Source organism: Phascolarctos cinereus, unplaced genomic scaffold, assembly GCF_003287225.1.
Source record: "Phascolarctos cinereus isolate Bilbo 61053 unplaced genomic scaffold, phaCin_HiC Scaffold_4;HRSCAF=312, whole genome shotgun sequence".
Taxonomy (NCBI): domain Eukaryota; kingdom Metazoa; phylum Chordata; class Mammalia; order Diprotodontia; family Phascolarctidae; genus Phascolarctos; species Phascolarctos cinereus.
Window position 1 is genome coordinate 697,965,119 of NW_027555847.1, and position 125,931 is coordinate 698,091,049.

Consider the following 125,931-nt stretch of genomic DNA (forward strand, 5'->3'; position numbering starts at 1 on the left):
AACATTTATTAAGTGCCTACAATGTGGCAGGCACTGTGCTAAGTGCTGGGGCTACAAATATGAAAAAAAAAAACCCTGCCCTCAAGGAGGTTACAATCTGATGAAGGAAGGTAATACCTTAAAGGAAACCGAAAAGTGAGAGAAGGTAACTAAGGTTGGGGGAGGGTCAAAGAAGTCCCAAAGGAGAGCAACCAGGTGGGAAATGAGATGTCTGTGCCAAGTTCCTTTCTTAAATGGAGATTTTGGAGTCCATGGCTCCACCCTCCAATAAGAGGGGCAAAAGGGTGTTGCCTTCCCCCATTAGACTGTAAGCTCCTTGGGAGAGCAGTGACTTTCTTTTTTCGTATTTGTACCCCCTCCAGTGGTGGGGGCATCTAGGTGGCACAGTGGATAGAACACCAGACCTGGAGTCAGGAAGACCTGATTTCAAATCCACCGTCAGACACGTACCAGCTGTGTGACCCCGGGCAAGTCACTTCACCCTGTTTGTCTCAGTTTCCTCATCTGGAAAATGAGCTGGAGAAGGAAATGGCAAACCGCTCCAGTACCTTTGCCAAGAAAACGCCAAATGGGGTCATGGAGAGTCAGACACGGCTGAACAACAGCACTCCCCAGCGGTAATGATGAGGGGGGACTACCAAGGCTTTCTACCAAACGTTGCTATTTCTGTGGAAGACACCATCATCCTCCTAATCAGCCAGGTTCCTTACCTTGGCATTACGTCTGACCCCTCCTTCACCTTCACGCTGACACACGCAATCAGACGCCAGTTCTTGCCTTTTCTACCTCCCACTTCATCTCACTGAATCTCTCCACCCACAAAGCTGCCACTTTAGTTCCTGGCCTCCACTCTTCTCACCCAGACTATTGCAGCAGCCTCCGCAGTGTCCTCTCACCCCTCTAGTTCATTGCACACGCGGCTACCAAAGTAATCTGACATAGCTACAGATCTGATTGTTTGACTTAACTCCAGTGACTTCCTGCTGTTTCTAGGCTGAAATAGAAAGCCTTCTGTTTAGCTTTCAAAGTCCTTCACCACGTGACCCCAAGTGGGTCTTTCTCAGTCCGTTTGTACTGCGGGTGACAAAGGTAGGCCCTTTCCCTCCAAACCTAGCCTAGTCTCCCATAATTCAGGGAAAGCTAGGCTTCCTGGAATCTTCCCAGACTTGGGGCTGATTCCACAAGGATGGAGATGCATTGGAATGGGCAAACTCCCTTTCTTCGCCAATGGGCTTCTAACTTCACCCACACTTCCAAACATTGGATTAAGTACGGCAGCTAACCGTTCCCGGGCACTTTCGCGGAGGTGTGGTTATGTCCTAGCAGTTATGCCGGAGTGGGGAAGAGCATCTCGGAGGTGGAACGTTCTACCTCGGTTTCCCCGTATTCCCCCGCACTGCTCCATAGCAGTGGCTCGAACGTTTCCCCGAAGCAGTTTGCTGGTGTTCCACGGAAGCTTTGCCTCGGCAGAGCCAGGGGTCCTCTAGCGTAAAGCGTGTCCTTCCTGGTAGACTGAAGCTTTGCTGGTGTGTGTGTGTGTGTGTGTGTGTGTGTGTGTGTGTGTGTGGACAGGCACCTGTTTTCCGCTCGAGTTTCTTTCTAAGTGGCAGGTGACCCACAGGACAGGAAAAACAAAGGTATTCCGGACTAGGGGGCAGAGGATCTGAGTTCTCGGCTCTCCCCGAGGAGTGAACTTCGCGCAAGTGGCTTCCCCGGATCTGTCCAATGAGACCAATGCCTTCGAGCCAGCAGGCAGGTGGCAGATCCGTGGAGAGAGGCGCCCTGGAGGGGCGGGCAGGGTGGTATCGCTCCCCCTCCATTCATCCCCTCATATCCTCCCCGGCCTTCCCCGTCCTGGGGCCGCGGGCCCCGAGAAGCCAATGGGGAGCCGGCGTACAGAGGCGCACATCTGGGCCACTGGGCTGGGCGCCGGGCGGCCAATCCCCAGACCCGGCGGCTTGTTCCTCCTCCTCCTCCTCTTCCTCCTCCCTCCCTGGCGCGGTGAGCCGGGCTGCAGCCAATCGGCGCCGCCGCCCGCGCCGGCCCGGCCACCCCAGCCCCGCCAGCCAGAAGCCCAGCCGCCGCCGCAGCGGCAGCCCCAGCCCCAGGCGCAGGACCCCGGGCAGCCCGGCCGGCCGCGCGCAGGATCCAGCGCCGGGTGAGGAGGGGAAGGCTCCCCGTGCGCGGGGCGGGTCCTGGGTGGGGGTTGGCAGCCAGCCCGGGGTGGTCCCTGTCCTTCCCGGAGGGATACTCGGAGCCCGAGCCGGCGCAGACAAAGGGGAGAGGCCCGAGAGGGCCGAGGCTGGGCTCCCCGGCTGGACAGGGGAGCCTCCGACTCGCCTCCACGTGGTCGCCCCCACCCCGCGCTCGGTCACGGTCACGGTCACGGCCAAGGGGGCAGCCGGCTGGAGCTGCCGCGCTCCGCAGCGCCGGGGGTGGGGAGGCAGGGTGGGCAGAGGTGCCCGCTGCCCCAAGTTCTCCAACCCCCGGTGGCCCCCGGCGGTTCAAGGTCCGTCTCTCCCCGCCTCGGCCTCACCCTCTCCCTCCAGTGCGTGCCCAGGCTTGGCCAGCAGGGGTCCCGGGTCCCGGGCAGCCAGGGAGTCTGGCCGGGGGACAGCCCGCCTGCTTACCTCCCTCTGGCATCACTTCCTGAACAGGGGGGCTGGGACCCAGAACCCAGGAGGGCAGGCACGGCGAAGCAGGAGACCTATGCGCTGAGCCGTTGCCTCCCCCCGTTTGGGGTGGAGGGCATCTCCGAATCGGTCCTACTGGCCGGTACTGTCCGCTCCACTGACAGTTTGTTTTAAAAGCCTGTATGCCACCCTGTCTCAGGGAGAAAGACCTTTTCTTGTAGGCTTTGAGATGTCCAGGCAACTTCCTGAGTCAGTCCTGTCAGTGGGGTCAGAGGTTTGGGGTCGGGGCTATCTTTTGCCGGCTCCTTTTGCCTCCCCCTCCCGGCTCCCTCCCCGGTGCCCTGGGCCCTGGAAGCCTTTCCTAGCTTCTCCCCCTCCCGCCTCCTGGTGTCCTAATCTCAGCAGCTGGGTGTTTTCACAGTTCCACCAACTTCCCTGCGGTTGTCACCTGTCTCCTGGCCAGCCACAGCTCCTGGTTCTGCCTCCCTTTCCTAGCACGAGGCCCCCTCAAAGTCTAGAGAGGTGGGCACTTTAGGTCAGACTAGGTTCATCACTTATTGAGGAGAGGGCAAGCACACAGCCCCTGCAGCCTCAGTTTTCTCCTTTATATAATGTATAGACGAGTCCTGGAAAAACACCGTGTTTAGCCCTTTACCTCCTCCTGGAAATTGGGCTTTCCTCTCCTGGCTCTTCCACTTGTTCCTACGCGTGCTAGAGGAGAGCTTCTGTTTGTAGAGATTGGGGTGGGTGGGTGGGGATGGGATATCCCTTTTCCCAGGGAACTCTTATTTTTCTTTGGATATTCAGCACCTTAGGTGGGAAAGCACTCATTGATAGGGTCAAAGTCCTTGCCCCATCATTCTTTTTGCCTAATTTGGAGAGGTAAATTCACTTAGTATTTATCAAGATGATATACAGGCCCTTTTCTGGGTGGGGCGGGGAGAGATGTAAAGACAAATAAGACCTGAGCCTTGCTCTCAGGGAGCTTACCCTCCAGTAGGAAGGCCTGAAAATACAGCATTTTAATACAAATCAAAATGTGATGAGTCTCACACATAGGGTTCTAGAGGTGCCTTATGAGGGTGGAGAAAGTGATGTGGAGAAGTAGAACGGGCCCTGGGCCTTGAAGGCAAAGGCCTTGAGTTTGAGCCCTAGGTCCATTGCTAACTATAGGTGACCTTGTCACCTACATCACTTAAGTATGCTAAGCTGAGTTTTCTTCATCTCTATTTTGATACCTTTAAGGATCCTGGGAGATCCAGATTTTAACCCTTCCTTTCCTTCTTGGGTGATTCTTGGCCACGTTCTCCCACCGCTCTGGAGGCCTTAGGGTCATAGACAGCGAGATCTAGGGCTGGCCAGGGGTCCAAACCCCTCCCTTTAGAGGTGAGGAACCGTCTTTCTTCCTGCTCGGTGTTTTTCTTTTGTCTTTTTTCTTCTCATCTGTAAAACGAAGACAATTAAACTCGTAGCTCCAGGCTTGTCATGGGGGAGGTGCTTAGGATCAGTGTGTGCTGTTGTTTCTGCCTCTGACTTCTCTGCCCACACAGCCACCACCCTACTTAAGGCTCCCATTGCCAGGCTATTGCAGTGGCCTCCGGACTAGTCTGCCTGCTTCCATTCTCTCTCCTCTCCAGTCGAGGCTGAAGCCAGACTGTGAGGGTCTTTAGATGCCAAACGGAGGTGTCTGGATTTGGTCCTAGAAGAAATAGAGAGCCCTGGAGTTTCTTGAGAAGGGATGGACCATGGTCAAACCTGTGCTTCAGTGAGACCTGTTAAGCAGTTATGTGGTACTCTCTCCTATCCGTTATCCCTGCTTAGCATTAATAATAGTGATACTAATGATAATTGCTAGCATTTATACGGGGGCAGCTAGCTGGGCCTGGAATCAGAAAGGCTCTTCTTTCAGAGTTCAAATCTAGCCCTAGACATTTACTAGCTGTGTGACCCTGGGCAAGTCACTTAAGCCTGTTTGCCTCTGTTTCCCCATCTGTTAAATGAGCTGGAGAAGGAAATTTCAAACACCTCCAGTATCTCTGCCAAGAAAACCCCACATGGGGTCACCAAGAGTTGGGCATGACTGAAATGACTGAAACAACAACAAATTACAGTATTAGGGGTGTATGTTGGGGGCGATGGACAACTGAGAAAAGGGCTCATTTCCCCAGTCAGGAACCCCAGTCTAGATGGTGATGGTGATGATGGTGATGGTGATGGTGACGATGATGATGATGATGATGGTGATGGTGGTGATGGTGGTGATGGTGATGGTGGTGATGGTGGTGATGGTGATGGTGGTGATGGTGGTGATGGTGATGGTGATGATAGTTGACACATCTTTAACACTTCTGGAAATACAAAATGCTTCATATATATTATCTCATTTGACCCTCGTAGCAGCAATTCAAGGCAGGTATTGTAGGGATTATCGTCCTCCCTTCCCCTCAATTTTACTGACCACTGGGATTGTAGATTTATGAGAGACAGCATGATGTGGTAGATAGAGGGCTGATCTTGTGGTCAGGAAGACCTGGATTCAAGTCCTGCCTCTGACACACCCTGGCAGTGTGACCTAGGGCAAGGTTAAAAACTTTTGAACCTCATGGTGCTCTTGGCTACTCTCTAAGATTCTCTAAATCATGGAGAAAATTTGAATCCATTCTCCAAAAATCCAGTTGAGAGGATAGGGCAATAGCCAGAAGGAACCTCAGAGACCATCTAGTCCTACTCTTCTCTCCCTTCCTGCTCCCATTTTACAGATGAAGATACTGAGGTCCATAGAGGTCACATAACTTGTCACAATTACATGGGTGGTGAAATTGGGATTTAATTCTAGACCTGAATTCCAATCTATTATTCTTTCTTCTTTACCATAGTGGCCTTGGTTGCTCTAAACCCCAGATGAATCAGTAACCTTGATAATCACAGGCCAAATAGATCACAATGTCATAGATTTGAGATGGAAGGGATTATTGAAGCACTTGAGTCCAGCTGCCTTATTTTACAAATGAGGAAACTGAGATCCAGAAAGGTCAGGTGATTTGCCCAAGGTCTCTCAGCCAAGTCCTTGGTCACAATATTGGGAAGAGAACTTTGAGTCTTTCCCCTACTAAAAACCTTTTTTTAGAAGGTGATCTGAATGGGTGGGAGAGCTCTTTCATCATGGAAATTCCTTCCACTAATGCAGATGAACTGCTCAGCAAAGCTTATATATGGGGGATTGCTTCAGTGTTTCTGTTTCCTATCATGTTCTTGGCCCATAGCAGACACTTTATTAAAACATATTCATCTAAAATGCCTTTCTTCCTCCCTGGTTGTTCAAGCCCGTTGGGTTTGTCAGCCTTTTCAAACCTGAAGACTCCTTTTAAAGTTAAAAAAAAGTCCCAGACACACCCATCCCCCCATCATAACAGTAGCCATATTGTTAGCATCCTTTTATTGAAAAATCAAGTAATAATGAAAGGCTGCTAAGGATTTATTTGTTTTATAATTATAATGAGATTTGTGTTTTATAAATCAGAAATAACATTTACACATATTTGAAAAATATCTCTCCGTACATACGCAAAGCTGATCATTTACGCTGTCTCGGGAAGGTGATAAAGTACAGAATGACAATGCTTGGTGCACCCCTTGAAGTCACTCCCTGGTCCCAGTGCCCCGGCTGGGAATCAGCGAGCTCCCCAACTCTTTGCCAAGGGCCATATGGTTCCCATTTTCCTGTCAGAATGCTTTCTGTGCCAGGGTTTTTCTGGGTGAATGCTATTTCAGGTTTCCCTTTGAGTCAGAGGGCCTCTTATTTATGTTTGTTTTATAAGGGTAGGGTTGTTTTGGGTGTTTGGGCTTTTTCAAAATAAGTTACTCTCCATCTGGTCTGAATTAGTGCATGTGGCTTGGGAGGTTCATTAGGTTTTGTTTCCAGAATCTATAGGCCCATTCCTTGATCTCTAGTTTCTCTCTCTGTGTCTCTCTTTTTTCCTTCCCTCCCTCCCTTCTTTCTTTTCTTTCTCTTCTTTCCTTTCTCTTTCTTGCTTTCTTTCCCTCTCCTTCCCTTTCCCTTCATCCCTTTCTCTTCATCTCTTACCCTCTCCTCTCCTTTTCCCCTTTTCTCTCCCTCCCTCCCTCTCTTCTCTCCTCTCCTCTTCTCTCCTTATTCCTCTCCTTAACTTTCCTCTCCTCTTCCTTTCCCTTTCTTTCTCCTCTCCCTCTTTCCTCCACTTGGATGTTTATAGAGGAATCCTAGGCCTGGGAGGTATTTGTCTGCTCATGTTGTCCATCCCACTGCTTCACCGTAGCACTGAGCCTAAACCAGCCTTGATCTGGAGTAGCCCCATTAGGATTAAAAACAAACAAACAAATAAAACCCCGGCAACTCCCCAAAGTTTTTCTTTTTCCCCTGATTTCAGGGGGTGGAGAGTACAGTGACTTGGCCTTTTTCCCCTCGTTGAAGGTTATGAAGATCTTTGGGAGATATCTGAGTTTGCCCAATTCCTCCTCTCCTGGCTGGTGGGGCCCTTCTGGAATGGGCCACTTGTGGGGCATTGGAAAGAAGACCGAGTTTGGAATTAGGGGACCTGAGTTCAAAGTATGGCTCTATGACTCCGGGCCTCTGTTGGCCTTGATGACCTTCAAGGCTCTTCTAGCTCTAAGGCTGTGATTCTATGATACTCTAAAGGGACAGCCTCTCTGGGCCTCAGTTTCCTCATCTGTAAAACGAAGGGTTTGGATTCATGGGCTCTGAGGCCCCTTTCTAGCTCTACCTCTAGAATTCTCGAATCCTTTCAGTTTTAACCCCATAATTCCTTATGCAGGGGCATTTTAAAAAAGCAAACAGTTTGGTGGTAGGGGATGGGTTTTTTTGGGGGAAGGTTGAAGGGAAATTGCTTTGTGTTGACCATCATTTGATAACCACAGTGAACTGGTCTCTGTTAAGTAGGCCTGACCATTTCCCTGGGGGGCAGCGCCAAGTTTCCAGGGACTCAGGACAGAGATGTTTCCCTTTTGCTAGGATACACAGCCCCACCACGAACAGAGCAAAAGGTAATCATAACTCAGACAGATAAAATAGCTAACCCTTTAAGGTTTACAGAGTGCCCTACAAGATGGTCAGGTAGCACAGTGGATAGAGCCATGGCCCTGGAGTCAGGAAGACACGAGTCCAAATTCAACCTCAAATACTTCCTCGGTGTGTGACCCTGGACAAGTCACTCCACCTTTGTCTTCCTCTTTTCCCTCAACTATAAAATGGAGGTTATAGAATCACCTCCCTCTCAGGACAGTTAACGGGGATCAGACGAGTTAATATTTATCAAGCTCTTAGCACAATGCCTGGCACACTGTAGGTGTTTAATGAATGCTTGCTCTCTTCCCCCTTTCCCTTTATAACAGCCCTGGGAAAATAGGTGCTATTATTATCCCATTTTACAGATGAGGAAACAAGCTAAGAGAGGAAGAATAGGGATCATTTCTTTCTTTGTATTTGCGTCCGCAGGGCCCGCTATGACTAATAAATGCTTGTCCATTGATTGACGAAGTGACTTGTCCAAGGTCACTCAGCTAGGAGGTGTCAGGGGCAGGATTCAAACTCAGGCCTCAAGTGACTTCACTTCTACTGCCCACTGCACCATATTGTTGTCTCTAGCCCTTAGGCTCCTGGCTGTAAAGTTAGGAGGGAGTCATGGGGTCATAAGCTTAGAGCTAGAGAGATCTCAGAGGCCCTTGAGTCCAACTCCCTCATTTTACAGATGGGGAAACTGAGGCCCAGGGAGCTCATAGAATCCTAAGTCTAGCGTTGGCCATTGAGTCTAGCTCCCTATGGGGGGACTGATGAGGGAGGGGATAGGTGGGGGGATGGTTATAGCACTTGGAATGGTCTTCAGAGGTGAAGGGACCTACTCATGGTCACAAAGCTAGCAAATATCACACCTGGAATTTGAACCCAGGGCGGGTTTCCAAATGACATTGTTTCATTATTGGGCAATCAGCTTTGGAGGGGCATTCCTAAGGCCTCTCCCCTCCCCGACTCCCCAGACTTAGTGAGTGACTTCAGGTCACGTAGCTAGTGTCAAGTGTCTGAGGCTGGATTTGAACTCAGGTCCTCCTAACTCCAGGGCAGGAGCTCTATCCACTGTACCGCCTAGCTCCCTATGTCCTGCCCCAGAGGGTCTTGCTCTTCTCCCTGAGACAGGGAGGGAGGGAGCTGCTTTAACTGAGGTGTTTGCCTTCCTCTCTCAGGGGTAGCATTCTGGGGCTATGGCTTGGGTTCAGATCTTGGCTTTCTCACTTACTACCTGTGGGGGCCTTGGGCCAGTCATTTTCCTCTTGGCCTCAGTTTTCTCCTCTGTAAAATGAGGGGAAGAGGACAGAATTTGGAGTCGTGACTCAGATTCAAATCCTACCTTTGCCATATATGACCTGTATGTAATACACCAAGTCATTTCACTTTTCTGAGCCTCAGTTTCCCCCAATGAGGGGGTTGAACTACAGCAAGGGTCCTCCAGCTATTTTTGTGTTATGGAACCCATTGACAGTCTGGTGGAGACTCTGGGCCCTTTCTCAATACTGACTTTATAAATATTTACAGGAAATGCTAAATTTCAGTTAGAGGTTAGTGAAAAGTAAACATGTAGTTTCTCCCATCCAAGTTCATGGACCTCCTGAAATATATCCAGGTCCCTGGACAGAGGGAGGGACAGTGGAAAGATGGCTGAATTTGAACTCAGAAGACTCGAGTTCTAATCCTGCTTCTGACACTTTGAATGCAGACTTTGGCAAGCCGCTTCCTTCTGGCCTCAGTTTCCTCTTGTGTAAAACAAAGAGGTTGAATTGCACGTGCAGTGGAAAGAGCTCTGGGTCTGGTTTTGGCAGCAGAGATTGTTTCTTTCTTTATACTTAATGTCCCTGGTGCCTGACACTTTTGTCGTATGGTCGTTTTTCAGTGATTTCAGACGCTACACGAACCTTTATGGGACTTTCTTGTCAGAGACACTGGAGTGCTTTGCCATTTCCTTCTCCAGCTCATTTTGCAGATGAGGAGACTGAGGCCAACAGGATGAAGTAACTTGCCCGGGGTCACACAGCTAGTAAGTTTCTGAGGCTGGATTTGAACTCAGGTCTTCCTGACTCAAGGCCAGGTGCTCTGTGCATTATGGCGCCACCTAGTGGCTCCTGCCTGACACACAGTAAGCACTACTTGATTAACTGGAATCAGAGGATGTGGGTTCAAATTCCACTCTTGCCCCTAACTGTGTGAATCATTCCACTTTTCAACTTCAGTTTCCTCCTCTGTAAAATGAGAGGGTGGGATGAATGGCCTCAAGGGTTTGCTAGACTATAAGCTTGTGGAGGTCAGAGATTGTTAATTCTTTCTCTTTGTGACCAAAGTGCCTGACGTGTACACAGTAGGGGCTTAATAAATGCTTGTTGCATGATTGATTGGGATGAGGTTGGGAAGGCATCGATCAGCAAGCATTTATCAGTTGATTGCAATGTGTCAGGCAGTGTATGAGAACAGAGAATGAAACAATCCCTCCTTGTAATGAGCGTGCTGTTCAATGGAGCAGACCGCATGTACCTATATAATATATATATATATATATATATATATATATAATACATATATACACACACACACATGCATACTTATATACACACATATATACATAGCATAAATATGAAGTATATAATAAATACCATGTGTTTATTTGTAATATACACATATTTGGTTGTACAAATATTACAAAGGAGTTTTCCTGGAAGAAGGCTGCAGAATGGGCGCACCCAAGGGTGGCTGGCCAGGCCAGGCCGGAGCACCAGAGTGCCAGAGTGACCAGGGAATGAATTAGAGACCTGGATGTCGACTTGAGCTGGAGGCATCTGAAGAATTGCTTAGGGAGCCCTTTGGAAAAGATTTGGGGTGAAGGCAGCTAGGTGGCACAGTGGATAGAGCTCCAGCCTTGGAGTCAGGAGGACCTGAGTTCAAATCCAGCCTCAGACATTGGACACTTACTAGCTGTGTGACACTGGGCAAGTCACTTAACCCTGATTGCTTCACCAAAAAAAAAAAAGACCTGAATTCAAATCTTACTCGGACACTTACTATCTGTGTGACCTTGGGTAAGTCACTTAACCCCAACTGCCTCACCAAAAAGCAAAAGGAAAAAAAAAGGTGTGGGGAAGCTTCCCTTCCCCCTTTCAGAAAGGAGAAAGCAATTCTTGGGATTCTGTTGTATCTTTTTCTGAAAGCTGCAGAACAACTATTTTTGTATGCCCTCTTTTTATCTTGACTTTCTGTAAATAGTAGAGACAGCTAGAAGAAACAGAGCTACAGAGATAAGATAATAAACCCTGGCAGAATGGGACAACAGGTGAAGAAACACTGGGGCAGGGCAGAGGATGGGGGAGGTGGAGGCAGGGAGGGAATGGGCCCAGGTAAAGTGGTCAGGAATGAGGATGATGTAAGGGAACTGTCCTCTGGAGAGTCTCTAATATTATTCTGTTATGAAATCTACACTCCTCCAAAGCCCTTAGAGCACAGTGCTGGTAAGCTCATTTTACAGATGAGGAAACTGAGGCCTGGAAAGACAAAGTGACTTGCCCACAGTCACAGTCAGCTAACAAGTGTCAGAGACCAAGACAATGCTAAAATGAAAATCACAATCCTGGTAGCACCTATCTCACAGGACTGTTGGTTAGAATCAAAATAAAGTGTTGAATGTGAAAGTGTTTTGCCAACTTTAGGGCCCTATATAAAGTCATTATTATTAATGTTATTAATTAATATTCCCAAAGGATCCTACTGTTGTTGATTTAGAACTAGGAGAGACTTCAGAAGACATAGAGGCCAGCCTCTTATTTTACAGATGAGGAAACTGAGACCCAGAGAGCTTAACTGACTTACTTGCCCAAGGTTGTACAGGTGGGATTTGTACCTAGCTCAGGAGGACCTGTGGGGCTCACCAGAAACTGTCCTGCTCCCATCTGTCTTCTTTCTGGGGCTCATGCTTCTGCGCTTGGGAGGAGAAGTGGCCCCCTCCCCTCCGCCTCCTACCTCTCTCCCCATTCCCCCCTTTGCCTCCTTCCTCTCCCTCCATTTCCCCCCCTACTTCCTCCCTCTCCCCCCATTCTCTCCTCCCCCGCCTCCTCCCTCTCCCCCCATTCCCCCCTCTCCCCTCATTCTCCCCTCTCTGCCTCTTCCCTCTCCCCTCATTCCCCCCTCTCCCCTCATTCTCCCCTCTCTGCCTCCTCCCTCTTCCTCCATTCCCCCCTCTCCCCTCATTCTCTCCCTCTCTGCCTCCTCCCTCTCCCCCCATTCCCTCCCTCCTGCCTCTTAACTCTCCCCTCATTCCTTCCTTCTCTGCTTCCTCCCTCTCCTCCCATTCTCCCCACCCTTCTCCCCCATTCTCCCTCCCCCACCTCCTCCCTCTCCCTCCGCCCAGAGCTTGGGGAGCTTTCTGCCCGAGGCTGGCATGGTTTGGGCAGCTGCAGCCTTGCCACTCCAAACAGCAGTACTGAGGGCGGGCTGTGAGTGGGCACGGGCTGCCTGAAGACTTTACCAAGGCACCTTCCAGTTTCGAGTTGCCAGGCAATGGGTATATGCCTGTGTGAGAGGAATTCATTCTTTTCATCTTTGGCTTCCTTTAGTGTGTGTGGGCATACATCTTGTTTTCAGGAAAGCCCTGTGGCCTCTTTCAGCTGGCAGGAGGGGGCAGAGGATGGATCGGGCAAGTGGGAGGGAGAAGAAATGCTGGTCCTCTTCTCCGCTGAGCCCCATTTCTGCGGCTTTAGGGCCTCCAGCCAGATCACTTGGGCCCGACTTTAGTGCTTCCTCTGCAGGGCTCGGGGCTCCGAGATTTAATCATCAGTGGGGTAATAATCCTTATAACAACAGGTTTTCCCACAGGGCATGGTAGGCTTTTCAGGAGGAGGACACAGGAGTGTCTTCTTCAGGCCTGGTTTGAGGTGGAGACATGAGTTCATTCTAAAAGCGCCTGGTTTCTGGTGCGGTGGGCCAAGCCCTAGATCTGGAGTTGGGAAGACCTGGGTTCAAATATGCTCTGACTCCGTGTTTCTGTGCAAGCCACTTGCTTGTTCCTGGTTTTCAAAGAGGACCATTGATGTAGCAGTGTTGAGGTCAAGGTACTGTGTGTTTGGCCACGGCTGGCCAGATCAGTAGGAGCTCGGAAGGCTCGCACCACAGGCCGGGCACGAGTATTCCAATAGAATGTGGAGATATCTCTGAATTAGCACAGTTCATGTTTCCTTTGAGCTGCTGCAGTTCCCCTTTGCTCCTGGAGCACGGTGCCAACTTTGATATGAGCACGCCAAGCTGGGTGGTCCTGTGCCAGGGTCTCTCATGTCACACGATTGTTTCCAAAGTTTTTCAGAGAGACCTTGAGAGTGTCCTTGTATTACTTCTTCTGACCTCTGTGTAAGCACCTGCCTAGTAAGAGTTTTCCTTAAAATAATCTTTTAGGCAAACATACATTTGGCATCAGAACAACGTGCCCAGCCCATTGGAGTTGTGCTCTCTGCAGCAGAGTTTGAATGCTTGGCAGTTCAGCTAAAGAAAGGACCTCCGTGTCTGCTACCTCATCTTGGAGCATCACAGAAAGCAGGCCCCTTGGGGGAGATGAGGCACACAAAGAGGGTTTATTGACTTAGAGGATCTTGGTGGCTCTAGACCTGGGAAGGACCTCACACAGCCTCTGGGTCAAACCATCCATGTTATAGATAAGGAGCCCAAGGCCCAGGGAGTTAAATGATTTGTTTAGTGTCACCTAGGTGGTAAGCATCAAGAGTGAGATCTGAATCCAAGACCTCAGACTCCAAAGCTAGGGTTCTTTCTGCCTCCTATGTCTACGGTAATAAGGTATGTTCAAATTTCTACACACCAGAAACTATTATTGTGACTATCAATTTCCCTTATATGTAATATATATACTACATATGTATATCCCAAACATATTCCTTTAACTGTCTTTACCCTACCCTTTGTAAACAATAGAGTTAGTTTTGGCTTCAGGAGGGCCTGGTAGATCCGGAATGTGTTCACTTGTTAGCCAGATGTAAGGCAGTAAGGCAGGAGGCTGTCCCTCCCGGTGGCCTGGAGGTTTGCAGGTGGCGGCTTGTTTTCCTTGGAAAGATGCCTTGGCCTTGGAACTCAGGCTTGGAATGCATTTTGTCACCCTCTTTGGGCTTGCTCCTGTGGAGTGAGGCTAACTCAGGTAAACCAAGGTATAACTGGAAGAGGACATCAGGGGAGTGAGTGAAAGGAGGTGAGAGTGCAGCGTCTTGGGCCGCTGAGGCTGGGAGGGGTCTTACAGGGATTTAGAGGACCCAGGTTCCAATCTGAGCTCTGGCCACTGTAGGAGAATCCCTTCACCAAACTGGGCTTCAGCTTCCTCAACTATAAAAGAAAGAGGGTTGGACCAGATGGTCCCTAACATCTCTTCCGGATCCAAATCTATCAACTGCCTCATTTTTCTTTTTTAAAAAAGATTTTCTTGAAGCTTTTTTTTTTTAAAAAACACCAAACTCAGTGTTCTCTTCAGTAACCTCCTCATTTAAAAAAAAATAATTTTTTCAATGAAGAAAAATCTCACTACATCTACCCCTCCCTAAGAAAAGGAAGAAGAAGAAGAAGAAGAAGAAGAAGAAGAAGAAGAAGAAGAAGAAGAAGAAGAAGAAGAAGAAGAGGAGAAATAAAGCCCTTGTGACACAGGCATAGTCAGGCACACAAAGTCCGGAAGTGGCCGTGACTGAAAACGCGCATTTCATCCTGCGCCTTGCCTCTATCGTCTCTCTGTCGATGGACGAGCAGAATACTCCATCATCAAGCCTCAGAAATTGTGGCTGGTGGTGGTGTTGATGAGAGTTCTTAAGTCTTTCAAAGGGCAGCCCCCTCATTTTATAGGGGGGAAAACGGAGGCCCTGAGAGGGGAAGTAAGTGGTTTGTCTGATGTCATACCCTCATTTGTGGCCGAGCTGGGACTGGGTGTGTGCTTTGGGTTGGGGGTGGATCAACCTTTTCAGTCTCTCCTTCCTCTTGGGGTCTTTGGAGAATGCCAACCAGTCCAATGGGTAGCCAGTAGAACATAACCACGTTCTCATTCTGATGTCCACAGATAGGATGGCCCGTGGAAGAACAGATCTAGGATGTTAGGTCACTCCAGCCCTACAGGGAAGCAGCCCTGGAGGATTCTGCAGAGGAGATATTTGAAGCCAAGTCCTCTGATTCCAGTGGAGTCCTTTCCTTCTTGGTCAGAGTTTCCTCATTTAAACTTTCAGGGCCCTTTTGGCTGAAAGGTGCAAGTGTTCTCAAGGCTATAGTAGGGGGACCAGCATAGTGCTAAAGTTGGACATTTCTGGTATCTGATTCCCATGGCCACCGTGGGGGAGGGGCACAAAGGAGAGATTCTTAGTAGAGTTTCAGCTTTTAGCCTCTTGCACAGTGAGGGACCCAGATGTCTCCTTTAAAGAAAAAAGTGTTTTAAGTTTTGTATTGATGGGCCATGTTGTAGTGGATAGCGCTGCCTCAGGAGTCAAAAAGACCTGGGTCCTGCCTCTGACGTGCACTAACTGTGACTCTGGACAAGTCATTTAACCTCTCAGTTCTCTGAAGGTGCCAGCCTGCACTGGTGGAATTCTCATCTTGGAGTTCCTTACAGCATTGAAATTTCATCTTAGAGTTCCTTATATCATTGACATCACAGGCCCAGGCCATTTGCCAGTCGCTTTTCTATTGATGTCTTTTGTTTTTACATCGCCCTCATTTCTGAACATATCCCCTGCTTTCCACCCCTAGCAAGTCTTCTTTTGTAACAGACTGAAAAGGACATTTAAAAAGTTTAGCAAAACTCTCCAGCATATAAGCTGTATCTGACAGTATATGCCATACTGTCTAGCTCCCTGCCTCTTCGTTGAAGGGAGCAAAATATATTTTCTCACTCTTGACAGAGGCAGCTAGGTGGTGCTTTGGATAGAGTGTGGGACCCTGAGTCAAGGAAGACCTGAGTTCAAATGCAGCCTCGTGCACTTAATAGCTGTGTGACCATGGGCAAGTCACTTAACTTCTGTTTGCCTCAGTTTCCTCATCAGTAAAATGAGGATAGTAATAGACTTACTTCTCAGAGTTGTTGTGAGGATAAAATTAGATAATATTGAAAAGCTCTTAGAGTAATGGCTGGCACATAGTAAAAGTGCTATATAAAGGCTTATTATTATGTGAAATAATTTTTGTAAAATGTTTTGCAAACCTTAAGGTGTTACATAAATGCCAGCTGTTATTATTGTTGTTATTGTTATTGTTATCTTCAGGGCTATGTTTGGTTATTATAATTGTACATTTTTCCTTCTTATTTATTTCTTCTACTTAACATTGTTGTAGTCATTTTCTTCTGGTTCTGTTTCATTTCATGCTGCATCAGTTCATAGGACCATGAAAGCAGAGCTGGAAGGGCTGGCCCTCAGAGGTCATCTAGTCTGACACCCTGATGTCATAGATGAGGAAACTGAGGCCTAGAAAGGTTAAGTGACTTGCTTAAGGTTAGACAGACAGTAAGTAGTAGAGCTGGAGTTTGAACCCAGGTGTTATAATTCAATTCAGCATGCTTTATAATGCACCAGTGGATTTGCTTATGGTTATATAGGTAGTAAGTGGCAGAAGTAGGATTTGAATCCAGGCTCCAGACTCAGGGCTCTTTCTACTGCATATCAGTTTTCTCATGTTTCTCTGAATTCTTCATATTCATCTTTTTTTTTTTTTGGTGAGGCAGTTGGGGTTAAGTGACTTGCCCAAGGTCACACAGCTAATGAGTGTTAGGTATCTGAGGTCAGATCTGAACTCAGGTCTTCCTGGCTCCAGGGCCAGTGCTCTATCCACTGTGCCACCGAGCTGCCCCCATCATTTCTTAATAGTGTGGCTTACTTGGGCATGGTACCCATACTGTCTGTCCACTTCTCTTTCTCTCGACTGGCTCATTTACTCTCAATTAGAACTCACATTGAAAGGTACTAAGAGGTTTCACCAGAGTATGGGATAGCCATGGGTCCCATCACTTAGCTATCACTCAACTTTCAGAAAAACCTGGAAAGACTTACATGAACTGATGCTGAGTGAAGTGAGCAGAACCAGGAGAACATTGTACAGAGTAACAGTAATATTGTACAATGATCAACTTTGATAGACTTGGCTCTTCTTAGCAAATACAATGATCCAAGACAATTCCAAAAGACTCATGATGGAAAATGCTATCTACATCCAGAGAAAGAACTATAGAGTCTGAATGTAGATCAAAGCCTACTATTTTCTCTCTCTCTTTCTCTCTCGCTCTCTCCCCCCCCATTCTCTCTCTCTCTCTCCCTCATTCTCTCTCTCTCTTCTTTCTCATGGTTTTTCCCTTTTGTTCTGATTCTTCTCTCGCAACATGACGAATATGGAAATATATTTAATATAATTGTACATGTATAACCTTTATCAGATTGCATGCTCTCTTGGGGAGGGAGGAGAAAAGGTAGGGAGAGAGAAAAAATTTGGAACTGAAAATCTTATAAAAGTGAATGTTGAAACCTATCTCTACATATAATTGGAAAAGACTATTAAGTGGAAGAAAAATAAAATAAAGTCTGTCCCCCCCCCCAAATAATAATAGTTACTGGCATGGAGAATGGACAGAAGTCGATATCATATAACTGCCAAATTGATATCACAAAAGCCCAGGCCTGACTATAGCCTGCCCCTTCTCAAGAAGCTCCAGTGACTCTCTGTTGTCTCTAGGGTCAAACACAAACCTCTCCATTTGGCATTTGGAAGCCCTTTAAAGTCTGGCTTTGTCCTTGGAAAAGTGGAGGATGGGTTAGAGAGGGAAGACACAGGAGGCAGAGAGACAAATAAGGATGCTGCTGTAATAGTCTGGTGATGGGAACCTGAACTAGGGTGATAGTCATATAAATGGAGAGAACAATGAGAGTTGTTGGGAAGGTGGAAATGACAAGGATTGGCAACTGACTGGATGTGAAAGCTGAGTGAGAGGGAAGAATTAAGCATGTCTCCAAGGCTACAAATCTGGGTGATTATAAGAGTCATGGTGCCTTTGACAGAAGTAAGAGTCTAGAGAATGGAAGGGTTTGGGTGAGATACAAGTTCCATTTTGGATAGTCTGAGTTGGAGAGTTACAGGCTATCCCCGTGGTAATTTCTGATGAGCAGTGGGTGATAGGAGCCTTAGAGTTCAGGAGAGAGATTAGGTAAGGCTTTGAGAGTCTTCTTCATAGAGATGATCACTGAACTCTTGGGTATTGATGAGAGCACCAGGAGAGAGGATGGAAAGAGAAAACACAGACTGAGAAATAGCCTTGAGGTATGTTCTGGGCTAGGGGGTGACAATAGAGTGATGATTCCTTGGAGAAGCCCGAGAAAGAGCTTGTCAGATGGGGAAGAAGAAAACTGAGAGAGGAGTCACAGGAGCCTCCCATGGTGACAGCGTTCAGGAGGAGGGGATAGCGGACAGGGTCAGAGGCTGCAGAGAAGTCAAGCAGAATGAGGATCCAAAAAGAGCCTTTGACTGTCGCATTTAGGAGACACTGGGGAGCAGTTAAAGTGGCGGGGGGAAGGGGAGAACAGATTGAAAGTGATTGAATAATTTTGCCCTTTTTTTCCTGTAGTGGTTGGATCAATTCACAGTTTCCCCCAAGGTGAGCTGGTGTGCCAGTTTCTCCCCATCTCTACCAACATTTAATTTCTCCATCTCCATCCTTGCTAATTTGATGGGTGTGAGCTTGTATATCAGAGTTGTCTTTATTTTTATTTCTCTTATGATTAGAGAGTTGGAGCCCTTTCTTAGGGGTGGCTGACAGTTTATAATTCTTCTTTAGAGAACTACTTGCTCTTCTCTTTGGACCACCTATTTATTTTGGAGAGATCCTGATGTCTTCAAGGTAGGGACTAGAAGGGGGCACAATTATCAGACTAAAAAATTCTCCCCTAAGAGCTCCCCCCTGGAGAGCTGGTTGAAAGTAAAGCTGTGAAACTCTATTCCCGAGGCCAGCCTGGCAGGTCGGGTATCACGGGATTTCAGAGCATGACAGTGCCACCAGACTGTGCCAAGATGCCGGAACTGAAGCCTTAACCCCTGATGTCCCAGCAGGCTGGAAGCCTCAGAGCCCGCCTTGGTCCTATGACTGAAAGACAGCTGGCTCTCTACATTAGATACTGGCAAAAGACCCTCAGCCCCTGACTTGGAATAGAAGCGATTAAATTCAGCTTAACCCAACAAACGCTTATCAAGTGCCCATGGTGTGCTGAGCATGGTACCAGCTGCTCAGAGTTCATGGTGCTCAACTCAGAAGGGACCTAAGGGGCCAATCTGATCGTTTTACAGATGAGGAAACTGAGGCCTCGATTTGGAAGGGACTTACCAAGGCCACAAGAATGAAGGAGGAGCTTACCTCGAAGTTGGGATTCTACCAGGGAGTGGGGGGTGGAAATGACAAATGTCTTTGCTAGCTTCTCCCCTTTTGGTCCTTAGAGCTCTTTAGTTGGACAAAGCTGATTTGCTGGTACCATTGGGCTGATGAAACAGAGTCAAGTGATAGACAAATAAATATATTCTCTGTTAATAATACATATATATATCCATACACATATACACACAGAGGGTAGCTAGGTAGTGCAGTAGATAGAGTGCTGGCCCTGGAATCAGGAGGATCCAGCCTCAGACACTTATTGGCTGTGTGACCCTGGGCAAGTCATTTCACCCTGTTTGCCTCAGTTTCCTCATCTATAAAATGAACTGGAGGAAGAAATGGCAAAGCACTCCAGTAACTTTGCCAAGAAAACCCTGTGGTATCATGGAGAGTTGGACATGATCACGACTCATCATCAATAATAACAACACATATATATCGAGACAGACACACATCCCTGAGATATGGTTGGTAGAGGGAACTAACTAACAGTGACCCCAGTGGAGACTGGAAGAAGGAGGAAATTCTTTCTATCACTAATTCTTTCTACTTAATTTCTTTCTACTACTAATTCTTTCTAATGTGTAGTCTCATAGAGTTACCTGAAACACTGAAAAGTTAAGTGACTCACCTAGGGTCACACAGCCTTCCTGACTCTAGGGCTGACTCCTTCTACACTGCCTCGAATACAAAATAGAGTTCCTAGAAAGTAATTTCAGGGTGGGTAGAGCACCACCAGCTGGGGGATAAGAATAGGTATCCTCCAGGAGATGGTACTTAGAAGGTAGTGGAGGTGAGGAAGGAGGGCATTCCTGGCATGAGGTATGGCATGTACAAAGATACCGAGGTAGGAGATGGATGTCAGCCAAAGTGAACAGCTCGTGGGCTGCTCTGGCTGGAATATGGAATGTGTGAAGGGGGGTGGGGAAGCGACTGGACTGGGATTTCATTTATAAAGGGGTCTCTCCCATGAGGGAATTCCTCCTGATGCAAATCAGCACCCAACACCTTCTCGGCAACATATTGTCTTAGAAACATGCATAGTGTCAGCTGTGTGACCCTGGGCAAGTCACTTAACCCTACTGCCTAGCCAAAAAAAAAAAAGAAAAAAGAGAGAGAGAGAAAGAAAGAAACTTTCATATTGTCCCAGCACAAATGTATCACCCTCTGAACTTGAACCCCAGGCCTCAGAGGCTTTGAGTTTCTCTGTCCACTGCACCTTGCTACCTCCCATGTGAGGGAGACCAGTGTGAAAGCAGTGTGAAATCAGATGATGAAGGCAAGAGGAATTTGTTTTTGATCCTAGGGGCAAGAGGGAGGCGGGAGAGCTTCACAAGCAGGGGAATGAACGGAGGAATAAAATAAAAAGTATTTAATGAGCACTTTCCATGTGCAAAGCTTCATGCTAAGCACTGGGGATACACATGAAAAAGACAGAATGTCCTGCCTGCAGGGAGCTCACATTCTAACGGGAAGACACTGTCTAGGGGAGTTTCAGCACAAGTCAGATGGAAAGGGTTTCATGGTCCTCGGGGTGACGCGGATGGTGACGCCTCTTCCCTCATGCCATGGTCACTGACAGAATCATGTATTTCCTGATGTTGAAACTTTGGAGAGCACCCAGCAAGAACTTTCTTTCCCTGTGGCCCTAGGACTTAAAGGAGCAGCGTCCAGGCTTCATCCCCCATGGGGGCTGAGGCCACTGGGCTGGACCCATTGCCCTTCCCCAGGCTCTTGGGTTTGGAGTCCTACACTGTCCCCATTAGGGTCTAAGGAAGATGGTGGTCAAGGTGGTGGTTTGACCTGCGTGGCACCTGCTGCCTCCTGCCTACGCCCCCAGGGTACCTGGCTCCTCGAGCTAGGCTGGCTTGCCTGATCTATGGGTGGCAGTTGGCAGGCTGGCAATCCCCTTCTCTACAGGGATTGCTTCCCCAGATGATGACTGTGAGAGAGGGGCAGGTGGTTTGGTTGGGGGGATGTGGTGCACTGCTATTCACAAGGCTCTTGGCTTCAAGGTTCTGGGCTACCTCTACTGGGGAGTGATGTGGTCAGACCTAGATGTGCCTCTAGGATAGCAGCTGGGCAGCCTCCCCACCCACCTGGTGGGAACACGAGGGCTGTCTTACTTGGAATTTTCTGCAGGGTCTTTGTTGCAAGGGCTCTAAGGCCTGTTTGGGACACCATGTTCTTCCCTGGGGCTCAAGGGTAAGATGACCTCACCTCGGGAGGAGTGGCCCTCAGCCCTCTGGGGATGGTTGTTTGTCTTGGATAGATGCCTGGGAAGAAGACAAGCATTGGATTGGGAAGCCACAGGGGACCTCTGAGAACCGCAGCTCTTCATCCAATCACAGTCTCAGAAACAGAAGGGGCCTTGGTGGCCATCTAGCCCAGCCCCCTACCTGAAAAAAGAATCCCCCCTTTAAATAGCCGCAATAAATTGTCATCCAGTCTCTACTGGGGGCAGGGAGGGGAAGGGGAGGTGGCCCATTTTTTAAAAACAAACAAAAAATGGAAGTTTCATTAATGCCCTTTTAGAGCATGGTCATTTCTCCCCCCCCCCCCGCCTTTTAGAGGCAATTGGGGTTAAGTGACTTGCCCAGGGTCACACAGCTAGTAAGTGTCTGAGGTCAGATTTGAACTCAGGTCCTCCTCACTTGAGGGCTGGCGCTCTATCCTCTAGTCACCCAGCTGCCCCCATAGTCATTTCTAAATAGCATCAGAGACCTGGAAGAGACCTGGGAGGTCATCTGATCTACTCCCCCCCCCCTTTTAGCGATCAAGAAACAGGAAGGTCAAGTAACTTGTCTAAGGTCACCTAGACAAGTATATACCTGAGTCAGGATTTGAACCCAGGTCTTCCTGATGCCAAGACCAGTGCTCTATGCATAGTGTCACACTGCCACTCACAAACGTTCTTCTGGTTCTGCAATAAATCAATCAATAAACACTTATTGGTGTGCCAAGCCCCATACCAGTTCCTGTGGGTCTTCCCACATGTCTTTAAATCCCTCATTTTTGTTGTTTCTTACAGTGCAGTGATTATGCATCCTATCCAGGGACCTGAGCCCATTTGACTCTTCCCTAGGGCATCTCCCGGGTCCTGAGACCCTCATAGACAGCACTACCAGGATGCTTTGCTCTTGGGGATGGCTCTGGGGGAAGAGCAAAGCTATTTTGGAAGGGGCTGGACAGCTGCCGGCCACAAGCCTGTGATGAGTGGCAAGCCTGGCAGGAGGAATTTTCCCCCTAATCCCTTCCCTGCCCACTCTTGTGAGGCATCAATCTCTCTCATGTAATTGGCTGAGGCGGGAGGCAGCTAGTTTCAAGGTCAGCAGTTCCAGGGACAATTTCTATTTGGTTCCCTGGAAAAGGCACCAAGATTATTCTGTGACAAGGGCTTTGAGCCCATTGGGAAGGATTCCTGATTGGGGATTTTAAAAACCCCATTTCCCCTATGACCAGGGCTCTGTCATGATCTGTTAATGCTGGGGTAGTCCCAAGAATGGTACATTGAAAAAGGCATGGCATTGGAGTCAGAAGACCTGGATCTGGGCTCGAATCCTGGGGCAAATCCCTCAATCTCTCTGTTTCCTCATCTGTAAAGTGAAGGGACTGGACTCATTATCCTCTAAGGTCCATTCCAGCTCTAAATCTGTGACCTGTGACCTTCTCAGCCCTAGAAAGGACTTACAAAGTTATCCTAGAAAGGACTTACAAAGTTATCCTACCCAGCCTTGCACTCCTTCCTTCCCTCTCCCCGTCTGCCTCTGCATCCAGCGTCAGCTAAGTGTTTAACAATTGGCCCTCCAACAGGACACGCTTTCCAAAGGACTCTGCACTACTAACATTTTCTCCATCGAGTCTAGACAATCCACAAAGTGATGAATCAGGTTTTGTGAAGCATTTTAACATTTGCAAAGTACTTTATATCTTATTTGGTTTTCACAACAACTCCGGGAGCCAGTTGCTAATTTTATCTCCATTTTACAGAAGAGGAAACTGAGGCCCAGAAGGTTAAGTAAATTGCCCAGGGTCACAAAGGTAGTGCTTAAGGCTGGATTTGAACTCAGGTCTTCCCGACTGCAAGACCAGAGCGTTATCCAATGTGCCACCCAAGTGGTTCCACACCGTGAACCTGCAGCTCTTGGTGGGCATTTATCGAGTGCTTACTGTTTGCCAGGCAAAGTGCCCAGTGCTAAGGAATCAAGTAGGAGCATAGAAGACAAACCTTTGTTCTCCAGGAGCTTCTATTCCAATGGGGGAGACGACATGGAAAAGAACGTAGACTCGAGATAACTTGGAGCAAATGGAAAATGGGGGAGGGGGCTGGGGGGGGCACAGAGGTGAGGAGCAGGTCCATTCTTTTGGTCCAGACCCAGCCGCCTGGACCTCTCAGAGACACGGGACTCCCCTCCCCTAGTCAGCAGAGCCCTGAGACGTCCTTGCCCTTGAGTGCAAATCGATGATAATTTCCCTGCCGGAGAGAAAAAAGCTCCATTGATGGTTTCTGCAGTGATACCGCGGGTCTTGATTTCTTTTTCAAAAGGCTGCAGCCCGGTCAGGCACAGGTGGGGGAGGGGAGTCGATGGAGGCTCCGAGCAGTTTTCTCAGGCCTATCTGAGAGCCTGAATGCCCACTCGGAATGGGCAACTTCGGGTAGGGGGTGCCTGTGGCCTCCCTGGTGTCCTGCCAGCTACATGGGCAGCCGGGGGTGAGCAGCACCACTTGACCTCTTCTTACCTCAGGTAGAAACTCTCTCTTTCCCTCCCTTCCTTCCTTCCTTCCTTCCATCCTTCTTCCATTCCTTTATTCCTTCCTTTATTCCTTCCTTCCTTCCTTCCTTCCCTCCCTTCCTCCCTTCCTCCTTCCCTCCTTCCACCCTCCCTCTGTTCCTTCCTTTTTTTCCTTTTTCCCTCCCTTCCTTTCTGCCCTCCTTCCCTTCCCCCTCCTTCTTTCCTTCTTCCCCCTTAATTCTTTCCTTCCTTCCCTCCTTTCTCTCCTTTCTTTGTTCCCTCCTTTCCTTCCTTCCCTCCCTCCCTCCTTCATTCCTTCCCCCTTAATTCTTTCCTTCCTTCCCTCCCTCCTTCCTTCCTTCCCTCCTTCCTTCCTTCTTCCCCCTTAATTGTTTCCTTCCTTCCTTCCTTCCTTCCTTCCTTCCTTCCTTCCTTCCTTCCTTCCTTCCTTCCTTCCTTCCTTCCTTCCTTCCTTCCTTCCTTCCAGGACATGATGTGTGCAAAGCATTTTATAAATTGTAAAGTCCTATACAAATGTCTGCCCTTATTGCCCCCAGTACCCAACAGAATGTCATGCCTACAGTTGGTGCTTAATAACTGAGCCAGAAGGGATCTTAAAAGTCATTAGTCCAACCAGCTCATTTTTCAAGAAGGAAATTAGATGTTAAGTGATCTGCCTAAAGTCATGCAGGTAGTAAGTGACAGTTGTAACACTGGAATGTCCTTGAACTGGAAGGACAAATGCGCTTCTCTGGCTTGGAGTAAGATTGTGCCTCCAACATGAGGCATCACATTGAGATTGCTGGGGACCCTCCTTGTGTGCATGGTCGGGTGGTGCTAACAGTCCCATCTCTCCCTAGGTCACAGCTGTCAGATGGGAGAGCCCCAGCAGACTGGATGAAGCTGGCGTGGGCACCATGTCATCATGTGTCTCTAGCCAGCCCGCCCCCACCCCTCGGAGAGGCCCACACCTCGGGATGAGAACCCCAAACCCTGCGAGGCCCTTCACGGGCTCTCATCCCTGAGCCTTCACCTGGGCAGTATGGAGTCCTTCATCGTGGTGACTGAGTGTGAGCCTGGCTGTGCCAGCGGGGCCCAGGGCCAGGGCCAGCCGGAGGAGCAGATGGAGCACGGTGGGGAAGAGGACAAGGTTCTCCAAGCACCTGCAGACCCCGGGCCCCAGGCCCGGCCCCACCTCTCTGGCCGCAAGCTGTCCTTGCAAGAGCGGTCCCAGGCCACCCCGTCCCCTGGAGGGAGCAGGAGTGTGAACGGCCGCTTTATCTACCCCTCGCTTCCTTACTCTCCGGTCAGCTCCCCCCAGTCCTCCCCCCGGCTCCCCCGCAGGCCCACGGTGGAGTCTAGACACGTCTCTATCACCGGGATGCAGGTAAGGGGAGTGGCGGGGCACCCCTTATCTCTTGTGGGGTGCCTCTTTGTCTTTCTTCTGTAATGGTGGTTGAGGGATGGCACAGGCTGAGTTCTCATTAGAAGCTACCTTAGAGCAGGGTTGGGGAAGCTGTAGCCTCGAGGCAAAATGATATAGAATGGAAATCGCTAGGCCAAGGAACTGAAACTACTTGCAGGGGTGGGAACCTGTGGCCTCAGGACCACGTGTGGCCCTCTAGGTCCTCAAGTGCAGCCTTTGATTGAATCCAAGCTTCACAGAACAAACCCGATTAATAAAAGGACTTGTTCTGTAAAACTTGGGCTCAGTCAGAAGGCTGCATCTGAGGACCTAGAAGGCCACACGTGGCCCCAAGGCTGAAGGTTCCCCACTCCTGCCCTAGTCATATGCATCAAAAGAAGTTATCCTTTCATGATGAGTCTGGGAGAGTGAGGTGGTCCTAGGTTACGGAGAAAAGAGGAGTTTGACCTTTCCTTGGTAGGAAAGCTGGAGCCACTGAAGATTCTTAAGCACAGGAGTGACATGGTTAGATCTATCTGGAAGAATGATGTACTGAAGGAGGGACAGTCGAGAAGTGTAGACTGTCCAGATTGGTGGCAGTGGGGGCTGGTGGTTTTGAGAACAGAGATCCAGGGCAGATGGGAGCCACATTGTAAAGGTGGGATCCATAGGTCCTAGATGAGAAAGGACAGATGAACACAGGAGACTTCTTGAATGGGGAAGCCGCAGGTCAGAAAGGGAAGTCAGGAGGCAGGGAAAGACGAGTGTTGAATTTAAGGTGCTGGAGAGAAAACCAGATAACTAGAGATAATTTAGTCTGAACCCATTTTACAGATAAAGAAACTGAGACCCAGAGAGGTCAGGTCAGACCTTGCTTGAGGTCCCACAGCTGGGAAGTGTCAGATCAGGGATTCCAGGCCTGATTCTCTGAGTCCAAATCCATCCATTTTCCCTGTAACCCCATGATACTCTGCATGGAGGGGTCAGGTGATTGCACCTCCACTGTCCCCCTCCCCTACCTGGCCTGAACTTCCTGGGTGTGTTTCCTTGAAGGCTGAACTTGGGGCTTTCACTGAGTTCTGGGATTCCGTGGCTCAGCCTTGCAGGTTCCTGGGGTAGGCTATCGCTCCCCCCAATTAGGTTAAGCAATCCTGGGACCTTTCCTGGGGATGGAGACAGAGGAGACTCAGAGCAGGCAAGGAACAGCCCCAAGGACGCATGCTGAGTGAGTGGGAGAGCCAGGAGCAGAATGGGGGTCTCCTCACTCCCCAGTCCAGCATTCTTTCCACTAAAAGCTCTTGGTTAAGCCCCCCACAGCGTGGTACAGTGGAAAGCAGAGCAGCTTAGGAGTCTGAGGTCCTGGGTTCAGAGCCCACCCCTGAGGCTTATTGCACAAGTGTGTCCTTGGACAAGTCATTTAAAGCACCCGGCCCTGTTTCCACATCTCTAAAATGAACAGGTTGGACTAGGCAGCCGCCAGGCCTCTTCTTGTCTAGAAGCCTGTTTTTGTTATTTTTCTGTTGTTTCAGTCATGTCTGACTCGGTGACCCCTTTTGGGTTTTCTTGGCAGAGATACTAGAGTGGTTTGCCATTTCCTTCTCCAGCTCATTTTACAGATGAGGAAACTGAGGCAAATGGGGTTAAGTGACTTGCCTAGGGTCACACAGCTAGATAGTGTCTGAAGCCAGATTTGAATTCAGGTCTTCCTGACTCCAGGTCCTGTACTCTGTGCACTATGGTGCCTCATAACTGCCTGCTTTTTTCATATTCTTTGACCACTCATCTATTGGGAATGGTTTTTAGTCTTATATATTTGTTAGCCAGCCGTGTATCCTGGATGTCAGATATCTGATACAAAATTTTTCCACAGTGTACCATTTGCTACTAATTCTAGTTGTATTAATTTTGTTTATGCAAAAGAGTTTCAGTTTCACATAATCAGAATTATCCATTTTATCTCATAATTGCTTCTAGCTCATTTGGTTATTAATAATAACAGTACTAGTAGCTGTGTTATTATGTAATAATAATGGCATTTCTAGCTAATAATAATAATAATAATAATAGTAAGAGCACTTTAAGTTTGGGGCGTGTTTCTTCCCTGCTCGGGTCTGATTTGTCTCTGACTGGAAAAGCTCATCCTCGAGGAAGGGCCCCAGGATTGCTTAACCTAATTCCCAGCAAAGATACTGGCAGGAACCTGCAGGGCTGAGCTGTGGAATCCCAGAGTTCATTGAAAACCCCCAAGTTTAGCCTTCAAGGAAACACACCGAGGAAATTCAGGTCAGGTTGGGGGAGGCAGGCAGAGGAGGAATTCATTAAGCTCTTTACATATGTTATCCCATTTGATCCACACAAAAGCTCTGGGAGGGAGGTATGATTATTACCCCCATTTTAAAGGTCAGGAAACTGAGGCAAAGAGATCAAGAGACTTGCTCAGGGTCACACTTGAGACCAGTGTTTTTGCCTTGCCATTTCACCTTGCTGGGTTTGCTTATCTTTGGAGCTCATGGCATCTGTGGGATGGTTACCAGTGGACTAGAAATAAGACGGGATTAGAGGCTGAGATAACCAGCTAAGCATTTTAGGATCTACGCACAGAAGGAAGTAGACCAGCTGTGTGTGAAGCCTCAGCTTCTCTAATTATGAGGTTGGGAGGAAGTCACTGCAATTCCACCTGCGGTGGGAGAGCCTCATGGATGGAAACCCAGGGGAGGAGGCAGCCCTGGGCAGCCTGGAGTCCTCCAGGCTCACAAGGCCTGCAAAAACCCAGGAGGATGCTGGGGAGGCCCCACAGTCACTCCCCACCCCCAAGTGTCTGATAGCAGAGGAGTCCCTTTGCAGAGGGTAGAAGTTCCCCAGGCCCTGGCCAGGCACCACCCTTCTTTTATGTCCTGGAGCCAGATCTTTACGGGGAGGGTGATATCTTCATTAAGTCCTTACCTGTGGCCAGATCCGAGAGGCCAAGATTTTGGGTACAGGCAGGGCCCTCTCTGACTCTGCAGCCATGGAGGGAAATCTCACCTGTCAAAGAGGAGTCTGTTCCTCTGAGGGAAAACCCCCTTTCAAATTAGCTTTTTAAAATCTTATTGTTAATGATAGAGGATAGAGACCAGACTTGTGATTTCATCGGTCTGGGGACCTCCCAGGTGAGGAAACTCCCTCTCCTGATTCAGGTTAGCATCTTTACAAATTTTATACGATGAGGGAGTCAGTCAACAAATATCTGTTAAATGCTTACTCTGTCCTTACTTAGCATTGTGCGGAGTGCCAGGGGTTCAGAGAAAAGCAAATACACATAAGTGCCTGCCCTCAGGGAGCTCACAGTCTAATTAGGGAGGCAACATGCAAACAACAGAGTCAGTAGGAGGTAATGTCAGAAGGAAGTGGACTGTAGGGAAAGGCCTCTCGCCAAAGAAGAGATCTGAGCTCGATGGGGTGATGGGATCTGGACCCCAAAAGTTCTAAGACTGTGTCTCTGGGATTATCAGAGCAAACACACTGACCCAAGGCCTCTCTCTTTGGTGTCACATGTTCAAAGACCAGCCCCTGGCAGCGAAACAAAAAAACCTGTCTTTTCTCCCTCAGTGTCTGGTATCAACAAAGTTATCTCTGCAGACTCTGCAGACTGTGGATTTTCCCATCCATGGATCACAGGCACCTTCTTTCAAAGCTCTGGGACCACTCATGTATGCTGACCGCTCCCTAACCCCATCCCACCCCCCCACCCCCATCACCTAATTAGCATCCTTGGCATCCTCTCACTGTCCCTCTTCCATATAAGCTTTAACATCACTCCTATCCAGGTTGCAGGTTCCCTAAGAACCCTTGCCTGTTTCTGTTGGCATCATAATAAACTTTGCCACTTGACTGGAGGATGGTTTGAGTGTGTGAATTCATTCCAGGCAATGCCACCCTGTACCCTGACATTTTGGGGTCCCAGCACCCCTAAACTGTGTCAACACCCCTGAACCTCATCAAGGTGAGCCTTGCAGAAATCCAGGAAAGCCAAGAGGTAGAGATAAGGAAGGAGAGTATTCTAGGCGTGAGCCACAGCCAGGGCAAAGGCACGGAGGTGGGATTTCCCGTTTGGTGTGAGGAAGAAGCAGCAAGAAGACAGTATTGCTGGATCTTATAGGAAGGGGCCCAGTTTGAAGGGTTTTAAATGCCATTTTATACTGGATCCTGAGGGTAATAGGGAGCCACTAGAGTTTATTGAGGAGGGAAGGTACTGAGAACACTAAGAGGTTAATTGGCTTTTCTAGGGTTTCCCAGCTCACATATATCCGAGATGGGGCTTAAACCAGGCCATCCAGTTCTGAGGCCAGCTCTCTATGCCCCAGGCCATGCTGCCTCTCTTTTTAATGAGATCTTTTGTTTTTACAAGGCAATTTGGTTGTTTAGTCATTTTCAGTCACATCTGACTCTTTGTGACCCCATTTGGGGTTTTCTTGGCAGAGGTACCATTTCCTTCTCCAGCTCATTTTACAGATGAGGAAACTGAGGCAAGCAGGGTGAAGTGATTTGCCCAGGGTCACACAGCTAGTAAGTGTCAAGTATCTGAGGCTAGATTTTGACTTAGGTCCGCCTGACTCCAAGGCCAGAGCTCTATCCACTGTACCGCCTGGCTGTCCCCTAACAAGCATTTATTAAGCAGCTCCTGTGTGCCGGGCACAGGTACCGAGGTGACAGACGAGAATGAGACAGGGACACAGTGGAGGAGAATGTTGGCTTTGGAACCGGGTGACCCGAGCTGGAATCCCCGCTGGAGGACTTCAGACCCACCACTTCACCTCTGTTTCCTCCATTTGACGCGACCGCCCTTGAAGATCTCTTCCTGCTCTGGATTGGATTCCCTGGGGCCCTACTGGGGGCAAATAGCAGGAGGTTGGACAGAATACCAAGAAATCAGGAGTGAGATGACCTTGGCTGGAGGCCGTGGCAGAGATTCCAAGAGGTTGGACGTCAGGGAGGCATGGGGGACAGCCCAGTCAGGAGCTGACAGATGTCATGGATGGGGACCAGGAGGCTTCCCAAACTTGCTTAGTGGATTGACTATTGATGACCTGGAGGCCAGTGTCCAAGTGTCCTCTTAGCTGGGCAAAGGCTCGGAGGTGTGGTTCCCTTAGGCCCCCACCGCTTTGTTGGGTCAATTCCACCTTGAGGTCAGCTAGGTGGCAATGGATAGAGATTGCTTATATTGGAGTCAGGAAGACCCGAGTTCAAATCCTGCCTCTGTGACCCTGGACAAGTAACTTAACTTTTGTTTTGGTTTCCTCAACTGTAAAGTGGGGATAATATTATCCACCTTCCAGGATGAGATAGTATTTGTAAAGCACTTTGTAACCCCTACAACACTGTATTAATGCTGGCTGTTGTTGTTGTTACTGATTTCTTTTCTGCCTTGCAAAGAGGTCTGGGAGAGTAGGGGTGGTAACACATTTTTTTCTACTTTCTTTCCCTGTAATGGTTTCTGGGGCTTGCCACTTTCCTGTTCAGGGGATCAGAGTCCAGACATTTTCTGCGTGTCCAGGGGGCCTCTGAGCCCACCCCCTACCTGTCTGGGCCTAGCCAGAGGTGACTTTTTTTTTTAAACTTTTATTTTTCCCAGTTAATAATGATTTATTTTCTCTTCCCCCTTCCCTTACACCCCTTGACAAGGATGCCTCTGACGTTTTCCCCCTTGTCTCCTTCTCTCTACCACAGGACTGTGTACAGCTTAATCAGTATACGCTGAAAGATGAGATTGGGAAGGTAAATAGAAAGAGGGGGTGGGGCCTTTAGGGTCTGGGCTGGAGCCTCTCAGATACTTGAGGCCGGGGCTGGGAGGAAGAGGGAGAGGGGGGATGGGAGAGGAGGTGGCCTCGGGGAGGGTAGAGCTCTGTTCAATTTGGTGCAGATGCTTTTGGTGGTTTTCTTTGTTTTTTGAAGAAAATTTAAGTTATTTATGGAAGAAAAAACACTTCTTCAGGCCCCAAATCTTCCATTACAGTGGTGAGGATATTGTTCCCTTATGGTCATGGAAGCTTTGAGCCAGAAGGAATCTTAGGGGCACCTACCCAGATCTGGACTTGGGCAGGGGTCTCTGCTATGGCAACCCAGATAAATGGTTGCTCAGCCTTTCCTTGAATGCCTCCATTGGAATCACTTAGCCCAACCCCTCTGTTTTATATATGGGGAAACTGAGGCCCCGGAAGGAAGAGGGACTCGCTTAAGGTCACAAGAGTTAGCAAGAAACAAAGAAAAAATGTCTGTTTCACAGTGATCTGCAGGGGGAAATGGAAGAGAGTATGCTTGGCTCAGGTCAGCCCAGCCACATACTGGAGAGAGGGTCTGGAGCACAGCAGACCATAGATTTAGAGTTGGAAAGGACCTTAGAGGTCATTTTACAAATGAGGAAACTGAGGCACTAAAGTTAAGTGACCTGCCTGGAGTAACCCAGCCAGTAAATGTCTGAGGTGGGATTTGAACCCAGGCCTTTCTGACTCCCAAGTCTTCATTCCTCTACTATATCATCTACCTTTCTGGCGACTGGAGCATCAAGTCCCCATGAGAAGGACAGCCCATTATTTCGCATGGAGGGAGCCAGATGGGTTCTCTTTCATCGCCTTTAGTGAGAGCAGTACAGAGTATGTTTCTGGCTTTATGCTTGGTGCCGCAGAAATAACTGAAATGGAGAAAAGACACACAGGAAATACTAACAATCTTGGGCTGACCTGCCAGTTAGGGCCCTGGGACCTGGGAGTGCTTGGGGGTGGGTTGGGTGGTCACGAAGGTTGCTTGGGCTCTGAGCTTGACCTCGAAGGGTGGGTGGGAGTTGTAGGGGTGTCTGCAGTGGGGGGCGGCAGCTGTGGCTATTCTAGGTCTATGGGGGGGGACTGTGGCAGGCTGCATCCAGACCAGGCTGGCCAGGGGAGCTCTTGGGGAACACCCCTGACCCCGGCCCGGGGGATGCTGAGAGGGAAGACTCTCAGGAAGGGAGTATCACGGACTTGTTCTCCTTCGTTCAGGGTTCCTATGGTGTGGTCAAGCTGGCTTACAACGAAGATGACAATACTTACTATGTGAGTACCTGGCTTCCCGCCCTCGTGGGCCCCTGTTCTGCAAGAGTGTGAACTCCTGGAGAGTAAAAACTGCTTTCTGTGCACCGGCTTCCCATTCAGTGCCCTGCCTCCTTGCTTGGATTAAGTCCTTCCAACTCCCTTGTTTTACAGATGAGGAAACTGAGGCCCAGAGAGGTCATAGCACCATAGATTCAGAGCAGGAAGGGACCCCAGAGGTCATGAGTCCACCCCCTCATTTCACAGATGTGGTAATGAAGGCCCTGAGTGTGGGGCAGGGGGTGAAGCAGCTTGCCCCAAGTCAGCAGAGGGTAATTAGCAAATGCCAGAACCAGGTTTGCTTGGATCCTGTGAAGATGAACCCAGCACTGTTTTCCATGGGACCGCAGTGGGGGAGATGGAATCTTGGGTTTGCTACTGACCACCTGTGTGACTTTGAGCAAACCACTGGAGGTCTTTGGGACTCTGTAAAATGAAGGGTTTGAACTGTTACTACTAATAGAAATAATAATAACGATAATAGCTAGCATTTATAAGGTACTTCGAAGTGCACACACTGTCTCATTGAATCCTCCCCATAACTCTGAGAAATCAATACTATAATTGTTCCCATTTTACAAATGAAGCAGCTGAGGCTGACAGTGACTTGCCCAAGGTCAAACAAGTCCTCTGAGGTGGGATTTGAACTCGGGGCTCCTGACTTCAAGCCTAACACTATGCACAGTGCCATTCAGTTGCCTGGAAGCACCGGGGTACTTCTGAGGACACTTCTAGCTCTGAAGTGATGACGATATACTAATAACAATAATAATGATAATAATAATAGCAGCTAGCATTTACATGATACTTTGAGGTTTGCGAAATGCTTTACATGTGTGATCTCATATGATTCTAAGAGCCATAGAATATGATCCTGTGATGAAATCATCCCTATGTGTTCAGAAAGTGGTTTTGTATCCATTTTTGCAAATGGCGAAACTGAGGCACAGTCAGAGGAAGGGGCTTACTAAAGTCACACAGTGGGTCATTGTCAGAGCCAGGACTACCACCCCCAGGGCTTGCGGCCCCCAAGTCCTGGCCCTTTCTCCTAGACCACACTCTCTTTCAGTGGACGTATATTTTCTAGCTGTCTTGCCCCAAACCCTCTCCTTTGGCCCCTTTATTTGATGGGAAATCCTGGCCATTGGAGCTTCCCACAAGGCTGGGAGGATCTGTTGGAGAGTTATGTTCTTCTGTGCTCAGAGCAGTGACTTGAGGCCGTGAGGGCCTAGCAGGAGGGTCCTGAATAGATGCAGAATCCACCTCCCCCGTTGGGCTGACTCATCAACAGTAACTTGGACCTTGGGAATTTTCTCTTCCAGGCCATGAAGGTGCTTTCCAAAAAGAAGCTGGTGCGGCAGGCGGGCTTCCCCCGTGAGTGTATGGGCTCGGGATGAGGGATTGAAACAGTGCATGGGAGCGCTGGTTTGGGAGGTGGGGCAGGGTGGCCCATGACAGGAGATGGCGGTCTGGGCTAGAGATGGGGGCAGGTGAGAGGACTGGAAAGGAGATGGGCTTTCAAGTTAAGCCTCTTAGTTCTGGCTGCCTTCTCCCTTCCCTTGGCCTCCCCTCCAGCCCTTCCCCCTCCTTGGCCTCCACCCTTCCCCCTCTTCTTGGCCTCCACCTCCTCCCTCCTCCCTTTGGCCTCTATACTCCCTCCCTTTGGCTTCCACTTCCTCCTTTTGCCCCTTGGCCTCTACATTCTTCCTTCTCTTTGGCTTTTCTTCTAACCCCCACACATTTGCATCCACCTCCTCCCTTCTCCTCTTGGCCTCCCCTCCATCCCCCCTCACTTTGACCTCTATCTCCTCCCTTCTTTTCTTAGCCTCCCCTCTATCCCTCTTCTCCTTGGCTTCCACTCTTCCCTCCTCTTGCTCCCCTCCATTCCCCTTCCCCTTGGCTTCTACCTCCTCCTTTCTTCTCTTGGCCTCCCTTCTATCCCTCCTCCTCTTGGCCTCTACCTCCTCCCTTCTCTTCTTCGCCTCCCTTCTATTCCTCCTCTTCTTGACTTCTACCTCTTCCCTTCTCCCCTTGGCCTCCATCTCCTCCTTTCTCTTGGCCTTCCCTCCATCCCCTCTTCTCTTGGCCTCCACCTCCTCCCTTCTCTTCTTGGCTTCCACACCCCTACCCCTCACCTTGCCATCTGCCACTGGAAGAAGTGCAGGAGGAGAAACAAAGGACAATTTTGTTACTACCTTGTTAACTTAATATCCACTTAAAAGAAACAATACTGTCCATAACAAGTTCTGTGTATGATCATCTTGTTTGTCCATTGAATGTTGCAATGTGTAAATAGCTGAGTAATACAGAGTAGACAGACAATCTGCTGGTCTCATGTAGCCCAAGATCACCTTAGCTTTCTCGGCCGCCATGTTGAACTTGCAGCTCACTAAAATCTCCAGGCATTTTTCAGACAAATGTCTATCTCCCCCTGTCCCGTCCTTCCCTCTTGTTCTCATTTAGGTGATTTTTTTTTTTAGGCCAGGCAATGGGGTTAAGTGACTTGCCCAGGGTCACACAGCTAGTTAAGTGTCTTGTGTCCAAGGTTGGATCTGAACTGAATCCAGGGCCAGTGCTCTATACCCTGTGCCACCTAGCTGCTCCTAGGTGATTGTTTTTTAACCAATTATAAGTCCTTCCATTTATCCTAACTAAATTTCATTTTCTTAGATTTGGACCAGTGGCCTAGCCTGGCCCAGGTCATCCGGTGCTTCAGAAAGAAGAGGCATTTATGTTGGGCCTGGATGGGGTATCAGCAGGCCAAGATGGGGTTGAGGGGCATTCCACATATAAAGGATAGCTTGAGAAAGGCACAGAGACAGGAGAGGCTGCAGACCATGGGTGGTAAATAGTCCAGTTGGGTTGGACTGTGTGGTGTGTAGGTGGGAATAATGGGAAATTAGGCTCCAAAGGTTTGTTGGAACCAGGTTGTACCTAGAATTCCCAGATCATGAGCTCGATCTCCACTGAGATCCCAAGCAAGAAGTTAGGGAAGGTGCCTGAGCGGTGGAGAGGCCCCAGTATCACAGATTCCCATTGCTGGACTTCTTCTGGTGTGGCTGACTCTTCCTCCAACCTCACAGGTCTTCACAGTGCGATGTGTTCATTCTTCCCTACCAGGCCGGCCCCCACCCCGTGGCACCAAGCCCGCCTCGGAAGGCTGCATTCAACCCAAGGGCCCCATTGAACAGGTCTACCAAGAGATCGCTATTCTCAAAAAGCTGGACCATCCCAATGTGGTGAAGCTGGTGGAGGTGAGATGGCAGGGAGGTGGGAAGAGAAGGGTGAGGGCAGCACAGCTTTGAGATTAAGCAGCCCATGTGGAAAATTAACGTATCAAAAAAGGTCAGACATTATATGCACTATTTCATATCTATAGTCCCCCACCTCTGCAAAAGAGGTGGAGGGAGGGGAGCCAAAACACTTTGGATAGGCCTATTAATTAATCATGCAGATGGGAATTTGCCTGCTCTTATGATAAGTGTGGGGCAGCTGGGTGGCAAAGTGGATAGTGCTGGGCCTGGAGTCAGGAAGACCTGAGTTCAAATCTAGCCTTAGACATTTTTCTAGCTGTGTGACCTTGTCAAGTCCCTTGACCTTTCTAGGCCTCAGTTTTTTAAAACGAGAAGATGTCTGCGGTCCTTTCCAGGCCTAAATCTATTATCTGATGATCCCATGGAAAAGACCTCAAAAATTGTTTTCACTGGGGCAGTGCCTTGCTGACCTTTCACCTGAGAATTGGTGGGTGCAGGAGGTGGGGCCCTGCTTAGCTTCTTCTTGAAGCTGAAATTGCAGACTTCATCAGTGTTGGAAACTCCCCTTCCTGCATCTAAGGTTTAGCAGGTAAGTCCTAGGGAGGTTCCTGGGGCACAGAGGCATTAGGGGACTTGCTTGGAGATTGCACAGGCAGCATATGTTAGTGGAAGGATTTGAACCCAGATCATACTAACTCCAAATAGTAATGTCCACTCCATACCACTGCACAGTCTTGAGAATCTTCACAAGCACAGGTGAGGAAGATGTATGGGGAGAGGAAAGACACAACTTGTGAGGATTTATGCAGTTGTTCCAGAAGTCTGGCCACACTGTACCACGGGAAGTGATATTTTAGTTCCCAAGCCCTGGTCCTTCTCTCCACGTCTTTGTCTTCGTTTGGGAGAGGAGAGAATGGAGGGTGTAGCAGGCCTGCCACTAAAGCACAGAGTGGGAGGATATTGACCTTATGCCTTCCCATCCTTTCCACTCTCTTCTCTCCTAACCTCTCCCGTGTTTGTGTCTTTCTTGACAGGTCCTGGATGACCCAAATGAGGACCATCTGTACATGGGTAAGAAAGCCAGTTTATCTTTTTGCTGCCCCCAAAGCCCCAGTGGCCCTTCCTTCTCTACTCGCTGAGATGCCCTTTCACTTGTGATAATAGCTTATATTCTATAGCACTTGGAGGGTGGCTAGGCATTGTCAACTTTGAACCTTACAACAACCTGGTGTGAAGTAGGGGCTATTATTATCCCCGTTTTACAGATGAACAAACTCAGACATGGAGCAGTCAGCTAAGTGACTTGTTCATAGTCATACAGCTAGAATGAGTGTCTGGGGCAGGATTCGAATCTAGGTCTTCCTGACTGCGGGTGGGCAGCTTAGTACAGTGAAAAGAGCTCGGTTCAGGGGCAGAGGATAGGTCAGTAGGACTTGGACCCGTGATTTCTTTGGTATAGGGAATTCCCCCTTCTCTCTCTCTCTCTCTCTCTCTCTCTCTCTCTCTCTCTCTCGCCCTCTCTGTCTCTGTCTCTGTCTCTGTCTCTTTCTCTTTCCCTCCCTCTCCCTCTCCATCTCCCTTTCCTTCTCTCCCTCTCTACTGACACCAGTGTCTAAGGCTGGATTTGAACTCAGGTCTTCCCGACTCCATGTCCACTTAGCTGCCTATGGGAAGTAGTGGGGAAGGTTAGACTACATGGCCTCCGAGGTCTCTTCTAGTGCCCCATTCGTGGTCCTTTGACGCAGGAAATGAAAGGCCTTGTCCTCAAGGAAATTCCAGCCCGAAGAGGGATAAGAGAGATTAGCAGTCACTACTGTAACAGTCTCTCCTGTTGGTGCTGATTAGAAGGCATTGGGCTAAGTGCTTTATGAATATTATCTCATCTAATTCTCACAACCACCCTGGATAGTAGGTGATATTATTATCTCCATTTTACAGATGAGGAAACTGAGGCAGATGTTGGTTAAATGACTTGCCCAGGGTCATACAGACTAGTAAGTGGCTCAGGCTGGATTTGAACTCAAGTCTTCTTGACCCCAAAATCTAGCTGTTTTTCTTGACAGACAAAAGTCCCAGATAATAATAATAATAGTAATAATAATAAAAACCAGGAAGAATTTCTTCTGTTGGAATTGGGGCTGTATTCTGGGCTGTATCACTTTTTTTGGTCACAAGGCCCTCTTTGTGACTATGTTTGGTTTGGGCTAATATGCAAATGAACCTGTTTTTCTTGAGTCTATGCCACATAGCAGTGGGCAGGGAGGACTCGGCATCCTGGGAATGGAGGGAAGGGGGTGGGAGGAAGAAGAAGGCAGCAACCTGTGCTTTCCACACTGTGGATAATCCACACTCATGGGGGGCATGGAAAACTCACGGCACAGAATGCCAGATGGGACTCAAAGCATCTGAGAATTTTATGAGAAAGTTACCTAGAACTAGGGTGTGCAGAGGAGCATGTTGTCCTTGGGAGGATGGCTATGAAGTCGGAAGAGTCTGCCCTCAAAGCATCTTGGAAAAGTCCTCTTTGGAAATTCCAGCATCCCAGGCCTGGAAGGGACCTCAGATATCCCCTAGCCGAAGATGGGGGAAGTGCCCAAATCTCCCTTGTACAACATGCCTGACTGTCCAGCCTTGGCTTGGAGACCTCTAGGGGTGGGGAACTCACCAGACCCTGAAGCTGCCCATTCCTCTTCTGGACAGTTCTCACTATTTAGAAGTTTTTTCTTAGAGGCAGCTAAGGGACCCGGTGGATAGGGTGATAGAATTAGCAAGACCCGAGTTTGAATCTTTCCTTAGATATGTACTATGTGTGACCCTGGGCACACTTTGGCCTCACTTTCCTCATCTATTAAATGGTAATGATAATGGTACCTACCTCATAAGGTTGTTGTAAGACTCAGATGAAATAACACATATAAAGCGTTTGCAAACTTTAACACATTACATAAATGCTAGCTATTTTATCATAATATTGAGCATAAATGAACCTTTCTGCAATTGTAGCCTGCGATCCTGGTTCTTCCCCCCTGGGGCCAAGTCCAGTCCACTCTTACATGTTACAGCCCTTCAAACTTGAGGACTGTTCTCCCCCTGCCCGCCTCCCCACCCCTCCCCCAGCCTTCTTTTGCCCAGACTAAATAATTTCAGGTGCTTCAACTTTGCCCAACACTGGTTCCAGTCTTCTTGTCCTTCTCTGTACACTATTCATTCATCTCAGTATAATTCCTAAAATGTGCCCAGAGCTGATTACATTACTCGAGATGTATTCTGTCTAGGGCAGAGGGCAACAGCCGGTCACCTCTCTTGTTCTAGACCTTTGACCCCTAGTCATGCAGCCTGAGATCCCATTGGCTTCTTTGCTGCCGTGATAGGTTATTGAAGCATGGTGCTTCCAGTCCACTATGACCCTTGGCTCTTTTTCACATCAGTCACTTAACAAACACAGGAACTATGGCCCAGTCACATTTCCCCCCCCCATCTTGCATTTGTGAAGTTGATTTTTTTAAAATTTTGGCAGCCCGAGTATAGGATTTCACATTTGTTCCCTCACCTTTTACTGTATTTGGTTCATCATCCTTGCCTTTCAAGATTTTTTTTATCCTAATTCTATCATTTCAGTGTGTTAGCTATTCTACCCCGCTTCCTGTCATCTCCTGATTTGCAAAGAGCACACCATCTGTCTCTTAATGCAGCTCATTGATAAAAATGTTGAATTATAGTCATAAATCCTAAAGAGAATTACAAACCTACAAATATGAGTTATTGCTAACCAAAAAAATCCTGCGAAAGAAATCTGTTCTATAGCTAGATCCTGATTAGTGCAAAGAACGAGTCCCCTGAAGTGGCTGCATTATTCAAATTCGCATCACATTTTCCTCCGCCGGGAATACATGGCCATATCTTACATAATTATAACTGTGAATAATTTGAATTCAAGTACATGTGACCACTTCAGGGGATTCATTATTCACCCTAATCGGGACCTAGCTGTACTGATTTTACTGATGAAGAAAACAAAAATGAGGGTATCATAGCTAGTTAAGTGTAGGAGGAGAGATTTGAACCCAGGCTTTCTTGGCTATAAGTCTAGTGCCCTATCCACTAGGCCATGTGGTGTACGCTTCCTCTTTGCTCCCAAGAGTCGACTCAAGCTGCCTAATGATAACGTAACTGAGTTACATAATACACGTCACTTTCTGCTTGTGTATATTACCAGTTAACAGAAAAGAAGGCTGTGTCTGATAGGGGGTTAGAGCTGGAAAGGGCCCCAGAGATCATCTGCTCTGGTTTTAGAGAGGAAGATACTGATACTCTGACTGTGTCTGAGGCCCCAGAGAGAATGAGCCTTATTGGGTTGTTTAGCTGTTTCAATCATGTCAGACTCTTTGTGACCCCACATGGGATTTTCTTTGTAAGGATACTGGACTGGTTTGCCATTTCCTTCTCCAGCCCATTTTGCAGATGAGGAAACTGAGGCAAACAGGGTTAAGTGACTTGCCCAGGGTCACACAGCTAGGAAGTGTCTGAGGCTGGATTTGAACTCAGGAAGGTGAATATTCCAGACTCCAAGCCTGGTGCTCTATCCACTTAGCTACCCAGCTGCACCAGATTGTGAACCCAGGTTCCTGATTCCAAACTCGTTCTTTCTACATTCCCCCATTGGCTGTCTCAGCTTTTGGGGGCCCCACAGGCTTGATCACCATAGCCTCTCTGGGCCCCTTTTCTCCCCGTCTGAAGCCTCTAGAATTATTGAGCAATTTGGGACAGAAATGGGCTGGTTTTATACAAACAGATCAACCCACTGGCTCCTGGCTGGTTTCTGGTATTCGGTATTCGGGTGGAGTGAGGCCCTAGATACTTAGTAGCTGGGAGGGAGCTGGATCATAGTGGGTTTTATGAACCAGCCCTCAGCCATAAAGACTAAAATAACCGAGAGAAATGTGGGCCAGATCCGGCCTCCGTGATCTGTGATCTGCCAGGGGCTTAGACAGCTGGTTGAATTCTCCTCTTGCCTTCTTCTCTGAAGTCTTTTCCAAAACACATCAATGCCGTGCCCTCAATTGTAGCCACGGCTGCTTTGTCCTAACTTGTATTGGCCTGCCACACATCAGCTTTGAATTTAAGGCTTGGACAGTGTACGCTGTATTGTGGCATACAAACGCAGCCCGCTGTGGGGAAGAGGGTTGTCAGACTTGGGTGGAGTCAAGAGACCTGGGTTTGAATCCTCCTGAGGCTAGCAATGTGATGAGCATTTTTGCTATTGTTACCGAGTCGTTTTACTTATGTCTGACTCTTTGTGACCCCTTTCTGGGATTTTCTTGGCAGAGATACTGGAGTAGTTTGCCATTTCCTTCTCCTGCTCATTTTAAAAATACTGTTTTAAAAAATTTCCTCCAGTTACCTGTAAAGATGATTTTTAACATTCATTAAAAAAATTTTTTTTTGAGTTCCATATTTTCTCTTCCTCCCTTACCTCCCTCCTCTGAGACAGTAACCATTCACAGCTGTCCATTGTACAATGTTGCTGTCACTGTGTTCAATGTGGCATTCATATACCATCAGTTCTTCGGAAGTAGATAGCAGAACTGTCTTGGATCATTGTATTGCTGAGAATAGCTAAGACATTCACAGCTGTCCATCATACAATGTCGCTGCTTCTGTGTTCAGTGTTCTCCTGGTTCTGCTCACTTCACTCTGCATCAGTTCATATAAGTCTTTCCAGGTTTTTCTGAAGCCATTTTTCATAGTGCAGCCATAAAGCACAACTTGTTTGCCAGCTCATTTTACAGATGAGGACTTAGTTATGGACAAATTCCTTTATGTCTGGGCCCTCAGTTTCTTCATCTGTAGAATGGGGCAGATAACACTTGCACTACCGACTTACAAGGGCTGTTGGTTTGCTGAACCTTCAAGTGCTATGGAAACATGGGTTTTAATATTTGTTTCCTTTTCTGAGAATGCTGAGGGTACTGGGAGGCTGCAGGCATTTGAACTCTGTTTCTGAGGAATTCAACTCCCTCCCTTTTGCTTTCCCATCCCCTACTGGTATATAAACTTAGAGGATGTTTTTTGGGAAAATTCTGGTGAATAAAGCGAACTCTACTTGGCCATGGGAGGGGAGGAGTTGGCAAGGGGAGGGGAGGACAAGACTGGATTGTAGAATGACCAGCTCCTAATTTGTCACCTCTCTTTCCTTACAGTGTTTGAACTGGTCAATCAGGGGTGAGTATTCCAGGCCAAGAGCTCCACCATCTTTCCCAAGGGGCCAAGCTGAGGGCTGTGAGCCCAGAGGCTGAGGGAAGGGAACCATTACATTGACCTAATTAGATTTCTTTTTTTTCCTGATGAACGCTCAGGCCTGTAATGGAAGTGCCAACAGTTAAGCCACTGAGTGAGGACCAGGCCCGATTCTACTTCCAAGATCTGATCAAAGGCATTGAATACTGTAAGCCAGTTTTGAATAAGTCTGGGAGGACAGTAGAGTATTCAGGGGGGTGGAGGCACTTTTCGATTTCCTGAATTTCCCTGTGGGGGGAGGGGAGGAGTACATTCGCTAAGATATAGTCACAAACTGCCTTAGATTCTGCAATGACTGTCAGATCATTTTACAATTACAGATTACAATGACAGTCAGATTTTGTTGTCCCGTCATGTCCGACTATTTGTGACCCCTTTGGGGGTTTTCTTGGCAAAGATACTGGACAGGTTTGCCATTTCCTTCTCCAGCTCATTATACAGATGAGGAAACTGAGGCAAACAAGGTTAAGTGACTTGCCCAGGGTTACCCACCTCGTAAGTGTCTGAGGCCAGATTTGAACTCAGGTCTTCCTGACTCAAGACCAAGCGCTCTATCCACCGAACCACCTAGCTGCCCATTACGGTCAGAAATCAAAGACAAATCTTGGATGAATAAAAGTCAGGATATCTCCCAAATAACACTGAGGTCATCATAGTTGGCTTAAAGTTCGAAGGATAGAAAGGTGGCCAGTCTTTAGGGAAGAGCAATTAGATATAATATGGATTATCCTTTGTTTACTTTTCAAACCAGGAAGCCACAACTCTTGGTATTTAATTAACAAACTATTACTTGAATCATGGCCTTTTGCAAATAGAAGGAAGGAAGGAAAGGAGCATTTATTAATAAGCACCTACTGTGTGCTAGGCACTACTTCACAGGTACATCATTTGATCCTCACAACACCTACGGGAGGGAAAGAGGTGCTATTTTTATCCCCATTTTACCTTTGAGGAAACTGAGGCAGGCAGATATTAAATGACTTGGACAGGGTCACACAGCTAGCAAGTGTCTTAAGGTTGTATTTGAACTCAGGTCTTCTTGACTCAGGCCCAGTGTACCACCTAGTGGTCTCATGGGAACATGCTTGGATTTTCCAGGTCTTGCCTCTCTTATCTGGATGCCAGTGAAAGCAATTATCATAAGACATGACTTAAACTAATACTCAGTTTTGGCACCAAAGAATAATTTGTGAAGTTTTGCTCCCCACAATGGGCCTTCGGTCTCTAGCGGGAACAATGACTCCTGCTTATTTTGAAGGTGGAAGGAGGCTCCCTCAGAGATGGTCTCCCCCTCCCTTGAGAGCAGGGTTGGAGTTGGGGCAGTGGAGGGGAACGGGAGGAAAGCAGAGAGCCTGAGCTGTCTGCAAGGCACAGGCTTCCAAATCCTGAGGGAGTTTGGAGTCTTCCCTGACACATTTTTCCCTTTCTAGAAGGTGGAAAAAGCACGTGTGTTGGTCTCAGGAGACCTAGGTCTGAGCCCAGGCTACCATTAGCTGGCTTGGAACTCCCCTTGATTTCCCAGTTTTCCTTATCTGTAGAATGGGGCCAGTACCACTGGTGCTCTAGGGTTGCCAGTCAGTTCTGGGAGTGTGTGAGCCTTTTTTGGTGTTATCCGGGGTCTGACCTGAGCCCCCCCTGCCCCCAGTGCACTACCAGAAGATCATCCACCGAGACATCAAGCCTTCCAATCTCCTGGTTGGAGAGGATGGACACATCAAGATTGCGGACTTTGGGGTGAGCAATGAATTCAAGGGCACCGACGCCCTCCTCACCAACACCGTGGGCACACCCGCCTTCATGGCGCCAGAAACGCTGTCTGAGACCCGGAAGATCTTCTCTGGGAAGGTAGGATGGGCGGGTGGGTGGGGGTGGAAGTTCCCTTTGTCCTGGTCCATTGGGGATCCATTGTAAAAAGTTTAGACGGAAAAGGCATTGATTAAGCACTTACTGTATGCTCAGTGCCAGGGAGACAACCAAGCAAGATGATCCCTGCCCTTGAGGAGCTTATATTCTAGTAGGGCAAGACAACATATAAAAGGGGGGGAGCTAGAAAAGGGGAGAGCCAGGTGGCATCTTGGTGTGAAGGTGGCTGGGAGGTGCCACGGAGAGCTGGGTGACTCAAGAGCAGAGTCCAAGGCTGGGGGGTATTGCAGGGCCAGATGAGGACGGTGGCTACAGTGGAGGTGGCATGGGGCACAGACGGCTGGGAAACAGCATGAAAGCTTGCTTCTAGACAAGATAAGGCTAAAAGTCACCTGTCAGACCCCGGAGATTCAGGGTGGTGGACAGAATTTGGGCTTGGAGGCAGGAAGACCTGGGTTCAAATCCTTCCTTTGACACTTGCTTGCTGTGTGACCTTGGCCAAGTCAAGTCACCTCTGAGCCTGTTTCTTCATCTGTAAAAGGGGGATATTAATACCTACAGTATCCCTCCCCATTGTTTCGAGGATAAAAGGAAACTATTTCTATTATAAAATCCTTTGCAAACTTTAAAGTCTTTTAAGAATGTCAGATGTTGGTGCAGCCAGGGGGTACTATGGCGCATAGAGCGCTGAGCCTGGAGTCAGGAAGCCTCATCTTCTTGAGTTCAAATCTGACCTTAGACACTTACTAGCTGTGTGACCTTGGCAAGTCACTTAACCCTGATCACCTTTTTTAAAAAAAAATGCCAGATGTTTCTGCTGCTGTTTTCATTATCCCCACCCCTCCTGCTGGGGTATCTTCTTCTCTTTTCAGGCTCTGGATGTGTGGGCCATGGGAGTGACACTCTACTGCTTTGTTTTCGGCCAGGTAACTTGCTGGTAATGTTCTTCCCCCACCTCTTACCTAATCTGTCATGGGAGGGAGAGGGGCAGTGCCCCTCTAGTCACCAAGCATCACAGAGCTGGGACCTCAGAAGCCACTGGGTTCAACCCCCTCATTTTACAGATGGGGAAACTGAGGCCCAGGGACATGATGTGACCTTGCCAAGGGCCACAAGGTAGTAAGTGGAAGAGCCAGAGTTTGAACCCAGGTTTTCTGACTCAAAATTTAGCATTTATTCATCAAGTTGAGTCTGTGACCCAACTGGATAAAAATGGTATTGACTTCCTTATCGGCTTCTAGGGGGTGCCACAGTGCCTAGTGCTGTACCTTGGGTCAGGAAGACCTGATGAGTCCACATGCTTATGTAACTTACAAGCTATGTAGTTCTGGGCCAGTCAACTAACCTGGCCGACTCAGTGTCCTCATCTGTAAAATGGGCTGCCTCCCGGGACTGTTGTGAGGACAACATGAGATAATATTTGTGAAGCATTTTGCCAGCCATAAGGCTGTAAATTTTAGCTAGTAACATCCTCATCAACCTTATTGTTATTACCATTATTCTTGGTATGCTGGGCGTGGGTTGCCATTTTCAGATTTCTCTATCTAGATCCAAGGATGCAGAAGGCTGCCTTTTTCCATTTGTGTCCTTGACCCCCTGTCCAGGGAAGTGTGAGTCTCTGGCCCTGTGAGGGCCGCTGATTTCTGAGGAAGGATGGTAGTTTGGGGATAGTGGTACTCTCTGGATGGGACCCTTGGCAGGGAGAGGGCTGGGAAGAGCTTTTTAACGTAGTCACCAGATAGAAAGCCCTGTACAAACTGGCATTGTGTGTGTGTGTGTGTGTGTGTGTGTGTGTGTGTGTGTGCGTGTGCGTGAGGCATTTGAGAGTCACACAGCTAGTGAGTGTTATGTGTCTGAAGCTGGATTTGAACTCGGGTCCTCCTGACTCCAGGGCCAGTAATCTATCCACTGCGCCACCTAGCTGTCCCAAAACTGGCAGTTTTCAAATCAATGTCTATGGCTATCACCACAAGGTCCTGTTCTCTGGGAGGCCAGGGGACTCTGCTTATTCATCCTTGTGGCCCCATGGCATCTAGCACCAGGCCCTATGCAGAACAGGTGCTCAGTGAATGTCTGTTGAATGAGTCAGTTATCATTAATAATGAGCATGAGGGACAGCCTGGTATAAGGGCTGGAGAGGTGGCCTCAAACTGGGTTCAAATCCTGCCTCTGACACATACTGGCTGTGTGACCCTGGACGAAGTATTGAATCTCTGTGCCCCAGACAGCTCTAGGATGAGTGCATCAGTGAAGAGAAGAGCTCCCCATAGAGTTGAAATGATCGGTCTGGGCTAAGACAACTCCTAGGCACCATGAGAGTCAATGTCATCTACTTTTCATGTGGTTGGGGGAGAGGAGAAGAGGAGAAGGGCCTTCTTTTGGTGAAATGGGGAAAACAGGGCACTCAAAAGTCATATGGCAAAGTCACAGTGGGACCAGCAGTGATATGTAGCCGTTAGCCACTGACGTCTTCAGTTTCTCCCAAGATTTGGGGGCAGCTGTTTTCTCCCCTGCCCTGAACCTACCTCAGTTTCCCCATCTATGACACAAGGAATAATCCTCGCTCAGTGGCGAAAGGATGGTCTCTTTGACATAGAAGGGTCTTTTCATGAATATTCCCAGAGAAATGGATGGGAGCCAGCCAAGGGTGTGCTGGTAAATGTTTAACAACCAGCTCTCTGGGAGGGAAAATGTACGCATAACACATTTTTAAATTTAATCTGTGTTATTAGCATTTTTTTCCATCACTTTCTTGAGTCTAGACAATTAATATGACAGTAAATCAATCCATGATTTGCCAATTTCCAAGGTACAAATGATCACACTGAAAATTTAACAACTGGCTCTCTGGAGCCACTTTCCAAGGTGCAGGTGCTCACACTGAAAATTTGACCACCAGCTCTCTGGAGTTAATTTCCAAGGGGCAGGTGCTCACACTGAAAATTTAACAGTTGTCTCTCCAGAGTCCATGAGTTGACTTCAGCACATCACTGTGGCCAACTGATTCTTCCTTCATTGACTCTTTTCTCTAGTGCCCATTTATGGATGAACGGATCTTGTCTTTGCATAGTAAGATCAAAAGCCAGGCCCTGGAGTTCCCAGACCAGTAAGTACCCCCCAAAACCTCAGCAACGTAACTGACATTTATCCCCTTTTCTTTATTCACCATTCTAGTTCCGGCCCTTAGTGCCGCCATTTCTCATCTCCAAGCCTTTCCATGGGCTATCCCCCATGCTCACCTGGACTGACAGAGCCCCTCCCTTTAAGATGCAGTTCAGGTTCCGCCTTCTATTTAAAGCCTTTCGGGGTCTCCCAAGTGCTGATGCCCTCCCCACCACCCACCTCATATTTAGTCTCTTTGTATACTGTGTATATTTACACGTGTGCTTCTCTCCCCATTGGAATGTAAGCTTCTTGAGGGCAGGGACCATTTCTGTCAGGGTACTGATATCTCTAGCCTAGCACAATGCCGAGCACACAGTAGGTGCTTAATAAATGCTGGTTGATGGCTTGGTTGACCGTCTTCTCCATCCCAGGCCCGATATTGCCGACGATCTGAAGGACCTGATTGTGCGAATGTTGGATAAGAATCCCGAGTCCAGGATCGTTGTCCCAGAGATCAAGGTACCACTGGCTGGGACAGACACGGGGGCTGCCGGGGAGGGGGCGTGCCAGGGCCGCAGGCACATTGTGCGGCTTAGTCTCTGTCCTGTGTGTTTCGACCTATTTGGCTGACCTCCCCTGGGGCACGAGCCTCTGCTTCCTCTGCCCCAGGCTTGGCTCCATGCTGTCATCAGTTGCTGGAGTTGACCTGTGTCCCCTCTTATCCTGCCACATCGTGCCACCTTTGGACCATCCTGAGCCACCATGAGGTTGTCGATGGCCCTTCCTTGTCCCACCTAACGGCCACGTGTGTGTCCCCATCCCAGGCCTGGCAGTTTGCTGCCCTGTCCCCTGGTGCTCAGTTGGGTCCATCCCGCCCACCTTCCCGAGGACGGGAAGGTAGAGCATCCGTGGCTCTGTTCTGAGGCGATGAGCTGACCTGGGCCCTTCACCGGCCGAGGCCTCGTTTTCTCTCTCTCCTGTACAATGGGGGAGCTTCCCAGGATGCTCTGGGATGTGTCTTCACAGCAGCTTCACCCGTCCCTGCCAGAGCTCCCAAACACAGCCCTGTGGCGTAGAGAGGAGCAGGGGCTTTTGTCTGGGTAGCCTCGAGCCGCCTGGCCAGGAAATCTGGGCAGGGAAAGGACCTTATCCCTAGCCAGCATGTGGAAGCCACTTTGGGATCCTGAATTGTGTTTGAAGGGGGTGGAATGAAACTGAAATGTGGTTTGTTGTGGAAAGGCAGTCTGGACAGGGAGGTTCAGGACTCCTGGAGTCTCTCTTTCCAGCTTTGCTGCCAGCTAGCCCCTTGGGCCCCGTTACTGTCTTCTCTGAGCCTTGTTTGTGTCCTTCTGTGAAATGGGGAGACCATTCATGGGATCATCATTAGCTCATAAATGTAGAGTTTAAAGGGACCTCAGAATCTAGCGTTCTTATTGTACAAATGAGGAAACTGAGGCTCAGAGAAGGCCAGTGACTTCCCCAAGATGTCCTGGATCCTGACTAATAGAAGGGGGGGGGAAGGCTTAAGAATTACAGGCTGGAAGCAGGATTGGAGCAGTAATAATTTTCATGTGTTGTAAGCCTTAACAAGATTTAAAGTTGTTTTTTCCAAATGGATCTGGAGATAAGCCCAAGGTGTGTGTGATATTATGGTCCTCTCTCCCCTCCCTTCCATATTTCCTTCTGATTCTCTCTCCGCCTCCTGCTTCCTGCCACCATCCATCTGCCTGGCTGGCCCACCCGCCTGCATGTCTGCCTGGGAGGCTCTCCCCTCTCTGGCCTTCTCCCTGCATGCTCCTGTCCAGCTGGCAGGTCACTGTTGCTTTCCGTCCTCCTGGAGGTGCGCCCCGCCCCTCACCCCTCCTGTTATTCATTGAAGCTGCATCCCTGGGTCACGAGGCACGGGGCGGAGCCGCTGCCGACAGAGGATGAGAACTGTACCTTGGTGGAGGTGACGGAAGAGGAGGTGGAGAACTCCGTCAAACACATCCCCAGCCTGGCGACCGTGGTAAGGCGGGCAGAGCCCACTGAGTGCAGAGACAGAGGCAGAGAGAGGAAGGCAGGAGGGATTGCCTGCGAGAGGCATCCGGGAGCAGGGAGCAGGAGGGCTTAGCTTCCCGGCCAGTGAAGACCTAACAGGACCACCTTTTGTCTTGGAGCGCCAACTTCCATTCTATAAGACTGGAAACAGGGATGCTAACTTCGGGAAACCCTGAATTTCATACCTAGAGTAATTGGAGATGGGGTAGAGGGAAGAAGACGGATTGTTGAATTGTAGAGATTTTGAGAGAGCCCAAACCGCTTAGAGGGAGGGGCTGGCATGGTGGAATCTCAAAATAGCCTTCATTGGAATGAGTGGGCTAATATAAAGCTTGCTAAAGACCCCAAATAGGTTTTCACTCTCTGAGAGAGAGCCTAAGGCTTTCACTTGCAGATAGGGACTGAATCTGCCATTTCATTGATATAAGGAACTCTCAAATGAGGAAACTCCTTTCACCAGTGCAGGCTGGCATCTTTTCTGTAACTTAGAGACTTGCCTGGTTAAATGACTTGCTCAGGGTCACACAGCCAGGATATATCAGAGGGACTTGAGCCCAGATCTCCCTGGCTCCAAGGGAGCACTGTGAGCACCTTAGCTACCATACTGCCTCTCTCTAGAAAAAGCCTGGACAAATGTCCCTCTTGGCCCTAGCAGACACAGCTCTCAGTCTCCTGAGTCTGGAGGTTGCTATCAGGCTGCTTTATGGCCCTATGCTCTGGAGCTGAGGCTTATCCCAGAAGGGGGGTCTGGAGGAGGTTGGGACCCCCAGCCCTCCTGCCCTGCCTTCTCAGGATGGTGAACCAGCACCAGGGACAGGAGCTCGCTCCCCAACTAGTTGGAGAAAGCACCATATGGATAAGCAGGTTCTGTCCCAGCTTCCTCCTGTGGGGTTGCCAGAAACGTGCCAATCTGTCCATCAGATCCCTGACCTTCACTTGTGGGGTCCCCAGTGAGGTAATAAGGATGGCTCGTCAGACTAGATGAGAAAATCTGACTGAGGTGTCTGAGGGCATTAGGGTCAGCCTCGATGGGGTCACTGTAGACTTCCTAAGGTTTGCCATGTGTAGCTTGGAGTAACCTCCTTTGTCAGAAGGAGGCTGAATCCTAGACTTTTACTTGCTCAGCTCTGCACCTGCCGGACCCCCCCTTGCCTCCTCACACACTCACTCTGTATCTCTCTCATTCTCCCCCCAGCCTGGAAATCTCCTGGGCCTGGAATTCATGAACATCCTTCTCTCTTCCTATAGGGTCTCTGCATGTCAATCACAACTCCAAACCTAACCATCTCTTCACTCTTCTCCGTCTCCCCTGGGCGTTGTCTCCTGCACCTGGTGGTGTGGGCCTGCTCACTCTGGGCCATCCCTCGAGGTTCTTCAATTTGTGGCTGTGGGCATAACCCCAGCCTGGGGAAAGGGAGGCATCGGCTTTGGAGTCTTTTGGTCCCAATCAAGAGAATCCTGTGGCTCTGAACTGCCCTGGGGCTAGGGGGGATAGTCTTTGAAGGGGTCTGCTCCCCATCTCCTGGGCAGTTAAGTAGTGCTCAAAGGTTCTTGGACATGTTTATGGTCATCCAGAAGGCATCAGCCCAGCTGGACATGCCACAGGATAGCTCAGGGAGGAGGGGACAGAGACAGACTGTGCTACAAGAAAATCACTTGAAGGAACTGGGGATATTTAGCCTGGAGAAGTGGGGAATACGACCTCAGTCTTCAGGTCACTTGGAAGAAGAAGAAGAAGAAATTTTCCTTCTTGACCCCAGAGAGTAGAACTGGGAACAAATGAGGAAGGTTATACAGATGCACATTTAGGTTTGATGTCTGGAAAATTTTTCTAGCAGTTTAGTTAAAAGACAAAACCAAAAACATGCAGTGGACCGCCCCAGGGGAGAGTGGGAACGAGGAAGCACAGTGGTTAGAGCAGTGGTCTTAAAGTCAGGAAGACCTGAGTTTGAATTCTTCCTCAGACACTTACTGGCTGTGTGACTCTGGGCTCAAGTCATTTAACCTTTATCTGCCTCAGTTTCCTCAACTGTAAAATGGGGATAAGAATAACATCAAACTCTCAGGGTTGTTCTGAGGATCACGTGAGATATGTTATGTAAATTGCTTCACAAACCTTAAATTGGTATGTAATATCAGTTTTCCCCTCACTGGAAGCTCACAGGATTCTAGCACTTGCTTATTTTATAGTCAGGGAAATGAAGGCGAAGGGAAATGAAATGACTTGCCCAGGACAGAATGGCTAGTGACTGTCTGAGGCAGAGGTGGGGTCTTTGCCCAGAGGCTAGGAAACCACTTGGGAGTGCTGCAGAGAAGACTCCTGTTCAAGTATTAGTTGGGGGTACGTGACCCCCAAGATCCCTTCCAGCTCTGAGATTCTAAGATTCCTGAGAGCTGAGTCTGCCCTGCCCTTTGTAGAAATTCCAAGAGAAGTCTTAAATTCTCTCCCCTACAGGTCTCTATGTAATGGGCTGAGCCTTTGCTCCTCAGCTCTCTCAATTTGGACAGTTCCCTGTCCTTGGTCCTGAGACCATATGCCTCCTCCGTCTGTCTTCCTCCAATGTGCAAGCATTCAGTCAACTGACATTTAATGACTGGCTTACTGTGTGTCAGGCTCTATGCTCAGCTCTGAGCATACAAAGAAAGTAAAAAACACAGTCTCTGCTCTTCAGGAGTTCATATTCTAATGGGTGAGAAAAAAGTCTATAGGCATGTACCAGATATGTGCAGAATGGGTGGAAAATAAAAGAGGGGAAGAAATTAGTAGCTGGAGGCCTGGGAAGGGCCTCCTGCAGGACAAGTAACACTGTCTTGGCTGGCTTGAATTTGTCTATGACTCCTAGGCTACCTAGAGAGGATTAATCCATAAAACAAACATTCAATGAGTTCCCAATAAACAGAAGGCACCAAGGGAATGCAAAGATGTCTAAGGTTGTTAATTTTAAAATTTAATTTTCTTAATTTTTAAAAAATGTTAAATTTGAAATTTTAAAAATTTACATTAAAAAAAAGTCATATGTGTAGATTGCAACACAGAGCTGGGAGGGAAAGCTGTATTTGAGAGGACAGATTCCAGATTCAAAAAGATTTTGATGTGCTAGACCTGTCAGTCAAAACTAGCAAGTTCACATTGAATGAGAAGAAAGTCCTGCACGTAGGGCCGAACAACCAGCACCAGTACTGGACAGAGGATGCCTGGTAGTTCATAAGGGACCATAAGTTCAATGTAAATTGAGTGTGGTACAGCAGCTCAAAAAGCTGATAGTCAGTCATTGGGTGCTTTGATGTAAGTCTGGAATCCAGAAGAAAGGAGGTCCTGCTGGACTCAGAGCTGGGCAGGCTCCCTCTAGAATATTCTAGTTCATTAGCACACTGCTTTTTGAGACAGACATTTACACACTGGAGGACAGCCCAGGAAAGAGGACCAGAATGAGAAGGGATCCTGAAATGAAATGATAGATCCCATTTAGAAGAACTGAGGATGCTTAGTTTTGAGGAAACTCAGGTAGAAGACTTTCAACTTGAAAATTCAGATATATTCTTCTTAGTGGGATGAGGAGGAGGTACCAGTAAGAGGTAGATTTCAGGTCTATATGAGTTGTGTAATTTTTTTGCCATAGTAACTTGTGGCAACTAACTCCTTAGGGGTAAGAGGGTTGCAATCTGCATTAGTGAAGGTGCCCCCCCATTGATGAAATCATGGATCCTTGACACAGTTTGCTGGCTTGTGAAAGATGGTTTAGAACCATAGATTTAGAGCTGGAAGGAACCTTAGAGGTCATTGAATCCAGACTTCTCATATTATGGATGAAGAAACTGGGACCCAGAGAGGCCATTTCTGGCCCAGAGTCACACAGCTAGTAAGGGTCTGAGTTGAGACTTGAACCCAGGTCTTCTTCTACAAGTTCAGGACTCTCTATCTACTATGCACACTGCCTCTCATAGCACAAAGACAGAATAGAATTGGGAGACTGAATTACAAGGCTGTTGTTATGGAACAGTCAAGATAAGAGGGATAAGAGCCAGGTCCAGGAGGAGAAGCAGTAGTAATCCCTGTAAAGGAAGAGTTCAATCAACAAGCATTCATTAAGCACCTACTATTTGCAAAACACTGTGCTGGAAATGAGGGGCATTTTCCAAGAAGGGCTGGTGGGTCTTGGTAACTGAGTGCCTTCTGCTAGGTCCCTGGTTAGGTCCCTCCCAGACAGGAGCAGGGTCTCCTGCCTCACAGGGTCTGATCAGGTTGAATCCCTGGGAGTTAGAATGACTGCTGACATGGTGGGGAGCCAGGGGATGGAGGGTGGAAGGAGAAGGTGCAGCCTGGCTGCCCTCAGTGCCTGAATGGTCATTAACACGCTTTTCTCTTGCTCTCCAGATCCTTGTGAAGACCATGATCCGTAAACGATCTTTTGGGAACCCTTTCGAGGGCAGCCGGCGGGAAGAACGTTCTTTGTCTGCCCCTGGAAACCTGCTCACGTGAGTGTCCTTCCCCTGTCTTCTCTTCTCTTCTCTTCTCTTCTCTTCTCTTCTCTTCTCTTCTCTTCTCTTCTCTTCTCTTCTCTTCTCTTCTCTTCTCTTCTCTTCTCTTCTCTTCTCTTCTCTTCTCTTCTCTTCTCTCTCTGTCTCTATCTCTCTCTCTGTCTGTCTCTTTGTCTCTCTCTGTCTCTGTTTCTCTGTGTCTCTCTTTCTGTCTCTGTCTCACTGTCTCTGTTTCTTTCTCTCTGTCTTTTCTCTGTCTCTGTCTCTCTCTGTCTCTGTCTGTCTCTCTTTCTCTCTCTCTCTGTCTCCCTCCCTCCCTCCTGCCTTCATAAGGGCCTGGGAGTCCTGAAGGAGAAGGCCTCTGGCTTCATTTGTTATCTTTGGGCAGGGGTCCTCTTTGGCCATGGGAGCATCTGTCTCACATGAGTATACCACGTGGACCTTCACTGTGAAATGAGGAGAAAGTATTTGTTCCTCACTATTGATGAGATGACATGTAGAAGCCCCATCAAACCTTGGGGGAGGATGTAGGAATGCAAAGCAGTGTGGTGTAGTGGGTACAGTGTTGGGAGTCAGAAAGACCTGGGTTCAAATCCTACCTTTTTAGCTGTGTTTAAGTCATTGAAGCTTTCTCTCCCCAGTTTCCTCATACGTAAAGTGAGAAGGTTGGACTCAGGGACCCTTTTCACTCTAAATCTATGGTGCCACAAATCCTACTCTGTCCTACATAATACCCAATGGCACTTCTTGATAGGTGAAGCCAATAGTGACCAGCCTGGGCCTTATCGTGAATGAAGGGATTTAATCCCATCCCACCTGCCCCTTCTTCTTCTTCTTCCTTCATTCTTTCTTGGCTGCCAGCCCATATTCCATTCTTGGGTGGCCTTACTCTCAATTAATGCTCCCTAGAAGGCATTAGCTGAAGACTGGGTGGGGCTCTTGACAAAAAGTCTTTAGAAACCAAAAGAATGAACCTCAGATGGTAGAATTTTAGACTTCACCATATACTATAGAATAGGAGGAAATCTAGGCAGCTAGGTGATACATACAGTGTTCAGAGAGCTAGACCTGGAGTCAGGAGGACCTGAGTTTGAATCCTGCCCCAGATACTTACTAGCATGTGTGACCCTGGGAAAGTCACTTAACTTCTGTTTGACTCAGTTTCCTCATCTGTAAAATGGGGATAAAATAACACCTACCTTACATGGTTGTTGGGAGGACTGAGTGAAACAACATATATAAAATGCTTTGCAAACCAATATAAACGATAGCCATTATTTTCTTTTCCCAAGGAAGGATCTCCTTGGGGCCCCTCAATGCAGGACAGGGAAGCAGTAGCCCCTGCCTGAAGGCCTGCACAGGCTCTCTTGGAGGCCTATTCATTCATTCAACAAAAACTTATTAAACACCTACTATGTGTAAGGCACCCTACTAGGCACTGGGTGTACAAAGGCAAAAATAAAATAAGACAGCCTCTGCCCTCAAGGAGCTTCCATTTTACTGGGGGAGGGAGGGTACAATTTATTCCCATTATACTCTTCCTAAAGCCTCCTCCCAAAGACAGCCCAGAAGCCCAGTGAATTCTCTCTTTCTCATCAGTCTCACTCTGTAGATTCTACTCCTTAATCATGTCTTCCCTCCCTGCCAGCTTCCTTTCCTGTATTGTCTTCCCCCATTAGATTTTAAGATCCTTGAGGGCAGGGACTGTCTTTCCTTTTCTTATTTGTATCCCCAGGGCTTAGCACAGCACCTGGCCCAGAGTGGGAGCTCATTACATGTTTACTGTATTGTACTAATAAATATATCAATACAAAATATTTATTTTATTTCATCAGCTTGAGGAGCTCCTCGTGAGGGATTTCCACTCTCAGTGCAGGTTGGCACCTTCTCTGTAACTGGTAGAGAGTTGCCCAGGGCACTGAGAGGTGACTTGCTCAGGGTCACACTGCCAGAATGTGATCGAGGAAGAACTGGAGTCAAGTTTGGGTAGGGGTCCTCTCTGGGAGGACTTGGAGGCTTTCTCTCTGTCATCCCAATCAGTCAACAGATGTTAAGTGCCTGGCCCTGTCTTAAGTGCTGGGGACATGGGAACAAAAGCAAAGGATTCCCTGCCTCGAGGTGCATGGGGGAGCCAACATGTGTATAAATAGGCATGGACAAGATCCATAAGAAGAAATACAAGGTAACCGTAGAGAGGAAGGCATCAGCAGCTGGGGAAACCAGGCAAACTTCTGCAGAAAGTAGCATTTAAACTGAGTCTTGAGGGAAACCAGAGGTGAAGGTGAGGAGTACTCTATGCAAGGGGAACAGCCTAGGCAAAAAGATGGAGGTGGTATATCAGATCCCATGCCACCCTGGGGAGAGGGGAGGGAGAAAAATTGGGAACTCAAAATCTTTCCGAAAATGAGGGTTGAAAATTGTCTTTACATATAATTGGAAAAAATAAAATACTATTAAATTTTTTAAAAATTTAAAAATTAAATAAAAAAAGAGATAGAGGTGGGAAATACAGCATGAAGAATAGCAGATAGGCTAGAGAATTTGGGGAGGAGTAATATGTAAGAAGCCTGAAAGGGGAGGAAAGGGCTGGGGTGTGCAGAACTTTAAATGCCAAATGAGGGGGTTTTATCATATTTTATCATCGAAGTAATAGGGACCCTCTGGAGTTTATTGAGTGTGGGAGGGTGACATGGTTAGACCTGGCCTTTAGAGAAATCACTTTGGCAACAGAGCCTTGAGGCAGAGAGATAGATCAGTTAGGAGGTTATTGCAATGGTCCAAACAGAAGACAATAAGGGCCTAAGCTAGGTGGCTGTGTGAGTGAAGAGAAGGGGACAGATGTAGTAGAGTTAGAACTGATGACTGCATAACTGACTGATTAGACTTGTGAGGAGTTGACAGGTCCTTTGAGGTTGTGAATCTAGGTAACCAAAAGGATGGAAGTGCCCTCCACAGAAACAGGAATTTCATGGGTCAGATGGGTTTGGTGAGGAAAGATGAGTTTGGTTTTAGACGTTTTAGGAATGCCTGTGGGACATACAGCTGGAGCTAACAGGCACTTGGTGATGTGGGACTGTAGCTCAGGAGAGAGATGAAGGCTGGACATATACATCTGAGAGTCATCTGCATAGAGGTGGTCATTGAACCCATGGGTGCTGATAAGGTCATCAAGAAAAGAAGGCAACACCCAGGACTGAGTCTTGGGGAACACTCACAGTTAGGGAACAAGATTTGGATGATGATTCAATAAACAGGACTGAAAAGGAGTGGTCAGGATTAGGAGAATCTGGAGAGTGGTTCATGAACCCTCAGAGAACCTTTCGGGTACAAAGGAGGTGCTAGATGGTGATTGACGGTGCCACAGGCTGCAGAGAGGTCAAAGATCAGGATGGCGAAAAGGCCATTAGATTTGACAGTTAAGAGATCAGTGTACTTTTAGGGAGAAGTTTCACTTAAGTGATGAGGTCTAAAGCCACACCACAGAGGGTTTAGAAATGAGTGAGGAGAGAATGGAGGTACCAAATACAGATGGAGTCTAGCTGGGGGATTTTTTTTTAAAGGATGAGGAAGGCAAGGGTATGTTTATAGGCAGCAGGGAAGGGGCCAGTAGATAGAAAGAGACTGAAGATTAAGGAGAGTGGGGATGATTGTGGGGCCAATCTGCTGGAGAAGATAGTAAGGGATGGGTTCAAGGGCACATGTAGTAGGTTGATCTTGACAAAGAGAAAGACCATCAGCATGATCAGGGACTAGTGTGAAGGAGGACATGATGAGAGATGCTATCAGAGGGATGTGAGGTGACGAGGAAGGGACAAGTGGATAAAGAGATTAAAAATTAAACAGAGGAAGGAGGATTGAAGGGGCAGGCTCCCAGAAGGGATGGGAGCAGTGGGATCCCGGTCCTGGGTAGAGTGATTGACCTTGGCAAGAAGGACCATGTTTTCCTCTGAGACTCAAGCAAAGAAGAGAATCAAAAGTAATGTTGAGTGGACTTGAGATGTAGAAGGAGGAAGGAGAGGGATCTCCTGATGGATGCCTTTAATTTTCCCAGTGAAATATGAGGCAGGTGCTGAAAAGAATTGGAGGGAGAATGACTCAGTAGGCTTGAGGGGAAAAAGAACACGTTTAGAGCAGCTAAGGTGGGGGGCATTGAATAAATGAATGGATGAATTAAAAAAAAATGTTAAAGTCTTACTATGTTTTAGATGCTCCACTAATAAACTGCTAAACACAAGCAAGAAATCCAATCTCTATTCTCAGGGAATCTACATTCTAAAGGGGAATAGGTAGAGTGGTGGCCAGAGAGGAGTGTGTTGAGTGAAGGTGGGGAATGACCTGGTGGGAGCCTGAGACCCAGATAGAAAGGGTAAATGGCCACCCATCAGAGCCTAGGCTCACAGGAGTGGGAATCCAAATTCTGGATGGAAAAGGAGGAAGAGGCGGAGGTAAGGTGCATTGCAGGCAGCATTAGGGGCTTGCAGTACTGAGGGCTCAGCTGAGGGCCCAGATAATACAAATTGATAGGCCCCCACCCCAGTTTAGCTGTGTGCCTTTCTCTAATGTTCAGCAGCAAGTGAATAGGAGCAGAGAAGGTGGATGATGGGAGTGGCGCAGGGAAGGAATTTTGCAAAGCATGAGCGGCAATAGGAAAAGAGGGGGCACTGGGGATTTGAGAGTAGAGGATGGTTAAGTTGAACTGGAGAACAGAAGGGTCATGATTGAGAAAAAAGTGAAGGGATGATGACCTTGGAGAACACTAAATGATGGTGGGACTGGAGGTCATGGTGTGGATTTAAAAAAAAAAAGAGGACGATGAGAAGAGGATGATTGAGGTACAAGGAGAGGTAGGAGAATAGTAGATTTTGGTAGGCCAGAGAAATATCAGTGGTAGAACTCTTGGGGCTGGTAACAGGTTGAGGAAGATGTCTATCCTTGTGTGCAGCTCAGGCAGTGGAGGAAAGATTAGGTCATCGGTGTTGGGAGGCCTGGGTATTTGAGGGAGGAGGATGGCACCAAATATATTGGAGTCTCCAAGTATACTGGCAAGGTTGGAGTAGAGAGGAAGACAGTGAGCTAGGGAGGAAACTCTTGAGAAGGAGGAAGAATCTTGACCACCAGGATCTACAGAAGGTCATATATCTGTTTTGAACAAACCTCAAGGGATGAGCAGATTCCAAGGCATAGTATCCAGAAAAGGACCTGGAAATGACAGTGGGAAGAAAGGTGCCCTCTCCTCCCACCTGGGCCCTGAGTGTTTGGGCTGGGGAAGGGTCTTCTGAAGCTCTCTAGGGCCCCTTCTCATGTCCCTTTTCCTTCCCCTTCCCCCAATTCCAGAAAAAAACAAACAGGGGGATGTGAGCCCTTCCTGGAGTCCAAGGTAAAAGCCAGCTCTACCTGCCTGCTTGCCTGCCTGCCCACCCACCCGCCTAGGCCTCTGTCTGCCTGTGCATCTCTCGGGGCACGGGGATGGCTGCTGAGCACATGGGCCCTTGGATCTGGGGGGCAGGGGGCTCTCTCCACACTCAGAGTACTTGGGCAGCTAGGCAGTTGAGGCACTGACTCAGGACCCCCGGCTAAGGAGTGTTGATGGAGAAGGAAGCCAGGGGCTAGGAAGTGGGAGGGAGTATCCCGGCAAGGATCCCCTTGGCACTGGATATGAGGGTGCTTTGGAGGGCACCAAGTTCCCTCTCAAAAAGGTGACTGAGGGGCTGGGGCCACCCTGGGCTCAGTGCATGTAGTCCTGGGACCTGCTGCTGCATGGAACTGGGGAGGGCATTCAGCCATCTGAGATACCCTCCTGGCATCACCCAGCACTGTGCATGGGGATCGACATGCAATTTGGCTGCTGCCAGGGGCCTGGAGAGAAGACCTTAGAGACAGAGGGGATGGTGGAGGGGGAACAACTCCTACAGGGGGAGCCCCTCCCCCTAGAGTTCCTGCAGCTGCTGTTGCATCAGGTTGGTGGTAGGAGCTTTGGTCTGTAGCATCTTCTTCCCTTCCCACTCCCCAGCCCCTTAGGCTAATATTATTTTACTACTCATTCTCTGAAGATCATTTGGAAAAAGGGCCATGTGGAGGGATTTACTGCAGTTGGAAATGGGGCTCCTGAGAGCATTTTGGGGAAAATAACTTTTTTTTTCAATTAGCAACCATCAATTTTTCTCTCTCCCACCTCCCTTCCCCTAACTGAAAAACAAAAACCATTATGACAAATATTCATAGTCAAGAAAAGGAAATTTCGGCATTGGCCATGTCTAAAAATGTTTCTCTGACTCTGCATTCTGCGTCCATTCACCTCTTGGTCAGGAGGTGGGTAGCACGTTACATCATCAGATGTCCGGAATCCTGGGTGGGTTGGTCATTGTATTGCTTAGAGTTCTTAAGTCTTTCAAAATCATTTGTCTTTACATTCTTGTTGTAATTGTATGAATTGTTCTGGTTCTGCTCACTTCACTCTGCATCAGTTCATGCAAGTCTTCCCAGGCTTCTCTGAAACCATCCCTTTTTGTCTTTTCTTATCGCACAATAGTATTCCATTGTATTCTTCTGCCATGTCTTATTCAGTCAATTTCCAGTTGATGGGCATCCCCTCAGTTTCCAGTTCTCTGCCACCACAAAAAGAGAGCTGCTATATATTTTGGTACTTACTAGGAAAGATTTATTTGCCTCATCCTTTCCTAGGTGGTGGGGTGGGAAAGAGCATGGAATTTGGACTCAAGGGCCTGGGTTCAAATCCTAATTACCCATGTGACCCTGGGCATATCCCCTCCCTTCTCTGGGCCTCAGTTTGCTGTTCTCTTAAGTGAATTTCCAGCTCTAACCTCTGTGATGTCAGTCAGTCTCTAAAATGCATTTTCCCCACCCCAAGCTATTCCCAGATCTTCTACAATTACAGAAATGAGACTATTATTGGAATTAGTAACCTTGCCTTTGTGTGTGTCTTCAGCTCAATTTGATGATCTTTTATTAAGCATTTATTAAGAGCAAGGAGCTGGCCCTGCACATTGCAATCTAGTGGATAAAAAGGGTATGGAATGAGTATAACACAAAGAAGAATAAATGTTGGGGCAGCTAGATGGTGCCGTGCATAGAGCACCAGGCCTAGGGTCAGGAAGATCTGAGTTCAAATGTGGCCTCAGAAACTTATATGTGTGACCTTGGGCAAGTCACTTAACCCTGTTTGCCTCAGTTTTCTTACCTGTAAAATGAGCTAGAGAAGGAAATGGCAAGCCACTCCAGTGTCTTTGCCGAGAAAACTGCCTGGATAAGGTCCATGGGGTCACATGGAATCAGACATGATTGAATGAACTGAACAACAAGAAGAGACTTGATGAGAATCTGAGAGGTTGGAGCCAGGGCTGAGGGAGCCTTCCTCCCATTGAAGGAAAGATGCTATCTCCAGCTTTTCTGAAGTTCGATGCTCCTCTGCAATTCTAGGCCATTTTCTAATCTCTGGAACCATAATAACCTGCCTTGTCTTGTTGGGGGTGTTGCTTCTCAGGGATACAAGGTGTTTCTGAGGGCTCCACTTGGGGTCTAGTAATCAGAGGACCGTCGCTTTAGGATGGGACCTCAGAGGTTTCCCAGTCCAAACCCTTCCTTTTGTGAGCAGTGAAAAGAGTGCCAGATTTGGAACTAGAGAACTCAGATTCAAATCCTAGTTCACAAGGTCATAGATTTAGAGCAGGAAGGGATGTTAGATGCCATCAAGTACCACCCTTTTATTTTACAGATGGGAAAACTGAGGCAGAGGTTAAGAGGCTCAAGGTCACAAGGCTAATAAGTATCATAATATAATAAGTAGCATTTGAACCCAGGTCTTTCTGACTCCAAGTCTAGTGCATTATCCACTATACCATGCTGCCTCTCAGTTCTGTCACTTATTATGACACTTATATGTGAACTTGATCATCAGTTAACTTTTCTGGGCCTCAGTTTCACTATCTGTAAAACAGGAGGTTGGACTAGAACTCTGAAGTTCTTTCTAGCTCTGTTTGTATGATCACAGTCATTTCAAATCATTCAATCAACAGACATTTATTAAGCTCCTACTATGTGCCAGAAACCATAAGTGCTAAACACAGAAGAGGCAAAAGATAGTCCCCTCAAGGAATGTACAATCTAATGGGGAGACCACAAGCAAACACATATGTGCAAAGCAAACTATATATAGGACAAATAGGAAATAACTAGCAGAGGGAAGGCACTAGAATTTTGAGGGGCTGGGGAAGGCTTCCTGTAGGAGGTGGGATTTTAGTTGGGTCTTACAGGAAGGTCAGTGGTTGGAGTAGAGAAGGGACAGCATTCCAGGCATGGGGGACAGCCAGAGAAAATGCCAAGGGCCAAGAGATGGAGTGTTTGGTCCATGGAACAGTCCACTGGATCAAAGAATATGTTTGGGGAGTAAGGTGTAAAAAGACCGGAAAGGTAGGTAGTAGGGGGCCAGGTTAGGAAGGGCTTTGAATGCCAAAAGGGGATTTTGTATTTGCTCCTGAAGGCAATAGGGCATCATCTTTGTGAGGTCATGGTCCTCTTCCAGAAGGAAGGACAAACCAAAACCACAACCTGAAGGCAATGGGGAACCACTGGAGTTGCCTAAGGAGGTGGGCCATGTGATCAGACCCGTGTTTTGAATGTAGATAGATTGGAGTGTGGGGAGACTTGAGGCTCGAAGACCCAGTATAGCAATAGTCCAAGTGTGAAGTGATGAGGGGTGGCATGTCACAGGAAGGAAGGGGGCAGAGGCTGAATTGACCAGCCTTGGCATCTGATTGGATATGGGAAGTGAGGGATAATGAGTAATCCAAAATGGCTTCTAGGTTGTGAGCCTTCGGCTTTGGGAGGATGGTGTTGCCCTCTGTAGTTATAGGGCTAGTGAGAGGGAGGGAGGCTTTAGGGGGAAAGATAATGAGTTCTGTTTTGGACTTAGTGAGCTTAAGATGTCTCCTGGTCATCCAGCTGGAGAGGTGAGATTGAAAGGTGAGCTGTGGCAGAAACAAACCTTGGAACTTACCCGAGGTCAAACTGATAATGAGCAGCAGAGATATGGTTTGAGCTTAGGTGCTCGGACCCCAGTCCGGCGCTCTTAACACCATACCTCTTCATATGGCTTCTTTGTTCCCATTCCGATCACCCAATCAGGAGTCATTTCCGTTCAGTCCAACCACCAAGTCTGTCCTTTGCCCTCTGCTGGACTTCAGGAGAGAACAGAAGAAGCCTGTTTCCAGGCCAGCCGAGGGGAGGGGAACAGTCCGGAACGTGCTGCCTCTGGGGTCCAGGCTGGGTGGGCCCAAGTGGCAGCTTCCCTGGGGCGCCGCGGGCGGGGAGGAGAAAGCCTCATTGACCGCTGGTTTTCTGTTTCGAGCAGGAAGCAAGGCAGCGAAGACAGCCTCAGGTGCACCGACCTGCCGCATGTCGGAGAGGAGGAGGTGGTGTGGTGAAGAAGGCCGCCCTGGTGGATAACGGGCATCGGCCGCTGCCTCCGCCGGGAGAGGCAGCCATGGAGCCTGAATAACACCGGCTGGGCACCCGGCCTGCTCGCCTCCACGGGGCCCCGTGCCGCCAACGCATCCTGTCTCCATCGCCGCATGTCCTACCGAAAATGACCACTTGTGTAAAGCGTTGCCCGTCATCTCTGGTTGTTTCTTTTCCGTTGTCGTTTTAAGGGGTGGGGGGCGGGGGGAGGCATGGCATCTGCTTCGTGACTCGAACGTTGGCCTTCGGCTGGCAGGAGGGCCTAGAGAGAGGAGCTGCAGGCTCCCCAGCCTGACACTGTAGGGGAGGGGGTGGAGGAGGCGACTCCTTCGGAGAAAAAGTCTGGATGCCAAATATTTCAAGTCGCGTCAACTGCGATGCTTTCGCAAAGCTGGAGGAGCAAACAGCAAAGGCGGATGGCCCCAGGGACGCCACCACCCGGGAAACGTTAGCACCTCCGGGTCTTGACTCACCTCCTCCCCAAAGGGCGCCGGGCTTCGGGCTGAGTCTGAATAGCCCAGACGAGTCTCATTCATTCCAAGGACTTCGGTTTGCCTTCACCTCCCTCCTTCACTGGTGAAGGGTATTCCTTATTTTTTGAGGGGAACCCCCCCAAAACTTTTGGACATATGAATACCTTAGTCAGGAAAAACAAATTTCTCAAAGGGCTCCGAGTTCTGCGTGAGTGGCTTAGTAGGGAGAGGGAGAGCAGCAGCAGCAGGGCTGGGGGGGGGGGCGTGGTCCCCCAGGGGTGGGGGCTCAATCTGTTGCTTTTAGTCAGTTTTCAAAGGGCAGCAGCGAGAGTGCATTTCTGAAATAGGTTACTGAGCTACTAGGTTTATATACTATTAACTTTAAAATTCAGGGTGAAATCCAACACTTCCATGTACATTACATGGCTTAAGATTTTTACTTATTTGAATATCTTAGAATGTAGAGTTCAAAAATTGTCTAGACATCAGCTTAGTGGTTTTCAAAAAAGTGCTCTCTTCAGAGCTTCCGACAGGGGATGGGGGCTTTCCAACTGCTGGGCCGGTGTCTCCCTCTCCAGCGTCTTCGCTGGTATACCCAGGAGGCTGCTCGTGTCTTGTTTCCACCTTCTATACTAGCTGGCTGTATAGCTGGTGAGTTACTACAGCTCACTTGTGGTGGGGCTGTGTAGGAAGCTTCCTCTCAGCAGTCATGCCGATTGCAAACCCTGCTGTGAAACCTCCACAGGAAGCCACGGGATCACTTGTGGTCTACTCCTGGAGGAGATTGTGGGCACTTGGAACAGTCCCCAGGTGACAGGTGAGACAGGTCTCGGCTGACACATTGAGATGTTCTTCCTGGTGGCGGGAAATTGGGATAATTTCCTTTTTCTCTTCTCACCAAGAACATGACTATGCATTCTTTTTTAGCTTGGAATCTGCTTCCCGCCAGAGACACAGGTTGGTCCCATCTGAAGCCCCAAGCGAAGGGGAATTAGCAAGGTTCCACCTTTGTTTCTTGGCTTCAAAGCACACCTTTCTTCTACAGTTTGAGAGTTTGATCCGGAGGAAGGAGGAATAGTCCAGGTGCCTGAGGCCACTTTCTTGGCGATGCTTTTTCCTCTAGTCTGAATGGCTCAGTAGCCACAGAGACAGGTTGGGCCTGGTGCCCTCACCTCCTCACTCCCATAGGCTTTGGGCTCCATCCCTTTTCCCTTGAGTATTGCTTAGGCAGACTTTCTGGACATCCAGAGAGAGACAAGGTCAGGAAAGCCAAGGGCTGAGTCAGACTGTTTGCCACTCTGCCATCCGACCATTAACTCTGTTTCCTGATTGTCCTTGACCACAGAATACTTCCTCCTCCAGCACATTTTAAAATGGATGACAAATCCCTGCACAAATCTGAGATCCACCTCCTGTTGTTGGTAAGTGGTTAGCTCGTGATAAGCACCTTTTGGAAGTGATGACTGTTAACCTTATTCCTAGTTCCAGTGTGTGTGAGGTGGCCAAGCAGTACATTGCATCGAATCTCCCTCTTGTTTACACCACTGCATTGGGCAGTGCTGTGGCTTTGCACAGTTTCAGGGGCCTGGGCCTCACTGCAGTTTCTGATGTCTGTGCTGCGGGTCAGCCAAAGATCAGGAATTTGGAGCTAAAAGGGACCTTAGAGGTCATCCAGTTCAACTCCCTCCCCTTACTTTACAGATGAGGAAACTGAGGCTGGAGGGCACACAGATGGTAAGTCGGCAGGCGCAGGATTCAGACCCAGAACCTTTGACTTCAGATTCGTCACTCTGTCTAGGTCAACCCCACACTAAGGGGTTTTCATGGATAGTATAGGCAGGGGGCACTCAAGGGTTACAGCCTTTCATTGGCATAAACTCTTTGGAGTTCAAGTCCTTAAAAATAGCACAGTTATTAAGGAAGATGGAGTGACTACTGAGTACGCTGGGCTTTTTAAAAGTCCAAACAGCAATTGGGTAAATACAAGCATGGAAGAAAAGGGTACTCAGCCTTTCTTTCCCCTGCTTTGAAGGAGGACAGAGAAGATGGACCTAGGTTCAAATCCTGGTTCTGTCCTGTATGGCTTATGTAATAACCTTGGGCCATCACTTCTCTGGACATCAGTTCCCTCATGTGTAAAATCAAGGAAGGGCCCTTTCCAGCTCCTAAATCAGTGATCCTAGAGCCTGTTTTCATCACTCTGCCAACCTTCTGTCTTGGAGGTCACAGTTTGGTGGAGGTAGCTTGTGTATGTGTGAGTAGGGGGTTGAGGAGTGGGAGGAGGGAGCCTCCAGGTTAGCATCAGAGGCTAGAAGCTCTGGCCACCTCATGCGCCTCTTTTCTCTCTCTGCCTCTCTTCATGTTTCCTTCCGGTGGCAATGTGTAGGCCATGCAGGTCCCCAATATTAGAATATAACGTGTGACTCTCCCCTCCCTAGGTTAGGATTGCCTCTCTCTTTTTTTTGGCAGCCGTGAGCTTAAGAGTTCCTTTAAATGTTAGGCGCGTCTCCAGAAATACCATGGAAAAGAAAGACTGATTCTGTCTTTGTTTCCATCTTCTCTATGGTTCCCTGGATTCGACAGGTTTTGAGAGATTGCTGCTGCCTTTTTGATTCTGTGGTTAATTTAATGCCCGATGCCTGTTCATTCCTCGTCCTTTTTACTATGCATTTTTCCTTTTATCAGGTGTACAAAGTTAAATACTGTGTATTTATCACTTAAATTACATGAACTTAAGAGAAAATGAAACTTTGGTGTTTTTCCACAGATGTTGAAGCTTCTCTGTAAACTTGAATAAACAGATAGCGAAGTAGTCTTGCTCTTTGGTGTGATTATTATAACCTCTCCTCAGATTCCAACCTCCTTCAGTGTTTCCAGGTTTTCTTTATATTATTGGAGTTGCCGTGTGTCTTGTTTTCTGGTTTCTGCTTACTTCCCTTGGCCTCAGTTCATATAAATTTTCTCGTGCTTCTCTGAATTCTTCATATTGGCGGATACAATCAATAAATGAACAAGTTGCTATTAAGTCAGGTGCTGTGTTAAATTTTGGGGATACCAAGAAAGGCAAAAACAGCCCCTGCCCTCAAGGGGCTTATATACCAATGCAAAAATATACAAATTTACGGCCATTCCCTTTCAATTCAACAAGCACCTGTTGTGGGATGGGGGGTGGGTCAGTCTGGAAAGATAGGTTGGAGGTAGAATGTCAGGGGCTTATGTGCCAAATAGAAGAGTTGATATGTGATCCCAGAACTCAAAGGGGAGCCATTGAAGTTTCTTGAGTAAAGGTGTGGTGTGAGCAGAACCATCCCTTACAAATATCTGTGTATTTAATTTTGGGGAGCTGGATTGGAGAAGAAAGCCTGAAGGAATTAGGCTGAAGTAATTAAGAGATGTGAGGAGGGATGGAACTAGGGAGTTTACTAGCTGTGTGAGTGGAGAGAGGAGAGTGAAGCCAGTCACATGGAGGCAGAATTTGATAAGATTTGGCAACTGAAAAGGGAAGGGAAGTGAAATACTGTGTATACACAGGGGAGAGTTGTGAATGATTGTGAACTAAGGTGACTGGAAGGAGGCTGAGTGATAACTCTCAACAAAAATAGGGATGTTAGGGAGAGAAATGGGTTTTGGGGAAAAGATGAGCTCAGTTTTGGAAATGAGCTTAAGAAGCCCAGAGGCAGCTTAGTGGATAGAGTGCAGGGCCTGGAGTCGGGAAGACTCATCTTCATCAGTTCAAATCCAGCCTCAGACACTTACTAGCTGTGTGACCCTGGGCAAGTCACTTTACCCTGTTTTACTCAGTTTCCTCATCTGGCGAATGAGCTGAAGAAGGAAATGGCAAACCACTCCAGTGGTTTTGCCAAGAAAACCCAAAATGGGGTGATAAAGAGTGGAGGGACTGACCAAATAATATCAGCGACATGGAATTTCCAGGTCAAAATGTCTAGCATGTCAAGACAAGTATTTATTTAGTGCCTACTAAGGACCCTGAGCCAGACCCAAAGTTCAAATCTGACCTGACTCAGTTTCCTCATCTGTGAAATGGGAGTAGTAGTAGCACCTACTGCCCAGGGCTGTTGTGAAGATCAAATGAGATACATTTATAAAGAGCTGTGGAAACCTGAAAGTTCTACATAAATGCTAGCCATCACAAGCCAACAAATATGTGCAAATATGCTATATGCAGCACTCACTGGGGATTATGGGAAGCTACTAGAATTAAGAGGGACTGCGAGAGGTCTTCTGTAGGAGGTAAGATATTATCTGGGACTTGAAGGAAGCCAGGGAGGCCAGGAGGTGAGGATGAGGAGGGACAGCATCCCAGGCATGGGAGAATCAGAGACGATGTGTCTTGTTCGAGGACCAGTCAGGAGGCCAGCGTCACTGGATTGAAGAATATGGCAGGGAGTAAGGTATAAGAAGACTGGAAAGGTGGGAGAGGGCCAGCTTAGGGGGGCTTTCACAGCCAAATAGAGGATTTTACATCCCCTTTTAGAGGCAGCGGGGAGTCCCTGTAGTTTATTGAAAGGGGGTGATGGTGATGCTGATGACGTGGTCAGGCTTTAGGAGGATCACTTTGACAGTTGGGTGGAGACTGAACTAGAGGAGGGTGAGGGAAGCAGACCCACTAGCAGCTATTGAAGGAATCCAGGGATGAGGAGATGAGGGACTGCACCAGGCTGGTAACAATGGCAGAGGAGAGAAGTCATGCAGACAGTAGTTGATATGGGACTGGAATTTTAAGGAAGGATGAGGGTTGGAATCATCGGCATAAAATAATTTTTTAAATCATCTTTAAAATAAAACAAAATTTTAATTTAAGTAAAATTTAAGGTATAGCTAGTGAATAGAGCTTTATACCTGAAATCAGTAAGACCTGAATTCAAATGCCGCTTCAGACACTCACCGTGTTGTGTGATCCTGGGCAAGTCACTGAACTGCTGTTTACCTCAGTTTTCTCAACTGTAAGGGGGCCACTGCCAGTGGTCTTGATCTATGTCTTGCCACTGGACTCTGATCACTCTGGAAGAGAGAGTAAGGCTGGGGCAGCTAGATGGCACAGTGGATAGAGCTGTGGCCTTGGAGTTAGGAGGACCTGAGTTCAAATCTGGCCTCAGACACTTGACACTTACTAGCTGTGTGACCCTGGGCAAGTCACTTTACCCTGATTGCCTCACCAAAAAAAAAAAAGAGAGAGAGAGAGAGTGAGACTGATAACTTTGCATGGCTCTGCCTCACTTACATCCAATTTGTTTGCAAGTCAAGACATCTGACCTCCTGATGTCATCGGTTCTCTTTGAGAATGGAGGACGTACAATAACATCTGTAAAATGGGAACAATGATAGCACCTACTTCCCAGTGTTGCTGTGAGGACCAAATGAGATATTTGTGAAACTCTTGGCAAACTTTAAAGAACTCTCTACATGCTAGCTATTACTATAATGATAATTGAACCCATTGAAATTGATGAGATCACCAAGAAAGGGTAGACAGAGAAGGGCCCAGGACAGCCCTGATGTAGGCCCTGGGTGTTTGTCGTTTGTCCTTTCTTTTCAAAGAGGACCTTGCAGTCAGGGTGGGGATGCTGTGACATGCAAGTGAATTGGATTTAAGTGACGGAGGGCTGAAGGCTTCCTAGGCACTGGGACAAAGGGTGGGACATAGATAGTCCAGCAAAAGAGACTAAGAAAGCACAGTCAGACAGGCGGGAGAGCCAGGAGAGAACAGTGTCATGGAAACCCAGGGAGGAGAGTGCCCAGAGTGAGAGGGTGAATCCTAGCTGCAAGCTTCTGAGAAGAGCAGAAGGGTGGGGATTGAGTCAGTGCCAGTGGGCTCTCCGCTCCTTTCCTAGCAATGTGCTTAGGAGAGTGGAAACATATTTTAGGTGCTTTCTGCAGCCCTTCATCTTGCTCATGCCAGCCAAGGGCTTCATCTCTCTTCCAACTGCTTTGGATGTGTGGCTTTTTTAATCGGGCCTGTGATTGAGTGTAGGAAAATCCCAGTGAAGACATTCCCTCTGTTTGTGTTGTTCTGGCGTCTGGTCTACAAATTGTCTTTAGTTGCCTGGTGCATTGAGAGGTTACGAAATTACCCAGGATCTCACTGAGGGATACCCTGAAACCAGGTCTTCCTAAATCCCAGGTAGGTTCTGCCACACTGCTTGACTTCCTCCATCCATCTGGGATCAAAGAGAAATCCTGTGTTTGGCCCTACAAGGACTCTTCCAACTTTCCAGTTTCCTTAAACTCCCCCTGCCTACCCCATGATCCATTGACATTGGCCTATTTGCAGTTCCTCACATCACAAGACACTCCATCCATCTCCTGAAGGGAATGCTAGTCTTCTGCTTTATTTCTTCCACACACTAGGATCCAGGGATGTAGGTTTCCTTGCTCTTCCTCCCACTTCACACTATGTGCCTTTATACTGGCTGTCCCCCGTGCCTGGGATGTTAGCTTCCTGGGCTTCTGGGGTCACAGCAAGTGACAGAGACAGGATCTGACTCATCTAAAATCCCACCTTATGCAGACCTTTCCAGCCTCCCCTGCCCCCAACCCTCTTCTCAGCCAACGATACAATGCCCTCTGGTATCTGTATATGGGAGGTAATCTCAGATATACCAGGCTACTAAAGCTTAAAACTATACTAAGAAGTGTGCAGAACCAGGAGAACATAGTATACAGTAGCAGCAATATTGGGGCAGCTAGGTGGTGGCAGTGGATAGAGCGCTGGGCATGGAGTCAGGAAGACCTGAGTTCAACTCCAGTCTCAGACACTTACTAACTGTGTGGTCCTGGGCAAGTCCCTTCACCCTGTTTGCTTCAGTTTCCTCAACTGTAAAATGAGCTAGAGAAGGGAATGGCAGACCAGTCCAGTATCTCTGCAAAGAAAACTCCACTAGGGCAGACACAACTGAAAAATGACTGAATAACTGAATAACAAACAGCAATATTGTAATGATAATTAACCATGGAAGATTTAGCTACTCTGATCAACACAAGGGTCCAAGGCAGTTCCAAAGGACTCATGATGAAATATGTTGTTCCCTTCCAGAGAGAGGACTGATGGATTCTGAGTGCAAATTGAAACATTTTTTTTCATTTATTTTCCTTGGTTCCCCCCCCCCCATATGGCTAATATGGAAATGTTTTGCATGACTTTAGATGTAGAATGGGGATCATATTGCTTGCCTTCTCAATGGGTGGGGGATGGGCTGGAGGGAGGGAGAGAATTTGGAACTCAAAATAAATAAAATAAAGATAGGGGCAGCTAGGTGGCACAGTGGATAGAGCACCAGCCCTGGAGTCAGGAGGACCTGAGTTCAAATCCGGCCTCAGACACATGACACTCACTAGCTGTGTGACTCTGGGCAAGTCACTTAATCCCAATTGCCTCACCAAAAAAAAAACAAAAACCAAACCCCCAAACCCCCCAAAACCTCCAAAAAATAAAATAAAATATAGTAAAGCAATTAAAAAAAACTGTTCTAAGACTTGGGACACTCAGTATATCTTGTATGTTTCGTTACTTGTGTATTACCATCTCCGGACTTCGTCATGGTCTCCAGAATCTCATCACCCTGAAGATCATACCATCCCTGAAGCTCATAGCTCTTAAGTACCTGTGCCCTGGGCCACCTTGCTCTGATTGGAGCAGATGGAAGGTGGACATCAGAGAGTGCCTCTATTTAAGGCTGGTGCCCAGGGCCACCTTCTCATCATTTCTGCATTCCTCTAGATTTCATCCTTCCTCTGTGCTGGATAACCTCTCTCCCACCTCCCTTTCAGCTTTTTATGTATTGTTTCCCCCACTGGATTGTGAGTTCCTTGAGGGTAGGGACTTTTTTTTTTGCCTATCTTTGTATCTTCAACACTTAGCACAGTGCCTGGCACATAGCGGGTGCTTTATATATGTTAATTGAATTGACTCACTCCCCTGTTAGAATGTGAGCTCCTTGAGGGTAAGGACTGGTTTTTATGGTTTGTTTGTTTTTTGCTTTTCTTTGTATCTCTAGAGCTTAGCACTGTGCCTGGCACACAGTAAAAACAAAATGCTTGTTGGCTGATTCCATAAATGTCAGTAAAAACCCTACCTGTGGCCCTTTCTAGCAGAGAACCTCACTATTGCCAGCTGCTGCTGAGATGCCCCATAAAATGGGCAACTTTGAATAGAAACAAGGGAAGAGGGACCCCAGAGGAACGTCTTGATCACAGGATCCGATCCAAAGACTGGAGGAGGGGGAGGTTGACCTGGGGCCAAGGTACTAGATGAAATCGTCTTTCACTCCTGTTTTTATGCTAATAGTTTTGAAGGTGAGGTCACCCGGCCCTCAGAAACCTTAGAAGCAATATTCGAGTGGCCCAACAGATGGAGGTGTGATTCCATGGACTAAGCTCTCCAACAACAATACAAGGTGGGGCTAACAGGACTGTGGGAAGCACAGGCTCTTCCCCCTCTCCCCCAGGACCATTCTTGCCATGCATTCATAAGATCACAGATTTGGAGCTGGAGGGGAACTTAAAAGCCTCTCAGTTCATTTTTATAGACAAGGAAAGAGGTCCGGAGAGAGACTTGTCCAAGATCACACAGACAGGATATTACGAGGCAGGATCTGAGCTCAAGCAAGGCCCTTTTTGACCCTTACCATGTTAGATCAGAATGATAAGGAAGCTGGAGCTTAGGGTCACTCTACAAGCAGTTGTTAAGCACCTACTATGTGTCAGACACTATGCTAAGGGCTGGGAGCACAAAGGGCAAAAACAGTCCCTGCCCTCCAGAAGCTTACAGTTTCAAATGGGGGAGATGACATGCAAGGAGATACATATGAGATATGTTCAGGGTCAATTGGAAGTGATATTGAAATATTTTCAGTCTACTCTAGAGAAGGGGCTCTCGTTCGTCTTCTTTGTGTTTGAGAGCCCTTTGGTGATTTAGAGAAGCCCATGGACCCCTTCTCAGAATCATGTTTTTAAATGCATAAAATAAAATACACAGAATTATAAGGAAATCAATTATATTGAAATAGTTATCAAAATTTTATAAAAAAGTTCATGGACCCCTGATTAAGAATCTCTGGTCAGAAAGTTGGAAAATTGTCAAAGAAGGGCTGCTCTGGGCCATAGGAATTTAGCAAATAGTTCTTCTTTTGACTGCTGGGATTCTGTTTTCACCACCCACCTAACCTGAACGGATATAAAAGGTCACATCATTAAAATCACAAGACAAAGACAGCATAGTGTAGTGGATAGACTTGAGGTCAGGAAGACCTGAATTCAAATTCTTCCTCATACTAATTGACTGTGTGACCTTGGGTAAATCCTTTAACCTCTCTGAACTTCACTGAACATCATTTACTGCGCTGGTAAAATGGTGGGGCTGGCCCCAAAGGCCCCTTCCAGCTCCAGATCTTGTTTCTAACTCAAAGCGTTCCCTACCCTTTGGGCATGCTCCTCAACTCCTTCCCACCTCACCCTATGCTCACTCTGTCCCCTCTGACAGCTGAGCTTTCCTCTTACCTTGCTTCATACCAGGCAACTTCATCACTTCTTGAATGTCTCCAAACCAGGCTGACAGTCCCATCCGTGCCTTTCTGGCTTCCCTTATGTGTTGCCTTTACCATTAGACTATAAGCTCCTTGAGGGCAGGGACCGTCTTGTTTGCTTGTACTTGTATCCCTAGCTCTTAGTATAGTGCCTGGCATAGTAAACACTTAATGAATGCTTCTTCCTTCACTCACCTATGACCTTTGACTAGGAAGAGATATGTTTATAACCATTCTTGTCCCAACAAGGGATAGAGTCAGTCAGTCAACAAACATTCATTAAGTGCTTACTATGTACCACACCAAGGTGGTTATAAAAGGCAAATATAAAAGTCGACTAGAGAGCTTCAGAAGAATGCTGTTCTTGATGGAGGGGACAGAGGTAGTATCAGGGTAGATGCCTGTATGGGGTAGGCCCTAAGCATACATAAAGGCAGCATGTCATTTTATTAACCATCCAGCAAAGGAGTACAACATTTGAGTCAAGTGGTGGTCTCGAATCACCAGTCTCGTAGTCACCTTGTTCTCTACGGCACCTGTCGGTTAGAATTCCAAAAGGCTGCTGTTTCCACTATCTCTTCTTTCATCTTTGTCTCACATGAAGAGGTGGCCCTTCTCCTTGCCTAGGCAAACTGCTTTACATGCACAAGTGACCCCATTCCTATCTTCTCCAGATTACCCCCTCTCTCACTAATCTTCTGTCTTTACTGCCTACAAACATGCTCCTGTCTGGCCATCCTCAAAAATTCCTCATTTTATAATCCATTCCTGAGAGTCATTATCCTCTGTCTCTCTTCCCTTTGGTGTCTATAGCCTATAATCTGTCCCTCTATTTCCTTTCCTCTCACTCTCTTCTTAACCCCTTATAATGTGGTTTGTGACTTCATCATGCCACTGAACCTGCTCTCTCCAGAGCTACCACTGATCTCTTAATTGCCAAATCTGATAATGTCTCGATGCTCATCTGTCTTGACCTCTCTGTAGCCTCTGATACCATTGATCACCCTCTTCTTGATACTCTCTAGGTTTTGGGGACACCACTATCTCTGGGTTCTCCTTATACTTGTCTGACTGCTCCTTCTTTGCCTCAATGATACCTGCTAACTATGGATGTCCTCCAGAGCTCTGTCCAGGGTCCTTTTCTCTTTCTATAATATTTAACTTAGTGATCTCATCACCTCCCATAGGTTCAATGATCATCTTTATGCAGATGACTTTTGGATGTTTATCCAGCACTAACATCTCTCTCCTGATCTCTAATTTCCCAACCGTCTATTAGACATTTCAAACTGCATGTCCTATAGACATCTTAAACTGAACATGTCCAAAACTGGATTCATTCTCTTTCCTAAATCTTCCCCTTTTCCTAACTTCCCTTTTACTGTTGAGGACGTGGTCATCTTTCCAGTCACCCAGACTCACCCTTTAGGTATTATCTTCATCTCCTCACTCTCTCTCAACCTTCCCCTACCTACCCTGCCACATCCAATCTGTTGCCAAGACCTGGTGATTTCACTTTGGTAACTTCTTTGGTAAACCCCCTTCACTCCTCTGATATTGCCACCGTCTTGGTGCAGGCTGCCATACCCCATGGCTGGACTCAAGATTCTGTCTAGGCCAGTCCTTCTTCTACCCAGCTGTCACATTGATATTTGTAAGATGTAGGTCAGATCATGTCACCTATCCACTCAATAAACTCTAGTGAGTCCCTATTATGTCCATGATCAAATAAAAAATCTTTGGTCTGACTTTTAAAGCTCTTCCTAATCTGGCCCCTTTACTTTCCTATATGAACTCTTTGAAACAGTGACGCTGGCCTCCTGGCTATTCCAAGAAAAAGACTTTCTATCTCTCCACTGTTTCCCATGCTAGAATGCTCTCCCTCTTCCACTCCCACTGACTTCCCTGGCTTCCTTTAAGTCCCAACTAAACCCCCACTTTCTACAGGAAGCCTTCCCCATCCCTTCTTAATTCCAGTGCCTTCCCTCTGTTAATCATTTCCTATTTATCCTGTATATAGCATGCTTTGCATATATTTGTTTGCATCTTATTTCCCCCATTAGATTGTAAGCTCTTTGAGGGCAGGAATTGTCTTTTGCCCTTTTGTATCCTCAGTGCTTAGTTAGCATAGTGCCTGGTACATAGTAGTTACTTAGTAAATGTTTATTAATTGTCAGAAAGGATAAGACTTGATAATACACTGGATATGTGGGCTAAGTTTGAGTCAGGAATTGAACACAGTACTGAAAATGTGGAGCCTAGGTAACTTAGACGATAACAGGGCCCTTGGCAATGCCTTTCCTGGTTGGGAACAGGGTAGAATTTGTGTTGGAGGGTGGATGGGGGAAGATAATGAGTTGTGTTGAGTTTGAGACACCTACAGAACCCCTAATTTGGTCTGTCCAAAAGGCAGTGGATAATGTGTGACTGGTACTCAGGAGAGAAACTAGAGCTGGATAAATAGATCTGAAAATTATCTCTATAGAAATGATCACTGAACCCAGTGACGCTACAGAAGTAGCCCATGGTGGTGGAAGGAACTCTGGATTTGAAATTGGAGATCTGGGTTTCAGTCCTTGCTCTGTTAATCCCTACCTATCTGAATTATGGCAGTCATTTCTTTTTTTTTCTGGGCCTCAGTTTTCACATCTGCCAAACAGCTATATTATATTCATTTGGACTAAGATTCATTCCAGCTCTAAACCCTATGGAAGCTTTAGCCTACAGTTATACAATATTGCCAACTGATAAAACAGATCACATTTAATTTTTTCAGGTCTTTAGTTACAAAGGAATCAGAACAAGGAAAAATATTCCTAAATATAAATCATAACAGCATGGACGGTTTCTCTGGCTCATAGGAAACAAGTGAGCTGCGAAGAGCTCAAGGGACCCTCTAATCTTGGGTGATCTCAGGTGGTCTTTCCCTCAAAAGTATTTAAACTTGTGCGTTTAGTTTAAGAGATATTGTTGTCAAAAGCTGGGAGAATGGGGCCTTTTTTAGAGGCTAAGGTAGCTCAAAGCTTTGGAGGAAAGAAAGCATTGAAAAGGATTATTCCAAGTCCCATAAGATGCATCGATGTTATTATGCTTGGATAGGGCCAACAGCTTTCAGGCTGTTACCACAGAAAGCAATGCCAACCCTGAGCAGCAAAACAGGACCAAGTAACAGCCCATTTACTGGGCAAATGAAGGTCCATCACGTGACCCTTAGGACAGCAATCTTGGAGATGCAGAAGGAGGAGTGAGTCGAGGCCTCAGGAGGAGGACCAGCCTTCTCCCCAAGGGCAGCTGATTTTTCCCTCCTTGGCATTCTGCAGAGGCGAGAACTCCCAGGGCAGTGCAAGGATAGGGCTGAATCTGGTCCTGGATGCCACGGGACTATGTTATTCAGTTCTAAACGCTTCTGCAAGCCCCTACAAAGAAAGACAAGTAACTCCCATGCAGCAAAGGTGTCCGCTCTGTGGGCTTGCTTTGAATGATCAAATGTGCTGCTGAGATGGCACACCTTTCACCTGTGTGTGGCTCTGATTCTGGCCAGATTATTCTGGCCTTATTAGCCCCAACTGTATTTCACTTTACTCCTTATTCTCCTATCATCTCCTTGACAATCTCATCAACTGCCTGAGTTCCTTCTCTTCTCCCTCACTAAGTCTGGAGCCATCATCAACTCTGGCACTGTTCCTGGATGGAACGTGCCAACCTAGTCTCCTATGGCTCCAATTAGCGTCCCTGAAACTTTCAGGACCAAAACGCTCCTCTTTGGCCACCACTCCCCCATGTGTGCTGTCTCCCTTTCAGAAATGTAAGCTCCTTGAGGGCACAGCCTGTCTTTGCTTTTGCATCCTTAGTAAGTGCTTAATAAATGCTTCTTCCTTCACTTATTCATCCACTTTGAGAGTCCTCACCATGACGGCCGTAGGAATCAAGTCATTCCCCATATCACTTTTTCTCTTCTCCTAAGAGCCTAAAGGTGAAAGCAAGAGTCTATCTCGGCTCATTTCTCCTGTGAAGTTTGGAAGGGATCGATTTACCTGCTCGTAGTCTTCTACATATTTGTATTTTTTCTCTCGGTAGTAAAACCTCTTTTTCATCAAATACAGGACTATAATATCACACAGGACTGTGGCCTGAATTGATGACAAAGAAATAACAGAAGGTCAGAGTGACTTTGCCCCTCTTGTTTAATGCTACTTAGACTATTCACTCCCCTCCCTTCATGTTAATAACGGCTAGCAAACAGTACTCCAAGGTGTGGAGCATGGGGTTGACTATCCTAGCGGATCATACAATCTTGGGAAGTAGGCGCTATTGTTACCGGTCCTGTTTATTGTTGTTGTTCAGTCATGCCCATCTCTCCGTGACCGCATCTGGAGTTTTCTTGGCAAAGCTACTCCAGTGGTTTGCCATTTCCTTCTCCAATTATTTCCATTTTGCAGATGAGGAAACAGGTTGAGAGAAAAGAGATGATTTGCTCTGGGTTACACAGCTAGGTGGTGCAGTGGATAGAGTGCCAGAACTGGAGGCAAGAAGATCTGAGTTCAAATCTAGCTTCAGACACTTACTAGATGTGTGACCCTGGGCAAGTCACTTCACCCTGTTTGCCTCAGTTTCCTCATCTGCCAAATGAGCTGAAGAGGGAAATGGCCAACCATTCCATATCTCTGGCAAGAAGACCCCAAATGGGGTCTTGAAGAGTCGGGCATAACTGCAATGACTCAATGACGACATGGTTAAGAGTGTGCAAGGCAGCAGTCACACTTGGATCTTCCAGACTCCAAGTCCAGATCCCTACCCATCTACAATGGAGCCCCCCTGGATGCTTACGGTTCCTAAAATCTCATATTAAAAGAACAGATCAGAGAATTAGTTATATGACCCAACAGACCAAGAGGGCCACAGAGGCCACCGTGCCCTGCCCACAATGTCCCTGACAAATGATCATCTACCCTCTGCTTGGTGACCTGCTGGCATCATTCTACTTTGGGATGACAGCACCTCTGGGAAGCAGACTAGGTGTTCACTCTGCCCAGCTTGGCTGCAGGGAAGGATTATGGGGAGGGAAGATGAAGTGAAGAGACATGGGATCAGTCCCTTATGTCCAAAGGGGCTCAGTGGTTACAATGTGATTTACCTCTCTGGCATACCTGTGCCTCCCTTCTTCCCATTGTGGTTAGTATAGAGGAAATATAGGCTTACCACACCAAGCAGTGCCAGTCCAGAGCCAATGTTTATCATGGTAGGGATGATGTCGAATTTCCCAGCCTGACAAATGAGAAACATTTGAGATTGGGCCAAGAGGGGAAGAGAAAAGGGCAGGATAAGTGTCTCTTCCGGCCTCTCACAAGGTTTAGTTGACTGGTGCTTGGCTGAAGACCAGCTGAGACAGGAGAGAGATTGGGACTCTACCTTTCCAAAGACAATGGTGTCAAAGCGGATGCCGTAGGCCTTGATGAGGGTCCGGACCTCGGTGCCGTTTGCATCCTTGTAGTATTTGGCAAACCTGGGGAGGAAACACGTATCTGTTAGCACAGCCCTACAGATGTTAGAAGAACTGAGCCCCAGGCTCTTCACTGACCCTGGGACTTCTCAATGTGCTCATGCTGAGTAGCGGGTTAAGAAGCAGCAGTGAGTGCCATTCAATCGGCCTGAAAAAGATACAACATCATGCAGCAGAGAGTCAGTGCCTTGCTCGTATGAGGCATATAACGGGGACTTGATGAACGTATGAGAGTTGAGTCCATTCTCTGGTGGTTAAGAGTGTTTTCTTTCTTGTTCAGTCAATTCATTTGGGTCCAACTCTCCGTGACCCCATTTGGGGTTTTCTTGGCAAAGATACTGGAGAGGTTTGCCACTTCCTTCTCCAGCTCATTTTACAGATGAGGAAACTGAGGCAAGCAGGGTGAAGTGACTTGCCCAGAGTCACATAGCTAGTAAAAGTCTGAGGGCCAATTTGAACTCAGGAAGAGGAGTCTTCCAGATTCGAGGTTCTTCGATCTACATACTATGACAACACCTAGCTGCCCATCTTCTTTCTAAATTGACCTAAGAGACCATGACAAACCCGTCCTCACAAGGGTGGGAGGGTCAAGACTCGGGCATCATAAAGTTCCTCCCTCTGTTCTCATCATGGTCTGTGCCAATTCCATTTATTAAGTATTTACTGTGTACATGGCCCTGTTCCAACTCTGGCTATGCTATTCATTTCCCATTGAATGTTATTTCTATATTAAGACCATCTGACCACTTAAAGAATTAAAAACATTTTTAAAAGGATGTATCAACTAGATAGTTCTATGGAATCTTTAGTGAACAGCAGAAAGTTACCACACTCCTCTGTGCTTGTATAGAATGACCTTTTCAAGAAGCCAGCACCACAAGGGGGCAGCCAGGTGGTGCAGTGCACAAAGCAACAGCCCTGGAGTCAAGAGGACCTGAGTTCAAATCCAGCCTCAGACACTTTCTAGCTGTGTGACCCTGGGCAAGTCACTTCCCCCCCCAATTGCCTTTAAAAAAAAAAAAAGCAACACCACTTCATGGCCTTCATTTTCTAGAAAGAAAAAGGGGAAGGGGCGAAGCCATTCACTGAGGGCTTGTGGATCTGCCAGAAGCATCAGGTGACCCAACTATGAAACGTCCTACCTGCCTCCACTTAGCTTGTGTGCAGTGACTGCCTGTGGCTGGTTGGAAAATGGAGTTCTGAGGCCATCGCTGACTTCACTGTGCTCTAGTGCTCAGCTTGGTGCCTGCACTCAGGAAGCCTTTCCTGCATGGCCACAGACTGAGCTGGTGGGCAACTGCCTAGAGATTCTGAAAATCGGGAGCAAGCGTGGACAGTCCACACAGTGCCAGCCCCTCTGCTGGGACACATGCACGGCCATTCTTGCTTTATGGACATGGTACCACCTCTGCATTCCAAAGACAGAGCTGGTTGGTGGGTCATCATTGTATGTATTTTTATGTATTTTTTTTAAGGCAATTGGGGTTAAATGACTTGCCCAGGGTCACACAGCTAGTAAGTGTAAGTGTCAAGTGTTTGGTCTGAGGCCCTCCTGACTTCAGGGCCAGTGCTCTATCTGCTGCGCTATCTAGTTGCCCCATGGGCCATCACTGTAAAAGAGAATTTTTTTCCACTGGACGCTTCACTGGGGGCTCTGGTGTTTAAGCTGACAATTCACCACAAGGGGGAGACTGCACAGCACAGAATGCTGCTCCAAAGGCCAGGAGACATTTTCTTTTCTTTCTTTCAAATTAATTTATTTTGATTTGTCAATAATCACGTCCATAAGCTTTGAGTTTTAAATTTTTCTCCCCTTCGCTCCCCACCTCCCTCCCCAAGACGGCATGCAATCTGATATAGGCTATACATATACATTCCCATTAAACATATTTTCCCATTAGTCATGTTGTAAGGAAGAATTAGAACCAATAGGAGGAACCACCAGAAAGAGGAAACGAAACACAACAGAAGAAAAAAAATAGCAAATAGTATGCTTCGATCTGCATTCAAACTCCAGGAGACATTTTCTAGCAGGGCCTCTGATACAGTTTGCATGCAAACAGGGGAGCTGGCTGGGGTGCTGCGCAGGAAAACCAAACCAACAAAAACTTACATGGCCCCATGTTGCGCTGTTTCAGAAAGGGAGGGGAAAACAAAAATACCTAGCTCTATTACTGCTTTACCAAAAATGTTAGCATTAGTGAGATAACCAGTAGGACCCCCCTAGAGTTAATACCTGTGTGCTGTTAGCCCCTGTGACATCTAGCTATGGATTCTTAACCTGGCCTCTATTGATTAGGTTTTATAAAATGTTGATAACTGCATTTCATAATTGTTTTTCTCAATAATTCTATGTATCATATTTATGCATTTGAAATCATGATTCTGAGCAAGGGTCCACAGGCTTCCCCCAACTGTCTGCCCAAGGGGTCCAGGACCCAGAAAAGGTGATGAACCTTCAGTCCATCTCCTGCATTTTACTGAGGCAGAAATGAGGCTCCCACAGATGGAATGACTTGTCCTCATGGCACAGCCGAGATTCGAACCTCTCGTCTTCTGACCGCCTCTCAGCCTACTAATCTGTAAATGCACGCACCAAATCCAGCCTGGATTTAGCTACAACTGCTTTTGGTTGCAAGAGGTTGGCCCTGCACAATGCTGTGTCTGGCCCGGTTCTCCAAGGGCACAGATGTTAGAAATGGATAATATTTCTTAATCCCAGCTGATCACTAATGTTTGTCCTCTCCCCCAACTCCCCCCCGCCCCAAGCATCCAAGCAATAAGTAATATACCCTATGACCCCTCCCACCTGAAGTTATAGCCAGGGGAGACAGTGTGGTCAGAGTCCTGGTTGTCAAGGCGGTGAAAAGAATACTTTGGTATGCAGTGAGAAGCGGAACGGTCCAGGTTGCAGTCCCAGTTGATCTGAATTCCCATGATGCCTCCCTGCATGTTCCAAAGCAAGAAAAGGTTAGGGGTCAGAGGAAAGCTCAGAAGGGGGCTAATATATTGAAGCCACCTGATCACTTTAAAAAAAATCAATACTTTTTTTAAAAAGGCAGCAGCAACTAAAGAGGCATATGGAACTTTCGGTCAGCAGCAGCTGACTAGCTAGAGAGTGGCTATCAGTCCCAGGAAGGTCTTCACCATGGAGTCATGCTCGAAGTTCTCTTCCAGGGAAGAGCTGGGGCAGAACAAAAAGCCTCCGCTTACCTCCACGGCCATCTGCTGGAAGCTCTGTCCTCCACTTTCCACTATTTGGCCAAGACGGAATATGGGGCAGAACGGGTCTGACTTGGTATCATAGATGCATGACTTGAGGTAAGTGGCACTGGTGTTGGGAAGGATATTCCTCCTGAATAGAGAGGGAGCAAAAGGGAGATTTGAGGTAAGGGAGGGGGAGGGAGAAATGGCTCATGGATAGCATTCCTCCAAGATACTGGTCAAGCTACACGCTCTTCCTAATGATGTCCTTCAAGAATTCATGAGCTCATCTCTCTCTGTCAGTGCCAATGGGCAACTTGCCTGTCTTAGGAGGCGGGCCTAGGAGACGCTTGGCCTCCCCTACCCCCCAAATCATCCCTGGTGGCAAACCCCCTGGCGATGAGCTTCCTCTGGCCACCTATGGGCACGGTCTACCCGGGGACCTTTCTAGTTTGGGAGGACTGGCCAGGGCATGTACATGGCTGGTCCAGGCTTCAGAGTCCAGGCTTTCAGGCATCGGACGCCCCAACACTTACTTGGTGAAATTAAACTTGGGATACCAGATGTGGTTCTTAATCAAGAGGGTGAAGTTCTCCGCAGCCTTCAGAAAGGCGGGCCTGAAATCACAACACACACACGCAAACACCAACAGGATCAATCACAGCTTCGAGTCTGTCAGTGTCTCCTTTCTTTCCTTCAAATAGGAAAAGACCCATTGCTTCCACATAGTTGGACATGTACATAGTAGGATGCTAAAAGTTGAGAAGTGGGGTTTTCAATCAAATGTAGAGGTTTCCTAGCTCATGAGCATGGGGCAGCTGCCTGGCGCAGTGGATAGAGTACTGGGCTTGGAATCAGAAGACTCTTCTTCATGAGCTCAAATCCGGCCTTGGACACTTACTAGCTGTGTGACCCTGGGCAAGTCACTTAACCCTGTTTGCCTCAGTTTCCTCATCTGTATAATGAGCTGGAGAAGGAAATGGCAAACTGCTCCAGTATGTTTGCCAAGAAAACCCCAAACAGGGTCAGGAAGAGTCAGGCATAATGGAAATGACTAAACACCAAGTGTATGAGCTCTAGGGCAGGGCACAGTCCATTACAGCTGCTTCTGGGGAGAGAGGGAATAAACAAGCCTGAGTACAGGCTGATGAGGCCGGCCAGTTGGGCCATTCATTGTACATTCATGCCAGCATATACAGTTGGCCCTTGGGGCTTCATGGTGTGCTTACATCCCCAGACAGCTTAGTGGCTGTGGTCACAGAGCTGGTCTTACAAGTTAAACCAAAGTTAAGTCTGCTTGCACACTGATACCCTTCTCTGATGGGCACCCAGTAGGCATGCCTCCCCTGGCACTGTCTGTTGCCATCAAAGAGTGCCCCATCACTTCTTGGTTGCTTTCTGTTCACCAAGGCTGAAGCTATCCTGAGAGGGTCCTGTTTCTTCCTTTTTTTTTTAATTTTAGAATTTTTGTTTTCAATTCAAAATTCCCTCCCTTTACCCCCTTCTTCACCTTCTTCGAAGGCAAGAAATATGATACCAATTATACTTATGAAGTCATGCAAAACATTTCCACATTGTCTGTGTTGAGGGAAAAAAGGAAGAAAAATAAAGAAGGTGAAAAACGATATGCTTCAATCTGCACTCAGAGCTTATCAGTTCTCTCTCTGGCGATGAATAGTATTTTTCATCATGAGTCCTTTGGAATTGTCTTGGATCACTGTATCGATCAGAGTAGCTAATATTTTGCAGCTTATTATTGTTATAATATTGTTGTTATCATGTATAATGTTCTCCTGGTTCTGCTCACTTCACTTTGCATCAGCTCATATAAATCTTCCAGGTTTTTCTGAAATCATCCCCTTTATCATTTCTCACAGCACAATTGTATTCTATCACAATCATGTGTCACAACTTTTCCAGCCATTGATGGGCATCCCCTCAATTTCCAATGGGCCCTGTGTATTTGATGCATTTCTGTAAGGGCGGTCGAGTCTACGGGCTCTGCCTGACAATGCCCAGCCCCAATCTAAGCAATACGAAGTGATATCAGTCACTTAGTTAGCACCTGCTGTATGCAAAGTGCTGGGGTAGAAGCTTGGAGAGACACAAAATCAGATGAGATGGAGTCCTTGCCCCAGTACGTGGCACATAGTAGGTGCTTAACTAATGCTTATTGACTTGGTGGCCTTGTGAGTAGAGAGACTGGGATATTTATGGGAGATGTTGTTAAGGCAGAAATGATAAGCTATGATAATGGATTTGATGTGTGGGTTGAACACACACATAAGCAGATGAGTGTGAGCTTGAGTAGCTGGAAGGCTGGTGGTGCCCTCAACCATTAGAGGGAGGCTGGGAAGAGGGGGGATGTTGGTGGGGGCGGGGTGGAGAGCTAGTGAGTCCAGTTCAAGCACAATTAAAAAGGCTATCAGAGGATTAGGGAGTAGATCTCCTGAATGGGTACATTCAAAAAGGAAAAGAAGAAGAGATAATGGAAGAAAAGATCAATGGGACAATGAAAGGGTAAAACAAGTCAATGGAGTAGGTTGGTGGGTAGGGCAAATTGATGATTGGCAGGGGCTGAAGGGCAGGTGCCTTTGACTATGGAACTGGGGACACTTAAGAAAAGGAAATGAGGGGCAGCTAGGTGGCGCAGTGGATAAAGCACCAGCCCTGGATTCAGGAGGACCTGAGTTCAAATCCGGCCTCAGACACATAACACTTGCTAGCTGTGTGACCCTGGGCAAGTCACTTAACCCTATTGCCTAGCCAAAAAAAAAAAAAAGGAAATGAATGGGGTTATGAAGTTACTAAGAAGTGACAAGAGGCATAAACGTTCAGAAAGAAGATAAAAATAAACCAGAACAAAAATGCTGAAAATCTCAACCATTCAACTGATAAACATTTATTAGGCACCTAGTATGTGCCAGGCATCGTGCTAAGGGTTGGAGATACAAAAAGAGACAAACGACAGTCCCTGCCCTCAAGGAGCTTATAGTCTAATGGGGGAGATAACACACAGACAAATAAATACAAAACAAACTATATACAGGATAGATAGGAAATAATTAAGAGAGAGAAGGCACTGGAATTAAGGTGGGATGGGTGAAGGCTTCACATAGAAGGTGGGATTTTAGTAGGGAATCAAAGGAAGCCAGGGAGGTCAGTAGTCACTGCAGGATGGGGAGAGCATTCCAGGCATGGGAGACGGCCAGAGAGAATGGCCAGAGCTCAGAGATGGAGTGTCTTGTTTGTGGAACAGCCAGGAGGCCAGTGTCACTAGATCAAAGAGTTCACATGAGGGAGGAAGGTGGAAGAAGACTGGAAAGGTAGGCTCAGAAGGGTGTTCAAAGCCAACCCGAGCATTTTCTATTTGATCCTGGAGACAACAGGCAGCCACTGGAGTTTATTGGGGAAGGAGGGGTGACGTCAGACCTGCACTTTCAGAAAACCACTTTATGGAGAGTGGACTGGAGGGAGGAGAGAGTTGAGGCAGGCAGAGGTCAATCCAGGTGCTACGTACTGAGGGCCCCTGGTACGGGCCTGCAGTGTCAAAGGAGAGAAGGGGGTGTGTTTGAGCGATGTTGCAAAGGTGCAATCGATGGGCCCTGGCAACAGCATGGATATGAGGAGGTCATAGACAGTGAGGAGTCCAGGAGGAGTCCTAGGTTGGGAGCTTGGGGGACGGGAGGATGGTGCTGCCCCCTACCATTATAGAACAGGAAAACTGTGCAGTGCCTTGCTTACAGATGTGTGCCTCCAGATTTCAACACCACAGACAGTGACTGTTCTCTAACTGGAGTCCTAGAGAAGAAGGGGAAGGGACTCACTGGGCAGACTGGCTCTTCACATTCCAGGCTGTGAGAGAGAAAGAAGCATTCTCATGGGAAACAGAAGGGAGGCTTCAATGGGGAAAAACAGGATCTGAGGTGGAAGAGAGGAGACATCCCCCCTCCCCACCTTCATCAGGATGTGGACGAGTAGAGGAATATAATCCAGAGAAGAAAGGGAAAGGTAAGGAAAGGAGGGAAATCAGAGCTTACAGACAGGCTTGAGGCTCTGGAAGGAAGGAGGGCAGGAGCTGGTGGGTGTAGCAGCTAGCAGGTGAGAGAGCCGCCATTCAGGATGAGTCAGAGAAAGGGGAAAATGGCTGGAGTCGCTGACTCTCTGTTCCCTTTGCTGATCTGATTAAGAACCATAGTGGTCTGCTGTCTTCCTGGGCATGCAACCAAGGCGTAATGAGAGCCTCCTAAGACTTACCCAAATGGATGCCACCCACGGAATACAGCCACTCATTTCAGGTGATTCCCATGGATACTAATGACATTGCCAGAAGGAAGCTGGAAAGCACTGCAAAAGATTAGGAAGTCTTGGGCCAGAAAGGGAAGATCCCCTGGGCACAGTGGTGTTCTTTCTCACTGTTGCCCCTAGGAGGCAAAGGGATGTAGAAGAGAAAAAATAATTTGGGAAGTAATCTGGATTCCTGGACTACCGTTTAAAATACAGGGGTGATGATTCCTAGCTCAAAAAAGAGTACATCTGTCATAAGCACCTAAGAACGGATCTGCAAATTGTATCACATAGGGGAGGGAGAAGGATCCCTCCGTGTATCCCCACAAATATATTCCACAGGTAAGAGTTACAATGAAGGAAAGAGAAGAACAGCTCAAAGAGCCAGAGGTTGCCAGGAGATTTGTTAAGTGCCTACTGTACACTAGGCATTGTGCTAAGCATTAGGGATACAAAGAAAGGCAAAAGACAGTTCCTGCCCTCGAGGAGCTCACAATCTAATGGGAGAGACACGTGCAAACAGCTCTGTACAAACAAGCTATAGGTAGGATAAACTGGAGATAATTAACCAAAGGCAGGCACTGGAGTTAAGGAGGTCTGGGGAAAGCTTCCTGTAGAAGGGGGGGGAGGGGTTATCTGAGACTTGAAGGAATCCAGGGAATCCAGGAGGCAGGGATGAGGAGGGAGGGCACTCCAGGCATGGGGGACAGCCAGGGAAAATGCCTGGAAGCTGGAGATGGAGAGTCATGTGAAAGCAACAGCCAGGAGGCCAGCATCACTGGATCGAAAGGTACATTGAAGGTGTAAGGCTCATGGGAAAGCTATGTAGGATCCCAAAATGCCATAGGGGAAATCGGTTCTGGAGGGATGGGAGAATGCTCAAAATACAATTCAGAAGACCCAAAGGAACACAATTTCAGTGAAGAGAAAAAACGGGATGTTTTGAGAGAATGATGTAGACACATGGGGAACTCGCCAAGCAACTTTTTAACGCTACATACAGAAGATTTAAAAACAATTTTTTTGGTTTGTCCTTCCTTCTCAAAGAGAACCATGACATCAGGAAGGTGATGCCATGACTTGCAAGTGAATTGGTTTTAAGTGAGGGAGGGCTGGGCAAGGTCACTGGCCTCACTTTCTCCTCTCAAGTCATCTGGGTCCAGTGGCCTGATATAGATCAGGATGACTAGAGATGGCCCAGCTCGCAGGATGGAGGTAAGAGCCTGTAAAAACAGTGTCAGGCTACACACATGTGACCTATGTTAAACTGCTTGCCTTCTCAATGAGGGGGGAGGGAGAGAATTTGGAACTCAAAATTTGAAAAAAGAATGTTAAAGTTGTTTTTACACGTAATTGGGAAAAATAAAATAAAATGAAGAAAAAAGGGAGAGCTAAAAAAAAACAAAAAAAACAAAAACCAGTATCAGGAATGCTAAAACCCCCGAATGAGCTGAGGTGGGGGAAGGAAGCTGAGGACAACAAGAGGGTTTTAAAAAGACTCCACTGGGAGAAAAAGGAGGATCCAAGAAGCTCCAGGACCACTGGTTGGCCTGGGTGGGGCAGTAACGGAGGAGAAGGATGACCAAGAGAGCTGTTCAACATCTACTTTGCTTCTACTTTCTCTGCTGGAGAGAAAGACCTCTGAACAGGAAGTAACAGGACAAGACTGAGTCAGAGAGAGCTAATCCCTATGACGTGTGATGAGAAAGTAAGAGAGCATCGACCTCCCATGACGAATTCAAGGGACCGAGGGTGGATGAACTGTACCCTTGGATCCTGGGAGAGCTGGCCCATGGGATTGCTGAGTCACTGTCAGGGATGCTCGAATGGTCATAGCAAGGGGGAGGGGAAAAATGTCCCTGTTTTTAAAAAGGGGGAAAGAGTAGAAGTCTGTCAACTAGAGGTCGGTGAATTTGACTTTTATTCACGAGACAATTCTAGAATAGATCGTTAAAGAGCTTATCGAATATGGAGAAGGGAAAGTGGCAGTTACTAAGGGCCAGCATGGTTATCATAAAGGACAGAATGTGTTTGACTAATCTCACTTCCTTTTTCAAAAGGATTACCAAGCTAGCTGCTAAGAAGAATGCTATGTATAGGGCTTATCTTGATTTTAGCAAAACTTTTGGTAAAAGTACCTACCTCATACTCTTCAGATGAAGATATTTGGATTCATTAGCTGGACTTAGAGCTGGTTAAAAGTTGAAGTCAAACAATAACTGTTAATGGTTCAACATGAATGTTCTAGGAAGTCTCTAGCGGAGTGGCCCAGAAGTCTGTCTTTGTCCCTGTGCTGCTTAATATTTTTATCCGTGATTTGGATAAAGGCAAAGATGGCTTGCTCATCAATTGTGCAGTGGACAACAATAGGGGAGACAGCACTAACACCATGGATTATAAAGTTGGGGTCCAAAAAGATCTTGATGGGCTAAGAGTTGAATCATGCAATTTGGAACTATGCCCAAAGGGCTACAAAACTGCATACCCTTTGAGCCAGCAATACCACTTTTAGGGCTGTATCCCACAGAGATCATAAAAATGGGAAAAGGACTCACACGTACAAAAATATTTATAGCACCTCTTTTTATGGTGGCCAGGAATTGGAAATTGAGGGGATGCCCATCCATTGGGGAATGGCTGAACAAGTTGTGGTATATGAATGTAATGGAATACTATTATGCTAGAAGAAATGCTGAGCAGGCAGACTTCAGAAAAACCTGGAAAGACTTACATGAACTGATGCAGAGTGAAATGAGCAGAACCAGGAGAACACTGTACAGAGTAACAGTAACATTGTGTGATGACTAAACTTTGATAGACTTAGCTCTTCTCAGCAATGCAAGGATCTAAGACAATTCCAAAAGACTCATGATGCTATCTACATCCAGAGAAAGAGCTATGGAGTCTGAAAGCATACTGAAGCATACTATTTGCTCTTTTTTTGGTTTCTTCTTTCTTGTGGTTTTTCCCTTTGGTTCTAATTCTTCTTCACAACATGGCTAATGTGGAAATATGTTTAATATGAATGTATATATATAGCCTATATCAGATTGTGTGCCATCTTGGGGAGGGGGGAGGAGAGAGAGGGAGACAAAATTTAGAACTCAAAATCTTATGAAAGTGAATGTTGAAAACCAAAAATAAATAAATGTGTGTATATATATATATATATATATATATATATATGTATATGTGTATATATATATACACACACACACAAAATAAAATTATGAAATTCCAAACAAAGAAACCACAAAAAAAGAGTTGAATCTCACAAGATAAAATTCAGTAGGGATAAATGTAAAGACATGTGCCTGGGTACAAAAAATCAAAGTACAAGATGAGTGAGACATGGTTGGACAGCAATTGTTCTGAAAAAAGATCTGGGAATTTTAGTGGATTAAAGACTAACAGAGGGCAACAAGCTTATCACCTTTCCTGTTCTGAACATAGCACTTTTATTAAATGCCCCCAAGAGCTCATTATGGGCAACTAGGTGGTACACTGGATAATGGAGTGCCAGACCTGGAGTCAGGAAGACCTGTGTTCAAACCCAGCCTCAGACACCTATTAGCTGTGTCACCCTGGGCAAGTCACTTCACCCTGTATGCCTCAGTTTCCTCATCTGTAAAATGAGCTGGAGAAAGAAATGGCAAACCACTCCAGTATCTCTGCCAAGAAAACCCCAAATGGGGGTCACAAAGAGTCAGACACAACTGAAAACAACAGAATGATAACAAAGAACTAATTAGCTTTTTTTTTTAAGCTACCATATAACTGTTTTGACTCTTACTGGGCTTACTATTCACTAAAAACTCTAACCATTTACCTTGGGAATTTTTTTTTTTGTCTAGCCACAACTCTTCCCCCCCTGAACAGTTTTTTTTTGCATTTGAATGGATAATTTAATACTTCTCTTTCATCTGTAAAATGAGCAGATTGGACCAAAAGATCTAAGGCTTCTCCCAGTTCAAAACCCTCTAGGATCTCTCATCTGACATTCTTCCCTATCTGGAACTGCTGCTTTGGCAACCTTTAGGAAACATTTGGAACATGCCCAGCACAGTAAATATTTGTTGAATGGGACTTCCCTGGCCCTAGGTCTAGGCCAATCTGTCATGACTCACCGGGGCACGTAAGTGTCATTCTCCACTGGACACCAAGCAATCACCTCACATGTCTTCACGTGAGCGTTATAGTGTACACATTTTCCAGTTGCCACTCCTGCAGCAGGATAAGGAGGAACAAGGAAACAAATGCCATGCCCCAGTGTAGACATCCCAGCTTCCCCCCATTCTGCACTACTGGACCCATGGGCACCTTAATCAAGTCAAATCTTCCCTTGTTTACAAACCAAGCAACTTTAACCTGTAAAGATTTGGTCATTGGTATGAAGTTCAACTGCATAAGAGCATATGATCAGTAGTTTCGCAAGAGAGTTACTTATTTCTCAGGGCAAATAAATGCCTTCTGGGGTATGAAAAAATTGCAGAGGACCAGAGTTCTAGGTTATTAAATGCTGGTCTTGTTATTAGACAGTCCTAGGGAACCTGGAAGAGATCTATTCCCTTGAGTTTTTTCTATCAGAGAAGGGATGATCCCATCCCAAACTCAAGGCCCCTCTTCCCACTACAGAAGGTCAAATTGAGAGAGACTTGACTTTCCAAGTGTTAGTGACTGCTTTTCCAATCAAACGCTCGGCTATTATCTGAGTTGACAAAGAAAACATGGACTTGGAGCCTGCTGGTATTCTCTAGCCAAGAATCATACATTAAGAATATCAAATAGATTCTATGAAGTGTACCATGGGAGATAAGCTCATACCACTGCCGTGGACATCAATGGAGCCAAAAGTACAGTTATCGTCTGATATACACACAGTTTTAGCATCTGGAAGCTGGAGAAGACAAAAGTGAGTAAAAATAAGGCCCTATGTGGGTTTATCTTCAAAACCACAGCCAGTACCCACATCTTAGCACCCACAGTGCTCAAAAAAATGAGGAAGAAGGAATAGGATTGGCATCAACAGTCTATTCAACAAGAATGCTTACCTACCTCGGCACAGGTGCTCTGTCTCTGATTCAAGGTAGCAACTATGTTGGTCATGACAAACAGTGTATTCTCCTGCTGTAGAATGGGAAGAGGAAAGACAGGGAGGTTGGTATACACCTATGGGCCACACATACAGACAGAAAAGCCAACCACCCATCCATTTAAGTACTCTAGGCTGCTCTTGAGCACCATATTGGAAAGCAACCAGGAAAAGTAAAGTCTTAGTGGTCTCTACAAGAAAGATTGACCATTCAAAGTGGCTTCACAAAGGCACTTCTACTTTAGGAGGAGAAGTAAGCTGTTGTTTCTTTGCATAAGCCTTTACCCCAGACACTCAGCTGCCTAGGCTCATTGTCGATCAATCATCATGACCACTATGGTAGAATGTAGAGAAATTTCTTCACAACCTACACATTTATTTGGATATTCTGACTCAAAATTTACCCAACTTTTTGGGTACATTTCATAGAACCTATTTAATATTCTTAGTACAAGATTCCTGGTTATAGAGTGACAGTAAGATCAGAGTCTGTGTTTTCTTTGTCAGGTTGGATATTAGCCAAGCGTTTGATCTTCTACCACAAGGTCTGAAAGCCTTTTCTTTTATCTTCTCATCCTTTCCTTCATCCAATGAAATAGGGGTTTGAAATCCATTCTTTTCATTCACTCAAGCTACCAAGTATTGGCTAAATATCTGTGTGTCTAGCATTGAGTTTTACCTATCTCCTCCAGCCATCTGGCTGCCCCTTCAGTCTTTATACTTTTTAAAAAAGCTTTTATTTAGTATTTTATTTTTCCACAGTTGTACGTAAAAACAATTAACATTCATTTTTAAAACTTTGAGTTCCAAATTCTCTCCCTTTCTCCCTCCCTACCCCCATTAAGAAGGCGAGTAATTCGATATAGGTTATACATGTATAGTCACGCAAAACATATCCATAATAGTCATGTTGTGAAAGGAAACACAGACCAAAAAACCCCCAAGAAAAATAAAAAAACTAAAATAAAAGTATGCTTCAATCTGTATTCAGACACCACCAATTCTTTCTCTGGAGATGGGCAGCATTTTTCATCATAAGTCCTCAGAGCTGTCTTGCACTGTTGTATTGCTGAGGACAGCTGAGTCATTGATAGCTGGTCACCTGACAATATTGCTGTTACTTTGTACATAGTACATTTCACTTTGCATCAGCCCATGCAAGTCTTTCCAGGTTGTTCTGAGAGCATCCTGGTTATTATTTCTTACACTACAATATTATTTCATCATAATTACATACTACAACTCGTTCAGGTATTCCCCAACTGATGGGCTTCCCCTCAACTTCTAATTCTTTACCCCCAGAGAAGAGCTGCTATAAATATCTTTGTATATATAGGTCCTTTTTCTTTTTTTATCTCTTTTGGGATACAGACCTTAGTAGTGGTATTGCTGGGTCAAAGGGTTTTACAGCCATTCGGGCATAGTTCCAAATTGTTCTAGAGAATGGTTGAATCAGTTCACAAGTCCACCAATACTTACTGTATTATATTAAAGTCTTATTTTTGCCACATCCCCTCCAACATTTGTCATTTACCTTTTCTGTCCTATTAGCCAATCTAATAGGTCTGAGGTAGTACCTCAGAATTGTTTTAATTAGCATTTCTCCAATCAATAGTGAGTTAGAGCAATTTTTCATATTGCTATAGATAGCTTTGATTGCTTCATCTGAAAACTGATCATATCTTTTGATCATTTATCAATTAAGAAATGGCTGTTATCTTTATAAATTTGACTCAGTTCTCTATATGTTTGAGAAATGAGGCCTTTACCAGAGAAACTTGTTTCAAAACATTTTTTTCACAGTTACTATTGCTAAATGTATTTCCCTCCATCCTATCCACCCCCCCGTTTATTCTATTCTCTCTCCTTTCACTCTGTCCCTCTCAAAAGCGTTTGCTTCTGACCACCCCCTCCCCCAATCTGCCCTCTCTTCTATCATATACACTCCCTCTTTTCTTATCCCCTTCCCCTCCTGCTTTCTTGCAGGGTAAGATAAATTTCTATGTCCAATTGAGTGTGTATGTTACGCTATTTCTAAAAAGAGGAAAGGACCTTAATAAAAATAAATTTAATCAGAAGGAAATGATTAACAAGGTTAATTTTCATTATTTATTAACCATTTACATAACCATCATTTCAAGCTTTTCCCAAGTCAGGGACAGACACCATTGGTAGTTGTTCTCCTAGGGAGCTTCCATAGGGCAGAAGGCCATCCAGACCCCTCAATGTGAGGAGGGCTCTGAAATTTGCCTAGCCTTGGCAGTTTGGACAAGAGAAACTTCATCAAGCCAGAGATTAGGGGAGGAACCAAATAGCTTCATTTCAATCCTCTGACTGAATTTTTTTTTAAGTTTTCAACATTCATGTCTGTAAAATTTTGAGTTCCAATTTTTTTCCCTCCCTCCCCTCCCCCTTCCTCAAGACAACAAGCAATCTGATGTAGGCTGTATATGTACAGTCATATTAACCATATTTCCACATTAGTCAATGTTGTGGAAGAAGAATCAGAACAAAAGGGAAAAACCATGGGAAAGAAAAAAAAAGTGAAAATAGTATGCTTTGATCTGCATTCAGATTCCATAGTTCTTTCACTGGATGCAGATAGCACTTTCCACACTGATTGAATTTCCAATCTTATTGATTTCAATCCTTAATCTGATCAGCAGGGAAAAGGCAGAAGGTTAGGAAGGCTGATAGAAAAGTTTGGGAATAAGTCTAGGACCCAAATGAAAAAAAAAACCAAGAGAGAGACTAGAAGAGTTAAAAATGAGGCTGGGCAACTAGAAAGTCATGACATGATAAAGACCTGAAAATAGCATCCTAACACTGAGTGACCAGAAAATCCCAGAAAATGAAAGAGAAAGCAGTTCTTCAAATTCTAGGGGGCCAAGACCACCACGAAAACTCTGGAATGGTTCAAAACAGATGTAAGAAGATTAAAGGAGGAAATAAAGATGGAAATTGGAATTAAAATTAGGGCAGAAATAAGTTTGCAGAGCAGACAACAGTAAGACAAAACAAGAGACTAGGTAACATGGAATGTTGGAATTTCATTAAGAGAGAAAATACGGGCTCTGAAAAAGAGAATGGCAGATTCAGAATTTGAAAAATACAGACGTTAAGTTTGGATTTAGTCAAAAGGCCACGCTTAAGGATCCAAAAGGTCACATGTGGCCTCAAGGCCGCAGGTCCCTACCCTGGTAGGCAAAGAAGGAATAGAGAAGGCCTAGGAACAGGTAGAAGGGGATAGGAGAAACAGGGAGAAATCATGCAAATCTAACCTTTAAAGTTTGTTTGTGAGGAAGCCAATGAATCTTTAATCCCATCAAGAAGGGAGAGTCGTGCTATAATTCATAAGGCACTGCAGCTCAGATCTGCCATAGGAGGCACTATGGCTTGTATATTATTTTAGAACAGCTGTAATAAAAATATCAATACTAATAATGATAAGACTGAGCTACCACTTCTATACAATTTAAGGTTTGCAAAGCACTTTCCATACATTAATTCATTTGACCCTCACAACCCTCCTATGAGGTGGGAATTGCAGGTATTGTCAATTCTATTTTACTGAGGTTCAGAGGTAAAGGGACTTGCCCAGGGTGTGTGTATAAAGTCTACTTTATAAGCAAGGCTCAAAAATTGCAAACCACTCCAATATCTTTGCCAAGCAAACCCCAAATAGAGTCATGAAGGGTCAGACATAACTGAAATGGCTAACAACAACAACATCATAAATTCTCTGAGGCCAGAGATCATGCCATGATACTTTGGGGCTAACAGTACCTGGGTGCCCAATACATTAGTGCAGAGGTGAACTGAGTGATATCCAGAAACTAATCTAATGGCATTTTTTTTACACAAACTAGACATTAATTAAATAGAAAACAATAGCTAGGAAGACACTTTAAAAAGAACTCCATAAATAACACAGCAGACATTTTTTTCTCCTCCTATGAGATATGACACCTTTGTCTATCACTGAATACTGCCCTAGTGCTCTATCCACTAAGCTATCTGACTGCCCCTTCAGTCTTTACACTTTTTAAAAAAGCTTTTATTTAGTATTTTATTCACACCTGGGCCTTCCTGACCTCACAACCAGCACACCACCCACTATCTCATGCTGCCTTTCTATAAGGAGACTTGGTAGATCTTGTATTCTCAGAAGCAGGCTACAGTCAAATTAAGTCAACAAGCATTCATTAAGAATCTCCTAGGGGCGGCTAGGTGGTACAGTGGCTAGAGCATCAGCCCTGGAGTTAGAAGGACCCAAGTTCAAATCTAGCCTCAGACACTTGACACTAGCTGTGTGACCCTGGGCAGGTCACTTAACCTCAACTGCCTAGGAAAAAAAAACCCCAAACATACACACATACACACACACACACACACACACACACACACACACACACAAGAATCTGCTATATGTTCTAGACATTGTGCTAATCATAGCATCCTCCTGGTAAGCTATAGTATCTGTAGAGACAACTGAGTTCTCATAGAAACACTGTGATCTATGGGTGTCATGGACAACTAGCCATAATGCTTATTTGAATTCCCTTCATAGAACACTACTCTTCCCTTCTCTGGAGCCTCACAACTCACCTTCACCTTCGAAGGTTCCATGATTTCATCTGGGTGGGTATTACTCAAATGACTGGGATCCCAGATCCTAACCCTTCTCACTTTTAAGAGTTTCTGTGGTCAAAAAAATGATCTGATGTCTAACCAGGTGATAAGACTGCCAACTCACCAGAGTGGTCCTCAGATAAAAGACATCTGATCAGGAGGACCAGGAGCTTCCTGTTCCTAAGAAAGCAGATAGATTATGAATAAGCTTGAAGATGGGGGGATTTGCAAGACTCCAAGTTCTTTACTTTTGCATATTTTTCTTTGGGTAATTTTAAGTCTCCCATGAGATCTAAGCTATGTGCTGTCAACTTATCATGATTTGAAATTGCAGGTCTAGGACAGCCCCCCCTCCCCCCAAAATTCTTCCATCACAGTCCTGAGTTAAGTGCGGCAGGTTATCTCCATTTGGTCACACTCGTGATAGAAACCATATGGTGCAAGAGGTCCAAGTTTCTGCTGCTCTAAAGAGGCAATAACAGTCATTAAAAGCTGCGAACTGTCAACATTTACTTTAGGACCTTTATTCTAAGTATTTAGGAGATCATAGCTTACGAAAGCCAGTCCCTAAACAGGAACATCCTTCTTCTGTTTTGCCTCTTGCTCATACTGGCTTTTAAAAAAATGATTGATATATTTTGTTTCTCCATTGCCTAGATTTCTCTCTCTATCCTTCCTCCTTCTCTCTAGAACTGCCCCTTATAACAAAATTTTATTACAAAAGGGAAAAAATCAGTAAAACCAATCAGTATGTCAAAAAAAAATCTGCTATTAAATGCAACGTTCCACAACTATGGATCCCCCATCTCTTTAAGGAGACGAGGGAGCCAGCTTTTCTATCTCTTTATTCAGGCCATCCTTGGTATCTATATTCCTGCAACATTGATTTTCTGTTGTTTTGTGGTGGTTGTTCTTTCCAGTTACATTGTTGCAGTCATTGTGTCTATTCTCCTGGTTCTGCTTACTTTACTTTGTATCAGTTCATATTAGGCTTCTCATGCTTCTTGTATTCATCATTTCTTATTACTAGGACAGTAACATTCTATTATTTTTATGTATCATGATGTTGTTTAGCATTTCCCTAGCTGATGGGCATCTACTTTGTTTCCAATGCTTGTCCTCCACAACGAGGGTTTGCTATACGTATTTTTGGAGAGTTTCTTTTTGTCAATGACTTCTTTGGAGCATATGCCTAGCAATGGAACCTCTGTGTCAAAGGTTATGGAAATTTTAGTCATTTATTTGCTTAATTCCAAAGTGCTTTACAGAATATTTATACCAATTCATAGCTTCACTAATGATATATTCCCCTCCTGGGTCATTGCCTTGTCATGGCAGAAGGGCTTGTGTAACTCAATGAAACTATGAGCTATGCCATGCAGGGTCATCCAAGACGGACAAGTCAGAGTGGAGAGTTCTGACAAAAGGTGATTCACTGGAGAAGGAAGTTGCAGACCACTCCAGTATCTCTGCTAAGAAACCCCCCTGAACAGTATTGGGTCTGGTATGCTGTGGTCCACAGAGTCACAAAGAGTCAGACACAAATGAACAACACATCTATGGATAACCCCTCCATCTCTGTCATGTTTGCCTGTTTGCCGATTTGATGATGTGAAATCTCAGGGTTATTTTGATCTGCATTTTTTTCCCAGCTAGGTAATGGGGTTAAGTGACTTGCCCAGGGTCACACAGCTAGTAAGTGTTATGTGTCTGAGGCTGGATTTGAACTCAGGTCCTCCTGACTCCAGGGCTGGTGCTCTATCCACTGCGCCACCTAGCTGCCCCAATCTGCATTTTTCTTCTTATTATTCACACTATCTTTTAACTTAAGAATTCCAAAATCTCAGAGTTGGAAGGGACAAAGTCTCTCACACAATCCTTGTGGAAGAGACAGAAACAGGGGTTGAATGACAGTATCGTTAGGTAGATTCAAAAAAGCTGGACCCAAAGGGTAGTCAATTAAGGGGTGGTTGTTACCTTTGATGGACAGCTCTAATAGAGAAACATATGCTTGGCCTAGGTAATTAATATTTTATCAGTGACCTGGATGAGAACATGCATGGAATGCCTATCACGTTGGCAGATGTCATAAGGCTGGGAGGGATGCCTAACACATTGGTTGATCCAAAAAGGTGTAAAAGGCATGTGTGCTCTTTGGCCTGGAGAAATGAAGACTCACAAGGGAAGGGTCATGATCAAAGTCTTCAGATATTTGAAGGGCTGTCTTGCAGAAGAAGTTTTTGATGTGTTCTGCTCAGCTAGGGAGGATCAAACTAGGAATACTGGGTAGAGATTGCAGAGCTGGAAATTTTGACTTAATATGAGGAAAAAATTCCCAATAATTAAAACTGCCCAGATTTAACTGGATAACATCGATTGGTGCTGAATTTCCCCTTACTAGAAGTCTTCAACAAGAGGCTGGATTTGATTTTGGGCACAAGCTGGGCCAGATGTCCCCGAGATCCCTTCTAACTTAAGAATGTGTGCCCTCAGAAAAGGCAGAACATGTCCTCCTTAGGACAGAACTCTCACTTCCCTGTTCTTTTTTCCCTCTCTGAACTTAACATCAAATATAATGAGTATTTCCATACACAGGTATAAGAGGAAATGATTTTGCGTGAAACTATGGATCCCTATTGGGTACTTGCTTTTCTTTTAAATACATGATAAGCTCGACATGTAACTTCCTTTTTTTTCTTTGTAAGAATGCCCCTCCTTTTTTCTTTTTTTAAATTAATTTTTAGTTTTCAGCATTCACTTGCACAAGATTTTGAGTTCCAAATTTTCTCCCCATCTCATCCCTCCCCCCACCCCAAGATGGCATGCATTCTGAATACCCCTTCCCCTAATCTGTCCTCCCTTCTATCTCTCCTCTCCTTCTCTTATCCCCTTCCCCTTCAATTTTCCTGTAGGGCAGGATAGATTTCTATACCCCATTTCCCGTGTATCTTATATCCCAGTTGCATGTGAAAACAATTTTTTTAAACATTTGTTTTTAAAACTTTGAGTTCCAAATTTTCTCCCTTCCTCCCTTCCCACCCACCCTCATTCAGAAGGCAAGCAACTTGATAGAGGTTATACATGTGTAGTCATGCAAAACACTTCCATAGTAGTCTCAACATGTAACTTCCTAAGCTGTCCTACTCGTTGGTGTTTCTTTCTAGCCTTCTATCTGTTCTCCTAGTGTATTTTTTAAAAAGATGTTTTAATGTCGTTTTTCTTTTACTTTTTGCTACTCTATCCCTATCTTCTCTCTTCTTCCCATCTACTCCCAATAGGAAAAAAAAGGAAAACAAAGCCTTTGTAACAAACACCCAGAGTCAAGCAAAACAAAATTCTACACTGGCAATGTCTGAAAACATCTCTCTTATTCTGTATCTTGTGTCTGCCAGCTCAGGAGGTGGGTGGCACCATCAGTCCTAGGGAATCATAACTGGTCACGGCATAGATCAGAGTTCCTGAGTCTTCAAAGTTGTTTTCTATAATATTTATGGCACTGTACACATTATTTTCCTGGCTCTCTTCCTCTACTCTTCATCCCTCCACGTGTCCCATCTCTCTTGGCCAGTTTCCTTCTCATCTCTAATTATTATCAAAGTTATTGGTCTAAAAATGTAATTCGTTGCTGATACATAATATTATATTATATTGGGGCAGCTAGGTGGCATTGGTCCTTGAATCAGAAAGATATGAATTCAAATCTAGCTTCAGATAACTTACTAGCTATGTGACCCCAGTCAAGTTACTTAACCTTGTTTACCTCAGTTCCTCACCTGCTAAATGAGTTAGAGAAGGAAATGGCAAACCACTTCACTACCTTTGCCAAGAAAACCCCAAATGGGGTCATGAAAAGTCAGACATGACTGAAATGTCTGAACAACAACAGTATTATACCAATTCAGGCACAGAAGATTAGTTTGCTGTTGCTTCCAAATAAACTCAAAGCACAAGAGTTTTCATGTTTCCTGGTGCCCACCATCTTGATTTCTCACAATATGTCAGGTTTTTCTTTTTAGTCTTTTTTTTTTTTTTTGTATTTTGTTAGGCAATGGGGTTAAGTGACTTGCCCAAGGTCACACAGCTAGTAAGTATCAAGTGTTTGGTCTGAGGTCAGATTTGAACTCAGGTCCTCCTGACTCCAGGACCGGTGCTCTATCCACTGTGCCACCTCGCTGCCCCCTCCCCACCCCCCTTCTAGAATTCTTGACTGGAAGAAGTGTACAGAAATTTTCTTCCTACTAGAGATTATCTAACTGTACTTGCAACTTCTAGTATTATGCTTCCCCCATTCCTTCTCTTTTTGATGGGCACAGTACTTGAAACTCCTAGATTTTAACATCTTGTTTTGTTCTCCATAGAACACACATTTATAAAGCACTTTGAGGTTTATAAAGAGCTTTCTTCACAACTGCTATGTGAAGCAGGAAGTGGAGGCGGAGAGGTTTGTTCCACCAGCATTTCAAATTCATTATCTTTTTTTTTTTTTAGGCAGTTGGGGTTAAGTGACTTGGCCAGGGTCACACAGCTAGGAAGTGTCAAGTGTTTGGTCTGAGGCTGGATTTGAACTTAGGTCCTCCTGACTCCAGGGCCGGTGCTCTCTCCACTGTGTCACCTAGCTGCCCCAATATGTCAGGTTTTAAGTGCTGTAGTTGTTATTGTGTAGCCCTCAAAGCTTTGTAGCTGAAGAAGTGACGGTCAGGATTACCCTACTATCCAACCAGACCTCCTGACATAGACCCTAAATGACTATTCAGACATGCTGTTTGTTGTGCTTGTAGGGGACAGATGGCCAGCTTTGGGTCAGGAAGGCTGGTCCAAGTCCTGCCCTGGACACATATCAATTTGAACTCTCTGATTGCCGCAGGTTCTAAGTTACTGATTTAGAACAGAGGAAGGAGATTACCACATCAGGAACTCCCTGCCCACTAATGAAATCCCATGTCCAGACCAAGAAAAATCCTTTTTGTCAATAGGAACTTAGAATGGCCATGGTGTAATAACTATCAAATCACAGCTGCAAAGCAAATACATGTGAGGACCCAAGATGAGGCATGAGTATGTGAAAGGGACAAAGTGTGAAACTTACCTGAGGCGGGATCACATAATCTGCCACATCCCAGACCCGGAGCCCCAGTTCGGAGGTATTGGTCAAGGCCACACCTTTCACCTTTGTGGTAATAGAGCTGACAACCGAGTCTGTCTCTTGGTAGCCTTTTTCCCACACAAACACCCACCTGTAAAATAGAAAGCTGATGATAGAGCAGCTTTTAACTAGGTCTTTGTACAATGGGGCTGGTGCGTTCTACACGTTGTCATGTCGTTTAGATTTAGGGTCGGAAGGGACCAGGGAGATCATTTGTCCAAAGTTCCTCATTTTACAGATGAGAAAACAAAATGAGAAGGAAAGTGACGTAATTAGAAGAGCTGTATTTTAATTCCAGGTGTTCTGACCAAAAATCCAGATGTTTTTCCTAGATAGATGAAGAAAGCATTTATATTGGTCAGGCCCCAGGGAGAGGAATGGGAGCAATGAAAATAGTTCTTGCCCTCAAGAAGCTTACATTCTAGGGGGGTGTGGGGAAAGAGGACATATAAAGGGGAGCTGGAAGGGGGGAAGCATTCTAGGGGATATGGGATGAAGATAGCTGGGAAGTGACTGTAGAGGCCTAGTGCAAGATAAAGTAAAAGCTCCCCTATCAGACTCTGGTGGCTCAGTGCAAGGTTATGGGAGGGAAAGAGGAAAGACGACTGTTTGTTCAATCATTTCAGTCATGTTTAATTCTTTGTGACCCCATTTGGGGTTTTCTTGGCAGAGATACTGGATTGGTTTGTCATTTCCTTTTACAGCTCATTTTACAGATGGGGAAATGAAGGCAAGCAGGGTTTAAGTGACTTGCCCAGGGTCATACAGCTAGTTAAGTATCTGAGGCCAGATTCGAACTCAGGAAGATGAGTCTTCCTGACTCTAGGTACTCTATGCACCACAGCGCCACCTAGCTGCCCCATGTTGGCTGCAGTACAGGTAATAAGGTGAGGAGTTGGCTCACTGCCTCTAGGTCACTTCTGATAGCTAGGCGCTGGAGGCCTTCCATTCCATGGTCATTTAATGGTTATTTGGTCGAATGCCAATAATGCCTACTATGCTAGATCTGCAGGAATTACAAAAATGTAGATGCTAATCCCTGGCCTCAAGGAATTTACATTCTAGCAGATTCTGGATTCCACATCTCCCTTCCACATGAAAATGCTTGTTTTCCTGGTCTGCTGGAGAAGTAGAAGAGGTAGAAGAAACTGAAACAGCTGAAGAATGCTCCTCTCCTCTGAGGCTGCCATCCCCCAGGCATAGACCCTCATCCCCTCTACCTGGACTACAGCAGTAGCAGCTGCCTCAGGCCTCTCCCCACACCAGTCCTCCATTCAGCTGCTAAGTGATTTTCCTAAAGCACAGCCCTAAGAATGTCATTCCAGGCTCTCTATCACCCCCAGGATCAAACATAAACCCTCTGTTTGGCTTTTAAAGCCCTTTATAACCCGCCCCAGAAGCAGCCAGTGGTACAATGGCTACAACACTGAGCTTGGAGTCAGGAAGACCAGAGTTTAAATCTGATCCCAGATACTTAGCTCTATGACCCTGGCCAAGTCACTAAAAAACCCCCTCTGCCTCAATTTCCTTAGCTATAAAATGGGGAATAATAGCATCTACCTCAAAGTATTGTTGTAAGGATCAAATGAGAAAATACTTGTAAAACGTGCTTAGCACAGTAGTGGTACACAGTAGGCACCATATAAATGCTTGTTCCTTTTCTTTTACTCCTTCCACCAATGTTTTTGGTCCTCTTACACCTTAGCCTCCCCACCCATATCTTATTTGTACATAGCTGCTTGCAGGTTGTCTCGCAAGACTATGAGCTCCCTGGGAACAAGCACTTGCCTTTTGCCTTTCTTAGCATACAGTAGGCACTTAATAAATGCTTACTGACTGACTGTAGAAATATTAAGTATTTTAAAATTATCCTAGTCTTGAAAGCTTTCAACTAATCGCAAAGAGAAACTCTTATCAATCGTGTCTAACCCCTAATTCTGAAATAAGAGCTGCTGCCCAGGAAGTAATTTGGATGGTTCCAGGATGAGGGCAAAGGGTGAGGCCTGGATCGATCCACCTCAGCAGGAGCTCTGATACTGAAGGCTAAGGAGGGACAGCATGCTAGGCACAGGGGTCACAAGTGAGAAGTTATAAAGTTGGGTGACGAAGTGTCTTGCTTCGTGAAGAACAGCCAGCGCAGTGTCACAGGTTTACAGAGCACCAAGAGGGAGTAGGTAAAGAGACTGCAAAGGCAGGAAAGGGTCTGGCTGCAAAGGGCTTTAAAAGCCACAGAATTTATATTTGATCTTGGAAGTAATAGGGAGCCATTGGAGTTTAATGGAGGGAAAGAGGTAACATGGTAGAACTTTGGTATCAGAGTGGAGGATCCATTAGAATGGAAAATTACATGAAAACAGGAAACCAACCAGAAGGCTATCATAGTTACTTCAGGTCACTTGTGACCATCTAAGGGATGGTGGAAGAGGGAGAGAACCCTTTAAGGCAAGCAGTCTTAGAGAAACTGAGTGGTTTTAGGAAAACGATTCTTTAGGATTAAGTGACTATAGTTGTAAATTGCTGAAGTAAAATGTTACCTTTTCCCTTACCCTGAATTCTATACATTGTGTTTTATCGTACTGTGAAATTTCCTTATTCAGGAAATCTGTAAATGTTACTTCAAAATGTCTTATGAGGAAGAGATGTATGAAGGCATGGCGGACTCTTCCAGTTTGGACAGTTCTCTCTCCAGCAGAATAGAGCTTGCATTTAGAAGAATGATAAGTTAATAAACATAGTTTCTGGCAGGCTTGTGCCTAACCTGCAGAGTACGACATTGATATATATTTTTTTCTTTGACAGCCACAAGGAAACCTAAGCTATCCTTTTCAAACCCTGACTATCAGGGAGGGTAGCACAAGCACTAATAATAGATGACAAATATGAATAAATATTTTAAGTAATAGAATTATAAATTGATATTTTTGACAAGAGAACTTTCTGGTCCTAATGCTATAAATACTGAGAGAAATTTATATTTTGTTTCTCTTTCTGGGTTACTTCTATTAAGTAAACCTCAGGACAAGCTTCAGTTTTGAATAGCCATGTTCACTTGGTTAAGGGCAAGAATATTAATTTCTCACCATTACCAGTTAACAGTCAAAATGCAACTGGGAGCATATGACCTCAAATCAATTATACCTGGGCCATACCATGTGATGGGCTACTGAAAATGACAGCATTTGGGTCAGAGAAATGCATTTTGGAGATCCTTTGTTCACTGAGGTCAAAATGGATATTTTTTGTCTAAATTCAAGATATAAAGGGAACTGTCTGAAGTATATTCTAAGAAGAGCCATTCTTCTATACATAAGCAATCAAAGGGTATGAATAGACAGTTTTCAAAGGAAGAGATATGTTATCAATGGCTACGTGAAAAAATGTTCCACGTTACTGATAAGAAACGCAAATTTAAAAAACTCTGAAGTTGTACCTCCTGCCAGTCAAGTTGGCAATGACTCAAAAAAGAACATAACAATTGTTGGCGAGGCTGGGGGGAAGCAGGCACACTTAATACACTGTTGAGGGAACCGTGGATTGGTCCAGTCATTTTGGAAATGTGTATATATAAGTCACTAAAATCTATACCACCATCAGGCCTCTATCTAAAAGAGATCAAAGGGAAAGGACCCCACATGCACGGAAATGTTTATAAATAGCACTTTTTTGTTGATATAGGAAAGAATATGAAACAAAGTGGGTGCCCATCATTTGGGGAATAATTGAATAATTTATGTCATGTCAATTAATCAGCAAGCATTTATTAACTGCCTACTGTGTTCTTGGCACTGGAGATACAAATGTAAAAAATGAAACAATCTCTACTTGCAAGGAGTTTATATTCTAAAGGGCAAGACAGGCACCTGTGTAAGTACATGATTCTGAAATACGTGAATATAATGGAATATTTTTGCAATTATATTCTGGAATATAATCAGAATATTATTTAATGGGATATAATAAGAAATGAAAAAAAAGAGACAGATTTAGAGATACCTGGGAAGACTTGTATGAATTGACGCAGAATGAATTGAGCAGAACTAGAGGGATAATTTATAGAGTGATTACAATAAGGTAAACATCTGTAAAAGGCTTAAGAACTCTGATCAATGCACAGACCAGCCATGACTCCAGAAGATGGATGATAAAGCCTGCTTCCCATCTCTTGTCGAAAAGGTGATGGGCTAAGAGTGCAGAATGAGATCTGCGTTTTTGACTATGACCAATGAGTGATGTTGATTATACTTGTTACAAAGGAAGGCTTTTATTTTTAGCTCAGGAAGATTAGTGGGGGTGGAGAGTGACAGTTACATAAGAAAATAAAAGAAGGGTGATGGAAACGTTAAAATTATAGAATATAAGAGAGCAGAAGGAATTTCATAAAGCGGCACAGTATCGGTAATATGTTCAATTTAAGATATACTTAAAAATAATTTGTAGGTAATATTCATGATTCCATATACAATATTCTTTTTCTGTTTGTTTTGTATATGGAAATGCTTCTGTTTGTCAAGCTTATAATTAAAAAAAGAAGGGGGCAGCTAGGTGGCACAGTAGATAGAGCTCGGGCCTTGGAGTCAGGAGGACCTGAGTTCAAATCTGCCCTCAGATACTTGAAACTAGCTGTGTGACCCTGGGCAAGTCACTTAACCCTGACTGCCTCACCAAGAAAAAAATTAGCCTTAAAAAGCTGGTTTTTTTTTTTTTGAGAGAATCGTTGAGTGTAGGCATGGGCTTTGCCAGAGCCAAAGAAACATTAAGGAGAAGAAATCCTTGGCCTCCCTGATGAATTTTGACTTGAGAAACTGGAGTAGATAGAAATGATTAAACCAAGTTGAGAATTTTATCTTTGATCCCAAGGAGCTTATAGCTCTTCTAAGAAGGACAAAGACAGGTCTTTGGTTCCTGCTCACATCGGACTGAAAAGCCAGAAGAAAAAAACTGTCAAAGGACCAATTCATTAAGGCCCACCCACATGGGTGCCTTCATTTATCTTCCTCTGTTCTAGCTTGGGAGAACAGCTGGGCCCTCAGCTCTGACATAGGTCAGACCACCTAGAGATGGTAGATATCACAAACATTCCCAAGCAAATCGGGCAAAGTTCCCTCTGAAGCACAGTCTCATCATTGCTCAAATCCAATCAATGGTCAAGTCCTATGTAACTTTAGAACATCTCTCTTAATCACTCGTTTCTCACCTCTGACACCCCTGTTGTACATCATCTCATGCTGGGACCATTGCAACAGCTGCTGGTGGGTCTACCTGCCTCAGGTCTCTCCCCACCCCAGTCATCTTCCACTCAGCTGTCAAAATGGTCTTCCCAAGGTGCAGGTCTGATCATGTCACCACTCTTCCATTCAATATATTCCAATGGCTCCCTAATCACCTTCAGGATCAAATGTAAAACCCTCTGTTTGGCTTGTAAAGCCTTACCTGGCTGGCCCCCCCCCACCTTTCTAATCTTACTTCCCTCCCACCTGCTCTTCAGTCCAGTAACGAGCAATCATCAACAAACACCAATCAATCCATAAACATTTATTAAGTACCTACTATGTGCCAGCTAAGCGCTGCTGTTCCCTGACCAAGACACTCCATCTCCAAGCTCCTGGCATTTTCTCTGGCTGTCCCTCACACCTGGAAAGCTCTCCCTCCTCGCCTCTACCCCAGGCTTACCTGCTTCGAGTCCCAAACTAAAATCCCACCTTGCACAGGAAGCCCTCCTAACCCCTCTTTATCCCAGTGTCTTCCCTCTGTTGACTCTTTCCTACTTATCCTGTATAGAGCTTGTTTGTACACTGATGTTTGACGTTGGACTGCAAGCCCCTCGAGGGCAGAACCGTCTTTTTGTCTTTTTTTGCCCTCAGCGCTTAGCACATGCTGTTGTTCAGTTGTTTCAGTCGTGTCTGATTCTTCCTGACCCCATTTAAGGTTTTCTTGTCAGAGACACCGGAGTACTTTGACATTTTGTTCCCCAGCTCATTTTATGAATGGGGAAACTGAGGCAAACAGGGTGAAGTGACTAGCCCTGAATCCCTCACTGGTTGCTGGAGAACATCAGCCGTCGGAGGGTTAAAGAGGTGGAGGTGAGCTATAACACGCAGGGCTGGGGACACAGATCTGGGGGAGTAGGGAGTCCATGACAGTGGGGGAAGGGAAGGAGGAAGGCAAAATTAAAAGTCTAGAATGACCTCGAGGGCTGGTCAGTGTCCGGCAGCAAGATAAGATAGGAGCTGACCTATACATGTCACGTCCCCCTAGAGCAGGGCTGAGACTGAGGGGTGGTGGTGGGGGGCACTGGAAGTCTGGAGGGGCTGGGGGAGTGGGCAGGGCTGAGCCTTGGGCAGGGAGGCTTTGGGGTGGGCGCGCCGGGCTGCATAACCCCGGGTGGGGGGAAGAGGATTCTGTGCAGGGACCTCGGCCCCTCCCCAGTCCCAAGTCATTGCACAACGCTGGCCCCTCCCCGTCTCCTGCTCCCGCGGAAACCCCCCATCATCCCATCCCAGAACACCCGCTTCCTCCGGGGCCCCCCACTCGTGACTGCCTGGGGCGAGGAGAGGTCGCCCAGGGAAGAGGAAGAGCGCCCAAGGCAAGGAGCCCCCGCCTCCAGTGCTGCCGCAGGGGGCGTGGCCAGGACTCTCCGCATTAACCCCTTCCCCTCCTCCCGGTCACCGCGTGCCCGCATAGGGCTCGCGCTCCTGGCAGGTCCTGGGGCACACCGCTAGGGGACGCCCCCGGGCCAGGTCCCGGCTGGCGGCAGAAGAGGGGAGAAGCCTCCTGACGGTCCCATATGGTCCCTCGGGTGATGCCCGCGCGCCCGAGCGGTTCCACCTGGTCCCCGGGGGGCGCGCTCACAGCGGGCGGTCCCGCCTCGGCCGGGGCGCGCGCTTACCCGATGACGTAGGCGAGGATGAGCAGCTGCACGGTGCGGTTCATGAGCCCCACTTTGCGGCTGCGGATGAGCACGATGCGCGGCGTGTCGTACTCAAAGAAGAAGCTCGACAGCGCGGCCGCGCAGCCCGCCATGGCCCACCGGGCTCGGGCCGAGCTCCGCGTCTCCAGCCTCCAGCGGCGGCGGCCGAACCGAGCGGGGCGGGGCGGCGCCAGGGAAAGGCCGCAGCGGCTCCGCCCAGCGCCCCGCCCCCACCCGGAACCCGGAGCCGCCCGCTTGGACGCGAAGGCGGATTGGGAGGGGTGCGAGCCCCCGAGGAAGCCCCCTCCCCGGGCAGCCTCAGGTCGCTGGGTTAGGAGCAAGGGGCGAACTTAGGTGTGACCTGGGTCACTGGATGGGGAGCGGGGCGTTAAGATGCCCGGCGTGGACTCTCCCTCCCCCGTGCCCAGCAGCAACTCGCTAGTGACTGACACCTTGGAGAACTCCCGGGGCCCCTGAAACTGACCAGCCCGGATCACGCGGCCAGCATGTGTCAGGGACAGTATTCGAACCCGGGACCTCTTGCCTCTGAGGCCTCCGCCCTCTCATGCGCTTACAGAAGCGCCTTACAAACACAAGCCTTCTCATCCGCATTTAACCGGCTCACGACCGAGCCCGGGGTTAGGGTTGAGGGCATAGCCAGGGCCTGCAGAATCCTGGGCCTGGAGTGGGGGGATGGACCAAGAGGCTGGCCCCAAATTTGTCATGGGACCTTATAGATCTGGAAGGGACCTTAGAGACGCTAATCCAACCCCTTGTATCAGACTGAGGGAAGAGGGATGCTGGCCAGAGGGACGAGCCATACTCGCTCGTGCTCGCTGTCTCTCTCTCTCTCTCTCTCTTCTCTCTCTCTCTCTCTCTCTCTCTCTCTCTCTCTCTCTCTCTCTCTCTCTCTCTCTCTCTCTCTCTCTCCCCTCCTCCCTCTTTCCCTCCCTCCCTCTCTCTCTTCCCTCCCTCTTTCCCCCCTTTTCCTCTTCTTCCCCTTTCTCTCTACCCGCTCCCACTTTCTCCCCTACCCCTTCCTCCTCTCCCCCTTTCTCTCCCTTTCTCCCCTAGCTCCTTCATGGAAGGAGTCTGCATACAAGGAGTTCCAATGACGTCACAAGTTCAGCCTCTCCCTTCCCCCCAAAGTCCCTTCCAGATCTAAGTTCTATCGTTTCACCTACAAAACTTGGTGGAGGGAAGATGCTGGGTGACTTCGACACAGGCAAAAGTGTGCTTAAACGTAGTAGGGGACCACCAGAGGGTGCAGTCACAGCCCTCTTCATTTTAGATGCTGATAATGGCTCACCTTTGCAAAGAGCTTTGAGATGTACAAAGCATTTTTGCTACAGGAGCCAGCTCCTCCCACCCTGCCAAGGTCAAGACCCCTTTTTCATCCTTCTCTCGAATTGTTGGATTTCAGCAGAGGCATCGGGTTGCTAAGCAACTGATCTCCTGGGATGCTGAGGAGGGTGGGGTATGGGAGGTCCCTGGGGCCAGGGCATCTCCTTCCACGGCCTGGAAAACAGGTGTAGCCAATTTGTTAAACTAACCCCATAAGCTAATGGAGAGGTAACGTTTGTGCAATTTTAACTAGCACTTCTCCGAGAAAAATGCCCCTGGAATTTGATTTCTAACCCATTTGTGACTAATGGGTAATCTACTCCATGGTAGTTGCGGTGGAGAGGGGACCTAGGGACTTTAGACCACATATGCCCCCCCCATTTATATTACCTAGGGAACGTTTCTGCCACTTTCCTTAGTTAAGCCATTCTAATACAGGTGTGATTGACCCTTAATGTAGCTTTGTTTTTTAAACTGAGAGGACACATGCCCCTTTGGCTGAGGTTAGAATGAGTGGGGCAGAAGGGCCCCTAGGGCCTCCCTCCTGCATGTAAGCAATGTTGCCACTCCTTCTTCTGCAGGTCATGGTTTCTTATTCATTTAAAGCATCGGGGATGGGCTACCTTACACTAAGTTATCCATGCATCCAGCCAGTATCTGATGGACCAGAGACAAGCTTCTGAAAAATTATTTATTGGCCCATGTTAAATTATCTCTGACTGGAAAAGGATGTTGCCACCTGGCGCATCTAAGATTCTACCAAATCAGTCCTTTTTCTGGCTCCTGCCGAACTCTGCCCTGGGCTCTGCCCAGGTCACTAAGCCCACTGCCAGTGCCTAGAGATGGGACTCAGGACAGTTCAGGAGCCAGGCTGGCAGGAGTTCTTCTGCATCTCACCCTCATCTTCTACACAATTCTAGCTTGTCAGTTCTGGAAGGAAGGGCCCTTAGAAACTCAAATGCTGGAGCCTTAGGGCAGAGTATGTTAGAGCCAGAGGAGAGAGAGTCTAGTCCAGTTTGTTCATCTGACAGCTGGGGAAGCCAAGGCTCAGAGAGGGGGAAGGTGGCTTGCCTAAGGTCATACCAATATTAAAGGCAGAGTCTCCCCTACTAGACTGGAAGCTGCTTAAAGCCAAGACTATATTATCATAGTCTCACAGGATTTAGAGCTGGAAGGGAACTTAGAGTCTTAAATGTCAGGTGTGGAAAGGACCTTAGAACATAGACTGTCAGAGCGGGAAGGGGCCTTGGAACGTGTATGTCAGAGTTTGGAGAAGCCTTAGAACAGAGAATTCCAGAGCTGGGAGCAAATTTAGAACATGTCAGAGCCAAAGACTCAGTCTCCTGTCATGGGGATTGATGGGGACACTGAAGCCCACAGAGGGCAAAGTGTCTTGTCTGAAATGACACAATGACTTAACGTCAGGGTTTCCTGAGCTAGATGATAGGCACCATCTAGGTAGGGCCGTTGTCTTAGTTTTAGAACTGGAAAGGAACTGAGAGATTAATCCATTCTACCCTTTTTTTTTAAGGCAATTGGGGTTAAGTGACTTACCCAGGGTCATACAGCTGGTAAGTGTCAAGTGTTTGGTCTGAGGCCGGATTTGAGCTCAGGTCCTCCTAACTTCAGGGCCAGTGCTCTATCCACTTTGCCCCACCTAGCTGCCCCTGATCTACCCATTTTATAGGTGGGAAAACCAAGGCCCAGGAAGTAAAGGGATTTGCCCTGAATCACACAGGCATAAAGGAGCTGAGGCAGTATTTGAACCCAGATCTTCTGAACTCTTTATGTGAGGCTCCCTCTCCTAATTACCCCTCTATTGCTCAGATGCCTAGCATGAGACCTTGTGGGATGGGTTGGAATTCAGCTAAGCCTCCTTGCCCAGGGCAGAAGACCCCTCAACCAAGCTGCAGAGGGGCTGAGCGTTCCTGCAGGGGCTGCTCACTCCTCCCTGCCTGGCTTGGGTTCTGTCCCTCTAGGAGAATCTCCTTCAAAGGCACCCTGTCAGAGAGCACATGTGGGAAAACAGCCTGGGGCTGCTGACTGGATACCTGGGAGAGATCCTACAAGCCATCATGGGCACAGTGGACAAGTGCCCTCCAGCCATGAGAGCGCCTTTCAGACAGGTGCACCACTCACTGACCAGTGCCCACTTGCTTTATAGGGCAACAAAGAAGGCATACTGCCAGCAATAGCCTCACGATTTCATATCACTTCATCCCTATATCTGCAGTAGAAACTGTTTTCAACCGTGATTGTGAGAACTCATATCTAACACTTGGGAAGTAGAGATTGTTATGGCTATGGATCCTGGGAAGAAAACTCAAAGAAAGAATAACAAAAATCCACCTTACACACACTACAATTCACCTTCCTTTCAGAGCTGGGAGGGGCCTTAGAACAGGGAATATCAGAACTGGGAGGGGCCTCAGAACAGGGAATGTCAGATCTGGGAGGGGCCTCAGAACAGGGAATGTCAGATCTGGGAGGGGCCTTAGAACAGGGAATGTCAGAGCTGGGAGGGGCCTTAGAACAGGGAATGCCAGAGCTGGGAGGGGACTTAGAACAGGGAATGTCAGCTGGGAGGGGCCTTAGAACAGGGAATGTCAGAGCCTTAGAGATTTCATTTGACCCCCTTATTTTAAAGAGGAGAAAATTGAGGGATCAGAGAAGTTGTGACTTCTGCTGCTCTGATCGATACAAGGAGCCAATACAGTTCCAAAGGACTCCTGATGAAATATGCTATTCACCTCCATAGAGAAAACCGATGAACTCTGAGTGCACATTGAAATACAACTTTTAAACTTGGCTTATTTTTCTTGCTTTTTTTTTGTAACATGGCTAACATGGAGATATGTTTTGCATGATCTTGTGTGTAGAATTGATACCATATTGCTTGTTTTCTCAATGGATAGGAAGGAGAGAGAATTTGGAACTCAAAAAGTAAAAATAAATAATTTTTAAAAGAAAAAAAAACCATTTGACAGTGCCCAGAGGGTGGGTGGCAAGACCTAATTCTTCCTGAGTTTTCAGCAGCTGAGCCCTGATGTACCCAAATGAAGCACAGGCCACAATTACCCCCTGTGTTTACAGCTGTGGGTTATAAATTTGATTACACCCATCATTCAAACTCACTTTCAAGTATGTAGGAAGAAATGTGAAAAACAGGAACACTTTAAATCTTACCACTTTTCTGTGCTGTGTCTGTGTGTGCTTGTCAGTGTGTCCCTCTTTGAGTGAGTACTCTTCCTGACATTAGTAATTTGTCTTTGTTGGTCATACATTCAAGTTTTTATTAGGCACTATTGGTGCATTGAAAAATAAGAGAAATAAGATTTGGAATTGCAAGGCAGCTCAGGGATGATTGAGTCCAGCCCCTTCATTTTCCTGCTCAGTCACTGAAGCAGGCTGGTGACCTTGCACAGCCCTCCCCCTCACTTAAATCCAATTCACTTGCACGTCCTGCCATCACCTTCCTGATGCGGTCCTCTTCCAGAGGGACACACAACAACAAGCAGAAGTAGTACTTAAACCCAGGTCCTCTGACTCCATATCCATTGCTGTTTCCACACTGCCTTGCTACATAAAATCTGCCAGTAAGACATTTACAAATCAAATATTCATGTGGATTTGTGATTTTGTCAATCTGGGGGCTCCTTCCTAAATTCTAGACTGAAAACTATGGGACTCGTCTTTGTTCTCCCATTAGTTCACCACAGGGGGACCATCCAATATGGGTGTGTGTGTATGTGTGTGTGTGTGAGTTTCTTGATTTCTCTTGACATCCCAGAGATACCAATGGAATGCATCAGCTTTGTAGTGGTATAATCTGATCTTTTACCATGTGACCAGCCCATCTTCCTTCTCATTCATGCATTTATTTAGTGACATACTTTTACTCCCAGTCTTCTGAAGTTGCTTGTTTGTAATCTACTACAGCCTATTACACCTACTATGTACCTCTTCATTGTCTTGTGGGTAATAGTCATTTTAAACTCTTTGGAGACTATGGTGTTCCATGAGTCATGGCTCTAGGACAATCTTGGGCAGAATATCGATATTATAAAAATGGTCCTATATTGTTCAAACATCACAGTCCCAGCTGTGCCTCGAGAAGAAGGGAACACAGAGGAGAGAAGCAGTGAGATGGAATTGGGAGTATGCAGAAGAATTGTGCTCAAGATGACAGAACTTCCAGGGAGGGTGTCAAGGGATTGAGTCACAAGATGTCTTATGAAGAGAAAGAGGCCAAAGGCATGGGGAAAAAAACCTAACTCAGACATCCTCATTACTATGGAAGTAACAAGAGCTGATGACCTATATGCCTACTTTTCTATATATATAAAACTGTTATTCCAGTAATGTGCATGTCCTTCATTAAACTATTAGGAAGGAGTGAACAGACTATAGTATTCCATGGTAGACTGAAACTTTATCATCACACAATCGACTGAAAGATGTTGAGAATACAAGATCCCACTATGCTTTATTGTTTGTGCAATAAATAATTAAATAAAAATAAAATTTAAAAAAGAGTAAAATGTTACCTTAGAGATCTTCCTTCAATAGGATGTGTGGAAGGGTGAAACTCCTACCCCAATTAGTGTAACACACACACACATACACACACACACACCCCAGAAGGCCCAGACAGCTCTACTGAATCAGCTAACCAGATGTGTAAGCTAGGTGATATACTCCTTAATTAATTTTTGAAAGGATTAAAGTACTTTGATCTTTGGATAAAGATAGATAATGTCACACAGGAACTTTCTTATGATTGGCTGAAGGAATTGACCCACCAATGGGCCTGTGTATAAAACAGAAAGCCAGTTGGACATGCTAATAAATGCAAGTTGACTGACCCACACAGGTGACAGAGGATCCCCTCTCTTCTGCCCCTACAGTGTTTGCTTGAAGACTTTCATTAAGACAGAGCCATTTCCTCCCAGGCAGCCCAGGCCGCTTTAGGGTAGCTCTCATTGTTAGAAAGTTTTTCCTTACATCCAAGGTTTGGAGGAAAAGTTCCATCATGTCCCTGGAAGGGAATTGCTTAAGAGGAGAAAAGATACATGTCATATCTCCCTTTAGACTACGAGTTCTTTGAGGCAGGGACTGCCTTTTTACCTTTCTTTGTATCCCCAGTGCTTAGCACAATGCCTGGCACATAGTAGGTGCTGAGGAAATGCTTGTGGACTGATTAACTCTCTAGTATTAGTAGAAAACTAGTAATATTTAGTCTGGAGAAAAGAAGACTTAGGGAGGATTTAGTTTTTTAAATTTTTTATTTTTGGATGATACTTGTGATTGAATTGATGCAAAAGGACCTTTGGTAAGGAAATACTTTCGGGTGATGCAGATCCTCAGTTGTTCCAGCTAGCATCCCTAGTCTTTGAGAGTTATCAGGGAGGCTTAAGAAGTGGATCACTCAGGGTCACCTAGGCAGGATGGGTCAGAGATGGGACTTGAACAAGATGGAGATCATGATGTCAATCTTAAAATATGGCTGTCATATAAAATTCAATGTGAACCAGGAATATATTGATCCTGACAGAGTGCTGGATCCAACAGTCTAATTAGAACAGGGTAGAGAATGATTAACAGCCCCTACAAAATAGAGGATGTGCCTTTTCCTAGGATGTTATTGTTATGCAGTAAGTTAAAAAAAATGGAATATTTTTCTTGTGAGAGGAGGCATAGGACAGCTCTTCCAGGCTGTCATCATCATCCCTCCCATAGCCCCAATGGAGAGTGAGGAGAAAACAGAAAGTTCAGAATAGTGACCCTTTGGGAGTATCAAAATATTCTGGAGATACCCTGTTTCCCAGAGCTAAGGTTCCGCAAGCAGACTCTATTTTGAGCTTGGCATAACAATAATCCTTTGCATTCTGGATGATATCACCCTCTGGCAAAGTGTATTGATTGGCCCACACCGGGTGTTCCCTGAGGATGTATTTCCCCCTATTTGCCAGGGCCCATCCATCACATATTCACAATCCCTGTTTCTTGTCATCGATAGGTACTGCCCTCCTGTTCATGTTATAGAACCCTGGTTCTGTAACCCACAGGGTGGGCATGACCCCCAGGACCTGAGACAATGCTGTTCCCACAGGGCCCATGGGAATAGTAACTTGAGACCTAAAGGTGATTGTGTCATGGTCCAGCCCAGGATGTATATAAGACCTGCCTTAATCCAGCATGTTAAGCCCTCCTTCTTAGGAAGGGGGGGCTTCTGCATGCGTACATCATTGTCCTCACTCTGAAATTGATTAAACTTCTGTTTGTGTCCTGCTTCTCCTGTCTCTAGCTTTGTTTGTTTGACTCCAGCCATCAATAGGTTAGAGGCCAGTTCTGGTCCAATTGCCAGGGAGGAACCCCAAATAGTGGTGAAAATGTGCTGGGGGGATACCTGGAATGAGGTCCTGGGAGCTCTTGAGTCAACTGGATGCAACCAGAGGAGAATAAGACTGTACAATTCAGAAAGCAAGCAATTTCCATTCCAGCAACAGCCCCATTCCCAAAAATATCACAGAGCAGCAGCAGAAATGGAAAATCAAAGCATCTCATCCTTTGAGAGAATCTGGCCCAATTAATTTCATTCCTGATTGGATCCTGATAATATCCTTTAAAGGAAAGTTATGCATGACACTTTCTATCATTAAAATGCAAAGCTGCTCCTTAAAAAAAAAAAAGCAGTCCCCAGTGCTTAGGACAGCTCTGGGCACTTAATAAATGTTTGTTAACTGACTGTTGACCAACAGTCCAATTGGTGCATCTTGGAACACAAACATGGTGAAGTCAAAGGTCCCCAATAACAGCTAGAATTTATATAGATCGAATGATTAAAATGACAATATTAAACATTTATATAATACTTTAAGGTTTGCAAAGCTCTTCTTTATCTCATATCATCTCTTAGGAGGTAGGTGCTATCATTAACCTTCTTTTACAGATGAGGAAACTGAGACACAGAGTGGTTAAATGACTTGCCCAGGATTACTCAGCTGGTGTCTGAGGCAGGATTCGAATTTGTCTTCCTGATTCCAAGGCCAGTGCTCTATCCACTGTGCTACCTCATTGCCTGATCCTAGTAACATGTAGCACTGAATATTAAATACTTGTCTCAACATAGTGCTGGAGCCATTAAGGGATAGGGACTACTCCAGTGATATCTTTAGTGTAGAGAATTCACAGGTGAGGAAAGGCCCTCTGCCAATGCAGGTTCTCCTCCTTCTTGGCAATTTAGAATTTTAGAAAGTTGGGGACGGACCCTATTGAGCAGTGATCCGCAAATCTTTTTTGGTCTCAGGACCCCTTTACCCTCTTAAAAATCATTGAGGACTCTCTCAAAGAACTTTTGTTTATGTGGGTCATGTTTATTGATATTTACCATGCTAGAAATAATTATAATAGCTAGCACTTGTGGAGCACTATAAAGTTTCAAAGCACTTTTCTGATCTCGTTTGATTCTCACAACAACCCTAGAAGGCAGGTTCTATTTATTATCCCCATTTTACAGATGAGGAAACTGAGGCAAACAGCGGTTAAGTGACTTGTTCAAGGTTACGCATTCAAGAGAGGGGCATGGCATTGGAGTGATAAGGTACTTCTTCCACTGTCTAGATGTCTACAAGAGTTCTTCCTTTGCCCAGAGAAGAGCAGGTCATCAATTCTTGCCTCATTGTAATGATAATTTCATTCTTCAAAAGATGTAGAAGCCATATGAATACTTCCTATTTGGGACCTGATTTTGTTGTAACCAGGGGCTGCAGCAGAAAAACATGAGGATCTGCTGTGTGTGTGAGTGTGTGTGTGTGCAGGGGTGTGTGTGTGTGTGTGTGTGTGTGTGTGTGTGTGCGGTAGAGAAGGAAAGGAAAGTAAGAAATCATGATATAGATTTTAGGAGAGAAAATTTGAAAAGATTCTGAGAAAGAATTGGTTGGATTTAAAAGCTTAATAATCCACAGAAGTCAGCTAGGGGATGGGAGGCTCTTACGAATGAAATTCTGAAAAGTCAAGGGGAAATTATTCCAGGGAAGTATAAAATGGGAAGATGCCTAAAAAGATTGATATAGTTGTACAGGAAATTCATTGACCAGCTTAGATTTTTTAAAAGTAAAAGAAGGGTCAGGTAACTGACAATAAATACAAAAGAAGAATATGCTAAGAATTGTGGTTTGGCTTCACTAAGAACAAGTCATGCCAGACTAACCCTCTTGCCTTTTTGGGTATAGGGTTACACTAGGACTGCCAGCCTAAGAGAACGCTTGAGGTATAGTTGACCTACATTTCAGCTAAGCGTTTGACAAGGTTTCTCATGCTTTATGCCCCACATGAGAAATACTGCAGAAAGGATTGTTGGCTTCTAATACTGAGATTCTGGGATCCTATTGGCCAGATTTGTGCCCCACTTTCTGGGTCTTATAGGAACTCTTAACCTGGGGTCCTTGAGCCTTTTAATATTTGATAAGCATTGGCTTCCTTTGTCAGCCTAACACTTTATTTTGCACATTTAGAAGCATGATTCCGAGAAAGGGTGCATGGACTTGAGAATGCCAAAGGGGCCCAGGACGCAGAAAATGTGGAGACCTCTGAGGAAGGTCCCTTTAAGGTCCCTTCTGATGTCAAAATTCTCTAGTTCTAGCATCTTTCAGGACCCCATTTGGATGTATCCTGCTTTCCCTGGTGGCATTAGTGGACAGAACACTGGACTTGGAGCAAGGAAAACCTGAGTTCAAATCCTGCTTCAGATCCCCGCTACCTGTGCCAAAGTGGGTGATACCGCTCCCTGGAGAGCCTTGGAAGGACTGGGGTGTAGTAGTAGTAGCCTCAGGTACAATTGGGAGGCATTGAATAAAAATAAGGGGGCGGTGGAAGCAAAAGGAAAGAAGATAAGAAAATTCCGAACCATTTGTACATGTTTCATCTGTTGTGTACCATTATTTTCTAAATAAATGCAAAGCATGTAAGTCATAACCAATCAGTGGTCAAGTCAGCCTACAGGTCTTAATAAGTAAGTGTTGGCAGGTGAGCCTGTCACGCACTATCTGAAGTCCGGCATGCATCTGCGGGAACATGTGCATATAATGACTTGTGTACAATATGATACTATATGGTTACATGATGCAATGTTGCATCATCAGAATTTCAATATAAGAAAAAATTCCACAAATTTACAATAAATTATTAAATTTAAGATGCATCGTTTAAAAATATTTAACATATTTTTTGAAATGATGCAAATTTAAAAAAAAGTTAAAGGGTTAAAGAAAGTAGATTTCCAGGAGGGCACTGAGTAGTTTTTTTTTTTTGAAAAGGGGGCAATAGGCCAGATATATTTGGGAACCTCTGCTCTAGGCAAATCACTTAACCTCTCTTAGCTTGAGTTTACCATCGGTAGAATGAGGATAATCACAGCACCCGCCTCCCAAGGCTGTTGTGAGGATCATAAATGAGATAATATGCTTAAAGCTCTTTGCATGCTTCATGGTGCTATGTAAATGCTAGCTATTATTCTGGTATGTTCCTAAAAGTTTGCGTGGCAGAATCCATTTTTAACTGCCCCACTGGAGCCTGAAAGGGACTTTACCATGAGTATTTTTAAAAGCATTTTTAATACAAATATTCCCTCCACAAATCAAAGTGTCATTTATTGGGAATAACTTGCATTTTCTTAGCTGATAAATCTTTTTGTTTCTATTTTAGGAAGAGATTTTCATGTGCCATCTTCTTATCTTTCTACGAAGACTTTTGTTTGCTGCTCAGTTACTCAGCGCAACCAATCCCCTCACGTTTCATTCTTAGAAGCCACCATCATCAGAACTATCTCTATTCTCCAGAGGACCCATGGGATTTGAAGAGTGTTCCTAACATCTACTGGACGGATTGCTCCTTAGGGGCTTCCAAAGCTCTCTTCAGGAGGCAGGCAGGCTATCTCAGATCATGCCCTGACTTCCTACTAATCGGCAAAGTCAAAAGTTGGCAGAAGCCAAAGGGACCTACAATGGGTTTCAGTAAGTTTACAGAACAGTTGTAAATATTCAAATTGGTTTAGGGTGCTGGATGGAACTCCAATTATACAGAGAAAAAAGAAGGTGCCTTTCTATAGCTTATTCGTACTTATTCGTTTGCTTGCTGTCTCTTTAATTACAATGATCTCCTAGAGGGCAGGAATAGTGTTTTTGCCTCTCTTGATATCCCCAGCACTTAGCACAGTTCTTGGCACACAGTAGGCATTTGTTCACTGACAAGTACAGGGACTGCCCAGGCAAGGAATTGGTTTAATTTCTTAGACGCTGCTTAAAACTGAAACACAACATCTGCTAGTCAGTCAATGAGCATTTATTAAGTACCTGCTATGTGCAAAGCACTGTGCTAAGTGCTGGGGATATCAAGAGAGGCAAAAACACTATTCCTGCCCTCAAGGAGCTCCCAGTCTAATGGAAGAGATAACATGCAAACAACTATATACAACTAAATCCTAAACCCAATGAGCATTAAGTGACCACCTTCAGTATGCCTAACTACAGCTAGGTGGCTCAGTGGAGAGAGCACAAGGCCTGGAGCCAGGAAGGCCTGAGTTCAAATTCAGCCTCAGACACTTACACTCAGTCATTTAACCATGTTTGCCTCAGTTGCCTCATCTGTGAAATGAGTTGGAAAAGGAAATGGCAAACTGCTCCAGTATCTCTTCGAAGAAACCACCAAATTGGGTCATGAAGAGTTGTATATGACTGGAAAATGGCTAAAATTCAGTGTGCCCAGCCCTGTACTAAGCTCTCAGGGTATGTGTATGTGTGTGTGTGTATGTGTGTGTGTGTGTGTGTATGATAACTTGAAGGTGAGGCACATGGTGTGAGAACAGAAAAGCAAAAGCAAAAGCAAAAGAAAGGATAAAGAAACACAAAACCTAGTGTCATAGAGCTGTAAGGGTCTGGATACTGTAACATTTAGAAAGAGACCTCAGAGGCCTTCTGGCCAAATTCTGTCATTTCACACATAAGAAAACTTAGGCCCAGAGCTGCTTCTATTCTCTCCAGGAGGTTTTAGAGAGCTGGCCTTAAGTCAGCTTGAGTCGGTCCTGTCCTGACTCTGACGCAGGCTGCAAACCTCCGTTTCCTCATTGATAAGATGCCTGCGTGCCTCCCAGACTAGCACTGACATATTCCCCTAACATTTTCCAATTCCCTAGAGGAGGCGAAGTTAGTTTGGCAAATACGTCAGGTATAAGGACACCTTGCCCCTGAGGTAACTCCTGTCTTAGGTAGGAAGGCCTGCGCTTGTTAGAAGTGATCAAAGGATCCTGGATCTCTAGCAGGAAGGGACCTCAGAAGTTATCTAATCCAACCCTCCCATTTTACAGATGAAGAAACTGAGGCCCATAGATAATTTGCCTAAGATCATTAAGTGGAGGAGCCCCATTTCAAATCCAGATGGTTGGACTCCAAATCCATGGTTCTTTCCAGCACACTTTGTTCTTCTTGCTCAAACAAGAGCCTGAGACTACAAGACTTGACCACTTTATGGCTTATAGAATAAATAAGTAATCTGAGGTACCTGGCAGATCCTGATAAAACTGTCACTATCTGTTTGCTGTCAGGATACAGGAACTTGTGTCTTGCCATCGAGGTGTCAGAAGCTGTATTTTGGTTGCCAGGGATGGGACCAGGGGTCTAGATTGAAGGACCAGTAGATCTTAATTCCCATAATTCCACCCTGGGGCATGGCTTTCCATCGTCACCAGAAATGGTAATCTGCCTGATGCTTCAGCTAAAGTGGTCTATCCTCTCCCAGAGACCATACTTTTCTACTTTTGTGATCTTGCTTGGACTGTTTTCTTCACCTAAAATTAAAATATAAGCTGCTGCTTTTTTTTTTTTTGGCTAGGCAATGGGGCTAAATGACTTGTCCAGGGTCACACAGTTAGCAAGTGTCAAGTGTCTGAAGCCAGATTTGAACTCAGGTCCTCCTGACTCCAGGGGCCAGTACTCTATCCACTGCTCCACCTAGCTGCCCTGGAACATAAGTTTCTTGAGGGCAGAGATAACCTTTCTTTTTCCTTGCAATTGTATCTCCAACACTTAGTACAGCGTCTGGCACTTGTTAAGTACACAGCTCTGCCTCACTTAAATCCAGTTCACATGCAAGGCTAGACATCACCCTCGTGATGTCATTGGTCCTCTTCAAGAACGAAGGACTATGGGGGCAGCTAGGTGGTACACTGCATAGAGCACCTGCCCTGAAATCAGGAGGACCTGAGTTCAAATCTGGCCTCAGACACATAACACTCACTAGCTGTGTGACTCGGGGCAAGTCACTTAACTTCAATTGCCTCATATGAAAAAAAATAAGAACGAAGGACAAAAAACAATAAATAATGACAATCACCTATAATACTGTCCTTCTGCTTGAATCTTACTTATCCTTGAAGGGCCAGCTCAAATCCTAGCTCGTTATGAAGTCCTCTTTGACAACCTCAGCCCAAAGTGCCCTCTCCCTCCTGAGACTTCCCCAGCACTTGTTAGGCACTTATTAGACTTGAAATTTAGTCCGTGGGATCCTACCTAGCCTTCTTCTGAATCCTTTCTTTTCTTTTAATTAATTAATTAATTAGTTGATTTTTCGTTTTCAACATTCTCTTCCATAAGATTTTGAGTTTTAAATTTTCTCCCGTCCCCAAAATGGCGTGCAACCTGATATAGGCTCTACATATACACCGAATCTTTTCTAATTGGCTGTCCCCAAGTCTAGGATGCATGTATAACAGGGACTGGATTGGAATAGGCTTCACAGAGCATGTCCTCCTCAGATGCCAACTCCTTCCCCACCTGGAGGTGCTCATTTTGCACTCTGACTTTCTTTTCCATCATACTCCCATGCCAAGAACCTTTCTTCCACCTTTTCAGCTTTTTTTTCTTTTTTTAGATTGCCTTCCCCCATTAGATTGTTAAGCTCCTTGGGGGCAGGGACTGTCTTTTTTGTATTAGTATCCTTAGTACTTAGCACAGTGCCCAGCACATGGTGTTGTTGTCCAACTCTTTGTGACCCCATTAGGGGTTTTCTTGGCAGAGATACTGGACTGGTTTGCCATTTCTTTCTGCAGCTCATTTTACATACAGACGAGGAAACTGAGGGAAACAGGAGGAAGTGACTTGCCCAGGGTCACACAGCTAGGAAGTGTCTGAGGCTAGTGAGTCTTCTTGATTCCAGGCCTGGCACTCTATCCATTGTACTACCTAGCCACTCTGACACATAGTAGGCTATTAATAAATAAATGTTTATTGATTATTGGCATGGGGTCAATCCCATGAAGCATGCATTAGGCTCCCTTGGCAACTTCCAAGAGCTTCCAAGTCCTCAGCCTTGAAGGACCTAGTGTTTTGGGATGATGCAACACATCCTGAATGGCTCCTTGGAACTCATTGCCCTGTGATTGCCTGGGGGAGGAAAGGTGGGAAAAGGCTACCTCTTCAGAGCTTGGCTACTGAACCATCTACTCAGTAGACTTTGAAGGGAATGACTCCTCAGGGTTTCTATCTTCTTTCCTCTTTGTGGCTGTGTCCAACTGGAGAGGTTAAGTCTCTATTGATTGATGGCTCCTGCCTGAACTCTCTGTAACCAATGAATTCTTGAACTACTGCATGGGAAGTCTCCTAACGGGCAAGTAGTTCAGTTGCTAGATGCTATAGAGTTCATGGAGAATGGGAGAAGAAAGAAATCCCCTCTATACTGCCCTGGTATAGGCCCAGGAGCCAAATTCAACATTCTCTCCTTGAACTTTCAATCGACCCACTGACTCCACCACTGGCCAATTAAGCTTTTCAAGTGTGTCCGGGGCCAATTTTCAGCCAATCAGTCCAAACTCCCTTTCTAATTCAATCGGGGAATCTGACCTCAGACAATTCCTAGACCACAGCTAGGTCACACTTAACTCTATTTGCCTCAGTTTCCTCATTTGTAAAATGAACTGGAGAAGAAAATCGCAAACCACTCCAGTATCTCTGCCAAGAAAATCCCAAATGGGGTCACGGAGAATTGAACACAACTGAAATGATTGAAAAATAGCAACGTCCTACATGTGAATACTCAGCCTTCCTCTTCTCTATCATAAACTCTAGGAGGGTTTTCCACTGTTCTTTCCATCATTTCTATTATATCAAGTTTTCTTTTTCTATCTTTTCTGTCCTAGTGGACACAGTCTTTCTTGTTAGGATTAGACAGATCTGGTTCCTAGATGACCTCATATGAGTATGCCTCCCCCCCATTCTTTAATACAACAGCAACCAAAACCCAAACTCAATGAACCCCAAATAAAATGATCTTTCTCATTCTCATAGAACAGGAGATGATGGTACGTGGAATGGGGGTTCTCTGAAGACAGAGCTTGCTTTTCTCCTTAAGTATATCACAGATTCTATATGTAATTTTCAAAGCCGTCCTACTGGTCTGTGTTTCCTTCTAGAGTTCCTTCTATTCTTCTGTCACTTTTTTGTAGGGGGGGAATCTATCTATTCCCCTTCCCTGTCTTACAACCCACAGGTCTTCTTAATATACAATGCTACCCCATGCTGCCTTTTATCCCTCCTGTTTCTTTTGGTTAAGTTATACCCATACAGAACCATAATCTAGTCATGATTCTCCCCACCCCCAACCATCTCAGTGATATCTGGGAGGTCACAGTTATCTCCTTGAGATCTCTAGCCCATCTGGCTTAATCTTTGGTTATTTGTGTATAGACATGGGAAGCCATAGGTTTTACAACTGGATCATTTCTTGGATTTTATATGCTATGAACTTCTAGGTATCTCAACTGCTCAAGTCTTCTTCCTTCATTGTAGTTACTCTATATGGTATCTAGTTTAGGAGGTAGGGCCTGGATCTGCGATTTCATTGGTAAAGATAATTCCTGGGTCAGGAATCTCCCTCCACCAGTTCAGGTTAGCACCTTCTTTGCAATTTACAATCGTAGAAAGTAGCCTAGATTACTAAGAAGTCAAATGACTTGCCCAGGGTCACACAGCCAGGATGTGTCTGTAAAAATATAGTCTTTTCCCTCCCCCATCCTGTTTAACCTTTACCTAATCTAATCTTCTAAATTATATTTTCAAAGCATCAGCCAGGGGCTCACTGGCTTCATCCACGTACAACTAAACTTTTAGATTAATGAGACTAACACTTGTGCCCACAAGAGGGCCAGAGGATTGGTAATAACCAGCTCTGTGAGAGCCCTAGAGTTTTATGTCACCACTGATTCTGTTCTAGCTTAGGTGGTGGGCAGAGCTGTTGGTGGGAACATTGAAATGATAGCAAATGGCCCTCATTACCAGAGAGGGTCAAGAACTTAAGCATCTTCTGGCTGGTTCATCTTCTTCATAATGCTTTATATAATTAAAGTGAAAATCTGTTCATTTCTGTTATATCCAGATTTGTGATTTTATTGGTGCATTAAACTCGTGGTGAAGAAAAAAGATGTTCATGTATCTGTATACATATCTATACCTAATCTATATCTTTTTTTTTTTGCAAGGCAATCGGGGTTAAGTGACTTGCTTACAGTCACACAGCTTGTGATTGTTATGTGTCTGAAGCCGGGATTGAACTCAGGTCCTCCTGACCCCAGGGCCAGTGCTCTGTCCACTGTGCCACCTAGCTGCCCCTCTAATCTATATCTTTATCTCTCTATCTCTATCTCCTTATGTTTATGTCTAACTTTATCTTTCTATCTAATAAATGCTTGCTTGGATTGAATCATCTAAAATTGGAGGGAGATCTCTATTAGAGTGGACAGGGATGTGAAATACATACATATATTACATATTTGTATCACATAATATATTGTTGTCATTGTTCAGTCATTTCAGTCATGTCCGACTCTTAATGACCCCATTTGGGTTTTCTTGGCCAAGATATTGGGGTAGTTTGCTATTTCTTTCTCCAGCTCATTTTACAGATGAGGAACTGAGGCAAACAGGGTGAAGTGACTTGTCCAGGCTCACACAGCTAGTAAGTGTCTGAGGCCAGATTTGAACTCATGAAGAGGAGTCTTCTTGGTTCCAAGTCTAGTGCTCAATCCCCTGCACTACCTAGCTGCCCATAATATATATTATGTAATAAATTATATATTATGTAATGTTATATGTAATTATAGAAATATATGTTTATCAATGACTTGGATGATGGCATGGATGTGCTACATGCTTATCAAATTTGCCCATGACTCACAGATGGATAACGAACATTTTGGATGGTAGGTGTAAGATCCAAAAGATTTTGACTGGCTAGAAGGATGGGCTGAATCTACTAAGGTGAAATCTAATGAGTTTTTAAGAACACACACACACACACACGCGCGCGCACGCGCATGAGATGAGAGAAGATTAATGGCAGAACATCTGCAAAAGACCTGGGAGTCTGAAGTAAATGAAAAGTTCCATATGAGCCAACCATGTGATATGGAATCCAAGAAAGTTGGTGCTATCTTGGCTGCATTAACAAAGGTGTTGCTTCCTGTGTTTAGTGCTGCTCAGAAATAACCTGGAGTTTGGTTCCGGGCACCATATTTTAGAAAAGGCATTGACGAACTGGAGTGTCCAGAGGGAGGCAGCCAATATGGTAGAGGGCCTCCTGTTCATGGCGTATGAGGATTCATTGAAGGAACTGGGTCTGTTTAGCCAAAAGAAAAGGAGACTTGGGAGAAATATGGTAGTGATCTTCAAGCATTTGAAGGGACATCATGTGGAAGAGGGACTAGGCTTGTTGCATTTGGCCCCTGAGGGCAGAAATGGAAGCCAGTCCTATTTTGGTGGAAGTTTCAGAAATGTATAAGTAGGGTTAATGTGAAGAAAAACTTACTGACAATTATGACTATGCCAAAGTGAAATGGGTTGTCTCAGGAGGTGGTAGCATACCAGAGGTTGGATGGCCATTTTAAGGGAAGTTTTAGAGAGAATTCTCAGTTTGGG

At 46.2% G+C, this 125,931-nt stretch overlaps 2 protein-coding genes across 4 annotated transcripts; one reads left to right on the forward strand and one right to left on the reverse strand.

Moving 5' to 3' along the window:
• Positions 1-2,023: 2,023 nt before the first annotated feature.
• CAMKK2 (calcium/calmodulin dependent protein kinase kinase 2) lies at positions 2,024-66,131 on the forward strand. The gene is given in 18 exon segments (XM_078154288.1): positions 2,024-2,158; positions 24,690-24,783; positions 24,786-25,216; positions 30,941-30,988; positions 32,245-32,298; positions 33,657-33,708; positions 35,455-35,588; positions 36,623-36,659; positions 41,789-41,810; positions 41,945-42,033; positions 43,531-43,730; positions 44,621-44,674; positions 46,781-46,854; positions 47,285-47,372; positions 48,733-48,861; positions 53,269-53,369; positions 58,707-58,749; positions 62,740-66,131. Coding segments are annotated over 17 exon segments (1,740 nt in total). The 5' UTR covers positions 2,024-2,158; positions 24,690-24,746; the 3' UTR covers positions 62,887-66,131.
• Positions 66,132-75,609: 9,478 nt separating this feature from the next.
• On the reverse strand, positions 75,610-107,823 carry P2RX4 (purinergic receptor P2X 4). 3 transcript variants are annotated; one of them, XM_020970243.2, is made up of 12 exons: positions 107,606-107,821; positions 100,663-100,810; positions 90,908-90,979; positions 90,677-90,749; positions 89,980-90,076; positions 82,102-82,182; positions 81,575-81,716; positions 81,171-81,307; positions 78,271-78,364; positions 78,061-78,126; positions 76,896-76,991; positions 75,610-76,277 (listed from the first exon to the last, which is right to left on the reverse strand). In XM_020970243.2, exons 1-12 carry the CDS (start codon positions 107,737-107,739, stop codon positions 76,248-76,250), a joined length of 1,170 nt encoding a protein of 389 aa, XP_020825902.1. In that variant the 5' UTR covers positions 107,740-107,821; the 3' UTR covers positions 75,610-76,247. The 3 variants fall into 3 exon arrangements, with proteins under 3 accessions (XP_020825902.1, XP_020825901.1, XP_020825903.2); XM_020970242.2 differs by lacking the exon at positions 75,610-76,277 and having other exon boundaries at positions 76,284-76,991; positions 107,606-107,822; XM_020970244.2 differs by lacking the exons at positions 75,610-76,277; positions 76,896-76,991; positions 78,061-78,126; positions 78,271-78,364 and adding an exon at positions 80,132-80,490 and having other exon boundaries at positions 107,606-107,823.
• Positions 107,824-125,931: the final 18,108 nt, after the last annotated feature.

What these genes read in the sequence shown, in the direction of transcription:
- P2RX4 (XM_020970242.2), bottom strand. Translation starts at nt 107,739, where the DNA reads ATGGCGGGCTGCGCGGCCGCGCTGTCGAGCTTCTTCTTTGAGTACGAC. An exon ending in ATCCTCGCCTACGTCATCGG is followed by an intron (nt 100,811 to 107,605) that starts GTAAGCGCGCGC and finishes TCTATTTTACAG; the next exon opens with GTGGGTGTTTGTGTGGGAAA. An exon ending in GACTGGCACTGCTTGGTGTG is followed by an intron (nt 76,992 to 78,060) that starts GTAAGCCTATAT and finishes TCATCAATTCAG; the next exon opens with GCCACAGTCCTGTGTGATAT.